General features: G+C 45.0%; 3 protein-coding genes and 2 long non-coding RNA genes across 12 annotated transcripts in view; 2 read left to right on the top strand and 3 right to left on the bottom strand.

Annotated features, from left to right (window-relative positions):
- The window catches only part of LOC310693687, a 65,385-nt gene extending 55,475 nt beyond the window's left edge, over positions 1 to 9,910 (top strand). Inside the window, exon 4 of the long non-coding RNA XR_014519328.1 lies at positions 9,459 to 9,910. This is a non-coding gene — a long non-coding RNA (uncharacterized lncRNA). The remainder of the gene's footprint in view (positions 1 to 9,458) is intronic.
- The window catches only part of SCG3 (secretogranin III), a 51,807-nt gene extending 22,565 nt beyond the window's left edge, over positions 1 to 29,242 (bottom strand). Inside the window, exons 1-8 of the mRNA XM_083475890.1 lie at positions 28,481 to 29,242; positions 27,455 to 27,507; positions 23,108 to 23,153; positions 22,790 to 23,005; positions 19,323 to 19,465; positions 18,347 to 18,508; positions 17,263 to 17,416; positions 12,923 to 13,039 (exon numbers count right to left, since the gene is read on the bottom strand). Coding sequence (XP_083332016.1) covers positions 12,923 to 13,039; positions 17,263 to 17,416; positions 18,347 to 18,508; positions 19,323 to 19,465; positions 22,790 to 23,005; positions 23,108 to 23,153; positions 27,455 to 27,507; positions 28,481 to 28,571 — 982 coding nt within the window. The 5' untranslated portion in view covers positions 28,572 to 29,242. The remainder of the gene's footprint in view (positions 1 to 12,922; positions 13,040 to 17,262; positions 17,417 to 18,346; positions 18,509 to 19,322; positions 19,466 to 22,789; positions 23,006 to 23,107; positions 23,154 to 27,454; positions 27,508 to 28,480) is intronic.
- A 12,270-nt stretch (positions 29,243 to 41,512) lies between these two features.
- AP4E1 (adaptor related protein complex 4 subunit epsilon 1) lies at positions 41,513 to 71,061 on the top strand. Of its 6 annotated transcripts, none has more exons than XR_014519178.1 (22): positions 41,635 to 41,962; positions 43,630 to 43,701; positions 45,448 to 45,571; positions 47,210 to 47,283; positions 49,388 to 49,509; positions 49,649 to 49,808; positions 51,345 to 51,511; positions 51,810 to 51,883; positions 52,429 to 52,551; positions 52,643 to 52,752; positions 54,461 to 54,600; positions 54,742 to 54,854; positions 54,975 to 55,093; positions 57,642 to 57,941; positions 58,667 to 58,781; positions 60,830 to 60,965; positions 62,095 to 62,353; positions 64,052 to 64,621; positions 64,801 to 64,985; positions 65,598 to 65,755; positions 66,136 to 69,751; positions 69,888 to 71,061. XR_014519178.1 is itself a non-coding variant. In XM_083475610.1 (21 exons), the coding sequence occupies exons 1-21, from the start codon at positions 41,792 to 41,794 to the stop codon at positions 66,294 to 66,296; spliced, it is 3,453 nt and encodes a 1,150-aa protein (XP_083331736.1). In that variant the 5' UTR covers positions 41,513 to 41,791; the 3' UTR covers positions 66,297 to 71,061. The 6 variants fall into 6 exon arrangements, 4 of the variants coding, with proteins under 4 accessions (XP_083331736.1, XP_083331737.1, XP_083331738.1 ...); XR_014519179.1 differs by having other exon boundaries at positions 41,748 to 41,962; positions 47,210 to 47,309; XM_083475610.1 differs by having other exon boundaries at positions 41,513 to 41,962; positions 66,136 to 71,061.
- Positions 71,062 to 72,464: 1,403 nt separating this feature from the next.
- LOC310693708 lies at positions 72,465 to 76,409 on the bottom strand. The gene is made up of 2 exons (XR_014519351.1): positions 75,248 to 76,409; positions 72,465 to 74,964 (listed from the first exon to the last, which is right to left on the bottom strand). It is a non-coding gene; the product is annotated as an uncharacterized lncRNA (long non-coding RNA).
- Positions 76,410 to 76,513: 104 nt separating this feature from the next.
- TNFAIP8L3 (TNF alpha induced protein 8 like 3) lies at positions 76,514 to 136,679 on the bottom strand. Of its 3 annotated transcripts, none has more exons than XM_083476039.1 (3): positions 98,535 to 99,285; positions 96,906 to 97,012; positions 76,514 to 77,582 (listed from the first exon to the last, which is right to left on the bottom strand). In XM_083476039.1, exon 3 carries the CDS (start codon positions 77,518 to 77,520, stop codon positions 77,020 to 77,022), a length of 501 nt encoding a protein of 166 aa, XP_083332165.1. In that variant the 5' UTR covers positions 77,521 to 77,582; positions 96,906 to 97,012; positions 98,535 to 99,285; the 3' UTR covers positions 76,514 to 77,019. The 3 variants fall into 3 exon arrangements, with proteins under 3 accessions (XP_083332165.1, XP_083332164.1, XP_083332163.1); XM_083476038.1 differs by having other exon boundaries at positions 98,565 to 99,285; XM_083476037.1 differs by lacking the exons at positions 96,906 to 97,012; positions 98,535 to 99,285 and adding an exon at positions 136,181 to 136,679.
- Positions 136,680 to 143,246: the final 6,567 nt, after the last annotated feature.

The raw sequence follows: 143,246 nt of genomic DNA, 5'->3' as shown, positions 1-143,246 counted from the left end.
ATCACATTTTCAAATTCTGTATCCACAAGGACTAGAAACCAAGGCAGCTTCTACAAGGCCATAAAATAATAGTTTTTGCAAGGTGTTGCCACATTCTCTCTCACTATAGTGCAACCCCAACTTTGTCTGCCGAGAAGCAATTTCTGTTGAGGCCATTTAGGCTTTGTCCCTGGGCAGGATCACAGCGTCACTTCCCTAAAACTGTTTCCCCACAAACAAAATACAGAACAAGATTCTCAAGCGCTAAATGATGTCAAGAAGGACTTGCTACCTCAAACAAACAAGAACGGAAAGAGAAGCAACGCCAGCCAGCCCTGTTTCCAGCCGAGACTCTAAGTGCCCACCAGCTGTGGTCTGAATATGTGTGCACAATATTTGCTTTGAGTTATCCTAATGGGGTGAGTCATTCTGAGAAATGTCATAAGCAAGGCCAGCAGCTTAGCAACTCAGTGTCCTACTTGGGCCTTTAATGAGATCTGATGTCATTGCTAGGCCGGTTGCCTTGGCAACCCTTAAAAAAACCAGAGGAAGGAGTTGAGCTCATCAAGGCGACAACCTTTCACCCATCTGGACACCTATTTCTAATAGGGTTAATGAAAGGGAAACGTTGCCGCAGCTGAACTGCTTTTTAAAAAGCTTCCAACTTAAATAAAACAGCCTGGTTTGTCTTGGAGACAGCTCTGCAGATTTCTAGTGATCTCCAGTGAATCCAATGTTTTGTTAGCCCAAAAATGGAAAACTCCCAACTAAAGAAGAATGGCAACTTGAACTGACAGAATGTGCGCAGCTTGCAGGCTTAACATATAGAATAAGAGAACAAGAGGAACATATGCTTAGGGAAGATTGGAAAAATGTTTATTGAATATATGGGGGAAAATTGTGCACACCTGAAAACATTGGCAGCATTAAGATAAATTCAACAGTGTAAATAAGTTTTGATGGATGCAGTAATGGAATACTGAATGGTTTAGTTTTTGTAAAATATGATATGCAAAGATGGGACACGGGTGGCGCTGTAGGTTAAACCACAGAGCCTAGGACTTGCCGATCAGAAGGTCGGCGGTTCGAATTCCCGCGACGGGGTGAGCTCCCGTTGCTCGGTCCCTGCTCCTGCCAACCTAGCAGTTCAAAAGCACATCAAAGTGCAAGTAGATAAATAGGTACCGCTCTGGCAGGAAGGTAAACGGTGTTTCCGTGCGCTGCTCTGGTTCAGCAGAAGCGGCTTAGTCATGCTGACCACATGACCCGGAAGCTGTACGCCGGCTCCCTCGGCCAATAAAGCGAGATGAGCGCCGCAACCCCAGAGTCGGTCATGACTGGACCTAATGGTCAGGGGTCCCTTTACCTTTTATGATATGCAAAATGAACCATGGAAAGAGAAGAATGGAAGTCATTGATATGAGAAACATTGATATGAGAACATTTTTGACCCTGTGGGTCAGGTCTTTATCTATCCTGGACCCCATGGGCCAACTTTGACAAGGGATGAGGTGCACCCACCGACTTCCGGGTTGGTGCGATCAGCTAATGGCGGATTCCCTCCGAACTCCGGAGGGAATCGGCTCGGTGGAAAAGGGGTCCTGCCGCGGTGGAGGCGCAGGGACCCTTAGAAACCACAGGCACGGATGCCTGTGGACTTGGTGACTCGGCGGGCACCATTTGCGCCCCCTCCGACCCGCAAAGAAGCCTTTTTAAAGGCTTCGGAGCGGGTGGCGGAGAGTGGCGTGGTGCTGTGAGTAGACCGCTTCTTCCACAGAGTGAAGCCGCAAGCCATGGCTGGAGAGCGCTGACTTCTCTCCTTGATCATTTGGACTCAAAATGTAACAACCCGTGAGTAATACGGAATTTGGAATTGATTGAAGGACAGTTTTTATAGGGATCAAAACCGGGGGAGGGGGGGAAAAGAACTTTAGAATCCAAAGGGTTACAATTATATGTTTTTATTTGTTAAGATTTTTTGTAAGTATTTTAATAATTGGGAATTTCGTGAAAGGGAATGTGGATCGATCTTAGAAAAAGGGGTTGATGTTGGGCATTAAAATGAAATGCAGAAGTTTGAAATTGGTTAACTAAGATGAATTAAGTAAAATATTAATAAGGGATTAATTTGGGTACAAAGAACTTGCTGGGCTAAACTTTGAATGGGGATGCAAGAAGGGGAGGTGGGAGAAGTCCGGGAAAGTGGTTAAGAAAATAAGGTTTTAAAACTATATGTGTTATTTGTGTGTAATGTTGATATGTATGTTTACGTTTTTGTGTGTTTGTCTTAAAAAAATCCTAATAAAAATTTTATATAAAAAAAGAGGTGCACCCACCTGCCATCATCTGACATAATGATGAGTTATTAATTAAATTGTTGTTGTTGTTGTTGTTATACTTATTACCTGCCTTTTCCCAGACGATCTGAGGACAGGGTACAGCAATACAAAATACAGCATTGAAAATAGTTTACAATCACCACTACAGTAGGTCCTAAAATATATGTATCTCAAGTGTCAAAGACCAGGGTGAAGAGGTTTATCCTTGGTATAAAGGGAAAGCTGTACAATGAAGGTGCCAAACACACCACTGTGGGAAGGGAAGTCTGAAAATTTTTACACATCACTTGGGAAGACAGGTAAACTAATGTCAGTGTACTAGAAGCAGCAAAGATCACCAGTGTCAAAGCAATGATTCTTCAACATCAACTTTGTTGGACTGGTCATGTTGTGCAGATGCCTGATTATTGTCTCCCAAAGCAACTACTCTATTCCGAACTTAAAAATGGAAAGCGTAATGCTGATGGTCAACAAAAGAGATTGTTGACTCTCTCAAGGCAAATCTTAAAAAATGTAGTATAAACACCGACAACTGGGAAACACTGGCCTGTGAGTGCTCCAACTGGAGAACAGCCTTTATCAAAGGTGTCTTGGGCTTTGAAGACGCTCGAACTCAGGACGAAAGGGAGAAACGTGCTAAGAGGAAGGTACGCTTGGCAAACCCTCACCATGATCAACTCCCACCCGGAAACCAATGTCTCCACTGTGGAAGGACATGTGGATCCAGAATTGACCTCCACAGTCACTTACAGACTCACTGTTAAAACCGTGTTCATGGAAGACAATCTTACTTGGCTACAAGGGATTGCCAAAGAAGAAGACAACGAAGGTGCCAAGCACAAGTCTGTGGGAAGGGAAGTCCACAATTTAGGGGTTGCCAGAGAATTCCTTCTTCTGGGTCACACACCCCAAACGTCTGAGGGTGGTGGAACTGCCAAGAGCAACCTAAGGCCCGGGGGCCGGATGCGGCCCAATCGCCTTCTCAATCTGGCTGGCGGATGGTCCGGGAATGAGTGTGTTTTTACATGAGTAGAATGTGTCCTTTTATTTAAAATGCATCTCTGGGTTATTTGTGGGGCCTGCCTGGTGTTTTTACAGCCAGTGTGGTGTAGTGGTTAAGAGTGGTAGACTCGTAATCTGGGGAATCGGGTTCACGTCCCCGCTCCTCCACATGCAGCTGCTGGGTGACCTTGGGCTAGTCAGACTTCTTTGAAGTCTCTCAGCCCCACTCACCTTGCAGAGTGTTTGTTGTGGGGGAGGAAGGGAAAGGAGAATGTTAGCCGCTTTGAGACACCTTTGGGATATCAAATCCAAACTCTTCTACATGAGTAGAATGTCTGCTTTTATTTAAAAAGCATCTCTGGGTTGTTTGTGGGGCATAGGAATTCGTTCATTTCAAACCCCCCAAAAATATAGTCCAGCCCCCCCCCCCAATGGACAGTGGACTGTCCCACGGCTGGAAAAGGTTGCTGACCCCTGGCCAAGAGGGCCTCCTTGCTGATCTTAACATCTGACACGGTCCATAGGGAAAGGGGAGGACTTTCAGGTACGGTAAATAATTTGTCATTTGTCATTTGTCCAAACAGTGAGCTGCAAAGCAGATCTTTTGCTTTACACTGCCATTGCTCCTCTCCATACATTTCCAGAGCTCTCCTTGCATTTCCCGAAAAGGCAGATATTCTTTGCAAAATCAACATACGCCTGAGAGGCACTTTGTCAGCACACACTTGTTCACTTGTCAGTATATCTTGGAAGCAATACGCATCAAAGCGTCTGTGGCATCCAGTCATTCTTCGGAGAAAAGACCTGACATTTCCCACCCACTCCCCCTATGGAAATGTTTTTGCACTAGAACACAAATATTTAAATATTTGTGACAAAGATCTTCGTCATCATCATCATAACACAGTCTGTATGGGATTGGCTTATATATTGTGTTTAGAGCAGCAATTTTAAGGAGAAATGTCTGTGGGAATGCTAAGTTATATTCTTCAGTGGAGCAAATATTTTTTGCGGGCAGAATTCCAAAAATAGTTTTAATATTTTCCCCCCTAACAGTATAATGTATTTTACTTTGTTTTTATGTACGTTGCTTTGTAATGGCTTCACCTACAGAAATAAATAATTACCTATTTATATGCAATTTCCCTTAAGCTACACACTTTTTGCAAAGCAATTTCCCCTTTTCAGTAATACCTTGTAAGTCGAACAGAATCTGTTCCAGACGTCCGTTCGACTTCCGAAACATTCAACTTCCAAAAGGCGGCTTCTGATTGGCTGCAGGAAGCTCCTGCAGCCAGTCGGAAGCCGTGGAAGTCCTATTGGACGTTCGGCTCCCAAAAGAACGTTAAAAAACTAGAACTCGCTTCCGGTTTTCGATTGTTTAGGAGCCGAAATGTTCGACTCCCAAGGCTTTCGGGAGCTGAGGTATAACTGTATATGTATTTATATGCACACTTTACCCTAGTAAACACATTTTTGGACAATGCATTACAAAATTCAGAGAACTCTGAGAATTTCAAATTTTGGCTATATTTCAGTTTATGTCTTGTTTCATAAAATGCGGATTTGCTAAGTTTGCCTTCCAATGCAAACAGAAGAGAATCCCCCACATCCTTAGCTGGAAGCACATGTGACAGCCGGTAATCTCTCAGGACCACTGATCTTCTCAGTGATAAAGTCAGCGAATACAGAAATTCTTGCTCATATGAATTCATGATTTAGCTGTTAGGAGAGAACAGCTCAATGCCTCGCCATATGCTATACATCCTTGACTCCTCTGCAGAAGGTGGGGCTTCCCCATCTTGGCAAAGTAGAGGAAAACATGGGGGGAGGAGAGGCATATGGTGACATCTGGACATGTCCACAACTACTCAAAACAATTCTCAGTTGCAAGATGGCCAGGGAATGGGCTTGCTGAGTCATGGGCGAAGGAGGAAGGTGTGATTCTGGTGACTAAGGAAGGCAGTGCGACAGCCAGTGGCTCAGCGAAGTAGGGGGAGTTGGGATGTAGATGGAGACATGATAGAGTTGTAGAATTGCTGAGTTGGAAGCGACCCCAAGGGTCCTCTAGTCCAACCCCTGGCAGTGCTGGAAACTGAGCTAAAGCATCCATGAGAGATGGCCACCCAACCTCTGCTTAAAAACCTCCCAGAGGGTTACCACCTCTAGAGGAGACCATTCCACTTATTACTTGCTTTTTCTCTAGACTAAGAAGTCTCAAATGCTGAACCCTTTCCTCATAGAAAACACTACATTATGTCAACCAGATCATCTCGCTCTTTATGCTGTTGACACTCTCGACAGAAAGGTTCATGAGACGAGACTTGTCCTTGCAGAAGCCATGCTGGCTCTGCTTCAGCAAGGCTTGTTCTTCTACATGCTTGGTTATTTTATCTTTAATGGTACTTCCTGTTAGAATTCCTGCTCCATGATTGCAGTCATGGGATTGTTGTCTATCACATGACGGTGTATGTTTTGACTCCACAGAGTGGGAAGTGACGGAAACAGGATGTTTGTTTTACTGTGTTCCGTGAAGTGGGACTATTGTCCTTTGTTCTCTTTGCTGTCTGATGCGTGAGAGAGAGGGAGCCATGTTGCAGTGCTCCGTGTGTGTTTATATGTAAAAAAAGTAGATTAGCCAAAATGCTGAGTTGCTGAGGTCTGTCACGCAAGCTGCGAAGACTCTGCGGATCCCTAAGTGTGCCGATGTCTGTTGGTATCGGTCGCTGTGATGGTTGGGCTGAAGAAAGTTTTTGAAGTTCCTGAACAAATGATCAGGAGGGAGAGAACTTCTAAAACCCAAATTAACTTTCTTTGTTATCTGACTTCCTCAAATCCCCCCTAACTGAATTTCATTGTGACACCTTTGTAACAGTTCCCCAAGATCCTCTTTCTAATACAATCAACTCCTTCAATTAATTACCTTCATCTCTTTTCTTATTGGCTTAAATCCATATTACTATACAACATTCTTATTCTAATCCTAGGCCTATTTGATATTGATGTGCCTGCTTTTGCACATGGATGCTAGCACTTAAGAGAACATGGCTCAGGGGGACAGAATGTGATTCTGGAACTAAAAGGTCAGCATAGGTTTCAGATTCAGAAGAATACAACTGCATATATAGCCTCAGTATCCTTTCAGTGAGCCTTGGATTTGCAGGCTAAGTCCTGCGCGGCTCGTAGTGAGACCTAATTCATCCCCTGAATGATGCTTGAAGACTGTTCTCCCTGGAGAGAGATCTTGCAAGGATGACATAATGCTGGGCCTTCAAATCCCAGACCAGCTGCTACCGAGATGTGCTTTTCAACGCAACTGTCTCTGCAGATTGTCAAGCAAGGAGCTCGAGAAGCATGTGATATGGTCTACTAAATGATTTATTGCCTTTAATGCATAATTCAGGTTCATAGCTTCAGCCTAAAAGTGGAGAGGGGGTGTTTTAATGCGCCTGTTCTAAAACCAGATAGTCTTGTTTAACTTCATAGATATTGCTGGTTCATAGCTTTCAACTTACAGATTTGAAAATAAGGGACCAGCAGCCAAAATAAGGGATCAACAATTACTTTGATAAAATACATATTTTGTCGAGTGCAAATGGCTTTAGATACCTATTAGGTCCATAAATTACCATATAGCATATATTCAACACACAAAAAACAGCAATAATTTGTTGTTGACAAAGCACAGCTGGACATAGAAAGGGTCCCATTACCTTCAGTAGCTTATTTAAGGGACATCATCAATAAGGGACAGCAGCGGGACATGGAGCTGGGATAAGGGACTGTCCCGCCAAATAAGGGACGCTTGACAGCTATGTGTTGGTTGCTGCTGCTGCTGCTGAGCTATGCTTGTTGTTTACATCAGATTCCTTACATATAATCTCATAAGAGGTAAAAGGGGTGGTGCCTATGTTGATTTGTCCTTATCCCTAGTCAATAAAAAGTGAAGGGTGATACTCTGAACCCCTTGCAGGAGGCAGCAGCAAAGATCCATGCTGATTACAAAGTTGCCCCTGAAAGAGAAGAGCTTGACAAAGTCAGAAATAGATTGCATTGTCTCTGACATGTCTGTCTGTCTGTCAACAGAGAACCAAGATGAAGGTACTGATTCTCAGCAGGCTGACCCTTAACCGAATGGGGCATCCTGTCAACCTCTAGTGCCCCCAATAATTCTAAGCCCCGAGAATCTAGTTTGCTTTGGAAATACCCAGATCTAACCTTACAGACTTACTGGGTCATTGCCCATGATTGGAATGTGGCTTGATGTCAATAGCCTTGCCTACTGTTTATTGGCCTCATGTGAATGGCTGGAATGTATCATGAATGACCTTCATTATGCATGCAAAACATTCTTCCACCAGGTCCTTGGCTTATTGACATCTGATGCCCTTTTAAATGTGTTGTGGGAGGGGGGAGTTATTGGTTTGCAGCTGTTCTTATTTTTATTGTGTATTTTGTGGTTTTTATATTGTCATTTCATGTTGTGAACTGCCCTGGGATTTATGGAAGAAAGGCAGCATAATAATAATAATAATAAATATTATTATTAATAATAATAATAATAATAATAATAGAAATAAGGAAACGATTGTAGCTTAGTGGTAGACCATCTGCTTTTCATAAAGGTCCTAAGTTTGATTCCTGGCATCTTCAGTTAGGACTAGGAGAGATGTCTTCCTAAAGCCCTGGAGAGCTGCACTCAGTCAGTGTTTGCTAATCCTGATCTTTGGTGGAGCCATAAGCAGCTGCCACCTCTAGTGACCTCCATCACTGCTTATCCCAAGTGATTCCCAGCACTGAGGTCATTTGCCTTTCCCGACAGATTTCTCACTTTCCAGGACTCCTGGCCTAGTTCACCCAACCTCCAACTGGGGAAAATGGCCCATGACAGCCACCTTAGTATAGCAGAAAAGGGAAGTGATCTCAGACTTGCATCACCCTCTATGGTATTTTCCAGTACAGTGGTACCTCTGCTTATGTACTTAATTCGTTCCGGAGGTCCGTTCTTAACCTGAAACTGTTCTTAACCTGAAGCACCACTTTAGCTAATGGGGCCTCCTGCTGCTGCCGCCGCGCTGCCGCCGCGCGATTTCTGTTCTCATCCTGAAGCAAAGTTCTTAACCAGAGGTACTATATCTGGGTTAGCGGAGTCTGTAACCTAAAGCGTATGTAACCTGAAGCGTATGTAACCCAAGGTACCACTGTATCAAAAAATGCAGATATGAGTGATTCCCCTGGATGTTAATCCTGCTCCGATATGGATTTTGGCAAATAATCCACTTTTTGTGGTTTACTTTTCAAGCCAGTGCTTCTTCAACATTATTCTCTAGGTATTGTGTGGGGCTTCCCTTCACCCCCACAGCAACAGTTCTCTGCCCAGCAGTCCACGCTCCCAAGGAAACGCACACATCAGACCTTTTCACAAATCACAGCAGCTCTGGCAACAAAGCACTTTGCTCCCCTGCCCCCTGCTATACCAAGCTCATATTCTCATGGTTTCTTAAGCCTCTTGAGAAGAATATCAGATCAGCGTTTTGAAGGTAAAAAATAGAGTCACTTTTCAACTGCGCTGCTAAATATAGCCCAGCGGTGAAACAACTTGAAGCGTTTGAGAGAGAGTGTTTTCCTTCCACCACAGTTGACTGCTTCGATAGCAAACAACCGTGCCCTGAGCATCACAAACTAGCAGAGCAGAGCGGAGCCACAGCTGTGGCTAGGTTTTTCTTGGGGCTGGCTCACACATGCATGTTCATCGTGCACGGTTTGGGGATGCTCCTGGAGGCACAGGTGTCCTTGGTGCTAAGAGAGCCTTTTACCAGTTCCGGTTGCTAAGGCAGCTACGTCCATTCCTGGATGGAGATAGCTGACCACACTTCTCCATGCGCTGGTAGCCTCATGGGTTTGATTACTGCAATGTGCTCTTTGTGGGGCTACCCTTGAGGTTGGTCTGGAGCAGAGGTAGGCAACCTAAGGCCCAGGGGCCGGATCCGGCCCAATCACCTTCTCAATCCGGCCCGTGGACAGTCCGGGAATCAGCATGTTTTTACATGAGTAGAATGTGTGCTTTTATTTAAAATGCATCTCTGGGCTATTTGTGGGGCACAGGAATTCATTCATATATATTTTTTCAACATATAGTCCAGTCTACCACATCGTCTGAGGGATGGTGGACCGACCAATGGCTGGAAAAGGTTGCTGACCCCTGGTCTGGAGGCTTGTGTTTGGTTGCATGTTGGGACAAACTACCACCAACATCCCTTGTAGGATTTGCACTGGCTGCCAATTTGTTACTGGGAGATAGAGCTTCCTTTGCAAGTTCCCAAGATATCAGAAGTCCACTCCACACTCAGAGCAGGACTTTCAACATAGATACACCTGTTCTGTGGAATAGCATTCCTGCCAAGACATTTAAATTTCAACAAGCTTTCCGGCTGGGCGACATGTTCTCAGCCATGTGTGTCTATATTGTATTGTATTTTCTGCTGTTGTTCTGTTTTCTTTGCTGTTATTTGTGTTGTTTTTAACCTTCCTCTTGTGCATTGCCTTGGGAGACTTGTGTGGAGTGCAATTTATAAAAGGAATCATGATAATCACCCGACTACTCTAACAGTTAGGAATGACTTGTCTATGAGAACGGTATACTGCAGGTCAAGCAACAGACAGAACTCTCACATAGCCTCCAACATGGTACTTCTCAATAGACTTGGTTCACACATTCCACCACCAGTCATCTAGTTCACAGTAACATGGGCTGAAAACTTTGCTCCTGCAAAAGGCACACCTTCCCCTTTCATCGATAGTTTAGGAGGCCTGTGAAAGACTGGGGGAGATGTTTGTGTACTTCAAGCGAGAGCACAAAACATAGCCGTCACTCTGATTTGGCTCCACGATGGCCAAATTGATTGGCCGCATGATGCTGGCTGTGTGACCCCTGATCGGTTGGATCTTACTGTAGCCAAAGAGGTGGCATACACCGTCAAAGCAGCTGAACGGCTAAAAAAGGCAAGGAACAGGAATGGTACAAAAAGATGAGGTTTAGTCTGCTCAGAATCCATGTCTGCTCAGAATCAACTCTTGTTGATTTCAAGGAAACCTCCTCCCACGAGACTGCAGTCTAAACCCTTGCAATTTTTTTTTAACCATTTGGAGGAAGCCATCTAACATCACATCATGCTACTGTTTCTCCCTGATGCATCATGCGTCAGGGTATCTGTTCAGATGTTTGGAATCTGCTGGGTACTTGCAAAGTGGCTTTCCACCCACTGGCAGAGGAACGGGGGGGCGGGCGGGGGGAGCGCACCACTCCTGGCACCATTGGGGAGGGGGGTACCATTGTGGCCACCCCCCCAGACATGCGTCGTGACCTCCCACAACACTGGACGCCATGCCTCTGTGGCCAGTACACCACGCCTCCAGGATGCACGCCACGTCCCCGGGACGCATGCCGTGCCCCTGGGGGAGATGTGCCACGCCTCCAGGAGTACGCCACGCCCCCGGGACATGCGCCAGTCACGCCCTGCCTGCTCTCCGCCCCCAGTGATGGAGCATGCAGCCTGGCCACTGTTTCTAACCACCCAAACATTCTGAGTTGCCAAAAGGGTTGCAATCCAATGAGCCCACTGAAGCGTGTGGAAATGTTGCCATATATGCAGCGACAGCAGGAATTTCATTCCACCCCCTCCCCACCATGTGCCTCCACCAGGCTGCCTCACAGAATGCTTTCTAGTGTGTACTTCCAGCCCTGGCCAAAACTTTGTTTCCAAATCCATCTAGATCCCATTAAGGGCAAACTGTTGGGTTTGGAAAACGCAAGTGATCAGAAGCAGTTCTGATGACCACTGGCTTCAAGGGCTACTACTGAATGGGAACTAAAACTGATCACAGGGAAATGTCATAATACTTCAAGGTCCTATTCACCAAGAACTGGAGACAGTAGCTCAATTTATACAGTGGTATCTCGGGTTAAGAACTTAATTCATTCTGGAGGTCCGTTCTTAACCCAAAACTGTTCTTAACCTGAAGCACCACTTTAGCTAATGGGGCCTCCCGCTGTGCCGCTGCCATGCAATTTCTGTTCTCATCCTGAAGCAAAGCTCTTAACCTGAGGTAATATTTCTGGGTTAGCGGAGTCTGCAACCTGAAGCGTATGTAACCTGAAGCGTCGGTAACCCAAGGTACCACTGTACATGTATTGAGTAATAGCAGGAAAAGAAGATCTGAAATATAGGTTTCCTATTGGAAACCTTGCAGTCAGGAAATGCTCTGTTGTTATGGAGCATCAGAAAAATGAATGAATATGTCAGTTCCAGTTTCTTTCTGTTTCTCATTTTTTCTGGTCATAAATTCAGTTTTTTAAAATCCTCATGAAAACTTGTCAGTATTTTGGTATCAGCTTCTCATATACACATTTTAGTATACAGTTTTGACTCAAAACAAACATTTTTGCATACAATAGGCTGCATTTTTTGGTACACATTTTCTGGATGAAGAACTGCATCACAAAATACGAAAGTAGTGCAGATTCTGAAGGACTGATATGTTTCTGTTCATGTACAGGTTCGAACAGTGCAAATTAGGTAGTTTCTCACTGAAATGCAAACAAAATCAAATACCTCCCATCCCTAAGTAAAAGGCCACTGAAATGAACAGCCTTACAGCAGCTTACGGCGAACATCTGTTCAGGTTCAGTCTCATTCCGGTTGAAATCGTTTCACACTATGACCGAAAACAGAGAAACCCGGCACCTCAGCACTACTTACAATAAATTGCCATGAAAAGGTCACTGATTTTACAGGAACCAGCCCTGATGATGAGCAAATGATAGTATAATCACCAGTATTCATGGCAAAAAGGGAGGAACCAGGGCCAGATTTAGGTTTGATGAGGCTCTAAGCTACTGAAGGTTAATGGGGCCCTTTATCTGTCCAGCTGTCCATTGTCAACAACAAATTGTCGCTGTTTTTTGTGTTCAGTATATATTATATGGTAATTTATGGACCTAATAGGTATCTAAAGCCATTTGCACATGCAGAATGTAGGTATCCTATATATAGAAATGAGCAAACCAGTAATAGCAGGCGGGGCCCATTACTTGCATCATAGGAGCCTATACAACACAAAACACTGTTTTTTATGTTATATTTTGGAAATATACATCCAACTTTTTTTCCTTAATTTTTTTTGGGGGCCCCCAAGAGAGTGGGGCCCTAAGCTATAGCTTGTTTAGCTTATACGTTAATAAAACAACAACAACAACAACAACAAAAACAACAACAACAACAACAACTTATTATTTATTTATACCCCACCCACCTGGCTGAGTTTCCCCAGCCACTCTGGGCAGCTCCCAATCAAGTGTTAAAAACAATACAGCATTAAATATTAAAAACTTCCCTAAACAGGGCTGCCTTCAGATGTCTTTTAAAAATAGGATAGCTGCTTATTTCCTTGACATCTGATGGGAGGGCGTTCCACAGGGCAGGCGCCACTACCGAGAAGGCCCTCTGTCTGGTTCCCTGTAACCTCACTTCTCACAATGAGGGAACCGCCAAATCTGGCACTGGGAGCAACGTTGTTACAAGGAGTTAGGAATGTGTTCTTACCTAGGTACGAAACACCTTCTTCTGGTGTGATTGTTCCATATTTCACCATCATCTTCACAAAGTCTATCAAAGTCTTCATGATCGTTATGAGCGTTTCTTTTTCTTTGGCTTCTTTCTCTGTATTGATGAGGAATGCACAGGTGTAAACATGTGCACAGGTTGTGGAAAGTTAGGGACATGATGGGCTCCCCCTTTAACTTCAACTTTCAACATGGGATCCTCTTAATTTTTTAGTCATGCATGCCCACCTTCCCACTTTTCTCTTGGGGGCAATCTGGTTTAAGGGAGGGGATCTTCCTCTGCCTTTAGCCTGTTGGTTCCTTTTGCAGATGGCACTTTAATAAATGCACCTTCTGAAATAGGAATACCCTCTTCTACAAAGGAGGTCTGTCTCCCTTTACTGCTGGCCTCCCTTCGCTCTATCTTCCTCTCCAAAAGACAACAGTATTCAATCTGTTGCTGTAGCCCACTTCAGATCAGGACACAGCCCACTTCGGACCCCAACCCATCAGTAGAAGACCAGTATTCCAAGATATCTAGGTCCCAGCTCAGAAAGTCTTTAAGGCTGTGGTCGTATACATGTTCACTTGTGAGTATGTTCAATTCAAAAGAATGGGGCTTACCCCTGAGTGTACACAAGTCCCAATCAGTTCAATGGAACTTGCTCTCAGGTAAATGTAATCTATATAGGCTAACCAGCCTCATATAATAACCAAGATGCTCAAGTCTAATGAATGCATGAAGGGGTTAATGCCATATTAGTATTGTTTTATTATTTACTAAATTTCTATACCACCCTTCATTCGTAGATCTCAGTTTGCAGCATAAAAATACAAGATAAAAACACAAAACACATAATAATAGTGTTTGTGAACTCTGCTGCTGCTCCACAGTCCAACCGCATGGCTTCTTTCTACTATCCATCCTTGTGTTCTGATACAAATAATTTAGGAACTTTCACCACTTTGGAACTAACCTGTGTTTCATGATTGTTGTATGCAAAAGCACAGGAATCTGACCTTTGAAGGGTTTGTAAGTAAACCATTTTCAACTTACCAGACTGTCTTTTTCTTATGCTAGGGGAAGCGGGAAACTTTGGAAGTAACTTGGAAGGCCATATTTTAAAGGTCTAACAACCTGTATTTCCATGCTTTACTCTGCTGCATATTTTGTGATTTCAAATCTCTGCTGGGGTTCTCTCACCAAAGAGTACTTGCCCCAAACGTGGATATTGGCATTCAGGGAATTGTCTTTTTATGCCTATTTTTCTTTCTCTTCCAGCAATCTCTAAGGTGCAATCTGCAGCACTGTAAGACTGCAACCTCCCACCCTTTTACAATGGAGTAAGCCATAGGGTTGCACTTTATAGATCAGAAGGACTAAAATCACAAAGGAGGTCTGGGAGCGAAACGGTAGCTTGTCATAAAACCTGTAACATAGCATGCACATTTCCCTCTTTTACCTTTCTTCTTTCCTTCCCACTATCATTCATCCATCCATTCATCCACTATCATTCATTCATTCATTCATTCACACAAGGGGGCTTGTGAAGAAGGCGCAGCAGAGACTGTACTTTTTGAGAATACTAAGGAAAAACCATCTTCCGCAGAAACTGCTGCTTGCCTTCTATCACTGTGCCATTGAGAGCGTGCTCACTTATGGCTTATGTGTGTGGTTCGGAAGCTGTACTACCCGGGACAGGATGGGGTTGTGCAGGGTTGTTAAGGCAGCAGAGAGCATTGTTGGCTGCCCACTCTCCACCTTAGAGCAGATTTATGCCACAAGGTGCCATAGGAAGGCACTGGACACAGTAAAAGATCCATCGCATCCTGGTCACTGTCTCTTCGAGCTCTTGCCGTCGGGACGGAGATACAGGGCGATGAAGACAAGAACGAGCCGTCTTAAGAACAGCTTCTTCTCCAGAGCGATCGCGGCCCTGAATGGGAAGCCCGGACTTTGAAAGTCATCTAATCTCCCTTGCTGTATTATACTGTATTGTTTAATTAGTGTTTTTATGGAGCAGTCAAGTAATTTCGTTGTCCCCGATGGGGGCAATGACAATAAAGATATTATTATTATTATTATTATTATTATTATTATTATTATTATTATTATTATTTCATTGCATCTAACTCCCACCAGTTTCTCCGAGGAGCTCAAGGGGGTGTACATCATTCTCCCCCTCCTTCTTTAACCCCCATAACAACTCTGCCAGGTCAGTTAAGGCTGAGAGACAGTGACAGGCCCCAGGAGACCCTCGTGAACGAGTGGGATTTGAACCCTCCTTTTCCAGGTCCTATTCCAGCCTTCTAAGCACTATACCACACAGGCTGTCTCTGACTTTCCATATCTCTGATGCTCTCTGTGCAACAGACTGATCACCCATCCCAACTATACCTATACAAAAGGGATGGATGAATCTTTTGTTAGTCAGTTTTTCACATAGTTCATAAGTCTGTTCCATCCATTTCTGTAGCTTACTGTAATCCTTTTAATTTATTTTTTAAAAGTGTATTTTGTGTGTGCATGTTTTCCCATAAAATAACATGTCGTATGCATTTCAGCATTAAAAATTATGACTTTTATAAAATTATGACATATTTTTGTGCTCTCTCTCTCTCTCTCTCTGTGTTTGTTTTAGCCAATAACCGTTTTGCGAAATTTAGAGAAGTGCAAAAACTGAAGGGTAGCTTCTTTCCGGCCCAGTGATTCCTCCAGGAAGTGCAAATCAGGCCGGCTTGATTAAAAATGCAGACTGAACAAAGTCCTATGACATATACATTTGCATTAGCAGCATGAAATTTGCCTACCCTGGCAGGGACAGCTATGCAGGAAGCCACCTGCGTGTAAGATGACTGAAGGGCACATTAATACAGAGCTGAGTAGCCTGTCATCAAGTGGTGAGAGGTGGGGAAAACCACTCAGCCTTGGCAGGGGACCTCGCTAGAAGAGCTTCAGAGCTGCCACAGCCACTTGTTTTAAAGAGAGAGAGAAAAGGCACCGCTTCCCATTTCTGCATACATTGCAATTCCAGAAGCCTCTTCTGCATCCTGGCTTGATGCGGGCTGACGGGACAAAAGCAAGAGAGCTGTGCGCATGGGATGGAGGAGCGGTGACATACAAGTGACAAAAACTTCCCTGCTGAATTATGCAAAGGTTCAAAGTGCTGCTCTTCTAGGTTGGCCGCTGGAGGCACTTTGGCCCAGGGATAAGGAATAAGTGGCTGATTCTGTTGCATAATCTTAACGATGATATGCTGCGGAGATTGTGAGGGCAGGGCTGCGAGTGCAGGAGGGCAAACATCAATGTCCCCTCAATGGGCTCATATGGACTGTTTGCCAGGTTTGGAACATCTGGGATAGCCTAGAAGTGATATTCAGTGGTGCTAGAACACTAGTATTCAAAAATTTGTACAGCTATTTCCCCTAATTAAAAAGCATTTTGGGGGGTTATCTTCATGAATAAAGGTAAAGGGTAAAGGGACCCCTGACCATTAGGTCCAGTCGTGACCGACTCTGGGTTGCGGCGCTCATCTCGCTTTATTGGCTGAGGGAGCCGGCGTACAGCTTCCGGGTCATGTGGCCAGCATGACTACGCCGCTTCTGGCGAACCAGAGCAGCCCACGGAAATGCCGTTTACCTTCCCGCTGGAGTGGTACCTATTTATCTATTTGCAATTTGACGTGCTTTCGAACTGCTAGGTTGGCAGGAGCAGGGACCAAGCAACGGGAGCTCACCCCATCACGGGGATTCGAACCTCCGACCTTCTGATCAGCAAGTCCTAGGCTCTGTGGTTTAACCCACAGCGCCACCCGTGTCCCTCACATCTTCATGAATACATGCATTTTAATGCAGATTTTATCCTGGCATATGCAGTTTGGTAACATCTTAGTTGGCTGGAGAACTGCACTGCAAAATTCAGAGAAGAGTGAATTTCAAAGGCTGGGTGTGCTTTTATCCATATATTCTTTCAGGTAGGTTCAGCTTTAAATGCAATGGAATTGAAATTCTCCCCCATCCCTAGCCAGAGAAAGGCATTTTGCTGCCGGAAACACAGCCCTAATACAGGGTAAGGGTGCCATCACTTAAAAGGTCTTGCCGCACCATTCAGACATCAAGTTCCTACCTTCATCACTTCCCCTCTGCCCCATGTGCTGCCTGAATCAGGGGACTTGCTTCACCCCCTTACACAGTTTTGCAAGCCTTGGAAATGCTATGGCCCTGATGGGTCTCTACCATCCTTTTTTATTAAAAAAACACACACATTCACATCAGCGTATAGGCAGTTAGTGTTCCAGAAAACCAAGCGTCAGAAAATATTTCAACCTGTATGAGACTCACCTGTGTTGAGACTCTTCAGTAGTTCATAAAAGTTAGGGAAATACTGGAGATCTTCAAAATTATCCTCGGGAGGCAGTTCGTTTCTTCTTTCCAAGATGTTGGAGGAAGTCCAGGTGTTATCCAGTGTGTCATCTTGATCAGTATTTTTCGTAGCCTCCATGTAAGACATTAACAACAGAAGTGTGTAAATATGGATGCCCAGTGGTGGCTGGTGCCCATTGAGACTGATAGGGTGGAAGGCAGGGAGGCCAACAGTAGAGGGAGCCAGAGCAAAGAACAGGCAAAGCCAACTCATTCTAATTTTGTCCCCATCCTTCCTCCTTCCTGCTGAGTTTTACAAGGGCACCGTTAAGGAGGAGGAAGCTGACAGTCAGGACCACTCTCTGGACTGGTTGCAAGTAAGAAGGAAAGCCCATCTGGCTGTCAGCTTCCTTCTCCTTAAAGGTAAAGGTAAAGTGACTCCTGACCGTTAGGTCCAGTCGTGGCCGACTCTGGGGTTGCGGCGCTCATCTCGCTTTATTGGCCGAGGGAGCCGTCGTACAGTTTCCAGGTCATGTGGCCAGCATGACTAAGTAGCTTTTGGCGAACCAGAGCAGTGGACAGAAATGCTCTTTACCTTCCTGCTGGAGCGGTACCTATTTATCTACTTGCACTGGCGTGCTTTCGAACTGCTAGGTTGGCAGGAGCAGGGAACGAGCAATGGGAGCTCACCCCGCCGTGGGGATTCGAACTGCCGATCAGCAAGCCCTTGGCTCTGTGGTTTAACCCACAGCACCACCTGCGTCCCTCCTTCTCCTTAGCAGGTTCCTTAATTCCAAAGGTTGGCGATAAACTCCAGGGACCCACCCTCACTTTCACGCACAGGTTGTGAGTGCTCAGAGGCACCTGACTGGCCACTGTATTAAGCAGAAGGCTGGACTAGAGGAACAAAACCGGCAGGTTTTTAGATTCCTACAAATACTTGATATATCGACAATGATAATAGCACCTCTCTAATTTGCTCAATATAGAAGTCACGTTCCCCCAAAGCAAAGATCAATGGGGGGGCCTTTCCAGGAAGTGGGATGAAACTGATAGGAATTACCATGTTTTCCTCCTGTTTTTCATTGGGATTACTCTCTGCTCTGGTTGGAATGTCACCAAGATCTTCAGATGTCTTTTCACGATCGTTTGCTTCATTAGCAATCAGCTGCTGCAAGACTTCAGCCACCTCATCCTCCAGTGTGTAGGCCTGGCTTTCTGTGATCTGGAAAAGACAAGGAGAGTCTAAATTATCCATCTCCCTTCAGGTCTGCAAGTTGTTTCACGCAGGGACATCTGAAGAATGAATTAGGGAGACTGGAACATCCATTTCAAATTGAATTTGCAGGTTTCCCTTGGAAATCAATAGTGTCTAGTTTGATGCAGCTGATGGTTTAATTGCGCAGTTTGAAGCACTACCATTGGCTTAAGACGATGCTGAACATCTGCCACAAGAATTCGTAAGGACAGTCAGAGCTTCAGGAGGTGAAAAAAACCAGCCTGCCACCTCTCTGAATAAAGTCCTTTGGCATCATATTTCAGCAATGATAAGCAAAGCAAATCAATTTAGACTTCAGCTCAGCTGGTTTAAATAGCCTGGTTTTATTGAAGTCAATAGTGCTATGCCTTATATCCAGTAATATTTGCCCTGCAGATTATTCTTTTTTATATATATTGCAAGTCACTCTGTAATCTGCAGCCTTGGTTGAGGGTAGGACCTTTACAGGGCCTGTTTCTCACATTCGTGTGTTCCCAGCCCCTCTCCTTCTGGGCTTATTTGCCCATTATAAAACCTTTCAAGAACTTGGCATCTTGCATTGCATGGCTAAGCTTCAAATAGCCAGTTTAACTGCAGGGTGAGATTGATGCAAATTGAAACCAGTGCTCAGAGCTCAAGCTCTGCTTCAAAAGAACATCCATTTGTTTCAGGATCAAACTATTCATTCAGTGCTTTTTTAAAAATAGCAGCTAAGACTAAAATAAGAAAGGGGGAAAACCAGGCATAATAGCATAAATGAACTGGTGCCCAGAAAACTTACGAGTCCCAGATTTAGAAGCTTGGAAACGATCTTGTCAAAGACTCCTCTGTCATTTTCCTCGTATATCCTCATGGCAATCTTCTGAACGATGTCTTCAGCTGTTAATGGTGTACCATCAAGTTGGTGGAGTCCATCTGGATCATCTGAAAGTATCACAGGTTGACCAAGTGATGCTCTACTCTACTACGTTTGATGAGTTTATCTTTTGCATGGGTAAAAAAATTAGGTGAAACTGGACAATGTTATTCTAGATACTTTCCGGTATGAGAAAATGACTGATGGTGGGAGAAACACCGCAGTGTTGATGGCCTGTTCTGACGCCCACCATTTGTCAACTTTGCAAATACAGAGGACTGCTAGATGCTCAGGTCTGGCACAGTAAAATTAATGGTGTGGGTGCAGAAAATCTCATGCTACCATCTATCAACATGGGTTTGTGCTTTCTGCTTGATGAAGCCCATCCATCAACTGAAAAAAGTCTTAAGAAATAAGGGCTTTTTAGCTGTCAAAACAAACACCCACACAAGTCTAAGGGGACATGGCAGAAAAGGATATAAGCATGAATAATATCAAGAGATTCATTGTCTCTCAAATAATTAGAACTGTAGGGTTACTCAATTAATTCTATTTGCAGTCAGCTGGGAAGGGGAAGAAATTGGATTCAGTCCACATTTAAATTCACATTTACCAAATTCGCACATTCCAAAACTATGCAAACAGAGCCCGTTCTATGGCTGCGAAGGGAGCAGTATACATAAACTGGAACTCCATAGACAACCGTCATAGATAAATGAGGTAACTGTGCCCAAGAGGAGCCTGTGATAAAATGTTGCCATGAAGAGCACTTCTCTTCAGGATGTTCCACTCCTTCCTCCCTGTCTTACGTTCCTCTCTATTTCAACAGCAAGCCAGCATTCTAAGGCTTCTGAGTATGCTCCCATTGAGCTGTTTTTAGCATCCTTCCTCTTGGGTGTTTTTTCTACGGGGTTTTTTGGGTGCATCCACAAAGCTTTGTGAGACGTGGGCGGTGCTGTGGGTTAAACCACAGAGCCTAGGGCTTGCTGATCAGAAGGTCAGCGGTTTGAATCCCCGCGACGGGGTGAGCTCCCGTAGCTCGGTCCCTGCTCCTGCCAACCTAGCCGTTCTAAAGCACATCAAAGTGCATGGAGATAAATAGGTACTGTTCCGGCGGAAAGGTAAACGGTGTTTACATGTGCTGCTCTGGTTCGCCAGAAGCAGCTTAGTCATGCTGGCCACATGACCCAGAAGCTGTATGCCGGCTCACTCGACCAGTAAAGCTAGATGAGCATCACAACCCCAGAGTCGGCCACGACTGGACCAAATGGTCAGGGGTCCCTTTACCTTTACAAAGCTTAGAGTTCTCCCGAACCTGCTGGTACTTTCTACTCTTATGCATGGGTGTTATTTGAATAACTACATAAGCATCCAGAGAACTGAGATTGCTTTTATCATATATGGTATTTTGTGTTGTCAACATTGTCTTAATATATTGGCAAAACATAATGGCAAATTCACAGTATGCAATAAGACAAGAAGAGTGTTTATGGAATAATGATGCACTGGAAGAGGTCCGTTTTGTGCCATCTATAGTTCCGCTAGCATATGAAGATTACTTTGCATTTGGAAGCCATCCATGAAGACAGGCTGGGATCTGGCAATGACTGGGATGTTATTCCTGCATCAAACTGTGCTTGCAGACTTGCCTGGCTTCTGCATATGAATTTACAACAGCCAAGACCAAGGCGTCTTAAAGTTTGCTTGGACTGAACCTCCCCAATTTTACTTCAAGTGTTGATCTGACAACCCCCCCCCCCCCATGACACCAGTCCCAAAGGATAGAAGGCTAAACCATAAATGAATGAACTGCTTTGTTCACATCAATATGATTCTAGGGTTTTCTCATAGGCTGTTTCTGTGTGATATACTTTGCTGTGCTTTGCATTGTTTATGTCGTTTATGTCCTCTCCCACGTGAAACCATATTATACGTGGCATCCTGCAAATGACTCTCTGTCTACGCAGTACTAAGGTCAGGTGTCGCTGGGCATTTTCATGGGCTGAGTACCCCAATTTATTTATTTGCTTTATGAAACTATGTTTTTCCTGCCATATCATAAAATATCAGGGTGGTGCACAATGTTAAAACATAAAACTTTCTTTCTTTCTTTCTTTCTTTCTTTCTTTCTTTCTTTCTTTCTTTCTTTCTTTCTTTCTACACACACATCCACACACATCCACAAATAATCATTCAGCTGACTGGCTAATCAAAAATAAAAATTAATCAGCTGTAAAGTCCTGTTGGCATTAAAAAAAGTCTTCAAGCGGCACCTAAAAGTCGAAAGTGAGGATGCCTGCTGCATCTCTGCAGTGAACAGTGTTCCACTGCAGAGTGGTAACGCTAAGGGGTCAATACATAATATGGCAAGATTTGCTGGTTCAGGATGCAAGGGATCTCTAGTTCTGCCAGCATCAAGTCCCCAGCTCCAGTTTAGCGAAAGATACACAGGCAAAGCTGGCCAAGGCCTGTTTAAGTCCCCCCAAAGGAAGCAGGCTTAGAGAGGGAAGACTTAGGCTGGATCCTAAGCCTCTTCAGCTTGGTCATGTGATCCAGCAACCCAGTGTGAGACACTCTTTTAATAATAATAATAATAATAATAATAATAATAATAATAATAATAATAATAATAATTTATTTATACCCCGCCCATCTGGCTGGGCTTCCCCAGCCACTCTGGGCGGCTTCCAAAAGAATATTAAAATACTATAATACATCAAACATTAAAAGCTTCCCGAAACAGGGCTGCCTTCAGGTGTCTTCTAAAAGCCTGGTAGTTGTTGTTCTCTTTGACATCTGGTGGGAGGGCGTTCCACAGGGCGGGCGCCACTACCAAGAAGGCCCTCTGCCTGGTTCCCTGTAACTTGGCTTCTCGCAATGAGGGAACTGCCAGAAGGCCCTCAGTGCTGGACCTCAGTGTCCGGGTAGAACGATGGGGGTGGAGATGCTCCTTCAGATATACTGGACCGAGGCCGTTTAGGGCTTTAAAGGTCAGCACCAACACTTTGAATTGTGCTCGGAAATGTACTGGGAGCCAATGTAGGTCTTTCAGGACCAGTGTTATGTGGCCTCTGTGGTTTTAAAGGCTTGTTTCCCTTCTGCCAGGCTTAGGCAGACCAGAAGCCCTGCTGCTGAGCTGGGTTTGGATCTGGCACAACTTCACACCGGCTTCATTTGCACTGGTTTGCTTTGCATCACCTTCTTGAGCGCTGGATTGCTCCCTAAATGCTCAACTTCCAGTCAGAGGACTGTGTGCAAATAGTATTGAAAATAGTATTGCCCCAACAGCATCATGAGCACAAAGAAGAATGAATGAAATGGACATCCGGAGAGGCCCTATATGCATTATACACTCAAAACACAAGCTTGGTGTATGAAGCCTAATGAATTACCTTGATATTTATAGTCCGGGCTGCTTTTAGTGGAGTCATAATCATCAACCAGCCTCCGGCTCTTGGTGGAATCTGTATCCTCGAGGGCAAGCTGTTGGTCATACAGTGAGCTCCTGATTGATTCCCTTTCCTTCTCCTTCCTCTCTTTTTCTGCTGCCAATTTGAGCAGGTTCAGGTCGTCAGCAAATGAGTAATTTCTGAATTCCGGCTTGTTGTCTGGAAGACGTACAGCACAGATGCCCAATAAACCATCTCATACCTCTGAACAATCAGCAGTATGTGTGTGCAATGAATAAGGGGAAGAAGCATGAAATATACCTGTAGAGGCTGGCTTTTTCATTTTATCCGTCTCTGCCTCAGCAATCTGTTTTGGGGAGAAAGATAGTTTATGGATATATGAACACACCGTCTCTGTTGCACTGGAATGAATCGTGTGTAGCTCTTTGTGGCAATCACACAGGGCCCCCGGACATTTGACAGTCTATTGACCCTGTGCCACCACTGTGATTGCTTTCTTCGCTGCCACCACCCCGCTTCTCACGGGGACACACGGAGTCCAGACAGTTGTTAACATTAACAAATAATCAAGTTTATTTTTAAATGCAGGAACAAGCTTATGGTTACAGTTTATTTTTCTCTTGTCAGTTTCTTAATCTTAGTTCCTAACAACTCCCAACTGATTATTCCCAACTATCTCTCTGACTCCACCTGACAATTCCTCTCACTCTCTCACAATACAACTCTACAAACCCACACCTAATCCTCCCCTTTCCTTCTCCAACTCCCAAAACTCAACTCTCAACTCCCAAACCTCAACTGACTTTCAAAACCTCCCACTCTAACTTTTACTCCCCCCTTGCATTCTCACTGGCCAATCACATCACACCCATTTTAACCCTTTCCTTATGACCCATCCTAGGAGGCAAATGCCAGACTCTTTTCCTCCAATCTATTTCTTTTAACCTATTGGAATGTGCAAAGCTGCCTGACGCTGAGTCCTTCTAGCTTAGCACTGCCTGGCAGTGGCTCTCCAAGGTCTCAGGCTGGGAACATTCCCAGCCTTACTTGGAGATGACAGGAATCAAACCTGAGACCTTCTGCATGCATAGCAGATGCTCTCCCATTGAGCCACAGCCCTTCCACTTCCCACCACAGCATCATTTGTCCTTTTCCCAGGAGGTGATGAAAGCATTTCCCTAAATAAAAGATTCTGGACTAGACCCTTTAATGCCAATTTGTGCTCTTTTCATGGAGAATTTCCTTTCTTTTGTGGGAAGCTGCTCTTTTTTGAAAATTGACTTGGAGTGGGAGGGCTGCAACCCTCTGCACACTTTCGTGGGAGTGAATCTCATGGAATACAGTAGGACGTCCTTCTGAATAAACATGTCAAATGGCATATTTTTATTGACTGCTGCGAGACATCACCTTGCCAACAAAGGTCCGTATAGTTAAAGCTATGGTTTTCCCACTAGTGATGTATGGAAGTGAGAGCTGGACCATAAAGAAGGCTGATTGCTGAAGAATTGATGCTTTTGAATTATGGTGCTGGAGGAGACTCTTGAGAGTCCCATGGACTGCAAGAAGATCAAACCTATCCATTCTTAAGGAAATCAGCCCTGAGTGCTCACTGGAAGGACAGATCGTGAAGCTAAGGCTCCAATACTTTGGCCACCTCATGAGAAGAGAAGACTCCCTGGAAAAGACCCTGATGTTGGGAAAGATGGAGGGCACAAGGAGAAGGGGGCAGCAGAGGATGAGATGGTTGGACAGTGTTCTCGAAGCTACCAGCATGAGTTTGACCAAACTGCAGGAGGCAGTGGAAGACAGGAGGGCCTGGCGTGCTCTGGTCCATGGGGTCACGAAGAGTCGGACACATCTAAACGACTAAGCAACAACAATAGTCCGACACACCCCGGTGGTGTTTTGATACCAAAGGGTTTTGTGTGTGTTTGGCATCAAATTTGTCCATTTTTAAATTTTTATTTAAAAAACATGTTGGGGGATTTGTTTGTTGCTAATTTTTAATGATGAAGATCGAGTGATTAAAAAATGATTTTAAACAATATTCCACAGCTGATGGGAAAGCCTTTTGGAAGGCAGCCTTGAGAACTGCAGCTTTTGCCACACCCACTTTCGCTCTCTATGCCTACCGTGATATGCAGCCCTTGGAGGCTTGGGTGTGGGTCACTGTAGCCCTCAATCTGCCCCCCAAAGAGCTAGCCGCCACTGGCATACATCAAAGGTCACATAACATTTAAGTTTAAGTACAGTGGCTAGAAAGGTATAAGAAGGCACAAAGAACTTAGGAGGGAACACAAAAACCAGAACTTAGGAGGGTACAATAACTAGAGATAAGTCACATTTGAGGCTGGGATATAAGTATAAAACTATTATTAGAGGTTTGGTAATTTGAGGAGTTCCTGCGATCTGGAAAGTGGGTATGTTCAGATGGGAACAGGTGGGAATAACCTTGATAATCATAAGAGAAGGCATCATGACCAGGTTTGACATTTGGGTAAAACGTATCTGGGAATGAGAAGGAGAGAAAGGGGGCCAGTTCTGAAAATTCAAGGATCTCTTGTAAGAATATATATCTGTTCTTCTGTTCCACCTCTCCGCCCCCAAATGTGGCTCTATAATCTCTTCCATAAATCCTGCATACTTTCACTCTTAAAATGACCTTGCTGTTCGGTTCAAAGGGTGGTTAGTATACCACGGACCAGGTTTTGCTCTGTGGGAGGGGTTTGCAGGACTAGACAGGAACACAGCTTGTCCATTTTTAAAGGCTCTGGGTGTAATATACCGATAGGCTTGAAAATGAACTGTGACTTTTATAAGATGCAGTCGTACCTCAGAAGTTGAACGGAATCTGTTCCGAAAGTCCGTTCAACTTCCAAAATGTTCAGAAACCAAAGCACGGCTTCTGATTGGCTGCAGGAAGCTCCTGCAGCCAATCGGAAGCCGCAGGAGCCCCATCAGACATTTGGCTTCCAAAAATAGTTCGCAAACCGGAACACTCACTTCTGGGTTTGTGGCATTCAGGAGCCAAAACGTTTGAGAACTAAGCTATTCAAAAACCAAGGTACGACTGTGCTTCGAATGCAAGCTGGAACAGGGAGAGTGAGAGACAGGGAGCCATTGTGGGGTAGTGGCCAGAGTGGTTGTACTGAGGCATATGAGACTGGGGACCTAGACCCCTCACAGCTATGAAGATCACTGGGTGACCTTGGGTCGGTCAATCGCTGTCTCTTAGCCTAACAGCAGGATGGTTGTGAGGATAAAATGGGGAGGGGGGAACCATGTACGCCACCTTGAGCTCCTCGGATGGAAGGTGGGATATAAATGAAATAAATTGTGTGTGTAATAAATAAAAGAAAGCCATCAGGCTTTAAGATCTATTGCTTCCATCTGGGTAGGAAACTCTAGTCCTTGGAGACAAGACTACACTTGATCAGCCTGGTGGGAGATTAGGCACCTTGTGCTCAGAAATACTTTTATTTATAACCTCGTTTATGTCTCTTTAAAGAAGGAACATGACACTAAATTCACATGGCTGGAAGAGGCTATGAAGGCTGGAAGGTAACAGTTCTTGAAAGAATCCCCCCACCTCCCTTATATGCTGTTAAGACATTGCATATCCAGAGGTTACAAGCATCTGAAATCAATACAGAGTGAAGCCAAGATATAAATTATTGCGTTCAGGGTGCTCTGGAGCTTTTCATGTTGCTTAGGACTAGATGGCCGTAGGGGTGCTTTCCCACTCTGCAATTCTATGAATCTAAGTAAGCCATGTTGATCACAGTGGGACTTACCTCTGAGTAAATATGCCCTGTACGAGACAAATTCTCAGGGTAAGTGAAAAAGAATGGCACACTATTGGATTTCCCTGCTATATGTGTCTACTGAATAATTTGTAAGTTGTCATGACAGAAGACACTGGCTGGGCTAGAAGTGAGCTCTGGAAAGATGTTCTTGTTTGACTAGTTAAATGATTTTCTTCTTGAACTCTAGCTAGCCTGCAAAACATTCAAGAATCCTAGGACACCTTCAGAAGACTAGCACAGTTATTATGTCACGAGCTTTTAGCACACCAAGAGTCTACTTTATCAGATTCATTCCTCCAATGAATTAACCTGCCATCCTCACCCCACTTAGCTGGGAGTAAGCCCCATTTGATTCAGTAAAACTTACTTCTGAGTAGACGTGGTTAGGATTGCACTGTTACATTTCTTACCTGCTGAAAGCTCACACCACAAATAAGGCTGCAATGACTTGCTTGGGTGTAAGAGCCATTGAACTCTGTGGGCTTACAACCAAGTATATTTGTACAAGTTAGTTGGGATAGTTATTAATCTTTATGGCAACATGAGACTTCATTCCCTCCACCCCCCCCCCCCAGTCTTACAACAGCTCACATGGCCTACCATTCTTCCATTCATCTCATCAAATTGTTGGGACTCTTCTGACAATTAAAAGCAGGGCTATCTGCAACAACTTCAAAGAGAGTTTGTATTTTACATGTCTTTAGAATAGTTTTTATTTTTATTATTTTATTTAATTTTTCATTCTCTTGTTTTATCATTTGAGTGTTCACCATCCTGGGCTCCTTTGGCCAGAAGGGCAGGATAGACATTTAATAAATAAATAGACACTGGTTTTACCTACCTGTTCTTCTAGTGGTCTCTCTACACTTAATTCTCTGTTGTGTAAAGCTTTATCTAGAAAAGAGACACACATATACATATAATTGTGGTATGCAGTCTCTCTCTCTCTCTCTCTCTCTCTCTCTCTCTCTCTCTCTCACACACACACACACACACACACACACACACACAAACAAACAATAAACAAGTTATAGTATTAAACAATCTACCCTTAATACCCTGCATGTATTTAAACATCAGTTCCTGGGATATAAATATTGAAGATGCTGAAGCTAAATCTGTAATCCTATGCATACTTTTCAGGAGGTACCGTAAACCCCATTGAACTTCTGAGGAAATATGCTTAGGATTACATTGTACGTCACAGAAAGGAAGGAGGGTACAGTTTGCCTGGTTCCTGCCTTTGTTTAGGAAATTAGCCTTGAATATCTCCTTCACGCTGGACTGTTCCTACATTTTCTCAAGCAGAAAACCAACACACACACACGCATAAAAAAGAAAAACCTCACATAAGCGCTGGACTAAAATAGCAGTAATCTAATCGGATTGGAATAATCAAGAGCTTAAAAGATTTTATGACATTCAGAGCAATCCCCACAAAGAGAGACGTGGAAAACTGCTGCACTACAGATCAGGCTGGCTCAGAATACACTCCAGAATGAAGAAAATCTAGCATAAAAAAAAGAGAATAAACATTCATTTCCTTCCAATTATCCGGGGTGGGGGTGGGTGGGTGGAAGAGAAATATGCCATTTTGCTTTTTACCTTGGCACACTTATGCACCTTGTTCAGCTATGACCCTTGGCAGTGATTTCAAAACAGAATGGCATGTAATATGTCAATAGTCACTAGAGGAAACTGGATCAACTTGGTTAAATAAAATAAAATAAAGTGTCCCAATTCTCACAGCTATGCAGGAATGAATGATCAGTAGAGATGACCAACCTACCCAACACTGGGAAGTTTCAAAATAGGGGCTGCGCCTTTCAAAATAGGTGCTATACCTTATACCTTTTAAAGTACCTACCTCCTCTAGTGCCCTCGGGCTTGGGGAATCCATGTGCCTGGCCTACAATCAGTGCCAGCACCGGTATCAATAAAGACAGCTTGAGAAGCATCCTCCCGTGTGTTAGGTCTTCTTTGCTGCTCTGACCTTGGCTTTGGAGAAAGGTTTGCCGCAAAACCAGAGAGGAGAGGATCCCCTGGCTGCTTCAGCAAGATAAAAAAATGCTTCCCTCCCTTCTTTCCAGCAGGCTTTGTGTGTCTATGCCTCCCTTGGCGGACCTAGACTGAACCCAACTGGCAGCGGTACCTCGCCCGCCGCAATGGGAGCTGTCCAGCACTCTTGGTGCTGAAATCACAGGAGCCGCAGCTGCAGCTCACTGCTCCGGGATAAGGCTCGAGCCCTTATTGCTCAGCCTCCTCCTCTTCTTCCCTTGCCCTGATCGATAGGCGAGCGAGGTCCTTTCCCCGCTGAAAGCTCCGGACAGGGGTGGGAGGAGAAAGAAGGGGAGGAGATCGGGGAGGAGAATGGGAAGGAGGGGGGCTGCGGATGTGGGAGCATGCGTGCACCACCTGGACCTACACGCCGCTCCCTAGTCCAGCCCAGCCTGTTGGATAAAGCTGCTCTATCCGAGCCAGCAGCAAGCCTTGAAATCTACAGGCAGGGGATTCCTGCCTCCGGAATTGCATGCATACAAAATCTCCACCCACAGAACGCCCCTGTGCCCATTCCAAGCAGAGGAAAAGGTCAAGAGCGTTGACGGTGATCTATATCTCTATTCTGCAAGCGGCATCTGTTTAAGTGATGTGCAAGGCATATGATTCACATTTATGACGTGCAGCAGCTTGGCTTCTCAATCACGAAGGCTGGAGAGTGAGAACAGCATTGTTTCATCTGTTAGGCGATTTATTTATTTTTTAAGGGGGAAGGCTGTTAAGGCGGAATCTGGGAACCTCAGCCAATCTGGTGAGCTTTCTGGAGAAAGACTCCATCTGCAGACAGTATAGAAAAGCAAGTTGTTGCAAAGAATGGGTTTTCCCTTGGCAAAATTCAGACCCGTTGCAGCAGCAAGCGAGCATAATAGCTAAATCACCACCCCCACATTCCTCCCTTCTGCACAGAGCAGTTTCATCTTTCCTGAGCTGCAGGGCATGAGATATCAGTTTAGCCACAGTTCACCTTTTATCGTCTATCTTGTGAAGAGCAGAAATGTGCGTGCATACACAGACATACACACATGTTTGAGAAGTGAAAAAATATATTTTTAGGCTTCTTTATGAGTTTTCAAAGATCAGGATCAGAGGTGTATGTTAAACAGTATCCAGAGAGCCTTGTGGCACCTTCAAGGCCAACAAATTTATTGTGGCACAAGCATTTGTGGACTGCGGTTCACATCACCGGATCCATGAAGTGTTACAGGTAGACATACACATTTTTTGGGGGGGGGGGGTGTGTGGAATGACAAACAGTGGGAATACAGGGAAAAGAAACACATAGCAATGCAGACAGTAATAATTGGTTGCTGCTTTGCTTCTGGGCCCAATTCAAGGTGCCGACATTAGTGCTTAATGCCCTAGTCTACCCAGGTCCCAAATACCTGAAAGGCGGTCTCCCTCCCTACAGACCTTCTTGGGTGTTAATAGTGGCAGAGGGCTTCTTATTGGTTGTTCCCCTGCCCTCAGAAGCTTGGGGTGAAGGAGGCCCAGAAGAGGGCCTTCTCCGTGGCAGCTCCAAGTTGTGAAACTCTCTCCCCACAGAGCTGCATTTGGCATTTTCATTATACAGCTTTTAATAAATACCAAACACACCTCTTTTAAAGAACCACCTTATTCTGTGGTTGTAAGTTGTTTTAAACTGCTTTTAACATTGTGTTTTAATTGTTGTAACCTGCCCTGAGACCTAAATAATAATGATGATAGCATGAGTTTGACCAAACTGCGGGAGGCAGTGGAAGACAGGAGTGCCTGGCGTGCTCTGGTCCATGGGGTCACGAAGAGTCGGACACGACTAAACGACTAAACAGCAACAACAGCAGCAACAACAACAACAATCATAATAATGATACATTTTATGTGGTGAATATTGTAACATAACTCATGGGGCCGTCTTGGTAGTTCCAGGAGCTCAGAGTCCAAAATCTTATTAATCAGCCTGAAACCTTAGCTATCTACAAACATATTTGTGTGTGTGTGTGTGTGTGTGTTCACGTGTGTGTGCACGAATGCTTTCACTCTTACTTAGTTATGAAGAAAAAGTTATGGCACTTTCCACATAGAAGCTGTCTTTGAACATATGCCTGGGTTTGCTCAGAAGGATACTTTGTACATGCTCAATAGTGAACTTGTTACAGCTTCATATTTATGGCTGAAGGTAGTGATGGTGTATTCTGGCCTTCTTACTATCACGAAGATTACAAAATGAGAATAGTACATTGTGGAATCTGAGTTCTGTTTTAAGCCCTAGAAAATCCTCATAATTGTACTGATAACTGAGCGATCCCAAAGCTTCCTTGGCGTGGACACCTTTAGTAAGGTATCACTAGAAATCGGTCTAAACCAAAGATACTGTATAATACTGAGACAGAAAACCAGGCAGATCAATTTCCAGGCCCCATGTGGCGTGGTTTTCCTTCCCGTCATTGTGCTTCTAGGCTAATGATCATGTAGCTTTAAATTAGGTTCCCAAATTTGCTAACACAATCAAAAAGAAATTTGTCTCCCACAGCTGCCTTTCCTTCTTCCGCTGTAATTATTCTATGCTCTTTTGACAACTCTTTATTCCTAGCCCAATGCTGAGCAATAAACCTTCCAAATTCAGTCAATTATGAGCGGCCGAAGGCAAATTAATGAATTGCCAAGGATCTGCTTGTGCTGCTGCCATGATTCTTGGGCATTAAAAATAACAAAATCAGGAAAATGAGATGAATAACATTGAAATAGGGGGAATGTAATAAGCCTGAGGGTCAGTGTGGGGCACTGCATTGAATGCTGCCTTTTGACCAAAAATACATTTTAAAAGTGCTATATAGAGCATTTTGGGATGGCACTGGACAGTGAAATTTAGGTTCCTCAGAACTGCAGCTCTCATTTAAGAAAGCGCGCACACACACAAAACAAGTTTCCAGCACTAGTGGCTGTGGAGATGCGTTTGGGGGAGGTTATTGTAATCCATTTTCTGCTAGTGATGGGTGCAGATTTGTTTACATACACTGAGCTCCTCTGTTTGCAAAGGCTTCTGTATTCATCTCAGTGGAGTAAACAGTGACATCCATCCAAAGGGCTGTGCACACCAAGAGACTCCTGCCATTCAAATTAATTCATGGGGCTCATAGGAAAGGAACTCTTAGGAATCCTATGAATGACAGGCTGAGAATGGATAGTTGTCACACAGAGTTGAAGGTGGTTTGAAAGGGAGATGGTTGTTAATGAGGAAGTCTACACTCATCCTATGTTTCCCTCTAATAAACAGGGGCTGCATGGTTCTGTTGTCTTTTCCAAGACCTGCAGTACCTGCTTGACCAGAGATGATACTGTGACCCCAAAAATATTGGTGTGTTCCAAAGGAAAGGAAACATCCCTCAAACCATTTTCAACTCTCTTTAAAAACAACTACTACCGTATGTCTCTAGGCTAAATCCACAAGAAAACCCAGTCCAGACAGCAAATTTTATTTTTTTTGCAATTTGGAATGATGTTCTGTGTTCTTGCTGGATCCTCAGTAACTGTTTGACCTGCCAGTAGGTATTATGAGACACAGCTCTTTGACTCAAGAGGAAAGCTGTGGTTGTACGTTTCCAAGCACAATTAAAAGTGTTGGTGCTGACCTTTAAAGCCTGAGATGGCCTCAGTCCGGTATACCTGAAGGAGCGTCTCCACCCCCATCATTCTGCCTGGACACTGAGCTCCAGCACTGAGGGCCTTCTGGCAGTTCCCTCACTGTGAGAAGCCAAGTTACAGGGAACCAGGCAGAGGGCCTTCTTGGTAGTGGCACCTGCCCTGTGGAACGCCCTCCCACCAGATGTCAAAGAGAAAGAAAATTGTAAACATTTGAAAACATTTGTAGGTTTGAATTGAAATGCTTTGTAATGTGAAAATAAGGAAGCGCTTTACATATAAGGAGGTAATTTTCATAAAAAAGAAGAAGATTTAAGGTAAAAAAAGTGATTATAGAAATGCGAGAATTTAGTAAAAGGTGTATGGAAGTCAGAAAGAGGGAGGGAAGGAAGTTGATGCTCTGTTTGAGCAATGCTTTATGTTATAGATTTGTGTAATGACACGTAATTAAATATGGAAAACTGAATAAAAATTATTTAAAAAGAAAAGGGGACATCAAACAATTTATGTATACTTAAATTCCACAAAACAGTTAGCATACCTGTTCCTTATAGATAGAATCCATTTTACTACTTTGCTCTTTCAACTCCTGATCTATCCATTGTGTTCATGGATGAGGTTGTTTTCATTTATGGTACTTTTTGTGGTTCTGACACCTTGCGTATTTCCTAGATACTGTAGCTCTCAGTAGTCACTGTGCTGGGAAGCGCGATGGGAAATGCAAAATATCACCGTTCACATCATTCTCTCTTACCCAAGAATTGCTTAACAGCAAAGAGCAAGCAGAAGACCTGCAAGGATGACCGGGAAAGGAATAACGCACTGCCCTCGCAGCCAGTTTTTGAGTGCTGGTAGGAGGAGACCGCCAGATGCAGCTGAAACAGCAGCCAAGCTGAATCACAATAATGGGAAATTGTAGCAGAGTTTCAAGTTTTTGCGGCAGCCTCTGACAACCAGATTTCCCAGAGGGGCCAATTTAAAGCAAAGCTCAGTGCAGAAGGCCAAGCCAGTTCTCTGCCATACCACACGCGCTTGCCGCTTGAGGTGTACTCACAGCTGAAAGCATCCCACACGCACCATTCTGTCTTGGAACAGAATGAGATGTGCTCCTCTTCCCTCCTGTCCCAAAACAAGCGAATGTCTTAACATGCATATTTTACATCAGCGCTTAAGGTCTTAACCTACATATTTTAATTGTTTTATATCTGTATTATTTACCGTGCTCTAGTTTATAGAGTTTAATTTTAACCTATGTATATTTGCATGTTCTCTATCACGGTATATGTCCGTGTTTCTGGTCTGTGAGCGTAATAAATTGATTCATTCAGCAGCGAGAAGACTGCCTTCCAATGGAAGTCCAGACCCCTGCAATGCAGGAAAAGCTTCCGAGGCATCCATGAAAGATGGCTTGCCTGCCTTCCTTGTTAAAACTATACCAGGGGATAGGACTTCGTGCCAGTTTAAGTCTCCCCTGGCAAGACAGAAGAACTGTTTTTGGGGGACAGGAGGCAGGCGGGTGTGGAGAACTCCCTGGTCCTGAATGGAGTAACTGTGTCCCTGAAGGATCAGGTGCGCAGCCTGGAAGTCATTCTGGACTCACAGCTGTCCATGGAGGCGCAGGTCAATTCTGTGTCCAGAGCAGCTGTTTATCAGCTCCATCTGGTACGCAGGCTGAGACCCTACCTGCCCGCAGTCTGTCTCGCCAGAGTGGTGCGTGCTCTAGTTATCTCTCGCTTGGACTACTGCAATGCACTCTATGTGGGGCTACCTTTGAAGGTGACCCGGAAACTACAACAAATTCAGAATGCGGCAGCTAGACTGGTGACTGGGAGCGGCCACTGAGACCATATAACACCGGTCTTGAAAGACCTACACTGGCTCCCAGTACGTTTCTGAGCACAATTCAAAGTGTTGGTGCTGTCTTTTAAGGCCCTAAACGGCCTTTGCCCGGTATACCTGGAGGAGCGTCTCCACCTCCATCATTCTGCCTGGACACTGAGGTCCAGCGCCGAGGGCCTTCTGGCGGTTTCCTCACTGCGAGAAGCCAAGTTACAGGGAACCAGGCAGAGGGCCTTCTCGGTAGTGGTGCCCACCCTGTGGAACGCCCTCACACCAGATGTCAAAGAGAAAAGTAACTACCAAACTTTTAGAAGACATCTGAAGGCAGCCCTGTTTAGGGAAGCTTTTAATGTTTAATAGGTTCATTTTAGTGTTTTGCTGCAAGCCGCCCAGAGTGGCTGGGGAAACCCCGCCAGATGGGCGGGGTATAAATAATAAATTATTATTATTATTATTATTATTATTATTATTATTATTATTCCCCTTCAAGAATGCAGCGGGGATGGGGACAAAATCAGAATTAGTTGGCTCTGCCTATCATCGGCTGTGTCCCCTCCCCACTTTCTACCCTAGCAGTCTCCATGTGTGCCAGCCACTCTTGGACATTTTCTAGCAGGAAATGGTGGGCCAGTTGCTGGTTGCCCACTTGGGCTGATTTTAGTCCAGGAGTAGTAAGTTGCTGACCAATCTTTTGTTAGATTCTGCTTGAGGAACAACCTCACTCACTGTATCCAGGATCCTGGCTTATACTGAGTGAAATCACTGATCATGGAAGAAAGTTCCTACTTCTTCATTTACTGCATAGTTATACTGTGGATCTCATTCCCACAGGAGTCAGTGATGGCCACCAATTTGGATGGCTTTTAAAAAACATTAGACCAATTCATGGAACAGAGATGACAGCTGTCTTCTGCCTCACCGTTTCTGAATACAAGTTGCTGGAAGCCACAGGAGGGAAGAGTATTTTTGTGCTCGAATCATGCTTGCTGGTTTCTCACAGGCATTTGGTTGGCCACTGTGTACTCTTAAATTATTATTTTAAAAGTTGTGTCGTGGTGCCACCTTCTGGCTCCCCGGGATCTTTTCATGAGGAGCGTCGGCAATATTAACATGATGCGCTACTGTATTCTCAAGTTCCAAATGCTACCAAAATCACAACAATTCATGTATCTCTGGGGCAAAGGGCTGTTTTCGGTCACAGTGCAAATTCTAGTAGACCTCTTCCTGTGGTTGGGTGATTTAAATGTTCTCCTAGCCTTTTAACAGACTGGGAAACATGAAGTGGGGACAGGAAAACCGTGGTCCTCCAAATGTTTTCAGACTCCAGCTCCCATAATCTCTGATCACTGGCTATGCTGTCTGGGGCTGATGGGAGTTTGAGTCAACATCTGGAGACATGGATTCTTCATGCTTGATATAAAGGCTCCCCTAGGCAATGATTCCATGCCTCCCTAATGTACTCGTGCACATTTACATACTTTATTGCTGGATCTTCTGATATTTTGGTCCAAGTCTGGTTTAAAGATCCATAAGAGGAGAGAGCAGCCACTTGCCGGGAACTGGCAGTTGATTATGCACTGGGGGAAGGGGGGCTGGAGTCTGACTTGGGGGGGGGCAGTGATTTGTGGGGAACTGTACCAGCCAGGAGACCAGGAGAGTCAGAAGGAGAGGACTCTTCAGCTCTGGAGCACAGGATGGGTTGGAAGGAGAGGAGGAAGAGTCAGGCAAGTGAAGGGCTGGGAGCTTTCCCATCCTTTCCTGCACCACTGTCTCCCAGAACTACGAGGGTATTGAAGAGGGAAAATAAAAGGAAGCTTCCACACAGGCATAGTCTCCCCTGTTGCTGCAAATGCTGTATAGAGCACAAATTGGGGAATAGCTGCCTGGACGTTAGACTAGTGTGGGGGGGTATTCAGACAATAGAGTTAACTATCTGCTGTGTGCATTCCTTTGGTTGGGGAATGACCATGACAGCAGCTATAAGTCGGTCATCTTCAATTAGCATCTGGACTGTAGACTGAGCAGGCACATGGGTATTCAGTTTCATCATTTAACATCCATTTTCTACTTTCCCCCCTCCCTGTTGACTTCCCCCAACTTCCATTTCTGGTTTGTTACATTGAATGCTACATCCTGCTGTTTTTACATAATGTTCTGTTATCACTAATTATATTTCTTGTTCTCTGTAAATAAAGTTGTAAATGTTTATTTAAATCCTGCCAATGAGTCTATTTTTTGTTGTTGATTCTGCAAGTATGCTGTAAAGGGTTCCTATTCTTTTCCAAAATCGCTATTGTCCTTTTCATGCAATTTGTCCGTTAATTTGGCCAATTCTGCATAGTTCATCAGTTTTTCTTGCCATTGTTTTTTAGATGGTATTTCTCCAGTCTTCCAGTTTTGTGCTATTAAGATTCTTGCTGCCACAGTCGTGTATATTAATAATGTCCGATTTTCCTTTGGCATTTATTGTTCTAGAATACCTAACAAAGAGGCTTCTGGTTTCTTCACAAAAGTTAATTTAAACATTTCCCCCCCAATTCATTATATTTCATATATTTTTAAAAATAATCTTACAATCCCACCACATGTGATAAAATGTTTTCAGATGGGATTAAATCAAGTGCTGGGATAGCTCAGTCAGTAGAGTGTGAGATTCTTAAACCTAAGGTCGTGGGTTTGAGCCCCACATTGGGCAAAAGATCCCTGCATTTCAGAGGGTTCGGGGTCCCATCCAACTTACAATTCAATGATAAACTTTGTGGTGCTGTTACAGCTGATGGGAAGGCTCTTCTCCAAAAGATCTTATTGCAATAAGGAAAGTGACCAGAAAATGCACTGAAAAGTATAGATAACACTTGCTTTGATACAAGGTTATCCAATCACCTGCTTAACGAACAGTGGAGGTCTTCTAACATCTCCACAAACTTTGTGCAAACTGATCTGGATGTACAATAAACAATTTGTCTAGCAGCCCAGCTCAGCATAGTAAAGGTAAAGATAAAGGGACCCCTGACCATTAGGTCCAGTCATGGCCGACTCTGGGGTTGCGGCGCTCATCTCGCTTTATTGGCCAAGGGAGCCAATGTGGCCAGCATGCCTAAGCCACTTCTGGCGAACCAGAGCAGTGCACGGAAATGTCGTTTAACTTCCCGCCAGAGCGGTACCTATTTATCTACTTGAACTTGACGTGCTTTCGAACTGCTAGGTTGGCAGGAGCAGGGACCGAGCAACGGGAGCTCAACCCATCGTGGGGATTTGAACCACAGACCTTCTGATCGGCAAGTCCTAGGCTCTGTGGTTTAACCCACAGCGCCACCTGCGTCCCTCAGCCCAGCATACGTTCACTGAAAAACAACAAATCCCACAGAAAGCAATAGGGCTTTCTATCCCTGGTGCTGATTTGTTTCAAACAATTCGCACAAAAACAGCAATAAAAACAATAGGAATTATAGTGTGGTGGCACTACCTTTTAGAACTCCCTCTCATTACTTACCAGACATCTGTATTAGATGACACTGGTCCTATACAGGGTTTTGTTCTTGATGATTTTATTGCCTTTTAGTGGGCTGGGTCTGTTTTTATATACAGTATGGCTAGAATCATAGAATTGTAGAGCTGGAAGGGACCCCAAGGGCCACCCAGTCCAGCCCCCTGCAATGCAGGAATCTCAGCTAAAGCATCCATGATAGATGGCCATTCAACCTCTGCTTTAAAACATCCAAGGAAGGAGAGTCCACAACCTCCTGATGGAGACCATCCCACGGCCGAACAGCTCGTAGTGTCTGGAAGTATTTCCTGATATTTGGTAGGAATCTTCTTTCTTGAAACCTGAAGCCACCAGTTCGAGTCCTACCCTCCAGACATGGGTGTAGTCAAAGTTGTTGAGCTTTTTTAGGAGATCACCTGCCCCCAAAACCTGTTGGGGGGCAGGCATCTGCTGTGGGGTGGGTGGGTCAGAACCACAATGAATAGCGTACTTTCAATGCTCCCCTGCCCATCACCCCTTGGCTATGCCCATGCCTCCTTGAGATATTTGAAGATGGCTATCCTATCTCCTCTCAGTCTCCTTTTCCCCAGGCTGAACACCCAACCCCTTCAGTAAATGCTTCATATAAGATTAGCAATAATATGAAGGACAATCGTATAAGTTTATCGCCTGTGTTTTGTTGCTTACAAAGATAGTGTCTTATTGTTTTCGTTTTAATCATAATAGCAATTTTTTTTTTAGGTCGTTATCCATATTATAATTGGACCTATGAGTATGTTAATGGATCTTTTTATTTTTTTTTATTACCACTATGAGTGATAGGCCAAAAGTCTCAGTTAATAATGTCACAACCTACATGACCTATGAACAACAGGCTGCGTGTAGAGACTTTTATGTTTGGTTCGACTGGATGCGAAAGAGCAGCAGAACTACATGTTTGCTTCAATCTGATTTATGGTTATTTTGTGGCACACGTGCCAACAAAGAAATCCCCTCTGCCTTTTCTGGTACCTGCACGTTAGGTATAGTAGTACCCTTGGTGTATAAAATAGATAAGCTCCCAGCGGTCCGTTTGCGTAACAGAAGGGAAGTACAATCACCTATTTCTCAATATACAGGGACAGCCATTTCTAGGTCCCTTCTGCCTTCTTTAGGTGCAGCCATGAATTACCGTGATTTGCATAAATTGGCAAACTGGACAGAAAATTTGTTTAATTCCACCATTTTGGCTTTAAAAATGATTAACAAAGAAATATCAGAAATAAGAAATGTAGTTCTTCAACATCATTATGCTTTAGATGTGATCCTTGCCTCTAAAGGTGGAATTTGTGCCTTAATTTATTCTCATTGCTGCATGTATATAACTGATCAATCGACCAATATCTCTGCTACTATTGATCATATGGAACAAATGATAGCCCATAATCCTTTGAATCCACCCGAAGGTTTTGATCCATGGGAGTGGTTGTCTTCTTGGTTACCTAATGGATTATGGTTAAGAAAAATATTATTGATTGTAATTGCATGTATTGCTGGCTTCATTATGGTGTGTTGCTGCATTCAATGCATACCCTCTTTGATTTCCCAATGCACTGCATGGTGGTACCGACCACGGCCCACCACAGGGGTTACAAGAGGAATTTATGTTGCAAAGTGCAGACGCTTAGGCAATGAAGTGTACGATTTGGACTAATGGTCCCTCTTTTCCTCTAATAATATAAACAAGAAAAGGGGACATGTGGGAAAATGATTGCTTGTACATGAGAGCATGAGCAAAGTTCTTATTGTTACAGGGTGATCTCATAGCTAGAAGCATCCTTGGAGCATGAATAGCGCGTGAACAGCTCGTGCTGTCCCATATGATTGGCTAACGTAGTATGGCCTGATCGCTCGCATGGTCTAGTACCAAGGTCTTTATCTGCTGGCTAGAACAAATTGCTTGGCTTGTATTTTTTGTATCTTTCTATTTCACACAATAAAAGCTGTGCTGCATTAGCCCTAAGAGCAGCCATATTTCGGAACCTATCATGGTGTGAGACTGATTTTTCTTTGGATGCCGAGCTGTAACTCGACAACCAATTTCTTACAAAGCTTGGTTTCCAGAGCCTTGGCCAAGATCCTGAAGGAGCAGGAGAAAAACAAGCTTGTTCCCTCTTCCGTGGGGCAGCCCTTGAGATATTTGAAGATGGCTCTCCTATCTCATCGTTTGTGTAGTTGTCTATATCCTAGTAAATTCAAAATCCTTTATTAGGCATAACACACCACACATTAACAAACAAACATCATATACAGACTGTATAAAATACGGGCTCAGCGAACACAATTTATCCTAGTCCTATTCTTAACTCCAAGAAATAAATCGATGTACATAGATAATATAATACAACACAGCAACAACACCTACCATTAAAAACCACTAAGTCTCTTTATCATGGCCCATTCTTTCTTCATGGACAGCACTTAAAAATTCAGCCGCTATTAAAGTAATTTGATCATCGCTGTCCGCCAGCAGATCCTGAACAGTTGGTTGTGTAAAAATCTGTCTATTAAATCTTAGGGCCTCAAATAATTGTTTTCTGGCATAACTGCCAAAATCACAGGAAAAGAATATATGCTCTAGTATATCCTAGTACTTCTGTATTTTAGGCTCTTCTTTCTTCTCTTTAATGCACAGGTTTTGTAAGCTGTTCTGAGTTTCGTTTCTGGGATGGGGGAAAAAACCTAATAAATAATAACAACATTTTCATTTGTTGAGAATTGTAAAAATGTTACATGGAAAAAATACGAGAGACATTACACATACTTCTGTAAAACAAGAAAATCTTTAATAAACAACAACAACAACAACAACAATAATAGAATATGTGTTTTTGGCAGTTCTATCCTCCTCCTCAATGCCTGGTTTTTGTAAACTGCTCTGGGTGCTGTTTCTGGGATGGGGGAAAAACCCCCTAATACAGTCATACCTCTTGTTATGTTCGGTTCGGGTTACGTCTTTTCAGGTTGCGTCCCGCGGCAACCTGGAAGTACCGGAAAGGGTTACTTCTGGGTTTCGCCGCTCGCACATGCGCAAAACCGGTGAATCGCAACCTGCGTGTTCGCAGACGCGGGTTGCGTCCCTTTCAGGTTGCAAATGGGGCTCTGGAATGGATCCCGTTCGCAACCAGACGTACCACTGTAAATAATAATAATAGCACATGTGTTTTTGGCTGTTCTATTCTTCTCCTTAATGCCCGGTTTTTGTAAGTTGCTCTGAGTTTCATTTTTGGGATGGGGAAAAACCTAATAATTAATTAATAATAATAATAATAATAATATTAGATAAAAATAAAAATAGCACCTATGTGTTTTAGGCTGCTCTATCCTCTTTAATGCCCGGTTTTTGTAAGCCGCTCTGAGTTTCATTTTCGGGGTGGTGGTGGGGAAATCTAATAAATAATAATAATAATAATACTGTAATAATAATAGATAAAAATAAAAATAGCACTTATGTGTTTTAGGCTGCTCTATCCTCCTCTTTAATGCCCGGTTTTTGTAAGCTGCTCTGAGTTTCCTTTTCGGGGTGGTGGTGGAGAAATCTAATAAATAATAATAATAATAATACTGTAATAATAATAGATAAAAATAAAAATAGCACTTATGTGTTTTAGGCTGTTCTATCCTCCTTCTTAATGCCTGGTTTTTGTAAGCTGCTCTGAGTTTCATTTTTGGGATGGGGAAAAACCTAATTAATAATAAAAATAAAAATAAAAGCTAAAAATAAAAATAGCACTTATGTGTTTTAGGCTGTTCTATCCTCTTTAACGCCCGGTTTTTGCAAGCCGCTCTGAGTTTCGTTTTCGGGATGGGGGGAAAAAAACCTAATAAATAATAATAATGTAAGAATAAAAATAAAAAAATAAAAAAAACTTCTCCCCGCAGCGCCTGGCTCTCCCTCTAGATCGCAGCCCGGCCTCCGCCTCCCTGCCCGGCGCCTTCCTCGAGAGGAAGCCCTCCCGGGGGCGGCGAGCGGCCTTCTCCGCCGACCGAGGCGGCCCGGAAGTGCGCGCTGAGGCGGCGGCGGCAGCGGCGGCTGGCAGGCCGGCGTCTCTTCTCCCTGGGCCGGGGCGTCAGGCTCGGGGCCTCCTCTTCCGGGCTGCGACAGCGGCCCCGGGCAGCCGTGGCGCCGGCCCGGGCATGAGCGACGTGGTGGAGCGGACGCTGAGCGCCTTGCCCGGCTTGCTGGGGCAGCAGGAGCCGGGGGCTGGGCTGGGCGGCGGCGGCGGCGGCGGGGGACCCGTCCGGAGCTCGGCCACCTCTCGCCTGGGCGGCCTCATCCGGAGCATCACCGCGCTCGCCTCCAAACATGTACGCGGGGGTTGGGGCTACGGGGCCTGGTTTGCCTCCTTGGAAACCGGCGGCGCTTTGCTTCCGAGGAGGCGAGGCCTTTGCTCGGCTTCCACCCGCAGCCGGGCTCGGGTCCCTTGTCAGCGCGGAGGAAATCTGGGGGGTGGGTAGGGTGCGGCGAGAGTGCCTCTGGGCATGCACAGAGTGCCCCACGGTGCTCCTCGCCTCACGGCGCGGCCGAGGGCGAGCCTCCTTCAGCAGCGTCCTCGGAGTTTGTATATACGAAACAGCTTGGTTCTGGCAGCGTTTGTGTGGCAATAGCGTGGTGTTTTAAGTGGCTTTTTAATTTTTAGTCATTCATTTATTATTATTTATTGAGTTGATATACCTCTCTATACCCGGAGGTCTCAGGGAAAGATCGCAGCGTATATAATCAGAATGAAAACAACCCAATAACAGACCCCCACCCAGAAAAGAGCCACATTTTAAAAGGGTGTATAGGATGTCAAACAGATTATTTTATTATCGTTTACATATCATATTGTGGAAGTTTATGGAGTAATTTGCCAATCTTGGGGATTTTTTTACAAAAATAAGATGCTTGCAACTTTTGAGGTGGGGAACGGTTGAATTAGGTTTTGTGGATTAGAAAGAGAGTTTAGTGCAGTAAAACAAGCACATCTTATCCGCTGTTATCAGTAGTGGGGTGGTAATTTTTTTGTTTTTAGGGAGTGCTTCTTTCTGCCCCTGACTGGCACAAAATAAAGAATTTGAGACCAAAAAACAAAAAACAAAATTGAAGGTAGGGGGAGGTACCCAGGGTGTGTGCAGATGGAGAATATGATTCTAGGTTAGGAGGAATCCAAAAAGGGAATCCCTAGTTTATCAGAGCAGCAAGGGCAACTCGCCCTGTTGATCATATGTGGGGCACTTAAGTTCCTGGGAGGGTTACAGGTTTGGGGCCTAAGAAGGAAGAATATGACCTGTTAGATAGCTCCCAGAAAAGCAAGTATCTTAAAAAAACCTAACAAGATTGGAATGAACATTACAAATTTGCAAACGTGACCAGGATGCTCTGTTTCAGCATTTCATACTGTCAAAACTGGTTATTTAAAAAGTTTGGTTCTTCGAAGTTTAGCCGTGATTCAGGCAAAGTTAGGCATTCTTTCATGTGCCTTGATTTCAGCGAGAGATTTAAGCAGTGCTTTTTTCTGGGGGGACGCAGGGGTACGCATACCCATAAACATTTGGTGAACCTAATTTTGGCCTCATTGAGGGGCAGTATTTCAATATGAATAGGAAAATGAGAGTACCCCTAAACATTTTTTAAGGAAAAAACCACTGGATCTAGGCATGTGTTTAACTTCCCATTGACAGCAGGAAATTGTTAAGGACATTATGGTAGGGTGCATCAACAAATATGCAATAAGAGTATTATGATTTTTTTAAAAATGAAATATTGTGTTGCATTGTGAACAACTTTTTGACATCTAGATGGTGTGCTTAAAAAACAGACCCAATTGAATGCGGAAGTCTAATGTAATTGTATAGACTATTGATGTTTAGATGTCAAGAAAACAGGAATATTTTTTGACTGACATATGTGACAAAGTGCCTTTTGTATTATAGTTTTATGTCTAGTAAAGTAATAAGTATTTACAAAATGCTTTAAATTTTTTCTTTACTAGGAGGAAGAAAAACTAATCCAACAGGAATTAAATAATTTAAAAGCAACAGTTTCTGCACCCACTACAACACTGGTAAGTTGTAAAAGAGAAATGCCAATTCTGCCTCTCCTAGCGTTTGGACAATTTTTGCTACTGGCATATACCGTATTTTTCGCTCTATAAGACGCACCAGACCACAAGACGCACCTAGTTTTGGGAGGAGGAAAACAAGAAAAAAAATATTCTGAATCCCAGAAGCCAGAACAGCAAGAGGGATTGCTGCGCAGCAAAAGGAGCGATCCCTCTTGCTGTTCTGGCTTCTGGGATAGCTGCGCAGCCTGCATTCGCTCCATAAGACGCACACACATTTCCCCTTACTTTTTAGGAGGGAAAAAGTGAGTCTTATAGAGCAAAAAATACGGTATGTTCCATGAGCTATTCCACTAGAGCAGGGTTGGGGAACCTTTGGCCGTCTCGATGTTGCTGGATTGCAGCTGCCATCATCTATGACAATAGACTCTGGTGGTTTGCGCCTGGCAAGGAGTTAAAAATTCAGCAATATCTGGAGGGCCAATGGTTCTTCACACCTGTTGTTGCTGCCATCCGTCTTTCTTGAGAGACAATGGAGTGTACCTCCAGGAGTGAAGTCAAACTGCTGCACCAAAGTGACTTCCACGGGGCGCAAGCCTGGGCAGCCTGCATGGAGGCCCTGGGCCCTCTTCTTGGCTTTGCTGATGGAAAGCAAAGCAATATGGCTCCAGCTTGGCTGCAGGAGTTGCTGAAAGGCTCCATCCACCCACCTTAGGGACTACACTCCAAATTTGTGTAGGACTTACTCCTTAGACTTTACTTCTCCCGCAAGGCATCAGAGGTTTAGGATCAGAGTTTAGGACCAGAGATTTAGGATGAGATCTACAGTGGACGCTCGGGTTCTGAACGTGATCCATGCGGGAAACACGTTCGCAACCTGCAGCGCCGCGTGTGCACACGCACGGGTTGTGATTCGGCGCTTCTGCGCATGCATGACCGCCGAAACCTGGAAGTACAGTGTTACCTCGGGTTAAGTACTTAATTCGTTCCGGAGGTCCGTTCTTAACCTGAAACTGTTCTTAACCTGAAGCATCACTTTAGCTAATGGGGCCTCCTGCTGCCGCCGCGCCGCTGGAGCACAATTTCTGTTCTCATCCTGAAGCAAAGTTCTTAACCCGAGGTAATATTTCTGAGTTAGCGGAGTCTGTAACCTGATGTATATGTAACCTGAAGTGTATGTAACCTGAAGCGTATGTAACCTGAGGTACCACTGTAACCCGTTCTGGTACTTCCGGGTTTTGACGCGTCCGTAACCCGAAAAAACGCAACCTGAAGCGTCTGTAACCAGAGGTATGACTCTAGTTAGACCTACCCTAAGCTATTTATTATAGTGGTGCAGTGGGACCTCTCTTGAATCCTATAGCTCTCCAATTGATGAATCTTCAGAATAGGATTGCACTCAATGTAATGACTGTAATGTTAAAGAAAAGCTTGAAAATGGGGAGGGGGGGGGAGCTTAACGGAATCGCAGCCTTAACCAGAGCAGGATTGAATAGTGAAAGTGCTCCCATGATTTTAAGAAGAAGATACCAGAAGTGGTCCTTAGTCTTTGCCATCTTTGGGTAATAGCTCCCGTGCCACATTCAGATAGTAGCAAATAATTGCTTCTTCTTTTATTTGTTGGTGTTGTATACAGCTTGCTAATTGTTTGCTGGAATTCATTAGCATTGTTAGTGTTGATGCTCTTTGTAGAACTAGCATTTGAGAAGCCCACTTATTTCAGTTTGTGATTTGCTTCTTGCATTTCAGAAATTGATGAAGGAATGCATGGTGAGGCTGATCTATTGTGAGATGCTGGGCTATGAGGCCTCTTTCGGATACATCCATGCCATCAAGTTGGCACAACAAGGAAACCTTTTTGAGAAAAGGGTCGGTACGTATTCCAAAGCATCACGTGACAGTATGCTGCTCAACAAAACTTATGTATAGCTCTGGTTGTCTTAGGACTGTGGCAGTTTCACTGGAAAGCAGGAACTGAGCAGGTTGGTCCATAATAAGTCCTTTACTACCCATGATTTGCGGGATGCGGGTGGCGCTGTGGGTTAAACCACAGAGCCTAGGACTTGCCGATCAGAAGGTCGGCGGTTCGAATCCCCGCAACGGGGTGAGCTCCCGTTGCTCGGTCCCTGCTCCTGCCAACCTAGCAGTTCGAAAGCACGTCCAAGTGCAAGTAGATAAATAGGTACCACTCTGGTGGGAAGGTAAACGGCGTTTTCGTGTGTTGCTCTGGCTCACCATAAGCGGTTTAGTCATGCTGGCCACATGACCCAGAAGCTGTACGCCGGCTCCCTCGGCCAATAAAGCTAAATGAGCGCCGCAATCCTAGAGTCGGCCACGACTGGACCTAATGGTCAGATGTCCCTTTGCCTTTACTTACCCATGATTTAATTATGGATGATGGAGCCCAACTTGGTAGATCTTAAGCACTAGGCAGTACCTCCAGATTCAGTGAAGGCTTCTTAAACAGAGGGTGGAGCACCACCACCTATTTATGGGTAGTTTCTTCCTGCAGAGAAACATTAACCACTCCTTGGCCTATAAATCTTGTCCCGCTAGCTGGAGAAGCAGGCACCTCCCCCCACATCCCCGCGGGCCAAACTTTAAGTAGTCAGTTTTATGATAGTATAAAATGCTGAAACCAAGCTTGCAAATCCGCAAACTTCCTTTGCTGTAATGCAGTGTTTCCCAAACTTGAGTCTCCAGCTATTTTTGGACTACAATTCCCCTCATTCCTGACCACTGGTCCTGCTAGCTAGGGATGATGGGAGTTGTAGTCCAACAACAGCTGGAGACCAAGTTTGGGAAACACTGCGCCAACGGACTAGGTTTTGCTTTTCACTGTTACTCTCCAGTAGCTACCCTTGTGGCATACTGTTGGGAGATTCCAGAAAGGCAAACTAATATTAAATATTAAATATTAATATTAAAATAACTAATATTTATCTTGGCCTTGGCCCTGTATACTTGAAGGAGTGTCTCCACCCTCATTGTTCAGCCCGGACACTGAGGTCCAGCTCTCAGGGCCGCCTGGCAGTTCCCTCACTGCGAGAGGTGAAGTTACAGGGAACCAGGCAGAGGGCCTGCTTGGCAGTGGCGCCCGCCCTGTGGAACACCCTCCCATCAGATGTCAAGCCAATAAATAACTATGCAACTTTTAGAAGACATTTGAAGGCAGCCTTGTATCAGGAATTTTAAAATGTTTGATGTTTTATTATATTTTTATATGTGTTGGAAGCCACCCAGTGTGGCTGAGGCATAAAGAATAATAATGATAATCATATTTAATAGTAGTTGTTTTCATTATTGAATAGTATAATAATATTTTTTTAAAAAAAATAATTTTTGCCTTTTTGTTTCTCAGACAGTTTGTTATTTAGATTTTCCAAAACAGAAGCATTTTGTGTTTTGGGAAAACCATAAGCTGCTTTGAGCTTGCAAGTCAGAGCATGACAGAAATGGAAGACAAATAAGTTGGAACACCTGATATAGGTTAATCTTTCTTTTCTTTTAGGTTATCTGGCAGTTTCTCTATTTCTTCATGAAAACCATGAACTGCTGCTTCTGCTTGTGAATACAGTTGTGAAGGTAACAGTTTTGTGGGAAGTTTGGAGGTAAACATCACACTGACCTCAGGCCTGAGTTGTTCTCCTTTAAAAAAAGAAAAACTTTAATTCAAAACCCTCATATGATGTATTTATTAATAAACTCCTTTCTTCAATCTGTTATATCCGAAAATCAATAAAATCTTCAGGTAGATTTTTTGGGTCTATGGGACTTTTCTTTTGCGTACAATGCCACTATTGAGACACAGAATCTTTGTGTTGGTTCCTGCAACCCCTCCCCATTCAAAAAAATCTGTTCTAAGCCCAGTGACAATCAAACTAGTGCTGTGGGACTTTTTTGTTGTTGTTGCAAAAAAAAAATAAAATCCAAAAAGAGAAAGGTTTAGTAATTATTCATTTAAGACGTTTATTAACGCCCCACCCTTCAGCCAAAATGACTGGGAGTGGCTTACAAAAACCAGTTCTGAGACAGTCCTTGCTCTAGCTCGTAATCTAAAAAGACACGGCATGCAAGGAAAAAGGAATTGGGCCGGAGGAGGTAAAAGCAAGCTCATCAAGTAACAGTTTTCACAAAGTTACATAGTTTTGTCAATGGGGATTCTGGCTGTCTGGAAGAGCAGCAGCTTTCCGCTGACTTTAGTGGTGGTTTTGTCTTGATAAAGAGTGGTCTCTTGTTGGAAGCACTCTTCTCCGCCGTCCCCCAAGTTCAAGAGGAGGGCAGGTGACAGTGTCCAGGCCAAGAGGACAGGGCAGCTCTTGCCACACAGTTCTTCCCCCAGGCAGCAGACTTGATGGTTGAGACCTCTCAGGAGGAGATGTGACGGTGTTGTCCCCTGTTGTCAGTGGTGGTTCCCCTTCCTAGCCACACTGATCTTCCACTTGAAATTGCAGTTCCAGGGAACAATCCTATTCTTGATCCACTTGCTGAGAGGCTATGGGATATAGAGCAACGCCCCCTGCCCCAATGCCATTGCCACATGAGATAATACCGACACGACGTCAGACAGGTCTGCTGAATCAGGCCAGTGTAGTGCAGTATCCTGTTTGCACCGTGCCTTATGGGATGTGCAGGTGTAATGGCACAACAGCCAAGATGGGACAGAGGCCTGGACCAGGGATGTGAGTTGGCTGGAGGAGGAGCAGACTTTCCAAATCCTGTACCCCTTCAGGTCCTGGTAAAGGTAAAGGGACCCCTAACCATTAGGTCCAGTCGTGACCGACTGGGGTTGCGGCGCTCATCTCGCTTTACTGGCCGAGGGAGCCGGCGTACAGCTTCCGGGTCATGTGGCCAGCATGACTAAGCCGCTTCTGGCGAACCAGAGCAGCGCACGGAAATGCCGTTTACCTTCCCGCCAGAGCGGTACCTGTTTATCTACTTGCACTGGTGTGCTTTCGAACTGCTAGTTTGGCGGGAGCAGGGACTGAGCAATGGGAGCTCACCCCGTTGTGGGGATTCGAACTGCCAACCTTCTGATCGGCAAGTCCTAGGCTCTGTGGTTTAACCCACAGCGCCACCTGCGTCCCTTACTCAGGTCCTGGACATGCCCTCTAAATAGCCGCAAAAGGAGGTGGTCACATGGGTTGCTAAAGAGGAAGTGTGAGTCAAAAAAGGCTAATCGCCCCACGCAGGAGCCATAATATTGGCTCATGGTTGGTTCACCGTCCTATACCCAAAGCAGAAAAGCCTCTCCCCACCTTTTGTAGTGTGAAGCTGTAGCTTGGATTCAAACCTGGCAAATTTGAGGCCTAACAGAGTGTTGCTTATGGAAGTAAAAATTGTAAACAGCTTCTGTTTGTTTGTGTTCATTTGTTTTGAAAGTACAGTGGTACCTCGAGTGACAAACGCCTCAGGTTACAAATGCTTCAGGTTACAAACTCCGCTAACCTAGAAGAGTTACCTCGAGTTGAGAACTTTTCCCCAGGATGAGAATGGAAATTGTGTGTCGGCGGCGCAGTGGCAGCAAGAGGCCCCATTAGTGAAAGCACGCCTCTAGTTAAGAACAGTTTCAGGTTAAGAACAGACCTTCGGAATGAATTAAGTTCGTAACTAGAGGTACCACTGTGCATTATGAGAGATCTTAAAATGAGGGGGAAATTAACGGCTTTGTTTTCATGTGTCTTGACAGGATTTGCAGAGTACTAACCTCCTGGAAGTGTGTATGGCTCTGACTGTGGCAAGCCAAATCTTTCCGCGGGAAATGATTCCAGCTGTCCTTCCACTAATAGAAGATAAGCTTCAGCATTCAAAGTATGTCTTTGCTTACAAAATTCTAGGGAGCCTGAGTTCAATTCCAGAACTGTGATATAAGCATGGATCTTAAGGTATATCTGGATGAAACAACAGTATAGTTGGCTGCCAATAAGGTGCACTGATTTGTCTCTTCTAGGGAAATTATCAGAAGAAAAGCAGTCCAAGCTTTGTACAAGTTCTACCTTATTGCTCCCAACCAAGTCCAGCACATCCACGACAAGTTCCGGAAGGCACTTTGCGACAGGGATGTGGGAGTTATGGCTGCTTCGCTGCACATCTATCTCCAAATGGTGAAGGTGGGGATCTTAAACAGCAACAGCACTGAGTAACCATGTGCTGCATTGAAAAACACCTAGCAGCACACTTGTTCCACTGGGAAATTGTTTTGCACCAGTGGAATTTCTTTGCACACACAGCTGCTGCTAATTTTATTGTGCAAGAGACCCCACAATGTGCCATGCGACACGTTTTCGCTAGCACAGGGGTGGGAAAGCTTTTTAGCTGCATTTGGCACAGGATCAGCCTTGTGGGCCAAATTTTACAGATGGACGGGACAGCCTACCTTCCAGTTACATGATGTCACATGATTGACACATGGATGACCCCCGCCTGCCTCTTAAAATCCCTTGCACAGGATTCCCAAGTGCCTGGCAGCCAGCTGGGAACATGCAGCCGCTTCAAATCCTTCTTTGCTGTTTGCAAAGCGCTTTCTGACAGTCTCCTTTGCTCATGTTTCAGCCTCTACAGGGTCAATGGCCTTAAGCCCTTTGCAAAATTGCTCTTTGAAACACCTGTCCCCCTACTTTGAACATGGATGTTTAAAGGAAAAGAGGTGCAGCAGTTTCAAAAAGCTTTTTGCAAAGGGTTTTCAGGCAGCTCCTCCACCACTCCTGTTTGAGCCTCTGGCGGCTGGAACAGCAGCATTGGGGCTGTTTTAAAGAACTTTGCAAAAAGTACTAAGTAATTATTTGAAGTCGCTCTGCATTTATTCAAGTCGGGTGTGGGGCGGGGATCCTTGGTCCTCTCGCCCACTTGCCTGCTTAAAGGAGAAGCTTTGAGCTGTTTCAGAGTGCTTTTGCACTCTCACCATTCAGCTCATGAATGGGGATTAAATCCTGTTCCCTGTTGGGGACGGTGTGGAGCCAATGCAGTATTAAACTCTGTCCTCCCACCAGCCTGATGGGCAAGTGGATGTGGTTTGGGAGAAATGGCATTACTGGCCAAATAGGGCATCTTGATGAGCCAAGACTGATCTCCTGGCCAGAGGTTTACCACCCCTGCACTAGTGCAAATGTTGACTTGGATTCCACTTGTGGACATCATTACAACTCATCAATGTGCAAGGTATTTTGCTAGCAGACTTAGAATGCTGGACACTGCACAATATGTCCTGGGCTTATGCCTTCAGTGAAGTGACCAAGAGAATAGAAATCTTAACTGTGCATCAGCAATGCAGCATTTCTGTCCGCTCAGGCCAGTGTTTGTGCACCTCTGACATATTATTATACGAAAAGCTGCCTTCTACTGAGTCAGACCATTGGCCCATCTCATTCAGTATCTCTTGCACTGACTTGCAGCAGCTCTCCAGCGTTTTGGCTAGGGTCTCTCCCAACCCTAGCAGGAGATGCTGGAATTGAACCTAGGACCTTTTGATGTGCGTAATGAGTTGCTTTTGCACATTTTTGTGCTTCTTGGGTGTATTTTATTTTGATTTTTAAAATCGGGGGAGAAAACATTTGCATGAAAAGGCAAGGAGAGACAAATGAGTAAGTGAAACATAGCTTTTGTTTCTGTTTCTATAAGGTCTCTCTGTGTTTTGTCTCTTTGTCTAGGAAAACTCTTCTGGATACAAAGACTTGACTGGCAGCTTTGTCGCTATTCTAAAGCAGGTAGTGGGAGGAAAACTCCCTGTAGACTTCAATTATCACAGTGTGCCAGCACCTTGGTTACAAATCCAGCTTCTAAGAATATTGGGGCTGCTTGGAAAAGATGATCAAAGGTAGAGTTTCTCTTCTTGGCTTGAACTTTTCAACAGTTCACGTTGGTCTCTCTCACTTTGTTACCGTACTCCCGTGAAACAAAAAATAAAGCAATAAGTTTTGCAAGGGGCAGGGTTTGCCACCTGTTCCTCAACTGTTGACGCGGCTCATTCTTTTCCGCTGCTCCAGTAATGATATGAAGGAGCCCCCTTAAAACGATCATAAGGGGTTGTTGGACTACATGAAAAGTTACTTAGGACTGAGATCGTGAGCCTGATTTTGTGTTAAAAACCATTGTACCTTCTCTCTTTGTAACAGGACCAGCGAATTAATGTATGATGTTCTGGATGAATCTTTAAGGAGAGCGGAGATAAACCATAACATTACGTATGGTAGGTTGCAGCACATTTTCTAAACAAAGGATACAGGGCAGATTTCAGTGCCTGAACTAACCTTTGCAGGAAGCGAGTCTGGGGAACTAAGGCGGATAGTGGTGACAAGAGATGAAATTCTAGGCTTGCCATCAAAAGACATGAGAATACCTGAGAGATCATTCCGTAAGCAGACTTTCTGGGTGATTATCACTGCTGAGCATTGGCAAGCAGGGGAACTCAGAGAAGAACCTCAGAAGGTCTTAACACATGGATTAATGTGGTCCTTTAAAGCCATACATAGATCGGAAGGTAACTAAGGGTGTTTCAGAATGTAAGAAATGCATTCCTGAAGCAGCCTAGCCTATCCTTCAAATGCATCCAGGAGAAATGGAACATGGAGTGCTAGAAATATAAAAGTCCACATGCTCAGACGAGTGCTTTCAACAAAGGCCACAGCACCAAAGCTCTGATGTCTCTATAAACTAATGGGACTTGTTCAATATTGGTGTGCCTATTTGTTTTTACAGAAACTATCATTTTCTTTATCATTGATTTTCCTGCAGCAATCTTGTTTGAATGTGTCCAGACAATTTACACAATTTACCCTAAATCTGATCTACTTGAGAAGGCCGCCAAATGCATTGGAAAATTTGTCTTGTCGCCTAAAATTAATTTGAAATATTTGGGTAAGTTCTCCCGATTGTCACAACCCTGTGCGTTTGATGCCGAATGCCTGTGTTTTCAGCTTGCATTCTTTGCAGTAACTTTTCTTTCTAGGATTAAAGGCCCTAACATATGTTGTCCAGCAGGATCCTGCCCTAGCACTGCAGCACCAAATGACAATAATTGAGTGCTTGGATCACCCTGATCCCATTATTAAAAGAGAGGTAAGTGGAATTTTAACAAGCACAATCTTTAGTAATAAATTGCAAATTGGTATTCTCTTAATATTGCTCCCCCATTGTGGGGATTTGTGATATTTACTGTAAGAATGACAGCTTCCCGTGTTTGTGCGGGATATAATGTGCATATTAGATGGTTTTGAAAGAAGTTATCATTCCTCTTTAACCTCTGACATAAAGATATTGAGCGAAATGAAAAATGTTACCTTTAGACTGAACTAGTGGCAGCATAGCAAGATACCCATCTGGAACTAATGACTACTTTTGTATCTGGGAGTGTGCTGGTCTGTTCTTTCCATTAGGAGTAGCCAATCCATGAATGCAAAATAAAAATGAAATAAAATTGTTAGTATAGATTGGGTTTCTAGCTGAAAAGAAAAAAACCCTTGTGAAGCAGAGTGCATGCAGATTTCTAGGTGAGGTTGTCGCCTGCAGTCCAATCCAGTGGTACCTTGATTTGCATATGTCTTGATTTGCATATGTCTTGATTTGCATATGTTTTGGATTACAAACACGTCAAACCTGGAAGTGCGTGTCCCGGTTTGCAACCATTTTTTTGGATTACAACCCATTTTTTTATTACTACGAACCAATTTTTTTTGGAGACCCCAATGGCGAAAGCGCACCTTGGGTTACAACCTGTTTTGGTTTACAAATGGACCTCCGGAACGGATTATGGTTGTAAACCAAGGTACCACTGTATTCCATGTGTGTTGTGTGGACACAAGCACATGCAGTTGCAAACTTGTGTAAAAAGGTACAGTCATACCTCGGGTTGAAGTAGCTTCGGGATAAGTATTTTCGGGTTGCACGCTGCGGCAACCTGGACGTAACGGAGCGCGTTACTTCCGGGTTTCGCCGCTCACGCATGCACAGATGGTCAAAATGACATCATGTGCATGCGCAGAGGCAGTGAATCACAAATCGCAACCCGCACATGCGCAGGTTGCATTCGCTTCTGGATGTGAACGGGGCTCCGGAGCGGATCCCGTTCGCATCCAGAGGTACCACTGTAAAGGTAAAGGGACCCCTGACCATTAGATCCAGTTGTGGCCGACTCTGGGGTTGTGGTGCTCATTTCGCTTTATTGGCCGAGGGAGCCGGCATACAGCTTCCGGGTCTTGTGGCCAGCATGACTAAGCCGCTTCTGGCAAACCAGAGCAGCTCACGGAAATGCCATTTACCGGTGAAGTGGTACCTATTTATCTACTTGCACTTTGACGTGCTTTCGAACTGCTAAATTGGCAGGAGCAGGGACCGAGCAAGGGGAGCTCACCCTGTTGCGGGGATTCGAACCACCGACCTTCTGATCGGCAAGTCCTAGGCTCTGTGGTTTAACCCACAGCGCCACGTGAATGGCTCAGCAGCGTGATTTCTGAAGTTCCCTTGCTGATGCGTATGCAGTTTTCAGTATGCTTACTTCCCTGTGCTTCCTCAACCACAGCTCTAACAGGAACCATTTCTGTTGTTTCTATGAGGGAGTTCATGCAGAAAACGTTCGTTCTTATGCATTTCCTTTATGGTTCATGTTAACCCATTCTTAAAGCTCTGTAAATGTTAAGATGCATGGTACTTGTTTATTCAGAGCATGGCTTTGGTCATATTCACAACCCTGAAGCATGTTGCTTATTATGCTGCTGTTCTGTTTGGGGACAGCTAAACATTGGCATGGTTAACGTTTTTCTTTCTTCAGACATTGGAACTACTGTATAGAATCACCAACGGGCAGAATGTCACTGTCATAGTACAGAAGATGCTTGACTACCTTACTCAAAGTAAGGAGGAGTATACCATCATCAACATAGTTGGCAAAATAGCAGAATTAGCTGAAAAATATCCTTTGAATGCATCTGGAATGGTTATGTCATGAGTGTATTGCTTCTCCTAAATGTGCATTAGTAAGCTTTAAGAAAACACTGCAGAGAATTGCTGTATGGTTGTGGAAGTTCAGTTTTCCTTAATGTTTCCTGACACATATGCTCCTGACAATGAATGGTTCATCCAGACTATGAATGCAGTATTTTCCGTAGGAGGAGATAAAATGCACCCTGACATCCCAAACAGCTTCTTGCAGCTCCTTGCTGAAGGTGAGCATAATATACAAAATTCAGTAGCGGAAGCAGGGAGTAGTGTCATTTGTCTTTTATGGAGAAAACACACGCACACACACATCGGGAAAGAGAAATATATTGTGATGTCCTTTCTAGGTTTTGAAGATGCAAAGGAAGATAGCCAGCTGCGACTTCATGCTGTCCAGTCCTATCTTGCGCTGCTAGAGGATGAAAATGCAGTTTATCCACAGAAATTCCTTCAAGTAATGAGTTGGGTAAGAAAAGACACAGATTAGAAAGGAAATATGGGAATTGTAGGGGCGCGGGTGGCGCTGTAGGGACGCAGGTGGCGCTGTGGGTTAAACCACAGAGCCTAGGACTTGCTGATCAGAAGGTCGGCGGTTCAAATCCCCGCGACAGGGTGAGCTCCCGTTGCTCGGTCCCTGCTCCTGCCAACCTAGCAGTTCGAAAGCACCTCAAAGTGCAAGTAGATAAGTAGGTACCACTCTGGTGGGAAGGTAAACGGCGTTTCCATGCGCTGCTCTGGTTTGCCAGAAGCAACTTAGTCATGCTGGCCACATGACCCGGAAGCTGCACGCCGGCTCCCTCGGCCAATAAAGCGAGATGAGCATCGCAACCCCAGAGTCGGTCATGACTGGACCTAATGGTCAGGGGTCCCTTTACCTTTATGGGAATTGTAGGTACAGCATAGGCAATTGAAATTTGAGTTGTGATAATATTTTAAGGGAAGTTGAGACATGGTTGTCTGTGTGTAAATGGTCATTTGTTTCACACAGTGACAGGATGCTGTTCTTTTATTTAGCTGTCGGCAGGGGGCATCATTGGGCCAAGGTTAAGCGCTTCACAATTCCACTGATTTCACTGTGAGACTTAAGCATGTGTTTCCGCTTCTCACACCTCCAGCATTAAATTGCCGAATTCCCAGCATGGCTGAAAAGTGATAAACTGAAACTAAGAGGGCTGCTGCCTTGCTAGAGGAGTGGTCTTCATGCTTTTCTAAGAATCTTGAGTTTCCAAAAAAAAGGAAATCCTTCTGTTTTGCACTGATAAGGTTAAAATTTGTGTGGTTTTTATTTTTTTAAGGACAAGAAGGTTTGTGAGAAAAACCCCCAAATCTATTTTTTTAATATCCTTTGTTTCATAGATCATGATTTTTCAAGGGCTGAGACGGTTCTTTCACACCTAGGGACAAGTGTTTCTGTGTTTGACAGCTGCATGCTTAATTATTATTTTTAAAAATAAATTATAATAATCATATGCCACCCAATAAAATGTGACATTTTTAGTAACCTGTTCCATGATCAGTTTTCAGTATGGTTGGCAACCTGTGGTTTTTCAGTAGATTGCCTTGTTTTTACTAGACAACTACATTTCTGTTTTTTTTTTTTTAAATAATAATTTTTATTAATTTTCCAAACATATAATAAAACAAATAATAAAACAAAACAATACAAAACATACAAACAAATAAACATATATAATTGCTTAGACTTATTTTCATACACCTTATTTCCCGGACTTCCCCATACCTCCCTTTTTCCGCATCCTTATGTTAACCCTTTCTCAGCAACCCTTCGTTCACTTAATTCGCTCATTTTCATTTTACATTCTTTAAAGTTATGATTTACAGCTGCAAATCTCTATTTCTTATGACCATAACATCTCAGCCATCGTCAATCTTACAACAGTCTTTAAGATATTTTTTAAATTTCTTCCAGTCTTTTTCCACCGTCTCACTCCCCTGGTCACGGATTCTGCCGGTCATCTCTGCCATTCCCATGTACTCAATCACCTTCGCTTGCCATTCTTCCAGAGTGGGTAGCTGCTGCGTCTTCCAATACTTTGCCAGAAGAATTCTTGCCGCTGTGGTAGCATACATAAAAAATGTTTTGTCCTTCCTTGACACCAATTGGCCCACCATGCCCAGGAGAAAGGCCTCTGGTTTTTTCAAAAATGTCCGTTTAAGGACTTTTTTAATTTCATTATAGATCATTTCCCAGTAGGCCTTTACCCTTGGGCAGGTCCACCAAAGGTGATAGAAGGTACCTTCAGTCTCATTACATTTCCAACATTTATTACTGGGCAAATGATAAATTTTTGCAAGTTTGACGGGTCATGTACCACCTATAGATCATTTTCATTATATTCTCTCTCAATGCATTACAAGCTGTAAACTTAACACCTGTATTCCATAACTGTTCCCAATCATCAAACATTATGTCATGACCTATGTCTTGTGCCCATTTGATCATAGCTGATTTTACTGTTGACAACTACATTTCTGAGGTCAGCTTGTATGACCAATAAGAAACAAGAAGTTGCCTTATACCAAATCAGATCATTGGTTCATCTGGCTTGGCAGCATCCCTGCAGGACTTCAGAGAGGGATTGTGTGAAATCATTATGCCTTTTGTAACTACACTGTGACTTGTTTTTAACTTTGTTTTGAAAATATTTGCTGTTGAATGTTCTCAGTGGGACTGCAGTCATGTACTTTGAGCTGTGTTAAATTCTGCAGACCTAGGACTTTGATATTGAAACCTGCTTGTTTCCTCCTCTGGGTCCAGTAAAATTTCTTTCTGCCATTCTGGATTGCTTAAGAAAGTTTTGAGGATAAAAGTTTGTGTTTCAGCTCAGGTGTCGGCTTATTGCACATCTTATTAATTTATCTGCAAACTCTGTGGGGGTTTTTTGTTCTGAAATTCAGATTTCCCTCTGCAAGACACGGAGGCGAATTTTCATTTCCTCATTGCTCATAGCCTTCATATGCTGATCATGGTGTTTATAACTGTCCTCCGACAGGTGTTGGGGGAATATGCGTACCTTATGAAGAACGTGGATCCAGAAGTTGTCTTGGCAAGTTTGCATAGGATACTTAGGAACAATGCCTCTCCTGAAACCAAAGCCTGGATCGTGGCTGCAGCCACTAAAATAGCTTCTCACACCACCTGTTCAAAAACTGTTGAAAAGCTTATCATGGAATTCAGTACCTCCTTGGATACCTGCATGAGGCAGTATGCCTTTGAATTAAAGCATCTCTGTGAAAACAAAGAATTGATGAAGCAACTGTTCCCTGTTGATGCTAGTTGCAAGGACGTAGTGGTGAGTTAATGACATCGCATCTCTGTGTGTGTTGTTGCTTCATCCTTGGGATCTGAATGTTTCTTCAGAACACAGTGGAGAGGAGAATACCATGTTTCTAAATCTTGTGCAACCATTACAGACAGTTTGAACCTATATAGAGGCATCTCACTTCCACTGTGAGTAGCAAGATCTCATAGCCTTTTTGAATAGAAGCTAATGGATAATGTTCGGCTTTTATGTCAGGCAACATGCTAGGATTGCTCCCTTCTGATTTTTTTTCTTTTCAATTTTAGGTTGTTCTATTTTTTTCTTATTTTTTTTTCATAAAATTTTTATTGGTTTTACAAAGTTTTGATAGACATAAACAAACAAACACACAAACAAACATGTATAATTTCATGTCCTTTTTTCCCTTAAACCTTACTTCATCGACTTCCCCATACCTCCCCTTTCTACATCCCAATTTCAAAAGTTATTTCAGCAAATCCTAACAAAACTTAATTTTATCAAATTTTCCCCTTATTCTTTTCTTATGCTTAATCTTTTACAGCTGTAACCCCCATTTTCTCCCTTCTGATTTCTTAACTGCACCAGTGAGGCTGAGGTGAAAAAAAACACTCACTTGGAGTATTTAATTGTTATAGTAGTTAAGAGCAAATTTAGAAGTTGGGATGGTATTTTCTTAAGAGGCTGATAACTGAATAATCATCACCTTTTGACCTCTTCCCCCTAATTCATCGCAGGTAGATGCTTCCTTATCTTTCTTAGATGGATTTGTGGCAGAAGGACTGGATCGTGGTGCAGCGCCATATAAACCTCATCACCAAAGACAAGAGGAGAAGCTGTCTCAGGAAAAAGGTAACTGCGTGTTTTCTTTGCCGGCAAATGCTAGCCAGTATAGTCCTAGGACAAGCATATGTTTAATGTGACTGCACGGAAAGTTTAGGGGGGAAACTCCCCCAGTGGTTTTGCACCTTGTTCCATGATGAGTATGCATCAGAGAGACAATGCCTTTTTGGGGTGTGGGGGGAGGTACCGTATTTTTCGCTCCATAAGATGCACTTTTTTCTTCCTAAAAAGTAAGGGAAAATGTCTGTGAGTCTTATGGAGCGAATGTGTGGTCCCTGGAGCCGAATTGCCCAGGGGAGAAAAAAGCAGATCATGCTCTTTTTTCTTTTTTTTTGAAAGAGGGAAGGGGGTGTTGAAAGGAAGCAGCTGATCAGCAAGCAATCGGGAGGGAGATAAGGTTGCTGGTAAAGGAGGCTGCCAGGGGAGGGGGGAGGAAAAAGCCCATGGATCCTCAGGATTTTTGTGTTGGGTTACCCCAAATTCACCATCAGATCCCATAGCTTGTCCATGGCTATAGCCTGCACCAAAAAAATCACACATCCACTGTTTCGTGGGGCACAAAAACGTGGTTACAAAGCACGGATCCACATGGATTCTCAGGATTTTTGCATTGGGCTACCCCAAACTCACCGTCAAATCACACGTCTGTGGCCACAGAATGAACCACAAAAATCATACATCTACTGTTTCATTCAGAATAGTTTTTTTCTTGTTTTCCTCCTCTAAAAACTAGGTGTGTCTTATGATCAGGTGCGTCTTATGGAGTGAAAAACACACACCTTTTCCCCCCCTTTTGCAATTATCAGCATGCATGGTCAACATTTTAGGATTTATTTAGAAAATCATTGTAAAATTAATGAGTATTAGAAAAATGTTGGAATGAAACTATTTGGCTTTAGTAGAAATGTTAAAAAGAATTATGTATAAATAAAAAGAATTAGGTATAAACAAGATTTAAGTTTTAAGCTTTAGGGTTTTTTATGGTAAGATAAGGTTAAAATAGATTAAGGTAATCTTATGACAGAACATTGTGAAAGATGGAAAGGATTTGCTGAGATAACTAATAACTAGAATACAAAAAAGGGAGGTGTGAGGAGGTCGATGAAACAAGTTAATGAAAGATAAGGATTTGGGAATATTGGATTTGCTTTTAAATTTTTTGTTTATTTTTGTTTTTTTGATTCTGATGTATTGTGTGTTTTTTTTGTTGTTTTTTGACCTTTGTTTTTATTGACATATTGTTTAATCTCTTTTTTTGTATACTTTTTTCCTTTTCTTTTTTCTTCCTTTCTCCTTTCTCTTTCTGTAATTTTAAATTCTCAATAAATATCATTAAAAAAAACATTTTAGGATTGGGATGAGATTCTGTCAAATATGTTAAGTTACAGATCTAGGCAGGGATAGGTGGTCTTTCAAGTAAGCTGGTCTCAAGCTTTTCAGGGCCCTACGGTGTTGGCTGTGTGATTTCCATAGTAGCCAATCTATGATCCTGCAATGAAACATGCTTTTACCAGACCTCAAATATTGCAAAATGCAGACACTCATAAGAACAGCCTGCTGGATCACTCCGGTGGTCTGTCCAGTCCTGTTCTCACAGTGGCCAAGCCACTCTCCACTTCATGAATTGCTATATGAATTGCTCCATGATGAGCAGCTATTGGAGTTTGCCTTCCCCATTAAATGCTTGTTGCTCTTTAATGTTTAGTCAAGTGGTTTTAAATGTGAAGAATAGCTTGATTATATTGTATAGTCTATTGCAATATTTGATATGCATATCTATTTAATAAAGATGCTTTTTGTTAAAACTGGTATTTTAGAACTGTCGCTTTTGTAGGCCTCTTTTCAGAATAGATTCTGTCTTGAATTCAAAATGTGCTGTATTTCTGAAAAGCACAAGGGTTTCACTAATTACTGGTATTTAATATTAAGATGCTGAATGTGGAATATTCTTGTCAGAACATCATCATCAGTGACGCAGATTACAGGAGAAGCAGGCTGTTCTCTAATAATTTCAAATCTGGTCTTCTGTTTTGATGAGTAATTTTCCATCTTTTCAGCTCTGAATTTTGAACCTTATGGGCTATCACTTTCCCAGAGCTTCTCAGCGTCTGGTTTTACTGGCAGACAATCTCCAACTGGACTTTCTCTGGGGTCTGACGTCTCTGTTAATAGTGCTGAGACTGGACAGAAGGAGTGAGTATCTCTCATCGCTTCAGCAACGACTTAATATGTAGTTGAGTTCCCTGTCTGTTCTTATCTTGCTATTTGTATAGGGAAATGCTGGCTCTGCAGAAAAAAGCAATTGCCTTTCTGGCCTAGTAAGCAAAAATGCCATTTCACCAACAATAATTCATTGCTAGGTTGGCCTCCGTCTCCCCCCCCCCCATACTGCATTAGCTGGATTGTATTAATTCACATCACATCTGCATTTTATTTAATATTGAAATGAAATGCATAAAGTCCCGGGTTTAACACCTGAACTATAAGCTGCATTTAGAATTTTAGTTCTGTAAGATCCAAACTTCATGGGAAGTCTATGATTTGGTTCCCCAACACTTTTTATTTAAAAGTAGCTGTGTTGGGCTCTCAGTTATATTGCACCTGCCATGCTGAGAGCTGACTCTTCTCCTCATGCCATTACAGTGGTACCTCGGGTTAAGAACTTAATTCGTTCTGGAGGTCCGTTCTTAACCTGAAACTGTTCTTAACCTGAAGCACCACTTTAGCTAATGGGGCCTCCTGCTGCCGCCACGCCGCCAGAGCACGATTTCTGTTCTCATCCTGAAGCATGGTTCTTAACCCGAGGTACTATTTCTGGGTTAGCGGAGTCTGTAACCTGAAGTGTATGTAACCCGAGGTACCACTGTATTCTTGTTCACCCCAGTGGGGAAAATACAGGGTTGTACCCAACTGAGTTCTACTCAGAGTAGGACCACTGAAATTAATATACCTAAGTTAGTCATGCCTATTTATTTTGATGGCTCTACTCTGAGCAGGTTTAACTTTGGCTGCAACCCACAGATATCACAAGGGGCAACCAATTAGGGCAGGCTTTGCCAACCTGGTGCCTTCCAAATGTTTTGGACTACAACTCCCATCATCCCCAACCAGCACTGGATGATGGGAGTTGTAGTCCAAAAAAAAAAACAAACCTGGAGGGACCAGGTTGGCAAAGCCTGGATTAGGTTACATCTTCAGCTTGTTCAACATAGGAAAATTGGGTTTCTGAAAGACTTTACAGGAATAGACTGACTTTTCAGAAGCTCTTTGAGAGACTCCTCCTGATCACTGTGTTGACTTTTCCGGATTGCAAATTCTTTAGGGCCAACAGTTTGAAGCTAGATGGAGTGAAGAAACTATGGGGGAAAGAAGGCTACCTCCCCAAGAAGGAAAGCCAAGCAGAAAAAGAAGACAACGCCAAGTCTGTTCTGGAAGGCAGTGCGTTTGCAGAGCATATTGTTGGCAACTTTCCATTCCAGCCTGAGCAAGAAATGACTGGTCCTTTGGAGGGAGAGGAAGAGAAGCGTCTACTGGCGTCAACACTCTTTGTTGGCTTAGGGTCTCAAAGCAGCATCAGTCTGGTATGGCAGCTAATTGCGGTTTCATAGGAGGGGCTGGGCCACCCTTTAAAGGATATGTCCCCAAACTTCCAAGCATGTGTTCTGAGCTCTCACCCTGCTTACTACACATTTTGTGACATGTGAACAGGGTCCAAGTTTGGAAGATCCATTATTTTTCTTTGGTGTGTTCAATAGTGCATTCTCCTTCTTGAAATCTGTCCCCCGGCCTGCATTGCAAAAGTATTTTGAAGTTGAGGGGAGTTGCGAAAGTAGCAATCCGCTGCAGGAGCCAGCTGTTCAATAAGAAAAATTCCAGGCAGTCTGTTGAGTTTGTGCAACCCCCTGGGCGTACCCCAAAGATTCTGCTTGGATTCTGGCTGAATGCCTGAAAGTCCCTCCCACTAAGTGTGTTCATGCAAGTCCCATGATTTGCATCTCTTGGCCTTCTGCAGTTTGGAAACCCCCTTTTTTCCACGGAAGAGAAACATTAGCCAAATACATGCCTTACTGTTTCCCTTTTCCCTGTGGCTTTTTATATCCTCCACCAGTTTAACAGCCACAGCATGGATATTAATATGCAGGATTAGCATCCCAAAGGGGTAAGATTGCATTGCCATGTTGCCTTCAGCACAACCAGTGACCCTAAACGGCATGTGAGTTAACATCCCCTTTGCTGAGTAAGTTGGCTTGACCTCCCCTGACATGAGTCCTCAGAAAATCCTTCCAAAACTATGAAAGCAACACCTGTACAGTCGTACCTTGATTTTTGAACAGCTTAGTTCTCAAACGTTCTGGCTCCCGAACATTGCAAACCCGGAAGTGAGTGTTCCGGTTTGTGAACTGTTTTTGGAAACCGAACATTCAACGGGGCTTCCACAGCTTCCGATTGGCTGCAGGAGCTTCCTGCAGCCAATCAGAAGCCGTGCTTTGGTTCCCAAACATTTTGGAAGTTGAAAGGATACAAAGGTACAACTGTATTTTCTTATTCCTGTAAGACACTGGTCTTTCAGTTAATAGGCTGGGATCCCATAACTGGCTTGTGCCCCTATCAAAATGTGGGTGGTGATACCACTACCTATATATTTTTTTTAATGTTCCAAAGAGAAGGGGAGTGAGAGGGGAGTAACAGAGTGGAAGAAGAGAGAGCACAGAGAAAAAGGAGAAAAAACACATATGATCAAATTAAGACATGCTGAGACCCTGAGCTATGCTAGGTTTAAGAGGCCCTGTAGCAGTACGTCTTCACCACCTCTGGTGTGTATTCTAACAGAAAGGACAATGACAATAGAAATAGTAAAGTTTTATATTTCCATTCATACAGGTCCATAGGCGAGGCAGCAACTAACAGTCTGTCTAAAGCATATTTTGCAATAAGACAGTTTGCATATGAAATACCTTCACATGGCAATACTTTATGATTTCCTACTTAGCATATGTGAAAATGTGTAATTCAGTTTGTTTTAGCCTTTCCCACTTACTTTTTTTAACCAATTATGTAAAACTTGAATTTTTTTTTTTGGGGGGGGAGTGCGTGTATTTAGAAGCCCCTCATAATCTGAAGCCCTAAGACGCAACTTATTCACCCTGTGCAATAAAGGTGGCTCTGGAGTCTGAAAAAGTTGCAATGTACTACCGTCAACAGTAGGCTGTATCCAAATTTGTGTGTTCCCCTCCCTTCTCTGAATTAACATACATTTTCTGTGTCCTTTTAAAACTAAGATGGGCAAGCGAGACTCCACCGCTCAGAAGCTCAGAAGGAAGTCAAAAACAAGCAAAACCCAAAATAGTGAGGAATCATCCAGTATCGAAAGTGCTGATGGCCCTTCCCTCTGCCCTTTTCCTGATGGGATATCTAGGAACAAGAACCTCTTCCAAAACAATGGACACCTAAGATTAAGGAAATCTTCACTGAGTTCCGCTGGAACTTCTGAATCAAAGGTGGTACTTGATAGGTCTCATTCTCTGCCGGAAGCTGAACTGAATGAGAAGCTTTTGGGTCACAGACTTTCGTTGTCCTCTCTGTTTGCGGATGGCAATATGGAAGTTTTCCAGCCTTCTCCAAGTGCTACGGCCCCCCAGCAACTCTCTTTGATGCCTTACTTACCAGAAGAAGCAGCCAAACACCCTCATTCGGAAATCGTAGAGCTTTGCGGCAACGAAACACTGGTTTTGTCCTCTTGTAAAATCTGGAAAGATGACTCTGTCCTACTCTTCTTATTTCTTGCCAACAAAAGCACTTGCGTACTTAAAGCTGTGAATCTGGAATTTGAGCACGCAGAACATTTTAAGGTAACATGAGCAGTAGCTACAAGTTGGATCACATAACCCTTTGGGTCCCTTCTGACTCTATAGTTCTGTGATTCTATTAAGTTTACCACTGCTTTTCCTTTAAAAGAAATCTTGGCAGTGGTGATATTAAAATACTTGTAAACCTCTTGGCTCTCCCCCCCCCTCCTGTTTTATTGTAGATTTCAGAAAGCCTTGGTTGCCACTTCGCTGCAGTAGAAGCTCAGAGCATAGAAAGCTTCCAGACGTGTGTCGAGATGGAGGGGCTGTGCTCTTCAGAGATGCTCTCTGGGTCCATCAGTTACTTTCTAGAGTCTGATGCACTCCTCAGATTTTCTGTAACTTTAGAACTGTTGGATTTTATCAGGTACCTACATGAAATAGCTGGGAACAAACGAAGTGTTTTAAAGCAAATATTGATTCGAATTCGCTTGCTATGCTTTACCTTGTTTGTAATCATATTTTGTCATACCTCATGCTTATGCGCGCACGCACACACACAAACACACACACACACACACACACACACACACACACACACAGGCTCTTCTGTTTCTCAGACTTTTCATTATCGAAAAGTTGTGCTTCCTAGGTAATTCGAAACATATGAGTGCAGAGAGGAGAGGGCATGGGGGAAAAAACATTTAAGGGTCTTCCCCACTCTAAAAGTGGAAGGGAAACCATGTCTTTTTCTCTGGTCCGTCTGATCTCCATATGCATGTCCTCGGAGTGTAAAAAGACAACTTGTAGACTAGATCCCATACCTGTGCTAGAAGATGCCAATCCAGTACATTTAAGGAACAGCCCAGCTGACAATTTTAATGGAATCCTGTCTAGGTTGACAATTTCAGGCTGCAGGATAATGTGAAAGTACTTCACGGTGGGGCAGAAAGTTTTGTTTTCATTGTCTTCTTGGGAACAGCTTTCTCTTCTAAGTGCATATTGCAAAATCTGCTTCTATTTCATATTGCATTTTCAGGCCAATGAAAATGAGCACTGATGAATTTGGAAAACTGTGGCTCTCCATTTCGAATGATGTCAAACAAAACCTAAAGATGACACCATCTCAGGGATCTTTGTCAGCCGTCCTAAGCATTTTGCAGCAAAAGCTGAACCTACATATAGTTGATATCATAGGTAAGTAGCTTGGGATTTCTTTAGATTTGTATCAAGGATGATCCTAGGCAGGCAATGAAACGGGCCAGTTATAACCAGGGTCAGCCCTTCTTCATCAGAAGCCAGTTCACATTTGCAAGGTGATAACCCCATTATCTTCGCACAATGTATTTTGATAATCTGCAGGATACTTGGTTCTTGGTTCTTGGAAAGTGGACTTGATCACACCAACTGCGTGCCAAAAAAATTGTTGTTCTTAATTGATCACACTGTCTTGTGCCAAACCCAGACTGATGTTTTTTTAATTGATAACCTGCTTTGTACAGAACTGTAGGAATGTATTGTGGATGAAATTACGATGACATTAATAGGGGGGAAACCCCATTTTTTCCTCCCTTTAGGTAGTGAGGGAATAGCATCATGCCGACTGCTTCCATCCGTCCCCTGTTTACTGCATTGCCGTGTCCATGCTGGGATGTTGTCGCTGTGGTTCAGATCCCATTGTCCGGCTCTTCCAGACTGTTTACTTTATCAGTGTCAAAAGGTGATGGAAGAATCCTGAGCACCGTGGAGAAAAGGAGCAAAACCCCGCTCTTCTAACCTAATGGAAAGAAGGACGTGTGTGGCTGTGCCAGGGGGTTACCAAAAGAATGGCAACTCTCACCCTCCTTGTCAGGAGTGAAGTTGCATAAGTGTGCACCCTGGAGGGATGACAGGCGATTCTACTAGGTGCCTGCCTCCCCCCCCCCCCCCCAATGCTCAGGGTCAGTCAGTCACTGACAAGGGACTAAGTAAAAGTATAGGTACTTTTATGCAAGGTGTTATGCAAGGTATTTATTTTCTGTTATGTACTTGTACAGGTCACAGCAGCTTATTCATAAGATCAGCTACTACTTGAATTCTTTCATTAACGTGGCTTATGGTGTAAAGGAACTTCTTAAGCCTTGCCTACTGTTCCTGTGGTTCATGATGGGGTTTTTTTTTTGCATCTTTTATACCAGTTTCGCACCAGTATTGCGAAAGCAGGCACTCTGCTATAAGATAAATCTCCACGATTGTCCTATGGTTGTAGGCTGAGTCATCCTGTGACTCAGCAATAACCAGCACATAAATGCCAAGCTTTGGAAGCACAAGTCATATCATTGCACCTCGCAACAGCACTGGGGCTGCTGTTTTATGTGATGCCATGTTTGATACCTGCCTTTAATAGGAGGACTGGGTCTTATCCTGAGGATAGGATACTGGTTTCTTAAGAATGCAGCTTCAGGCTGTGAGCAGGACTCTGTAGTTTAGCACAGGACTGCAATTAGCGCCATCTGTGTACCAAGAATCTCAGTTTTCAATGTTTAAAAACACTAGGCTCCAGAGACCACCTTGAGAGGCTCATGCATGAATCCATCAGAAGTTTTGACCTGTCCTTCCTCATACTCCATCAGTAGCATCCCTTAATTGTACTGATTATTTCCCATGGTGATCACATGGCACATAGATCTAACGCTTGCACTTTTGCATTATAATACAAGCTGGAATCAAAAGAGCTACACAACATATTCCACATGGCCAAAGACACTGAGCTTGTGTTCCTTAAAGAGCAGCTCTTTGTGCTATCTAACAAGATAATTCTGCTTTTGAATATCCTCCCAGATTCATTTTGTGGCGTATCATGGTGGTTCTGCTATTTAAACCAGGTGTGTGTGTCATAGTTCCCACAGAGGTTGCCCTTAATGGGCAGATGAAAGTACAAAACCACCCATAGCCATCTTTTGTATGTTTGCAGCAGCTTTTACAAAAGATGGTGGATTGTATCCATTGATAATCCTACTCAGCTCATTGAAGTTAATGGGTGTGACTAATTTAAGTTCCTTGATTTCATTGGGCACACTTTATGTATTTATTTATTCTATGAAATCAATATCCTGCTTTTCAATTCTGTGCCGAATTGTCAAAGCAGCACATATAAAACATAATACCGTGCCATCAGATCCAATTATTAAAGCTAGATTAGAACAGCAGCAAAAAGACAAAATCGAAACCAGAACAGGAAAAATGGTCAGGGGCAGATTCGTTACGGAGGTTTTGCACCACTGAAGGATTATGTTTGAATAGCACTTCGTTTTTATCCATAGGCATGAACGGCAGCCGTTGTCTGTTGAATTCAAAGATACCACTAGAGTAAAGATGGATATCGGCTTGCTGTTTCTAGTGGCTCCAAAGTCTAGAGTAGGACTAGCATTGGACCCATTTTTCCCCTTGGGTAACCAGAGTGAATCTGGCGCATGTATACAGCAATAAAATGGCTTTGTTTGCAGGAAAGTTTAGACATACGTATCATCTCCTGACTACTTATCTCTGCTGTATTTTAAATACTTGTTGCTGTTGCAGCAGAACAAAAACATTGCAAGTGGCTGACATTTTTCCATTCATTTGTTGTGATACTTTTTGCTGTTCAGTGAATGAGAGAAATAGGACCTTTCAAAGTTGCAGCACAGGGTACCTCCTCTTAAAAAAAAAAAAAGGTGATATTAGTTATGAAGCTTTTTTGATTTGTAGCCCAGGTTTCTAGCTCTTATAGCTCAAGTGTGAGAATTGACACAGTTGAACCAGCATTTCAGTATATTTGATCCTGGGTGGTTTATAACATTTTTGAAGGAGAGTAGTTTTCATCAGAAAATTCAACCAGGAAACCAAAATTTTGATAGACTTATTAAGAAAAGATTAACCACAGTCCTAGTAGTGTCAAAGTGTTGCTCTTCATATTAAATTGGTCAGTTTTAAATAATCAGTGATATTCCCCACACAGTCATTAATCTGTAAAGTGAAAAAGTGATTTTTCTCTTCAAAACAAAGCTTGCCTGATTTAGATCACCACTATTTTTATAATTGGTGACAAGCAGGCATGATTTGGACTTTCTGAGTTGTAAAATAACAATTTTTGATTTCCCAAAGGCTAAATTCCCAGGCTGAGATTCCATAAACACGAGTGCTTTGACACACTCTTTTAATGTCTTGCTTCATAGAAATCCTTTGGAATGATTCCAGTAGAAGGAAACGGATACAGGAAAACGTTAGAGAAGGATTTCAAATCCATGTGTATTTTCAGATATATAGTTAAGGAAAACATTAACATTCAACATTTTCACTTGTCTGCAGTGCCAATGTAATGCCTCTTCAGCCCAACGAAACACTGGTGTGTGATTTGCATTGAACTCATGGTCGTACCCCATCTGCTTTCTGATACGATAATTATTGATTAGGTTGAAAAGAGTGCTGTTTTTATTATATGCATTTAAACATTCTATCTCCCATCTTAAAATGCTGCTCAGAGTTGCTCTCAGCTTGTTTAAAAACCAGTCAATAATCAATAGGTGATGGCTTGTATCCACTGTAGTGCTAAGTTAAGGTCACAGTTCTTGTTCGGCTGGTATAACGAGTAAGAAACCCGCAAAATGGTACCCATCACTGTGAACATGACAATGAGAGCAAGGGTTGACACTCTACTGGCCTACCAAACATTGTCCTTCTCTACATCTGGAGAAAGGTAGATTCTATAATAGTGTGCTGTGCTGTGGTCATCAATATAACAGTGGTGAGCAGTTGGCCGCCACAAGCCTTGGTGCACAACAGCTTTAATTAAATAATTTTTATACTGCCCTTCAATGTATGTTTTTAAAATGTGTGATTTACAAAAGTTAAGGTTAGATTAAAAATGCGATAGGATAAGTCACCAAGTAACTCCCAAACATCCGTGATAAAAGTCACCTTTGACTAGGAATGATAAGACTCGTTCCTTCCAGAACCTCGGGAGAATTTTCTGTATAATGCAGGAAAGTGTACCATGCGAGGGCCATGTTTGGGGGAAATGCTGAATGCACATGAATAGTGCAACTTTTGTCACATCAGAGGAAATGCAAAGGGGAGAGCCAGTTGCACTGTGTTTTGGAGACTTTGTAAATGAGCTCTGTATTGTATGAAATGTAAAACAGTAGGAGAAGACTGTTGCTCTGTGGGTGGCAGGAGGCAGCTGGGGAGAGGAGAGGAGAGGTTTTCTGCAACCTCCTCCAGATTGTGGAATGCTTTCCTGCAGTGCTCTTACATGGCCCCCTTTTGCAGACACACGAACTTGGAAACACCCTCCCCACATCTGTCATTTGAGACTTATTAGAGACTCTCGCTGTCCTTAGGTTGTCTTAAACGTGTGTTGACGTAAGTTCTGTTGCGCTGTTTTTTGATTTTGTATGGATTCTTTTCACTTGTAATGTGCCTTGTGAGTTTTCCGTTGAAAGGTGGCCCGTAGGTATTGTTAAGCAAGTGCAGCATCACACAGCCCATGAGATCCCATCCAGTGACTGGGGGACAGCGGAGAAGGGAAGGGCCGATTTTGTCAGCTGTCTCAGCAGTGTCCAACTACAGCCCCTCTCCATTCCCTTCTATGGCGTACAGCAGGGGTGGGCACTTTGAGGCCCTCTTGACATTGATGGCTGGTCCACTAGGGTGAGTGGGGCACTGCCCCACTAGCCTCAGCCTCCCCCTCCACCCCATCGGTCCACCTTCTTATATCTAGGGTGGCTTTGCCCGTCATTGGTTCTAGCTTCACCCAATCCAGATGGCCACCAGCCTCCAACACCTTCAGATTTTATTGGACTCCAACTCCCATCAACCCCACCCAGCAGGGCCCAGTGGTCAGGGATGATGTGAGTTAGTCCAGCAACATCTGGATGTCCACAGGTTGCCTTTCCCTTGCATGAAGCAAAGCTGCAATATGTACTTTCTGGAGGACATGAGGATACAGGATGCAGAAACAGAGTGACCAGTCAGCAAAAGCTGAGAGACAGGTATTAAGCATAGCTGTTTCTCTCCTTTCTTCCAATGATGTCTGAATGGAGGGATTCACTAAAGTGCACTAAAATATAGCTCTTAAAAACAATATTCAGATATTAATGTATACTCATGTTTACTTTATGCCTCATGGATGTAAATGGAAGCCTATATTTTGGAGAAATGAATAAATAACTCTGGGAACTTTCCTTCCATGTGACTGTTAACAGCGTGCATCAGATTTAAAGGCTAGAACTGAGCAAAACCATGGATGCTACAAGAGCTAGCAAAGCCACCCTTTCTCTCCTATGCAGTTTTCTACCATGTCCATCAGGTGGTGTTGGCATGATGTTAAATAATAGCTATGGCTTTCACACATATACATGTGCTGAGTTCATTTTTTTAAACGTTTTGTTTCAAATCTTAAACTCTTTTACTATTTATCTGTCAGTATGCAGAATTTAAGAGAACAATCAAACTTGGTTGAAAATAAATGGATTTGCTTACTTTTACCTGTGGTGTGATCTCTTTATTTTTAGGTTCCCTCCAGAAATGGTTTATTTTTGTTCTGGTTAACCAATATTCTTCGTAGAAAGCAGCAGTTGGGTGGCCACGACCCTCTTAAATACCTTCCCCAAAAGAGGGTGATTGAGACCATGTGACAATTGCCATAGGCAATGTGCCAAGGGAGGGCTCCTTTAATACTTGCACTACCTCTTACTTAGGGACGCAAGTGGTGCTGTGGGTTAAACCACAGAGCCTAGGACTTGCCGATCAGAAGGTCGGCAGTTCGAATCCCCGCGACGGGGTGAGCTCCCATTGCTCGGTCCCTGCTCCTGCCAACCTAGCAGTTCGAAAGCACGTCAAAGTGCAAGTAGATAAATAGGTACTGCTCCGGCGGGAAGGTAAACGGCGTTTCCGTGTGCTGCTCTGGTTCACCAGAAGCGGCTTAGTCATGCAGGCCACATGACCTGGAAGCTGTATGCCGGCTCCTTCGGCCAATAAAGCGAGATGAGCGCGCAACCCCAGAGTCGGCCACGGCTGAACCTAATAGTCAGGGGTCCCTTTACCTTCTTAACTTTACCTCTTACTTAAGAATCAGGGATGTCTCAAGCTTTGAGCCAATGCACAATTGCATATAGGTAGCCCCAGGTTCACTCCATGGTATCTCCAGGTAGGGATCAAAAAGTGAAAAGGCTTCAGTCTAAAACCTTGGAGATCCACTGCTGGTTGGTGTAGACAATATAGATCAGTGTTCTGACTTATTAGAAGGCAGCTGCCTTAAGGCAGTGCAATGTAGCATAGCGATAAGCCCCGTAGGAATGGGTAAAATAAAAAAACCATGCTGGAAGGTCTGGCAAAAAAGAAAAAGGAATTCACCAGGTGACAAGACAACATCATGGTTGGCACCAGCTGACCCTCCCTGGAAGAGATATTGCACAGATGGGGAGTCACAGTTGAAAAGGCCCTGTTTGTGGTCATGGCCAGTTGAGCTTCAGCCGGTAGAAGCATTTACAGCAGGGTCTATGTGTGCAGTGGTGAAGTTTTTGGCAGCTCATGTTGGAGAAGATGGTTCTTTGGATAGAAACGAGCTTTTAAAGAAAGGGAGATTTTGCCTACAGTGCCTTGGTTCTTGAACGGCTTAGTTGTCAGACAAATCGGCTCCCAAACGCCGCAAACCCAGAAGTAAGTGTTGTGGTTTGCGAACATATTTTGGAAGCTGAACATCTGACACGGCTTCTCCTTGAGTGCAGGAAGCACCTACAGCCAATCGGAAGCTGCTCCTTGGTTTTCAAACAGTTCTGAGAGTCGAATGGGCTCCCGGAACAGATTAAGTTCAAGAACCAAGGTACCACTGTACTTAAAAAATAAGAAATAACTGCAGCAGATTAAAAAAAATCCAAAGGACATATAGTTTAATCACAAATCATTTAATGCATAATTTCTGATAAACACATGGCACACTTTTTGAGTCTGACTCAAACACTACTGAAATGATTGTTTTGCATGTTAACCCACCAATATAAAAGTAAACGATGAATATATAGCATATGCCAGCATGAGACACGCATAATATTTTTGCCTCCCTTTTAAAGGCTACTTAAGTTTTATACATATAAATAACAAGACATTTGGCTGTTTCCTTAAAAAAATAACCAGATTTGAAGCTCAAATGTGTGCAAAATATAAACATCTCTCCTTTTTGTGCTTCCTCCCTGGAGCAGCCTCCCTGAATCACTGCTGGGGGAATTGGCTTATTGGAAGTAATGGTGTCTATAGCTCTCTAGCTATTGGTGGAGCCCATTTCCATCAGCCCCAGCCATCATGACCAATGGTCAGGGATAACGGGAGTCCATCACCATTTGGAGGGTTGCTGATCACAGTGTATAGAATTGGCCAGATTGAGTAACTGAAAAGGACCCATTTTGCACACAATACCAAACCATAGTTGTGTTAACACGAACATGCCTAACTCTTCTTCCTCCAGCGTAGCCACATGAAGCAGCATCCACTTCTATTTTTCGCTAAGCGCAGTTTCCTGTTGCCTTCAAAAAGGGAGAACTCTGCTGAGTTTAAACTATGGTTTCTTAAAATGAATTATGGTCCTGCATATTATGCTTTGGTATGTAGACAACAGGCCAACTGGTACTCTCTAGTTTTTAAGGATAGTTTTGCAGTGGGTCACTGAGCCAAATTTATTTTGACACACCTGTGAAACAACAGTTTTCAAAGTGATAGTTTAACCTGTCTCTCCTTTTAAAAATTAGTTTGATGTGTGATTACCTTGGATGTATAATTTCTGTCCTGGTTTAATAAAAATCTATTGAAAATTAATAAAAATTAGTTTGATGTGTGATTACCTTGGATTTCTGTCCTGGTTTAATAAAATTCTATGGAAAATTAATAAAATAAAAATAACCATACTCTTAACTAACCAGAATTTGCCCTGTTTAGATGTAATGTTAACTATGATAAGTGAATAGCAGAAACCACAGGTTTTAAATCTCTTTGCAGGTGTACAGAAGTGGGAGCCTGAGACTCACATCTGCTCATTCCCCTAATGTTAAACCATGGTTTAGTGTTATGTGCAAAACAAGCCAATTCCTCTTTGTATTTCCCTGATTTGACAAAGAGCTGATCTTCCCCAAATTACATTATCCAGTGAATGGACACGGATGCAAAATGGAAACCGCCCAATGAAGCTACCAGAGACAAGTGACTCGTGGACAATCTCATCAAAGACAGCAGGGGGGCACGTCATTGTGGATTTTACTCTTCTGGTTGCCAGAATAGATCCTGTGTTTAATCTTAGAAAACAATTGTTATGTATTTGCTGCTATGCGGCAATAGGCCTTTGTAGTTTCTTAAGCAGCCATTCTACACCCACTTACCTGGGAGTAAGCCCAGCTGAACCCAGTGAAACTTATATCTGTGTATGTCAGAGAATTCTGACGAAAGCAAAAATGGGAGCAGAAATTGCAAAATCTCGCTTTTTGCTCCCTATCCAAAATTGGAAACAATCTAGTGAATGCCATTGACCTTTGCTGCTGTTTTCGCTTTCAGTTTGTGAACCGTGCATAACTGATTGTGCCCTTCCCTGCTTTGCACTGCAACGAATGGGGTGGAATAATGTAAGGACAACGTAACTTACGTAATTACGTAACTTATGCAATTTTGCCAAAGCAGCGTGTGAGGCGGATGATGTCATTTTTGGTGGGTGGCAAATTGCAGCAGAGCAGAAACACTGCTTCATACAACAAATGCAGGGCAGAAGATGATGAGTAAAAAAGGGAAGGCCAGATCGTGGTATAGAAGATTATGCATATAGAAAGTAGATAACAGAACTTGGGGCCATCCAACAATTTTTGGAAGATTTGGGACTGATGAAAGAGACTACATAGTTAAAATTACGAAATTTGTTTCCATAAGATGTAGCGAAGGTCACCAGTTCAGACCGCTTGCAGAGAGGATTGGACAAATTCTTGGAGGAATTTGGCTACTGGCCACAATGGCCACGTTCACTCACCACGGTGAGAGGCATTGCTCTGATTGGCAGTTTCTGGGGGGCCAGTGGGGAGGGTGCTGTTGCTAGTGGGCTTTCTTCCCATAAGCGTTTGGTTGGCTGCTGTGAGAATAGGATGCTGGGCCAATGGGCCTTGAGTCTGATCCACCAGGGCGCTTATACTTTTTGCAGATTAATATGGAAATGGGATGGAACAGATCAGCCAAACCGTGCAAACCGACTAAGGATCAGAAACATAGCTGTCAACTTACAGATTTGAAAATAAGGGACCAGCAGCCTCAAAAATAAGGGATCAGCAGCCAAAATAAGGGATTTTCCGGGCACAGGTATGTTCAACTTCTGAGCCCCTCCGAGCCAAAGGCCGAAAGCCCAGCCAGCAGCCAAACGAAGCCTCAAGTGGTGGTTCCCACAGCGCAGCAACCCGGCAAAGGGGATGCAGCAAGGGAAACCACCGTCACCTCTCCCCTGGGAAGCGCTGAGAAAAGGCGAGTCCCCAGGCAACGCGGCCGATTTGATCAGCAAAAGGCGTGCAAGCTCCACCCCCAGTCATTCTTAGACTCCTTATTGGGTGGGCAACGCAGCCAAGCAACACAGTTGGAGCCTCCCTCCTCTCTGGCCGGCAGGGAGGCAGGGAGAGGAGCTGCTTCCTTTGAAACCCGGGAAATTTAAGGGACATCATCAATCCTGGACAGCAGCGGGACACAGCGCTGGGATAAGGGACTGTCCTGCCAAATAAGGGACGCTTGACAGCTATGATCAGAAATAGACGGATCCGTCCATTCCTAGTGGGTGCAGGCCTTCAACGATATCGGTTGCCAGTTTAAGGCAGAGGATTGTAGGGGTTTTGTTTTTTTCAAATGAAGCTTTTGAAACTGAGTGTCCATTTCTATGCTTTGACAAGCAACAATCACGAGCTCTTCGGGCAACATTTTGGAAAGCCTCATTCCTCGCAAAGCCCAATGACCTAGAGAAACATAGATATATAGGAAAACACAGAGCTGTATATGGTACAGAAACAACAGAGAGACACCATGCTTTGTGGGGACTCTGATTCAACTGTGGGGAGGTTACTGACATCATGCTTAAATTCAGGAGTGAAGGGACGAGCCCCAAAATCACCCCAGTTCACTATGTTCTTCACCCCCCGCCAATGCACACCCTTATGAATAATAGCTTGCACAATCTTTCTGTGGCACCCCATTTAAGAGTCTTTAAGAGATTGGCACAACTTTTTCATTCCTTTCTTGGTATAAAATGCTGACACCTTAAGAGAAGCAATACTCCTCCTTTTGTTGTGCTTTGCCCCCATTCCTGGCATATGGAATTATTCTCTGTTTGGATCATGTGCTAAAAAGAGATTTTCAGTTTTAAAAATAATGCTATTCAGAGCCCATTCTTTCCACTTCACCTTATGGGTTTCATTCTTCTACAATATAAACGTGGGCATGTTTGCTCGATGTCATGGAACTTCAGGTTTCCTTTTTGGCACATCAAACTGCAACCACAACACAGCAATAATGAGATCATGGTATGTAATCATTTCCCTCCCCATTACAAATGGCCTGGCATCATAAAATGCTCAGTTTATTTGTGGTCTGAAGTGTGGCTTGCTTTGCTTTCCATTACAAATGTTCTGGAATGGCCTGGTTCACACATAATACTAAACCATGGTTAATGTTAAATGTTAAACCATGGTTCATAGAATCATAGAATCATAGAGTTGGAAGAGACCACAAGGGCCATCGAGTCCAACCCCCTGCCAAGCAGGAAACACCATCAGAGCACTCCTGACATATGGTTGTCAAGCCTCTGCTTAAAGACCTCCAAAGCAGGAGACTCCACCACACTCCTTGGCAGCAAATTCCACTGTCGAACAGCTCTTACTGTCAGGAAGTTCTTCCTAATGTTTAGGTGGAATCTTCTTTCTTGTAGTTTGGTTAACACTAACCGTCATTAATAAAACCATAATTAAAGTGGAAACATCTGGCAGATGGTCACTTAAGCCTTAGTTTATTACATCTCTCTATCAAAGAGACACAAGCCCAGAAGAGCTGCTATTTACCGGTAGTTACAGTTGTGTACCTTTTGAGCGGTGATGACTCCATAAGCAGCATTAAGGAGGAGGTGTTGGGCTGCGTCCACATGTAACACTAAGCTATGGTTTACAGTAACCATGGTTTATAAACCAACTACAGACCTTGATTAACAAGCAACTTTTAACCATAGTTAATAATCCATAGTTAAGCTGCTGGGCTCATGCATAACACTAAGCCATGGTTAAAGAAACTGTAGTTTAACAAGCCATGGTTTAGTGTGCAAACCAGGCCATTCTCTTTTGGGATTATGCACAGGAAGCTAACAGTTGGTCCCAACTCTCTGGTTACATTTCTTAAGCGAAACTTGTGTAGTTGCTGTTTTGTTTTGTTTTTTTAAAAAGGGCAAAGTTTCAAAGGATTTTCTCATCTAGCAGTTTGTTGATTCCATCACAGATCTTTTTGAGGTGTGGTCGGCATTCCCCATCAAGGCTATAGAGGGCAGTGAGGAACTCCACATTTGCGAAATGGTCGAAGACGTGATTGATTCGCGCATGAGACCTGGCTGTCAGGTGCCGTTCCACGAGTTCGTGAACAAGGTCTTTGCACTCGTTCAGGAGTTCCGAGAGGACATTTTTATCGAAAGTGTACTCCACCTCGTAAAAGCTAACAATCGTCATGGCCGCTTGGTTCAGCTTCTTGCGGAACTTCTCGACAATCTCCAGCTCTTCGGAATTGAACTGATTGTTTCGGTAGAGGATCCCGATTTTGATGGCCACTTTGATCAAGTCCCTCATGATTTTGTGGGATTCCTTCTTGTTCTTCATGTGCTCCGTGGTCACTTTGTATAACTCGTCGAAGATTTCGCTGCTAGTGTCATCAATCAGCATGTTAGCCATGGTCTTGGTGGCCATTTTACTCAAGATCTTTTTCTGGGCTTGCAGCGCCAGGCTCTTTGAACTGAAGTTTTCGGGACCTAAGGGTAGTGGGCAGGGTGGGTGAGTAGGGGGGGAGGGATGGGGAGAGATGGAAAGGGGGGAGAGAAGAAAGGAGAGAAAGAAAGGGGGGGAGTTATCTTTGAATAATTTGCAACGAACATTTCACAGTTCAAAGTGCCATTTACTAAATCATGTCTCTATCATCTATCTATCTATCTATCTATCTATCTATCTATCTATCTATCTATCTATCATCTATCATCTATCTATCATTTATCTCTGTATCTGTATCTATATCTATATGTCTATATCCACATTGTTTTGTAATTTATAATTATTATTAGAACAGATTTTGTCAGGTGGAACAAGATCCAAGCCCCCACGGCAGGTTGCCAAGAACAGATAAGACAAGGAAAAGTCCTTACCAACGGCTTTTTATTCAATATTCAGAGAGAGAGGCTTGGAAATGCAACCTCTTGGAATAATGGCGTTGTCCTGAGTAAATCTCCACCCCCCTTTTCTCCCCACTTCCTCATTCATCACCTTGTCTCCTACGGGTGGCGCTGAGATCCTTTTGCTTCTGAGCCCTTTGCTCTACTTCTTTCAATGCTTGCCGGGTTCTGGGAATGGGGGCAGTGTCTAAAGACACTGTGTCTGTAATTCTGAACTGTCATCTTCTTCTCTGGGAGGTTCAGGCTGGGGAGGTGGTCTCCACCATTCCTCTTCTGCCCAGTCCCTGACAGATCTACACTTACAAATGCCTACATACACATACATATTTGTTTACTGTTAATTTATGATTAATAGTAAATATCAATACACATAATGTTTAAAAACTACTACTTTGTTATTGAAATGACAAATATCGTATTGACTCGAATCTAATGCGCCATAGACTCTAATGCGCACCTCCATTTTCAGAACCTTGAAATGAATGAAAGATATTTGCAGGCGAATGCAAATGTGCCATCGAATCTAATGCACACCTTGATATTCGCAATGTCATTTGGCCATATAAGGTGTGCATTAGATTTGAGTAAACACAGTACTTGTAGATCAGAATAATCTTTTAAAAAACGTTGAAACTGGGGAAGAGAGGAATGCGGCAGTCTTGTACAAAGGAATGGGAGAGAAAGCCGGTTAGCATTTTAATGTTAGCCATACCTGATTCACACTTCCTGAAACAATACCTGAACTGAAACACAGCCATCCTTTAAGAAATCCTTACTTTTCCTGATTTTGCGATGCAGCAGCTTTCCAACCGAACAACGCGTACAAAAAAAATGTGTCTGCGTTGCGGTAATCGTGTGTGAAAATTTATACCTTCAGTGAATGTAACGTACAAAAATGTAACTCTTATTGGGGGGAACTGCTTGCAAACACATGTGCAAAAAGGGGGAAATGCGCCTTTGTGGAGATATACCCCTCAAGGTAGAGATGCGGGTGGCGCTGTGGGTTAAACTACAGAGCCTAGGACTTGCTGATAAGGTCGGCGGTTCGAATCTCCACGACGGGTTGGCTCCTGCCAACCTAGCAGTTCAAAAGCATGAAGTGCAAGTAGATAAATAGGTACCGCTCTGGTGGGAAGGTAAACAGTGTTTCCGTGCACTGCTCTGGTTCACCAGAGGCAGCGTAGTCATGCTGGCCACATGACCCGGAAGCTGTACGCCGGCTCCCTCGACCAATAAAGCGAGATGAGCGCCGCAACCCCAGAGTCGGCCACGACTGGACCTAATGGTCAGGGGTCCCTTTACCTTTTACCTTTACCCCTCAATGTGGAGGGTTTGACTAGATGAGCTGTGGGGTCCCTTCCAACTCTACAATTTTATGAGAAATTCACATTAACGTTTTCATGAGAACTAAAAAAAACTGATCTGGAAATGTGCAAAACTGAACTTAAAAGACTGGAAAAGCAAGAAATTGAGAGATAACTGAAATTCACAGATCCATCCATCCACCCCTAGTTTGTACTATGCTAGCGTTGCAGAAGGATAATGGGGGGAGGAAATACATTGGCTCTTCAAGCCATATGCTCTCCCTCCTCTTCAAAGAGCAGCGAAAGCTTCTGGAGAAGTAAAAATAAAAAAAGCTGCAGTAGGCGGTGAGAATTGGCTCAGAAGCAGCGGAACGGGCCAAAAGCCTGTCACAGACAGCATGCTGACCCTGCTTGCTGAGAGGAGAAGTCTGTTTTGGTCACGGGGAGTCACTGTTGAGTGGCAGGTAGCTGCGATGGGTCTGTTAGGAGGAGTTGGGTCTGGGGAACAGAATGGTGGGGTGTGTTTGTGAGGCTATCCAAGAAGTCACAATACGGCACTGCTTCTGTCAGAAGCACCTAAAATGTTTCGAAGTCAGGAGCAAGTTCCTGAATTCCCACAAAACAATTATTAATAGAGCGCTGATCAAATCAGATGTTAAAAACAGCTGGGAATGTGGGACCTGCAATTCAGGATGCAATTTGAGCCTCCCAGCCCAACGGCTGTGCAGTCCCTGCATCAATGCCCCTTAGGCATGGGTAGGCAAACTAAGTTCCATGGGCCAGATCAGGCCCAATTGCCTTCTGGATCCGGCCCGCGGGCGGTCTGGAAATCGCTGCATGGATTGCCAGCTCACGCGAGTTCCTTGCCTGTTTCTTCTATGGCGGCGGCAGCGGCGGTGGCGCCTCCTCCCTCCCTCCCTCCTGGCTTCTCCCTGCCCTGCCTAAGGGAGGACGTTGGCTGGGCTTTGTTGGTACAGCAGCAGCAGTGCTCGGGCAGCCGCCATTTTAAGCAGCCCCTCTCTGGAGCCCTTTTGAGCGCCGCTCAGTATTCTTCTTTTGCCGCTGCCAGCCCCTTTCGCTCGCAAGACACAGGTAAGCAGCCATTGGGGCTCGTGGTGCTCTTGAATCATTCCCCCCTTCAAAATATAGTCCGGCCCCCCACAAGATCTGAGGGACAGTGGACCGACCCCCTGCTGAAAAAGTTTGCTGACCCCTGCCCTCGGGGATGGAAAGCTCACCCCCTTGCCTTGCAAATCCATCTTGAGAATACAGTGGTACCTCGGGAAAGGACTTAATTCCTTATGGAGGTCCGTTCTTAACCTGAAACTATTCTGAACCTGAGGCAGTGGCGTAGCGTGGGTTGTCAGCACCCGGGGCAAGGCAAGTAATTTGCGCCCCATAACCCGTGGATTTGCGCCCCCTACAAGTGGATTTGTGCCCCCTAACCCTAACCCCCAGATGTTGCGCCCGGTGCGCCCCCCATGCTACGCCACTGACCTGAGGTACCACTTTAGCTAATGGGGCCTCCTGCTGCCGCTGCGCTGCCGCCACACACTTCTGTTCTCATCCTGAAGCAAAGTTCTTAACCCGAGGTGCTATTTCTGGGTTAGCCTGTAACCTGAAGCATCTGTAACCTGAAGCGTATGTAACCCGAGGTACCACTGTAGTATGCATGGAAGTGCCCTTACAACTTCTTTAAGAAAGCTGATAAGCTTCAGACACTGGCTGTGCTTTGCTTCTCCAACGCAGCTGCAAAGTTCTGCCTGGAGAATTCCAATGGAGAGGCCAATTTTGCGTTTACTGCCTGTTAATTCTAAAATAGCCCAGTATCTTTTTTTTTTTTTGACTAGGGGGTTGGGGGTGGAGTGGGATGCAGACACAGCTATTGTTGAAATGATTCATCTTCAGCACATCTTTGACAATCTTAAAACAATGAGCTGAATTCTTTTCTTTTTTAAAGAAACAACTGCTGTCATTAATAAATGGTGTGCTCCAACCATGAATGCAAAATAGTTTCAATCGGACAATCCTAACCTTACAACTTTTTGTCACGTTCTCAGCACTGCACTAGCAACGGCAATTCTGTTTTGTTTGGGAGAAGGGGCAGGTCTGCTAAGAAAAAATGTCTTAAGAGAGCAGCAATGGATGTACTAAACCACTCTGTGGGTAGTTGGGTCAAGGTAGGCCTATGGCTAATGGTTTTTATCCAGTGCTAATCACACTCTGCCCCTTCATAGATCACTGCCTTGCCGTGGCGAAAGGGCCTGAATAAGTCCAAGAAGCGATGAGCTATGCCGTGCAGGACCACCCAAGACGGACAGGTCACAGCCGAGAGTTTAGATTAAATGTAATCCACCTGGAGAAGGAACTGGCAAACCACTCCAGTATTTTGCCAAGAAAACTCCATGGACATAAAAAAGGAGAAGCTTTGAGAAGAAAGTGAGAGTCTCCAAGGCATGCTCTGGTTCATGGGGTCACGGAGAGTCGAACACAACTAAGATGACTAAACAACAAAAAATCGCACTCAGAGTAAACTTAACTGAAATTAATGGGCCTAAGTTAGTCAAGCAATGTGCTCTTTGTGGAGCTACCTTTGAAGGTGACCTGGAAACTACAATTAATCCAGAATGTGGCAGCTAGACTGGTGACTGGGAGTGGCCACCGAGACCATATAACACCGGTCTTGAAAGACCTACATTGACTCCCAGTAAGTTTCACAATTCAAAGTGTTGGTGCTGACCTTGAAAGCCCTAAACGGCCTCGGCTCAGTATACCCGAAGGCGTGTCTCCACCCCCATTGTTAAGCCCAGACACTGAGGTTCAGCTCTGAGGGCCTTCTGGGGGTTCCCTCACTGTGAGAAGCGAGGTTACAGGGAACCAGGCAGAGGGCCTTCTCGGTAGTGGCGCCCGCCCTGTGGAACGCCCTCCCATCAGATGTCAAGGAAATGAACAACTATCTGACATTTAGAAAACATCTGAAGGCAGCCCTGTTTAGGGAAGTTTTTAATGTGTGACATTTTGATGTATTTTTAATCTTTGTTGGAAGCCGCCCAGAGTAGCTGAGGAAACCCAGCCAGATGGGTGGGGTACAAATAATAAACAAACAAACAAACAAACAAACAATAACGCCCACTAATTCCAATAGGTCTACTCTGAGTAGGACTAGCATTGACTACAACCCAAGAGCTACAAGTTTCCATTCTGTTCAACACCCATTGTGGTCATCAGGAGAGTTATTTCTAGGAGAGTCCAGTCCATAATAATAATAATAATACTAAAATACTACTACTACTACTACTACTACTACTACTACTACTACTACTACTACTTTATTATTATTAATACCCCACCCATCTGGCTGGGCTTCCCCAGCCACTCTGGGTGGCTTCCAACAAAATATTAAAATACAGTAATGCATCAAACATTAAAAGCTTCCCTAAACAGGGCTGCCTTCAGATGTCTTCTAAAAGTCTGGTAGATGTTTTTCTCTTTGACATCTGGTGGGAGGGTGTTCCACAGGGCGGGCGCCACTACCGAGAAGGCCCTCTGCCTGGTTCTCTGTCACTTGGCTTCTCGCAGTGAGGGAACCGCCAGAAGCCCCTCGGAGCTGGACCTCAATGTCCGGGCAGAACAATGGGGGTGGAGACACTTATGGGCGTGGGAGTCCATAAGACAGGGGATTCTTGGTATAGATACCTCCTTGATGTAACTCCCTGCTGGGGAGTATTTGATCTGTTCTCAGCAGCAGACATTTTAAACAAAGGTTGATTTTTTTTATTTCTCCAGGCATTTGGATAATAAAGGGAAATTGCTTTGGGTACAGTTCCACAGATACGTATCATTTCCTGTGTTGTGGTCTGATTTTTATGGTCCTGATGATGCTTTTATTATTGTGCGATTGCTTTATTGAATTTGTGTTGTCATTTGTCCTGTGCTCCTGACTGGAGGATGTGTGGGATATAAAAACAAGGAATGCTGATACAATCAAAGAACTGTAGCGTTGGAAGGGAATCCGAGGGCCATCTAGTCCAACCACCTGAAATGCTAAAAAAAAAAATCCCTGATCACTCAACCTGTTTAAAAACCTCAAATGAAGGAGAGTCCACCACATTCTGAAGCAGTCCATTCTACTGTTGAAAAGCTCTTACCATCAGAAAGTTCTTCCTAATGTTTAGTTGAAATCACCTTTCTTATACTGTAATTTGAATCCACTGTTTTGGGTTGTACCCTCTGGAACAGCAGAAAACAAGCTTGTCTCCTCTTCCATGTGATGGCCCTTCAGATATTTGAAGATGGCCAATGTTGTTGGACTCTCATCAGCCCAAATTGACAAGGCCAACAGTAATAGAATCTGAAGTCTAACACCACCTGGAGGACTACAGACTCCTCATCCCAGAGCTACAGGCATATTTTTCTATACTCCTGTCCTTCCCATCTGTGTACATTTTGTCCTGGACTTCCACCAGCCGCGATGAAGCCCAAAAGCTCAGAAAATGCCTGCCAGATACACTCAGAGTTATCATGGACACAGGCGCTACCGTCCCTGTATAATTATAGAAAGGCCAGAAATAATATGCAGTCTTCTTAAAATTCTCATCTTGAAATGGAATCTTCTTAAAATGTCTTCCTCCTCTCCCCCACCTCGGATTGTAAACGCAAACTCCGTGAGCATCTGCAAGATTCTCAAAATATTTTGCTTCCAGATGGCGAGAAGGGAACGTACCAAATTGTTGCCGATCTGGGGAGGGGCGAGTGGGGCTCGACTATATTATCTGCATGCAAATATGCTTTTAATAAATGCAGGTCCTGCACGTATGCAGAAAAATGCGATGCACAAAGAAAGTCCTGGGTTTCTATTCCTAGATATGAAAATAAGACTTGAACCCTTGTACTGTGAGCTATGTGCATTTGGAACATCTGTTAGGCTAGATGGTTTCTAGAATTATTTTTGGATGCTAGGCATAAGTTATTGGCAGATGTAAATTGCTTATAGCACAGAGGAGAATGCAAGATAAGCCCTGGATCACCTCCTTGTCCACTCATTCAATAACCACAAAACGTCCAACACTTGGGGCTTTGCAGAGAAGCTAAATTCATAAATGGAAATAATCATAATCATAATCATATGTTATTACTTATACCTCACCCATCTGACTGGGCTGCTCATGCCACTCTGGGTGGCTTCCAACATAATATACAGAAACATAATGGAATATCAGACATTAAAAACTTAACGGCTTGTTTTCACCAGATCAGAATCCGATCCATTGCTTCTTTCAGAGACTTGAATAGTCTACAAAGACTTTCAGAGACTTATAAGACTTTCATTTGGTTCTATGTTTTCAAGAGAATCCATCAAGAGTGCATATTTTGTGACTTTCAGAGATTTATAGACTTTTGTTTATTTGGTTTTGCAGGGAGTACATTTCATACTGTTCAGTGTTCTGTATAGATTATATACAACATCGTATTGTTGTACTTGGTCATTGTGTTGCTTTGGATATTACTGATTGTGCTAAACTGCCTGCATGTGCTTATTTATGTATCTCCTGCTCATCCTCTCATTGGAGTGATAAAAAAATTTAAACATCTTAACAACAATTCTAGTGACAACAATAGTGATGCCAACTGAGAAAGATCTCAGAAAGCTTGCTGAAAGAGGAAAGCCTTCAGCAGAGGCTGAAAAGACAAGCAAGATGGTACATGTGTAATAGTCAACAGGCTTATATGACTGGTTCTGTCCCCACACCTCCATTCTGGCAGACCTGTTTAGGGAAGTTTTTAAAGTTTGATGTTTTATCATGTTTTTAATTTTCTGTTGGGAGCCGCCCAGAGTGGCTGGGGAAACCCAGACGGGGTATAAATAATAAAATGATGATGATGATGATGATGATGATGATTATCATCATCATCATCATCATCATCATCATCATCATCATCTGACAACTGATGGGAGGGCTTTCCACAAGGCAGGTGCCACTACTGAGAAGGCCCCCTGCCTGGTTCCCTGTATCCTTACTTCTTATCCTTGGAGCTGGACCTCAGTGTCTCGGCTGCTGAATGAGTTTATGAGAAGTGAACATGGCTGTTTTTTATTAATAAGGGATCATTTCTCTGCATTCCAGATACTTGGCGTTTTGACTATGCTTTCCTTTGCATTAAATGGAAAAATGCAAAAGGTGTACGTGTGGCGGATTCCGACCACTTCTGCCTGATCTGTTTATTGAATATTCACCTTGGTTTGGTTGCAGGGAGGTTAGCCGAGAAAATATTATCTCACAACTTCCAGAGCGTTTCCCCATCACATTCCTTGTTGCAAAAAGTCTGATCTCGGAGGGAAATGGTTTCGTTGCACAAGACTGCTAAATCAACCCTAACAGTCCAACCTGATTTTGCTGTTCTGTGGTTGAATCCCACCTGAAAATTGCAACAGCCTGGAACTGCCCAAATGTTGAGGCAACAAAGGGTACATCCAGCTCATTCTTGGCCTTTACCCGTCATTGGGTATTTACAGAGAACACATAAGATAAACAGAGATGTTTTACGCTCGCCTCTTTGGCTGGAAATATACAATTATTGTCATGGCGACAATTGGCGATTGCCGCCTAGTCTGTTAGTTGACTAAAACAACCCACCCTTGGCTGAAAATAACCTGTTTTAATAGCTGAATCCTGCTCTTTGTGAAAATATTTAAATGCTTTTAACATTGCTGTAACTCGATGTTGATTTGGAGAGTAAACAAACGTCCGGAAGAAATATGTCCCTCAAAAGAACAGAGTGCAATAATTTTAACTAGAGTAAATAATGTTGATGAAACCTTTCTCGGTGCACTGGGGGGGGGGGAGGCCCGGGCAATGGCTTGCAGTAGACTAAACACACCACCCACAAGCCTTTGTGCAAACTGGGAGCAGGGTGCTGTCGCTAGAAAGTTGGGCAGTGACCTGTGGGGGAAAAACAGGGTTCAAATGACTGTCATGTAGCTTAATTGGTGCTCTTGGGCCTGTCTGGAAATACACAGATTTGTCCATTTTGGTTTCTCTCAAATTCTGATTTTTCCAGTCTTATGTCCAGTTCTCCACATTTCTGCATCAGTTTGCAAAAAAAAAAAAAGAAAACAAACAAACAAACAAAAAACACAAAAAACAAAACAACAACAACAAAAAAAAACCCTCATGAAAATTAGTCAGCATTTTAGCATAAATTTCTCCCTATATGCACGTTTTTGTATGCAATTTTCTCTAACGCATTTTGGCAAGCAGATTTCCTTAACAAAATGCATTATTTGCATCTGAAGGCAGCCCTGTTCAGGGAAGTTTTTAATATGTGACATTTTAGTGTATTTTTCATCTTTGTTGGAAGCCGCCCAGAATGGCTGGGGAAACCCAGCCAGATGGGCGGGGTACAAATAAATTATTATTATTATTATTATTATTATTATTATTATTATTATTATTATTATTAGCACGTTAATTTCACTGATAAATGCTTTTCCCTGCACACTTTCCCCTGCTGTGTGGATTTTTGTAGACGTCTATTTGGAACCGCATCACAAAATTCAAAGAAGGGCTAATTTCAAAGGATGGCTGCGGTTTGATTTGCGCATTGTTTTGAAAAGTGTTGAGCCGAATTCTCCTCCATCCTCCATCTGTTATACAATCACAGGGCCAAACTGCATGAGATGCCTGTGACCAACTGCACAGTTGGCTTTGAAAAAGTATATTTGAGATGCAAAGGGGGGCTCTGATCCAGATCGGGACCTTGGTGTGGAGTTAGAAATGTACGGTAATTCCTGCAGTTCCTGGTGTGAACTGGCTAGATTTGCACTTTCCCGGCTAATTAATTATCCTTCAGATGTCATACACCCCCAGATTTTCTGATACAGTTCTTGGCTCAAGGAACATACCAAGATGCATTAAAGGTGAAATACATACATGGAAAAAACCTGGTATTTGTATATCTATTTAAATACAATTTTTCATGCAGATTTTCCTCTCAGTTTAGATGAATGAGGAAATGGAACTTATGACTAGAGGAAACAAACATCTATCTGACTTTTAGATGTTTGATGTTTTATTCTGTTTTAATATTGTGTTGGGAGCTGCCTAGAGTGGCTGGAGAAACACAGCCAGATGGGCGGGGTATCATCATCATCATCAAACCTTTTATTGGCATCACATCCAAACATCCAAAACAAATCAATACAGAATTACCACTTCCCCAGTGGCACAAAACATTTGCTAAAATAAAGGAAGCAGAGCAGTCTAGGGCGGGGTATAAACTACTCTTATTCTTGTTTAGTTGCTGGGAATTGTAACTCCGTGAGAGGTAAACTTCAGTGCCCGGGATTCTCTGAGGGAAAGAAGGTGGGTCAGACGCTTGGCAGCTGCCTGAGGTTGCCCAGTGGTGCCCTGGGCCTGGCAGAGAGAGTGTTCCTGGAGCCCAGAGCCCATTGGCTCCCGTCCTTGGCCAGGCTCTGACCTCACAACCAGCTGTGGAATCCTGGGGAATGTTTTGTTTCCTAGGAGACCAGGTGAGTTGCTTGAAAGGATCCCTGGCTAAGCTGAAAGCCCAGTCAGTTGGAGCAGTTAGCAGCCATTCAGATCACTTCTTCTGTTCTTGTCTTGAAAGCTGTTCAGATGGATTGACTGACTTTCTGGACATCTTCAGTTTTCTACCCCCATGGAACAATGTGCCGCTGGATGCGCAGAAGGTAAAGTCATGGGAAAGAGGGAAGACATCCTGAAGATTCGTGCCCCCCACAACATGCCCACTTTTTAAAGATGCTCCTTGGACCAAGGACCTTGGTTATTTGACCTTTCTAAATCCCATGCTGGATTTTACATGAGCCAGTAATTTTCCCAGGTAGTTTTCTGATGATTTTCCTGAGTTTCCTTTTTTGTCATCATCCAAATTGCAGCAGAATTACCACCCCCCACCCCAAATATTCAGGAGAATATTTCCCCACCCCCAATTTCCCCGCCCACAAATAGGATGGGAAATTCTGGGAGATCATTTTTCACTCAACCCTAAAATAAACACCCTACCTCTGTAGGGATCCTACCGGCACCTTTGGGTGCTCTCTTCATTGGGTTCTTCTCCCTCCCAAGGGTAGCCTGGAACTTTTGAGTTCTCGAAAATGGCCAGGGGAGAATTTCTCTCCAAACAAGACCCAGAATAGCAGTGATGGACTTTGGGTCTCCAATTTCAGTGGCCCTGTGCAACAAAGGCACCCCCGCCACTCTCTCTCACGCTCTAATCTACAGAGCCCAAGAAAGAACAACCTGCTTTAGCTGTGTGTTTTCCAGACTCTGCTGGGATTCAGCTGCTACCTGACATTCCTCCCCTTCTGCCCTCTTTGCACAGAGCTGCTTATGATGGAGGCCTCCCTCCTGAGATCGCTGCACGTTCTTACTGTATTATTTTACCAGCGAATGTATAAAGAGAAACTCCTTTCGCAGGAGGAGCCGGCCCTCATCTTCCCCAACCAAAGAGGTCCAGCGCTGAGGGCCTTCTGGTGGTTCCCTCACTACAAGAAGCCAAGTTACAGGGAACCAGGCAGAGGGCCTTCTCGGTAGTGGCACCCGCCCTGTGGAACGCCCTCCCATCAGGTGTCAAAGAGAAAAATAACTACCAAACTTTTAGAAGACATCTGAAGGCAGCCCTGTTTAGGGAAGCTTTTAATGTTTCATAGGTTATTGTATTTTAGTGTTTTGTTGGAAGCCGCCCAGAGTGGCTGGGGAAACCCCGCCAGATGGGCGGGATATAAATAAGAAATTATTATTATTATATTAAAGAGAACATCTTAAGATCCACAGAAAGGCTGCTTCCCCTCCAGACCGGCCCCCATTCTGCGGCTGGCACTGGCCTCTGCTTCTTCCTGGGTGGGCCAGGAGCAGAGGGAGACATCCCTTGCCTCGCCCCCGGTGCCCCCACTCAGGGAAGGGCCAACAGTCGGAGCACAGCCTCCCAAGAGCTGTGCAGCAGGATCAGGCCCAAGGGGGCCCAGCCAGACTTGCAGCCTGTTCTTAGGGGGTCCCACAAGCAGCAGGGCGGGAGCACAAGAGAAACGCCCCCCAGGAACAGGGATTGTTCAGAGGCACCCACTGCCTTGCGCATTGGAGGATGGAGGTGGCGACCAGTTGCTGCCTCCCAGCCTAACCTCCTCACAGGGCTGTTGTGAGGGTTAAATGAGGAGGAAATCCATGGACACCCTCTTAAGCTCCTTGGAGGAAAAGGTGGGGTGTAAATGACATAAATAAAGGAGATGCCTGGTCTCTCCACCACTGAGAAAGTGGTATTCAAAAAAGAGCAGGCCGTCTCTGTCCCTCTCCTGTCCCTGCTGGGGTTATTCTTTATTCCCCCACTCCTGTTGCCTTGCTCAAGATCCCCCCCCCCGCCTCTTTCCTCACCTCCCAGGTTCTCTGTCAGGGAAAATGAGGGATTTCCAAGAGCAAGGGCCCCTCATTCATAGAATCATAGAATCATAGAGCTGGAAGAGACCACAAGGGCCATCGAGTCCAACCCCCTGCCAAGCAGGAAACACCATCAGAGCACTCCTGACATATGGTTGTCAAGCCTCTGCTTAAAGACCTCCAAAGAAGGAGACTCCACCACACTCCTTGGCAGCAAATTCCACTGTCGAACAGCTCTTACTGTCAGGAAGTTCTTCCTAATGTTTAGGTGGAATCTTCTTTCTTGTAGTTTGGATCCATTGCTCCGTGTCCGCTTCTCTGGAGCAGCAGAAAACAACCTTTCTCCCTCCTCTATGTGACTTCCTTTTATATATTTGAACATGGCTATCATATCACCCCTTAACCTCCTCTTCTCCAGGCTAAACATGCCCAGCTCCCTTAGCCGTTCCTCATAAGGCATCGTTTCCAGGACTTTGACCATTTTGGTTGCTCTCCTCTAAACACGTTCCAGTTTGTCAGTGTCCTTCTTGAACTGTGGTGCCCAGAACTGGACACAGTACTCCAGGTAAGGTCTGACCAGAGCAGAATACAGTGGCACTATTACTTCCCTTGATCTAGATGCTATACTCCTATTGATGCAGCCCAGAATTGCATTGGCAATTAGCCTTGAACTATTCCATATCATCAGAGATGATGCCTTCTGCTCTGCAAATCTTACAATTTAAATCTTCAACTGGGTTATAGAAATAAAGATAGAATAAGACAGAAGTACTGTTTTGGGGGGACGGAGTGGGCAGGTGTGGATGACTCCCCAGTCCTGAATGGGGTAACTGTGCCCCCTGAAGGACCAGGTGTGCAGCCTGGGAGTCATTTTGGACTCACAGCTGCCCATGAAGGCACAGGTCAATTCTGTACCCAGGGCAGCTGTTTATCAGCTCCATCTGGTACGCAGGCTGAGACCTTCCCTGCCTACAGACTGTCTCATCAGAGTGGTGCATGCTCTAGTTATCTCTCGCTTGGACTACTGCAATGCGCTCTATGTGGGGCTACCTTTGAAGGTGACCCGGAAACTACAACTAATCCAGAATGCGGCAGCTAGACTGATGACTGGGAGCAGCCGCCGTGACCACATAAGAAAGAACTAAACTGCCTCGGCCCAGTATAACTGAAGGAATGTCTCCACCCCGACCGTCCAGCCTGGACACTGATGTCCAGCTCTGAGGGCCTTCTGGCGGTTCCCTCACTGCAAGAAGTGAGGTTGCAGGAAACCAGGCGGAGGGCCTTCTCGGTAGTGGCGCCTGCCCTGTGGAACACCCTCTCATCAGATGTCAAGGAAATAAACAACTATCTGACTTTTAGAAGACATTTTAGGTGGCAGCCCTGTTTAGGGAGTTTTTAATGTTTTACCTTGTTTTAATATTCTGTTGGGAGCTACCCAGAGTGGCAATATTATTATTATTATTATTATTATTATTATTATTATTATTATCCACTGACTTCAACTCATCCCATTCAGGGGGTGGGTCTGCAGAGGAGTTAAATGCCCCCTGCCTTTTTTTCTGGCTGAAAACTGTACCTCTGAAGTTGTTTTTTACTCTCCCTTCAGAAGGATGATTCTCAGGGGGGAAACAGTGCAGAAGGAAAGCATTAACCCTTCTCCCCCCAGATTCCCAAACATGGGATTAAAAGATGTGTTTGACGTCCATGTCTAGGGTGATACGTACTGGCAGGATATCAAAGATGGAGCAGCAGCAAGCACCTGCCAACATTATGTTGCTATGCTGGTGGTGTATTTTTCGTAGGCTATAAAAAGCTGCCTTATAGTGAGTCAGGCCATTGCTCATGGTTGCCTACAATGCCTGGTTTTCAAACAAGGGCGTTTCCTGCCCCTAGCTGGAGATGCTACAGACTGGGCTTGGAACCTTTTTCGTGCAATGCAGTACCAATGCACGACCTTTAAAGCCCTAAATGGCCTCGGCCCAGTATACCTGAAGGAGCGTCTCCACCTCCATCGTTCTACCCGGACACTGAGGTCCAGCTCCGAGGGCCTTCTGGCGATTCCCTCGCTGCGAGAAGCCAAGTTACAGGGAACCAGGCAGAGGGCCTTCTCGGTAGTGGCGCCCGCCCTGTGGAACGTCCTCCCACCAGATGTCAAAGAGAAAAATAGCTACCAAACTTTTAGAAGACATCTGAAGGCAGCCCTGTTTAGGGAAGCTTTAAATGTTTAATAGGTAATTGTATTTTAGTGTTTTGTTGGAAGCCACCCAGAGTGGCTGGGGAAACCCAGCCAGATGGGCGGGGTATAAATAATAAATTATTATTATTATTATTATTATTATTATTATTATTATTATTATTATGGTCCTTCCCTGATAGCCCGACTTATACCTAGGGGTGGAGGAGACATTCAGTTCAGTTCACATTTAAAGCAGGGTAATTTCTAAGATTTGCAGTTTCCAAAACAACATAAGCACTGAAACACAATATGAAGATGGAAAGAAGATAAAGTCCTTGCCAGAGTGGAACGGCACATCAAGTTGATGGATTATGCTGAAATGGCCAAAACAGGCACAGGCAAACTTGGCCCTCCAGATGTTTTGGGACTACAACTCCCATCATCCCTTGCTAGCAGGACCAGTGGTCAGGGATGATGGGAATTGTAGCCTCAAAACATCTGGAGGGCCAAGTTTGCCTGTGCCTGGGCTAAAATGACCAGAAGAATCAGAAATCAGGAAGACCAAATTTTTAAAAAGGAATGGGGAAAATTTATAATTCATCTTAAGAACCATTGTTTTTAAGTTGAAGTTAGCAGGATTGGAATAACACTTGTAGTTTAATGGTGAATTTTGGACACAATGGAGAGGTAAAAGATTTGGATTATTATAAAAGATGCAGGAGGAAATGATTAACAAGAGGATCCACAAAGGGGAGAAGGGAAGTCTAAGAGATTCTTTGGAATCTTTTTTCTATGTTGTATGTTATATATGTGGCTGTAAGATTTTAATCTGAAACACCAAATAAATAAATTTATTTTTAAAACCCCCAATATGAACAATATGACACCCAAGATACTTCAAAACTCACACCTATCTGATTTTTATGTGCAGTTCTCCAACCAAGGCTTACAGAACTGCACATATTAGTGGGAAATGTGTATGAAAATGAATGCATTTGTGAAAATAATGTACATTAGAAGCCGCTTGCAAAAATGCACGCCCTAGTCAAAACCACAGAGAAAAACGTATCTTTTAGCGATTGTGAAGACCTCTGAAAGGATGTCTCCAAATGGTGAGAATGGAAGATAAAGTACCAAATGCAATTCAATGCAAGCAGGTGAAAAGTGATGCATGTCGGGACAAAAACAACTTAATTTCACAGTGGTACCTCAGGTTAAGTACTTAATTCGTTCCAGAGGTCCGTTCTTAACCTGAAACTGTTCTTAACCTGAAGCACCACTTTAGCTAATGGGGCCTACTGCTGCTGCCACGCCGCTACTGCGTGATTTCTGTTCTCATCCTGAAGCAAAGTTCTTAACTTGAAGCACTATTTCTGGGTTAGCGGAGTCTGTAACCTGAAGCGTATGTAACCCGAGGTACCACTGTATACGCTTATAAGGGTCTAAACTGGTAGTGCCTGGGCAGGAACGAGACCTTGGACAGCTCTGTGAAGATGTCGCCCAAATGTGTGGCTAGGAATCAGATCTCAACCCTCTCCTGTAGAATGGGCAAGAACGGACACTGCTTTCTGCCCACACATACTGTAAGTGCTCTTAAAAGTTCCGCTGCCTTTTAAGGAATGGAAACGAACCTTTTTTAAAAAAGAAAAAAATTGGTCTTGCAATGGCACCAGCAAGGGTATCATTTATCAGTTGGAATCCAAACCCCGGAAAGAATCTCGAGACATTCTTACTCATGTTGGAAAGTGGAATATTTCTCCAAGGCTCAGAAAATAAATCTGGATCTGCAAAAGTATTACAACATCCCCACCACCCCTAATATAAGCAATAAACCTTTTACAAATCTAATTTAAATACATTTCAGCCAAGTAACAAGTCAGCAGGCGGCAGGTTTTCTAAGGCTTTGCAGCCAGTAAAACTGCCACATTCTGTGGGCAAAGACCTTCAGTTTTTAACAAGGCTTAATGGGCAGAAGTTCATACAGCTACAACTACAACTAATCCAGAATGCGGCTGCTGGATTGGCGATTGGGAGCGGCCACCAGGACCACGTAACACCAGTCCTGAAAAACCTTCATTGGCTCCCAGTACGTTTCCAAGCACAATTCAAAGTGATGGTGCTTACCTGTAAAGCCCTCGGCTTTACCTAAAATAATGTCTCCACCCCTGTCACCAGCCCCTCTTCCTTGTTTTAACTGGATTATCCAGGGTCTGTGGGACCTTTTGCAAAATGCCTTAAATAAATACACAAAGAACAAAGAACAGAAGAACACGCACTGTGTCAGTTTGCCCTAAGATGCTTCTATTTATTTTTTTATCACTGCACGACCCCATCCATCGCATCATGTCTATTAGACTGCTTGCCTGTAGGCAGCCGAGAACTGCTTATCTTTTAATATACGAACAGTGCTCAGAGATGTTTTACAAGTGTTTAGCAGTGAGGACAAGCGCAAAGCACATGAGGAAATTCGGGCAGACTGCGATGCTCTTGGGCTTTTCTCCCCCCCCCCCTTTCAGGGGAGCTGTTCTGTCCTATTTGGAGTCTGGAAGGAAACTTTGAAAAGTAGCAAAAATAGCGAATTTTCCTTAGGCCTGGAGCTTGAACAAAGCAGCGACAGGCAAGCTGACAGAAAGGAGGTGGCAGCCCATCGCTTCCAAAACAAACTTTGAAAGGAGCAGGCATTGAAAAAAGGGCAGCTCTGATGTTGTCAAGCCTGGGCAGCAACGCTGAGCTTCAGTTTTCCACCCTGCAAGCCAGAGAGAGGCTCAGCCTCTTCTCTCCCCCAAATAAAAGTCACCAGGTTCTTTACAGGATCAGCTTCAAAGGGAACTCGCTGAATAGGGCAGCAAAAACCCAGAAGCAAACAGCTCCCAGAGTTTGGCAAGGAGAGGAGGAAGGGGACCAGAGCAACTTGGTAACAAATCTCTCAGCCCCACTCACCTCACAGAGTGTTTGTTGCGGGGGAGGAAGGGAAAGGAGAATGTTAGCCGCTTTGAGACTCGTTTGGGTAGTGATAAAGTGGGATATCAAATCCAAACTCCTCCTCCTCCTCTCCTCTAGTATTGATTAGACACAATCCCACTTTCTTTGCTAGCCTGCAAAGGTTTGCAGGCAGTTGTACTGCTCTGATTCTATCAGTGCATGCCCTGTCCTTTCCCACTGAATCTGCCTGTTCCATAAGGCTTTGGGAAATGGATTGCTTTTAATGTGAAGGTAAAGGTAAAGGGACCCCTGACCATTAGGTCCAGTTGTGACTGACTCTGGGGTTGTGGCGCTCATCTTGCTTTATTAGCCGAGGGAGCCGGTGTACAGCTTCCGGGTCACGTGGCCAGCATGACTAAGCCTCTTCTGGCGAACCAGAGCAGTGCACGGAAACGCCGTTTGCCTTCCCACCAGAGTGGTACCTATTTATCTACTTGCAGTTTGATGTGCTTTCGAACTGCTAGGTTGGCAGGAGCAGGGACCAAGCAACGGGAGCTCACCCCGTCGCGGGAATTCGAACCGCGACCTTCTGATTGGCAAGTCCTAGGCTCTGTGGTTTAACCCACAGTGCCACCCGCATCCCTTTTAATGTGAAAGGGCTGGATAATTGTAATTATCTGATCCTACCAAACTCCTGCTGCCTTGCGCGAGATATGCGGAAGACTCCAATTTGGGACTCCAATTCCCAGTGACCATGGGTGATGGGAGTTGCAGTCCAGCAAGCCTCTGGAGGGCCACAGATCCCACATCCTTGGTTCAATTCCTGTTTTCAAACTTGAAAAAACTCCTGAAAAAAACCTTGGTTCTCAAACTGCTCCGTTGCCAAATGTTTCAGCTTCCGGACGCCGAAAACCCAGAAGCAAATGCTTCTGTTTCCGAATGCGCCTCAGAGGTCAAACGGCTTCTGAGGAGTGTTTCTCAGTTTCCCCCATTGAACTTGTTGACAGCCCTTTGATCCTCGGTTTTCGAATGTTCTGGAAGTCGAATGGACATCTGCAATGGATTACATTCAAAAACTGAGGTTCCACTGTATATGGTTTTTACTTCTATCAATGTCCGATTGTTTTTTAACAAATGTCGTCGTCCCCCGGTGTTTTTAGCATTTCTCAGTTTTACCTGTAAGCCACCGTGAGTCCAGTCAGGGAAAAAGGTGGAGCATAAATCAATATATGATAAAAAGGTAAAGGTAAAGGGACCATTGACCGTTAGGTCCAATTGCGTACGACTCTGGGGTTGCGGCGCTCATCTTGCTTTACTGGCAGAGCAGCGCACGGAAACGCCGTTTGCCTTCCCGCCAGAGTGGTACCTATTTATCTACTTGCACTTTGACGTACTTTCGAACTGCTAGGTGGGCAGGAGCAGGGACCGAGCAACGGGAGTTCACCCTGTCATGGGAATTCGAACCATCGATTCAAGCCCTAGGCTCTGTGGTTTAACCCACAGTGCCACAATGTTCTGCAAATGTTCTGGTTTATTTATTTTCCTGTCCCACTTTCACTGTGTTGCATCACCAGAGTGCCCCTCCAGATGGCAATCATGTGGTAACTTTGGGGGGAAATAAAGCAGAACGGCAGTGTGTGTGTGTGTCCAGTATAAATCTGTCCCTAAAGCACCATTATTATATCAGTGATATGTTCCAGAATGTACATCTGCAAAACAACCCAGAACACCAGTTTTGGAGGAACCCCACACCAGTAGCAGAAATTCTAAAACCCAAACTCATTCAGGTTTATTTTTCATCCCTTTCCAATAAATCACCAGATTGTAGGGATAATATATGCAGAATACGGCAAACGCTAAAAAAAAGGTTTTTAAAAAAGAGCACAGGAAAGCTAAAATCCAGAATCCAACTTTCAGGGAACCTGTCCCCCTCCCAATTCCTACCCAGAAAGTTTTCCCTCAGAACAGTCTCCATGTCTTATGACATTATTCACCTGGTCCCCTGACATCTGCTCCCCCCCCCTTTCGTTAAGCCTCAATGATAATTGTACATATTTGACTAAACAGCTATGCTTGGTTTTTTCCTAAACCAAACCTTATTAGGCCATGTTTATACCGAACACCCTCTAGAAGACGCTATGCCGTTTTCATTCGCCTCAATCTATGTCTTGTTTCCGTGATCAAGAAGCTAAACAGAGACATCTGAAAGGGAGAAGAGGGGGGAAAACCCCATCCCATTTAAAAGAACTACGGCCAAGTTCAAAGTTTTCAAACTAACATATCCTCTATTTGCATTTTCTGGAAACAACTGAAGACATTACTGAAGACAACAAGCTTTTCCCGAGGAATGAATGGGTCTCTGCCATTCCCTGTATTGTTTTTTAATGTATCTCATGTCCTTTTAAATGCTGTTTTAGTTGACTGAGGCAGGTCTGTGGAAGGCATTAATAATCATAATATTTTGGTGATTGTCCACCTTGTGGGAATGATTTCCACCTTAACCCACCTGCGGATTGGCCCTTGTGCAAGAAACAGGCAGGCTTTGGGCTCGCGAGGTGCGCTCAGATTTTCGACCATCACATCTTTACGATCTAATTGAAAGTTTTATTGGCTTTCCTTTCCCTTTTTGTTTCCGTGCAGGATGCGCCTGCGAGAAGGCAAGATACGGTGTAAAGCCAATTTGCAAAACAGGACGGGGGAAAAAACAAATTCTATTTAACGTTAAAGATTGCAAGATGAGAGCAGGAGGAGGAGGAGGAATAGGAAAAGCCCCAAGCGATGGGGGCAGAAATTATAGTACCATAAAAGATATCGAGGAACACTGGAAGCTGAGAAACACAAGGACAATTCAAGCATCGTGAACGGAATCAGGAAGGCCTACTCAAAAGGAGGCGAGATAGAAAAGGGACTGAGGTCTCTGCAGATCCTCACTTACAGGGTGGGGAGGGGCAGCAGGAGATCCTGCCCCAGTAAATTTTATTATGTGTCTCTCCCCCCCCCCTGCTTCCACCCACTCACAGGTCCATCTTTAGCATATGCGGTGTCAGGATGCTAAGATCCGCCCAGCGCCCCCAAATTTAGTTTAGCCCCTCCCCAGTACCGTTGTGATTGACAAGCGCCGCTGCCACTGTGTGTGTGTGTTTAGTGGGTGTGGGGGAGGGTCGTGCTGCTCTCTCCCCACCTCCCCCTCCCCCCCACCCTGTGCGCCCCTTCCTGCCCCCAGCCAGGCCAAGCTAGCAATACAGTACAGACAACAGTAAGCTTTTCTTGACACGGTTCATGGTGGAACTCTGGGATTCCCCCCAGAAACTGTAGTGATGGCCACCAACTCGGATGGATTTGAAAGGTGTTTAGACAGAATCATTTAGGACAAGACTATCAGAAAGGCAAGGGACGCGGGTGGCGCTGTGGGTTAAACCACAGAGCCTAGGACTTGCCGATCGGAAGGTTGGCGGTTCGAATCCCCGTGACAGGGTCAGCTCCCATTGCTCGGTCCCTGCTCCTGCCCACCTAGCAGTTCGAAAGTACGTCAAAGTGCAAGTAGAGAAATAGGTACCACTCTGGCGGGAAGGTAAACGGCATTTCCGTGCGCTGCTCTGGTTTGCCAGAAGCGGCTTAGTCATGCTGGCCACATGACCACATGAGCTGTACACTGGCTCCCTCGGCCAGTAAAGCGAGATGAGAGTCGGCCACGACTGGACCTAATGGTCAGGGGTCCCTTTACCTTTACTTTATCAGAATGGCTATGCTCTACCTCCACATTCAGAGGCAGCAAGGCTTCTCAATGCTGGAAACCAGAGGAGGGGAGAAAGTGCTCTTGTGTCGGGTCCTGTTTGCAGGTTTCTCAAAGGCATCTGGCTGGCCATTGTGAGAACAAGATAGGAGGGAGTTCCCTACTTAAATGTGTCACCTGACGCCATTGTGATGTCAGGTGATTGACAGGTGGGTGACCCTATCCACTTGCCAAACTTGTGTATTAGGATAATACCTGGGAAGACAGGCAAACTAATGCCAGTGTACTGGAAGAAGCAAAGATCCCCAGTGTTGAAGTGATGATTCTTCAACATCAAATTTGTTGGACTGGTCTTGTTGTTCAGATGCCTGATTATCGTCTTCCAAAGCAACTACTCTATTCCGAACTTTAAAATGGAAAGCGTAATGCTGGTGCTCAACAAAAGAGGTTTAAATATTCTCTCAAGGCAAATCTCAAAAAATGTAGTATAAACACCAACAACTGGGAAACACTGGCCTGCGAGTGCTCCAATTGGAGAACAGCCTTTACCAAAGGTGTCGTGGGCTTTGAAGACACTCGAACTCAGGACGAAAGGGAGAAATGTGCTAAGACAAAGGCACATTTGGCAAACCCTCACCTTGATCAACTCCCACCCGGAAACCTATGTCCTCACTGTGGAAGGATGTGTGGATCCAGAATAGGTCTCCACAGTCACTTACGGATTCACGTTTAAAACCGTGTTTATGGAAGACAATCTTACTCGGCTATGAGTGAGAAGAAGAAGATTAGGATAATAAGAACACAAACACCGGCATTTTATTTTATTTTCCCCCTATCCTCACTCCCCCTTTTTTTCTTATTTTGTCACTATCTTTTTATAAATGAAATATTAACGACAACAGTTGGGTGGGTGGGGGGAGAGGCAGGTCAAATCTCGTTCTCCACCACCTCTGATTTCCCATGATAGAAGCAGGCTAGCGAAAAACAGGGCTTGGCTCAGCACCCTTCCTCCTGTGAATCATTGCTCCACAAACGCTTTCCGATTAGCTTCTTGCAATTCAGAGGTAGGACACAAATAAGCGTTGACGGGGAGGGAGGCGAGAGACGCCCAGAACTGCGAGCGCTCCGGCCTGCCAGCTAGCCAAAGCAGAGAAAGCTGTGGGGAGGGGGAGCGAAATGGGGTGGGTGCTTTGAAAACGTTGTATGGGGAAGTGGCTTTGAAAAAAAAGAAATGGTTATTCATTGGTTCATTCATGAACTTGCCCCGCCATTCAGAAGATTTGGCAGGGGAAGCGGAGGGCAGAATAGGGCCTCGGCTCAGCCGCTGCATAACGATGACCAAAAATCTGTTTCCATCTTCTCGAAGCCAGTGGGTCTATTTCACCTTCATCTCTCTTGCAGTATTTCGAGACTACCCAAATGCCAAGAGAAAACAAAAAATCCTGACCTGCGGTTCTAAAGAGAGAAGCAGCCTTTCCTACAAAGGCACAGGCAGTTGCTAAGTTGCTCCCTAGACCCCCCAAGATAGATCAGGTTTCGGGTTTTCTTAGTGACTGGGCATGTGCATTGGAATAAGACTTAGATTGTTCTTGAAGGCAAGCTGCCAGCCCATTTCCCTACACTATAGCCACCTTTTTGGCCGACAGAGGCTCTTTGCTTGTAGCAGCTGCCTACCAGGCAGAAATCCAACAGGACCAGCTTCCCCAACCCAGCGATGGGGCAAATCTGGATTTCCTGCATGGTGGGCTGTTTGCTTGTGTTTAAGAAGCAGCATCTGTTTCAGAGAAGTGGTGGTCTTTCCCTACAGGATGACCAGGCAGAGAAGCCAAAGCAGAAAATGAGGGTAAACAGATGCAATCAAAAGCTCCTGCACATTTTAAAGTATTTATGCTGAAGACAGAATTTTAATGGGTGCAGCTGGGAAAGCTGAGATATTACCTTTAGAAAATATTTATTAATTTTTTTTTTTGAAATATAACAGTGAAAATGAAAAAGAAAAAAGAAAAATACAAAATAAAAACAGTTAAAAACATACATTTTTTTCTTTTACTTATTTTCTTTTAGCTTATTTCCCGGACCTCCTCATACCTCCCTTTTTTGTATTCCACTTCAATTTATTGGTTCAGCAAATCCTTACCATTAGATTTTAACCCATTTATAACCCTTTTTTATATTCTCTTAAATCATTACAGCTGGAAACCCCTTAGTTGCTATCCAACATCATTCTATCATTCATTAGGAAGGCTGAGATATTATCTCCTGCGAGGCTATTGAAATATACAAGAATCTCTGCATTGGGTTCCTCTAGATTTGAAGCCAGGGTTTTGGACTCATGGCCAAGGTAGCCAAAATAAAAGTAAAAAATAAATAAATAACAGTGCAGACCTTCCAAGTGTTCCTATTTTCCAGGGACAGTCCTGGATTTACAGAAACCATCCCGGTTTCTGATTTGATCAAATAATGTCCTGCTTTTCCTTTGAACGTCCCTATTTTCACTGGGGAAATGTTGGAGGGTATGGAGTTATGTGACCCCCAAGCCAAGGGTATAAGTAGCTATACAGTTGGACCTTTGAAGGCAAACAGAATCCGTTCCAGAAATCCGTTCAACCTCCAAAACGTTCGGAAACCAAAACACGGCTTCTGATTGGCTGTGGGAAGCTCCTGCAGCCAATCGGAAGCTGTGGAAGCCCCATCGGATGTTTGGCTTCGAAAAGTAGTTCACAAACCGGAACAGTCACTTCCGGGTTTGCGGCATTTGAGAGCCAAAACGTTCAAGAACTAAGCTGTTCAAAAACCAAGGTATGACTGTACAGTGGTACCTCATGTTACAGACGCTTCAGGTTACAGATGCTTCAGGTTACAGACTCTGCTAACCCAGAAATAGTACCCCAGGTTAAGAACTTTGCTTCAGGATGAGAACAGAAATCGCCTGGTGGTGGCGCGGCGGCAGCGGGAGGCCCTATTAACTAAAGTGGTACCTCAGGTTAAGAACAGTTTCAGGTTAAGAACGGACCTCCAGAACAAATTAAGTTCTTAACCCGAGGTATCACTGTACATTCCTTGGAAGACATCTGAAAGCAGCCTTTTATAGGGAAGGTTTCTTTTAAATTTTTATTTTTTAAAATGTTTTATTTTGTTTTTATATATGTTGGAAGCAGCCCAGAGTGGACAGGATATTATTATTATTATTATTATTATTATTATTATTATTATTATTATTAGACATACCTATTTTCATTGAAGAAATGTTGGTGGGTCACCTTTAAGGCCAGCATTTGCTGGAATGATTGATGCACATACAGTGGTACCTCGCAAGACGAATGCCTCGCAAGACAAAAAACTCGCTAGACGAAAGGTTTTTCCGTTTTCGATTTGCCTCGCAAGACGAAAACGTCTCGCGACTTTGTTTCCTTTGTCTAAAAACAAAGACATGTTTTGTTTATAAAGTTAATTTATTTTCCCTTCAATTTTTGAACTGCTCTTTACAGTATGTGTGACTTTAAAGAGCAGTTAATAAACTGTTGTTGTACCAAATTTGGCTTTGTTTGGACTTTTTTTGACCATAGGAACGCATTAATTGATTTTCAATGCATTCCTATGGGATTTCGTGATTCGCAAGACGAAAAATTCGCTAGACGACAAAACTTGTGGAACGAATTAATTTCGTCTTGCGGGGCACCACTGTACCACAAACTTAGGCATGTACGATTAAGGAGGCTTAAAGTGAGGGGGATAAATGCATGTCTCTCTTATCCTAGATTACATTTCAACCACCCAAAATTCACAGGGTTTCATACATACACAAACCCTTTTCTATCTAGGCAACGAAGAGGCATGGTCCCGATCCAAGAATACATTCCTCCCAGACCGAACACTCTAGGAGCGTGTCGATCAGGGTGGCCCAGGTAGAGTCTCCATGGCCACACAGAGAGGCCCAGACAGGCCCACTCCTGTCCTAGTGTCACAGGAGACAACGAGGAAGCCATCTTGGACGAGCAAAATCATTCTGTCTCTCTCACTCGCAGCCAGTTTGCTAACAACTGCTGAGGGTTTGAGGTCAGAGACTGAAGAGAGCAAGAAGCAGGACGCGGCTTTTATTGAAAGGGTATTAATAGATTTCCACGTTACGGTTTTGATTCCCCGTCGGGTCTGTTTTCCTTCCTCCGCTTAACGATGTAAAAGCAGGAGAATCTTAAAGAAAATCAATGACTATTCCATTCTGCATCTGATTATAATGTCAAATAGCTTTTAGGCGCTGTGCAACGAAGCCGCCCGAAGTCGTTTTCGTTGGCTATGGCCCAAAAAGGAAGAGTTTGCAAGAAATATTAGAAGCAGATAAGTAACCTCTTGGGACAGCTTTCAGAACACATGTTGGGCATGCATAAGCACCCAAATTCTATCCCCTTTAGTAGAATTGGGAAAGATTCCCTTCTGAAACACTAGAGTGTCAATACCAATCAGCATAGAACAGGGGCGGAGGACCTTTGGCTCTCCAGATATGGCTGAACTACAACTCCCAATAGCCCCAGTCAGCATGGCCAATGGCTGGGGATGATGGGACTTGTAGTTTAGCTTGGTGGCGGCCGCAAGGGTTTCCTGCAACCAGCATAGATGATACTAAGCCAGATGGACCAGTGAGCCAACCTGATATGAGACAGCTTTCTACAGGCCATGAGAAAGTGGAAAGTTGTTGTCCTTAAGGCTCTGGAAAAGAATGCGGCACAAGGGGAAGGCACAGCTGTAGCTTGACTTCCCCTGTGCAATTCTGAAACATAAACTGGGTGAAATGTCCATGCAATTACAGCATGCGTATGTTGGACTAGCCCCCTGTTGCCCTTTCAGCTTCTGAGGCATCCTCTTCCTAGTCTCCCTCTGACCACAGAGCCTCTTGGGCTTGCCGATCAGGAGGTCGGCGGTTCGAATCCCCGCGGCGGGGTGAGCTCCCGTTGCTCGGTCCCTGCTCCTGCCAACCTAGCAGTTCGGAAGCACGTCAAAGTGCAAGTACAGTGGTACCTCTGGATGCGAACGGGATCCGTTCCAAAGCCCCGTTTGCATCCTGAAGTGAATGTAAGATGCGACTGTGCATCTGCGCGCGCGTGGGTCGCGTTTCGCCGCTTCTGCGCATGCGGGTGATGTCATTTTGAGCGTCTGCGCATGCGTGAACGGCGAAACCCAGAAGCAACGCGTTCCATTACTTCTGGGTCGCCGCAGAGCGCAACCCGAAAATGTTTAACCTGAAGTGTATTCATCCCGAGGTATGACTGTAGATAAATAGGTACGGATGGCAGGAAGGTAAATGGCGTTTCTATGTGCTCTGGTTTCCGTCACGGTGTTCCATTGCGCCAGAAGCGGTTTAGTCCTGCTGGCCACATGACCCAGAAAGCTGTCTGTGGACAAACACCGGCTCCCTTGGCTTGAATGCGAGATATGTGCCGCATCCCCATAGTCACCTTTGATTGACTTAACCATCTGGGATCCTTTACCTTTTACCTTTTGTCCCACCACCACTTGCAGGGCTCTTAGCCTTCTTCCCAGGAGGTACTCTAGCTGTTTCCTCCCACCAGTCCATGAGAACAGGTGATATTCCCAAGCCTACTTGGTATCTACTTGGACTGGGCAGAGGAGAAGGAGGAGTGGTGGAGACCTCCTCCCCATCCTGACCCTTCCAGGGAGGAGGAAGAGGAAGACAGCATAGATTTACAACAGGGGCTTGTGGGAGGTTGCAGCTCAGAGGCAGATGAGGGGGAAAGTTGGGAAATAATGGGAGAATCAAATCAGCAGCTGGTTGACACGTTGTCACTAGAAAGCATTCCAGACTCTCCATCTCCCAGAACCTGGCGAGCCTTAAAAGTAGGAGAGCAAAGAGCTCAAAGACAGAGGGCACGTAGCAGCCCCCGAAGAGGAGATGATGATGAAGAATGAGGAAGTGGAAGAGACGGGTGTATGTGTGGAGATTCACTCGGGACACCGCCATTATCCAACAGGCTGCATTCTATAGCCTCTCTCTATAAAGCCTGAAATAAAAAAGTACGGTAGGAAACCCCTCCTTGTCTTTATACTCTCCTGGGCAACCAGCCAGGAGCCACTGACAGCATCCTGACACCTGGAGATTGTGAGGATTGGACCTGAGACCTTCTGCATGCAACACAGATGCTCTGTCACCTGACCATGCCAGCTGCAGCCAATGGACAAGGCAGAAAGGCACAGGGTTATATGCAAAGTAGCCCCAAGTGTAACACCCCATTTCCAGCTTGTGTAAAGGGCCTTCTCCCTCTCTCCTAGCCAACCCCTGCGAGATTTTCTAGGGGGGACCCCCCAAAAAAAACCCTGGAGCAGAATTGGCAAGGAGGAAAGGCACATACAGGCAGGAGAGCTGGGAGGGACGTTCCATGGAAATTCTTAGACTGTTGGGACATGTGAGTTGGCTACCATCCACGATTCCCTTCCTGCCTTGTGCAGTTCTGCGCATTCAATAGCCTCATCTGAAAAAGTCACCAGATGAGATGGATTCTGGTTTCATGTTATGAACAGTGGGACTTGCTGCTCTCTGAACCTCTTTGGCCTTTTGGTTCCATTCTTTTCTTTTTTCCGAAAAAGAAAGAAAAGAAAGTAGTCCTTTTAAATGTGTTTGTGGGAGTGGGGGGGGGGCGGTTATTGGTTCATTCTTCTTTGTATTATGCACTTTGTGGTTTTATTTTGTATTTTATGCTGCGAACCACCCCAAGAGCTTTGGATGAAAAGCAATATACAACTTTAATAGATAATTATAATGACAATAGTCACCCTCATTTGCAGAAGAAGCTTTTTCAAAAGGATACGTTTGCAAAAACGCCGTGCAATTGCCGATTGTTCCTTTCCCTACAGAACAGGCTGCATTAAAAAACAAAAAAAGCAGGAAAGCAGGAAAAATATGAACAGACCCACTCGAACTTACTTAATGGCTCTTTCAAATGACCTTCTGGAAAGATATTGACGAACGCTAATAATGACAGTCATAAAATGAGAAGCATTTGAAGTAGATTCAATTCCACCCCCCTGGCAAACAGAGTATCAGGCTTCCCCCACACACTTGGCAATCAAACCAAACACCCCATCTTCTTGCTCTCGATGCTTCTCTGCCCACACTCTCGTGCGCACAAATCAAACTACAGAGATTCCCTCGGGCGAATCAATCTGGCTGTATTTTATTCTCTGACTAGGAATACACCAATTCACTTTCCCCAGGTAAACGTGCATTGTGGGAACAGTAACACATGAAATGGCCCCAGCTTAGTGGCAGAGCAACTGCTTGGCATGGAGAACGTCACAGGTTCAACCCCTGCTGTCCCCTGTTAGAAATCCTGGAGGGACACTTTGACCACAGGGGAGGGAGAGAAAGCAGATTCAATGTGTTTAAAGCCAGACCTACCAAAGCCTAGGGCTTGCAGATCAGAAGGTCGGAGGTTCGAATCCCCGTGACGGGGTGAGCTCCCGTTGCTTGGTTCCTGCTCCTGGCCACCTAGCAGTTCAAAAGCATGTCAAAGTGCAAGTAGATAAATAGGTACCACTCCAGCAGGAAGGTAAATGGTGTTTCCGTGCGCTGCTCTGGTTTGCCAAAAGCGGCTTAGTCATGCCGGCCACATGACCCGGAAGCTGTACGCTGGCTCCCTCGGCCAGTAAAGTGAGATGAGCGCTGCAACCCCAGAGTCGTCCACGACTGGACCTAATGGTCAGGTGTTCCTTTACCTTTACCTTACCAAAGCCACAGTTTCAGAAACAGAGTGATAACAGAAACACAGGCATCCTGCAAAATCTGTGGTTCCTCGAATTTAGCAATTCAGTTCTCTAGTCAAGTAATGTGTACAAAGAGGCACATTGTGGGGTAAAGTGTGCAGATCAATGCATGCAACAACAAGCAAAAAACAAACGTTAAATGAGAGGGAATTGCTTTGCAAAAATGGGTATCTGCTTCGGAAGGTGTCAATGGATCAGACCCGCCTTTGATGCCTGGCAGAATGCATAGCACTGCAAATTGGTCTTCTGAAATGTTCACGTGAGAAAGGCCCAATTGCATTCAAACGTGTACACAGTAGAAGAAATTCATACTAAAATGCTGGTGGATTTTCATGAAGACTGTTTTTTTCTTTTTCTTTTTGAATGCACACTGCTGTGGAAACGTGGAAAACTGAACTGGAAACTGGAAAAATGAGAAACAGAGAGGACCCAGAATTTACAGTCACCTTTGCTGATCTGCCAAGTTGGTGGCGACAGCACCAAACTAGATAGACCAGCGATCTGACTCAGTCTAAGGCTTAACAGCTCAGAATAAAGGAAGAAGATGAAATGCTTTTTTCATACATCGCCTCTCCCCACTGCACCACACGCCCAATCTGTAGCCTTTTTCTTTGCTGCCATCATTCCCCCTTCCCACTTTCGATCTAAATTATTTCAGTCCACCTACGTAGGGAAGAAATGTGTTGACTGGGTGCGCTCCGTCAAAAGCTCTTCCCGCACAACCGTCTCTGACGTCAGGACGAAAGTGCACCTGACTTTGAATGTGTATCTGCATCAAATGCGCAGAGAGCTGTACTTTTAAAATGCAAATTCTATCAGCTCAAAGGTGGAAGGGGCTGATAATTAATGGGATCAGAACAGGCATGGGTTGGGGTGGAGGGGGGATTTAAACCTCCCTTCCCTTGCAAAAGTCCTGAATCCATCTGCTGAAGCCAGTGGCGTAGCGTGGGTTGTCAGCACCCGGGGCAAGGCAAGTAATTTGTGCCCCCTAACCCATGGATTTGCGCCCCCTAACCCGTGGATTTGCGGCCCTAACCCTAACCCCCAGATGTTGCGCCCAGTGCGGCTGCCCCCCCCTGCACCCCCCCACGCTACGCCACTGGCTGAAGCTGACTTTGGGGTGAAATCCACAAATAGTTATTATTAAGCCTGCAAGGTTTAGTTGACTAATTAAGTCAGATGAATAAGTTAACAGTTGTGCAGTTAGGGAATCTCTAAGACAGGCATAGGCAACCTCAGCCCTCCAGATGTTTTGGGACTACAACTCCCATGATCCCTAGCTAACAGGACCAGTGGTCAGGGATGATGGGAATTGTAGTCCCAAAACATCTCAAGGGCCGCGGTTGCCTACTTTATAATAATTATAAATGAGCCTCTTACAGATGTACCTTAAGCATGTGTACAAACTCAACGAAAAGTTATATTCGGTCTAATTTGAAATAAATGAACTCTCATCTCCTCATCAACGTAAAGAAGCCATGGTCTTGCTTTCATTTTGAAAAGATATCTATCCATATTCTGCATATATATATATATATATATATATATATATATGAATATGATACAGGTAAAGGACCCCTTGATGGTTATGTCCAGTTAAAGATGACTATGGGGTTGCGGCACACATCTCGCTTTCAGGCTGAGGGAGCCGGTGTTTGTCCACAGACAGCTTTCCGGGTCATGTGGCCAACAGGACTGAACCGCTTCTGGCGCAACGGAACACCGTGACGGAAACCAAAGCACACGGAAACTTCCTGCCGCAGCGGTACCTATTTATCTACTTGCACTGGTGTGCTTTCGAACTGCTAGGTTGGCAGAAGCTGGGATAAAGCAACAGGAGCTCACCCCATAGCACAGATTTGAACCGCCGACCTTCTGATCGGCAAGCCCAAAAGGCTCAGTGGTTTAGACCACAGCGCCACATATTATACAATACAATACTAGGGCTGGGCAATATTTGGTTTTCAGCATCACGACATATCACCAGCTAAACATCATGACAAACTGATATATCACAATGTCTGAAAGAAGGATGGAGTTCTGTAGAAGCATGGGCTGGCTTCATTGTTTTCCCCTCACATTGCGATTTTTGCATAGCACACAACCACACACATCATGATTGGCGATATATTGCCAGGTCAAAAAATTATGAAACTGATAACACAATACGGACTTCAAACCGATTTTGGACAATGCATTGATATATCACACTGCCCTATACTATACTGTACTGTACTATATTATACTGAAATGTTTAAATCAGGGGTCAGCAACCTTTTCAAGCCGTGGGCCAGTCCACCGTCCCTCAGACCATGTGGTGGGCCGGACTATATTTTGAAAAAATAATAATGAACAAATTCCTATTGTTATGTACTGAAGTTCTCACCCTGGGCCAGCAGGGGGACACTGTAGGTAGTTTTCACTCAGGTCCACATATGCAAATAAGGAATTGAAAGTGACGTTCAGTGATTGGATAGTTACAGAAGGTTGTTACTGTTGCTTTGTAGTTGAGCTCTATATAAGCAGGTTGGCTGAACTCTTCAGCCCAGTTCTGTTCTGGGCCTGTGAATAAACAAGAGCTGTTTGAAGAATCGCTGTGTCGTCTGATATGTTCACCCACAACTTAACACATGTTGTTGTTGTTTAGTCGTTTAGTCGTGTCCGACTCTTCGTGACCCCATGGAGCAGCGCACGCCAGGCACTCCTGTCTTCCACTGCCTCCCACAGTTTGGTCAATCTCATGCTAGTAGCTTCGAAAACACTATCCAGCCATCTCTGTCTTCCCCTTCTCCTTGTGCCCTCAATCTTTCCCATCAGGGTCTTTTCCAGGGAGTCTTCTCTTCTCATGAGGTGGCCAAAGTATTGGAGCCTCAGCTTCAGGATCTGTCCTTCCAGTGAGCACTCAGGGCTGATTTCCTTCAGAATGGATGCAGTCCATGGGACTCTCAAGAGTCTCCTCCAGCACCATAATTCAAAAGCATCAATTCTTCGGCGATCAGCCTTCTTTATGGTCCAGCTCTCACTTCCATACATCACTACTGGGAAAAGCAGAGCTTGAACTATACGGACCTTTGTTGGCAAGGTGATGTCTCTACTTTTTTTTTTTAACTTAACACATATGCCCCACAAATAACCCAGAGATAAAAGGGCACATTCTACTCATGTAAAGACACGCTGATTCCTGGACCATCCGCGGGCTGGATTGAGAAGGCGATTGGGCTGCATCCGGCCCCCGGGCCTTAGGTTGCCTACCCCTGGTTTAAATGTTTTTTTGATTATCCTTGAATCTTCCTGCCACACTTGCCATCCTCTCCTGCCACACCAGTGTGGCAGGCCACTCCCTGAGAACGACTACTTTTGACTTTGCGCTCAACAGCCTTACCGCCTTTACCTTCTTTAGAAGGTAATAGTGCATAAGTTAATTCAAAAGGCAGTGAACATTCCCCATAGCTTCTGCAATAACAGTACCACCACAGATTCAATTCTGCATGTGTATGTGTTGGAATAAAGAGGGGCTGCCAAGGAAGAGGGCAGCAACCGCCCCCCATATTGCTAACACATATAAAAACTGCAGGTGCCAAGCGCTATCAAGGCCACATCTGCACCTATATCTAAAACATTAACACAACACTTTAAACAATGATGGCTCCCCGCAAAGCATTATGGGAGCTATAATTTGCTCAGGGAGCTGAGAGTCGTTAAGAGACCCCTATTTCCCTCTTGGAGCTACAATTTCCTGAGCTGTTAAGCACCCAGTCCATATCCCCAGGGAACCAATTCCCAGGGAATTGGAAAGGACAATTGCAACGATGTACATAAAGCGCTTCAAAGAGTAAAAGAAGAAAAGAGGATCTATAAATGCTGTGTGTTATTAAACAACCATGAGCAAATTGTTTAATATCTGTTTCTGGGACACTTACTGCGGAATGAAAAAATATATCTCTTTACAATAGACAAATGAGCACTTCTTCTTTTTTTTTAAAAAAAGGGGGGAATTGTTGAAGTTTTGAATTATGGCTTCTATTTTTACGCCAGAGTTGCAGTTAGTGCCAAAGAGCTAAACAGCCTGAATCAGAAGCAAATGAGAGGGCTGGAAAAACATTACTCATTCCTCTTTAGCTGCATTGTTCAAAGGGGAAACAGGAATTCCTTCTTGTTCCTTTCGCCACTCCCCATCTGACGCGGCACGATTCACGGTCTCAGAACTCATCTAAATTGTCTTCAGCACAGTTTGCGAAAAGATGTCAACAGTGATTAAGGTAACCTAGCTTTTAATCCTGCAATGTCCTTCTCAAAGGGGTTTCTCTAGTATCAAATGCCTACAGTGCCAGGGGGTTGTGGCTAGTTCACTCACCCCTGGGGGGGGTACCACATTGGCACAACCCCCCCCCCGCAGTGTGACCCCTCCATTTATGAGATATTAGCAGTACATCTTTAGAAATGGTTCTGCTCTTTTTAAAGAGATTGCCTTCTATTTTTTTTTTTTATCTCATAAAGGTCCATTAGGTCCAGTCGTGGCCGACTGGGGTTGCTGCGCTCATCTCGCTTTATTGGCCGAGGGAGCCGGCGTACAGCTTTCAGGTCATGTGGCCAGCATGACTAAGCCACTTCCGGTGAACCAGAGCAGCGTGCGGAAACGCCGTTTACCTTCCTGCCGGAGCAGTACCTATTTATCTACTTGCACTTTGTGCTTTTGAACTGCTAGGTTGGCAGGAGCAGGTACCGAGCAACGGGAGCTCACCCCGTCGTGAGGATTCGAACCGCTGACCTTTTGATCGGCAAGTCCTAGGCTCTGTGGTTTAACCCACAGCGCCGTTGCCCCAAACTGTGCAGCAGCTTACACATCTGTTAAATGAATAAACAACTTTTGCTCAGAGTAGACCCAATGAAATGCATGGGCATGACTCACTTAGCCCTATTAACTTCAGTGTGTCTACTTCGAGTACAACTTAATTGGGTACCGCCTGTGATCAGTGACTGGGCAAAATCTGGTCTGTGGATGATCACCTCTTGCCCTACTGAGTACTAACAGGGAGAAGGAATAGAAGAATTGTGTCGCTGACATCTATTTATAACTTTCTCTTCAAGAAGATAATCTTCTGTTCTTTCTTTTTTTGTTACAGGCGCCACCAAAACGAACAAGATTATAAGTGTTCATACTGGTTAAAGGAGAGACCTGAAATTTGCAGTATTATAGGTGGTAACGGAATTAACTGGATATTTCCTAACAATATGACTATTTGGACTAATATAACAATAACAGCTGGTGTGGTATAGTGTTGAGGGTTTTGGACTGGGATCAGGGTTCAAATCCCCACTCAGCCAAAAAGCACATCAGTCATTGCCTCTAAGCCCAGCCTACCTCACGGGCTAGTTGTGGGAATCAAAATGAGGAGGGGGGCAGGTAAAGGGACCCCTGACCATTAGGTCCAGTCGTGGCCGACTCTGGGGTTGCGGCGCTCATCTCGCTTTATTGGCCGAGGGAGCCGGCGTACAGCTTCTGGGTCATGTGGCCAGCATGAATAAGCTGCTTCTGGCAAACCAGAACAGTGCACGGAAACGTTGTTTACCTTCCTGCCGGAGCGGTACCTATTTATCTACTTGCACTCTGATGTGCTTTCGAACTGTTAGGTTGGCAGGAGCAGGGACCGAGCAACTGAAGCTCACCCCATCGCGGGGATTCGAACTGCCAACCTTCTGATCGGCAAGTCCTAGGCTCTGTGGTTTAACCCACAGCGCCACCCGCGTCATCCGCACGCGGGGGGGGGGGAGAACCATGTAAATAATTAAATAAACATTTTTTTTTGTCGTCCCCCCTTTCCTCCTTCTTTCCCTTCTCTCCACTGCTCTTGCTAATGAATCTTTATTCTCTAATGTGCTAATGAATTTTCACTGTCAGATGGCTGATGAATTTCCTTACTTGCAGATGGTGGTGTGATGATTAATTTTATGCTCCTACAGTATATTAGCTTATACGTACCAAGTACTTATTTAACTATTTAATTTACAGTTTTGTTTCAATCCCCTTTAAGTGAGTGAGCAGAACTAGTTCTCTGAAAGGAAACACACACAAAAAACAACACATTTTGGGCCCCCATAAACAGATTAAGGAAGCTGAGTCCTAACTAGAATGGAAAAAGATGGGGAAATCTAGGAATATGAATCTTACATGGTAAAACAGGGATAGGGAATATGTTTCAGCCTGAGGGCCACAAGGAAAGAAGCATTCTCAGAGTTCAAATACACATTTCAGCCAGGCGAAAGCACTTGGGGGACAATGAAGGGTCAGTGAAGGCTGTGGCTGGGGAGAATTCCAGGGCCAGACAGTGTCTTGGGGGCCACCTTTGGGCCCTGGGTCTGAGGTTCCCTGCACCTGTAGTCTTCAGGAATTGCAGACCTTTAAGAGATATGTGGGGGACGCGGGTGGCACTGTGGGTTAAACCACAGAGCCTAGGACTTGCCAATCAGAAGGTCGGTGGTTCGAATCCCTGTGATGGGGTGAGCTCCCGTTGCTCGGTCCCTGCTCCTGCCCACCTAGCAGTTCGAAAGCACATCAAAGTGCAAGTAGATAAATAGGTACCGCTCCGGCGGGAAGGTAAATGGCATTTCCGTGCACCGCTCTGGTTCGCCAGAAGCGGCTTAGTCATGCTGGCCACATGACCCGGAAGCTGTACACCTTCTCCCTCGGCCAATAAAGCGAGATGAGCGCCGCAACCCCAGAGTCGTCCGTGACTGGACCTAATGGTCAGGGGTCCCTTTACCTTTTAAGAGATATGTGGACATATGGAGAAAATGTGGGACAAGGCGGGAAAGAAATCTTAAACTAGGATCACAGTAGAAGAAAAGACAATGAATGGACAGGCAAAAAGGAGAAAAGATCAAAAGTTAGAAGGAGGAGGAACCTAGAATTTCCACAATAAAATACAAATGTAAAATAGCAGATGAAAGCAGTCTGTCACCCTTGTACAACAAATCCACTTTTATAGAACAAAATGGGACGTTTGCAGTTAGGAAAGTGATGGGGAAATCCACTGAAAAGCGTTGGGCCAAATGAATGATTAATGGTACGACCTGAGGGCAAATCAGGATGGATGCTCCTTGTCATATAATTTGCCTCTAAACAGATCGGAATGAATGTTCAGGAAAGACCGGATGTGGTCCAATTGCCCTGCAAGCATTGTACAAGCAAATCTGGATGAATGTTCATGTCAGCTGGAGGAGCCCTTAATGGTAACACTGCACAGAGAGGCAAACTACCCCCAGGAATGCATTTGTTTCTTTAAAATGGAATGTGAGGATTACGAACCTCCGAGAGCAAAAGGGTCTTCTGCGGTTATTCAACTGCTCGGCAGAATCTATTTGCTGGAGAACAGCCTGCGGTGGCTTATGAAACTTTTCCCTCAATATGCTGCCCACATATTTTACAAAACACTTTGGAATTGTTGTGCGGCGCTAAGTCAATTCCTTTCAGCCAGGCTTCCCCTCCCTCCTAACTGCTTTGCTGACTCAAGTGGCTGAATGTTAACACAAAGTAAGTGTAGAAAAATAAATAAGAGAGTGATCAAAATGCAAACATGCGGAGGCACCCCCCCCCTTTGTTAAATTGCCACCATGAAACATGAACAAATAACCATAAACCTCCCATAAAGCTTGGAGCTGCTCCCTTTTGCAGAAAGGTTACAAATTTGAGGCTTTTTGTTTGTTGAGAGAAAGGGCAAGTATCCCATGTGGGGGGAACACTGTTGCACTGGTTTCCTGCTTGCAGGCTTCCCATAGGCTGGGTTGCATCCTGCGAGAATAGATGCTGGCTGATGAGCCTTTGACTTGGTCTAGAGCAGGGGTCTGCAACCCGCGGCTCCGGAGCCGCATGTGGCTCTTTTACACCTTTGCCGCGGCTCCGGGGCGGATACTAGCGAGGGGAGGAGGCACATTGTGCGCCCCGACACTCCCCACTGTGGCGGGCGCTGTACTGGCTGTGACGTCGCATGGGGGTGGTGCGTGCGTTAGTCACGCACCGTCCCGACGTCACCTTCCCGGTTTTGCGGCTCACAGGTTTTTTTTTCTTCGGAAACGGGTCCAAGTGGCTCTTTTTGTCTTAAAGGTTGCAGACCCCTGGTCTAGAGTCAATCAATCAATCCTTTATTCGACCGATAGTCAGAAATAAAACACAATAATTATAAACTATAACATCATAGGGGTACATAAATAAGGTAGGGCCACAGTACTAGACCTCTCGCAGATAACCCACATCAAGGCATTCAGTTATACGTTTCCGACACTTGAGTGCTAGGAAAAGAAATTTAGCCACTGACAAAGTTGTTTTCCCAGAAGACTTATTTAGCAGATATGCTGTCTGCTTTCCTCTTTGTCGGGGTAAGTATGGGGTTATAAGATACTGTCTTAAATCGTTGTAGAAGGGACAGCTCAGTAAAATGTGCTCTGTGGATTCTACCTCACCCAATGCACAGTGGCATAATCTCTGGTCATATGGGACTCCTCCATATCTTCCCTTCAGAACCGCCGAGTCAAGAACATTCAGCCTAGCCGCAGTAAATAGTCTGCGGTATTCCACGTAGTGGATATCCGCCAGGTAGCGAGCTGGAGCAGCCCGATACAACTGCTCCCCCAGAAACAACCCAGGTTTCACACGGCCTGTGTCCTCCTGTCCGGCAATATCCCTCAATCTTTGAGCGATCACCGCCTTTGCGTGGCTATATGTCATGGACTCTATATAAAGGGAGGACAACCCACACTTCTGCACTTCCTCCACCATCTCCCCTTCCCATGGAGATTTAAAGTTATCCCTCAGAATCAAGGGGGCCAAACCCACCGGTCTGAAACAGAGCTTGAGCCATTTGGTCTAGAGTCTAGACCATGGGTAGGCAAACTAAGGCCCGCGGGCCGGATCCGGCCCAATCACCTTCTAAATCCGGCCCGCGGGCGGTCCGGGAATCAGCGTGCTTTTACATGAATAGAATGTGTCCTTTTATTTAAAATGCATCTCTGGGTTATTTGTGGGGCATAGGAATTCGTTCATTTCCCCCCCTTCAAAATATAGTCCGGCCCCCCACAAGGTCTGAGGGACAGTGGACCGGCCCCCTGCTGAAAAAGTTTGCTGGCCCCTGGTCTAGACTCTTCTAATGTCGTTTCCCTCCCAGGACTAACAACTGACTTCGGAGAGATTTCGAATGGCAACAGAGTTTGTGTGACGGGGTTTAGAGGGAGAGCATTTACCCCCCCCCTCCTCTGTAGGCTGCAGTCCTGATTAAATGCTCTAGTATAAAAATTTATTATTATTATTATTATTATTATTATTATTATTATTATTATTATTTGAATTTATATACCGTCCTATACCTAGGGGTCTCAGGGCAGTTCACAGAATAAAATCAAGATAGAAAACCACAAAATACCTAATAAAAATAAAAACAACAACCCAACAGCACACACCCCTCACACACACAAAAAACACATTTTAAAAGGGCATAGGATGTAAATCGGATCAACGAAAGGTTTCGTTAAAAAGGAACGTTTTTGCCTGGTGCCTAAAGGTGTGTAATGAAGGCGCCAGGTGAACTTCCCTGGGGAGAGCATTCCACAGACAGGGAGCCACTGCAGAGAAGGCCCCGTTCTCGTGTTGCCACCCTCTAGACCTCTCAAAGAAAGGTCTCAGAAGATGATTTTGGGATCCGGGTAGGTTCATATGGAAAGAGGCAATCCTTGAGGTATTGCTGTCCTGAGCCATTTCAGGATTTATAGGTCAAAACCAGTGCTTTGATTTGGGCCCAGAAGCTAATTGGTAGCCAGTGCAGTCGGACCAGGATCGGTGTAATGTGCTCAAACCATCTTGCTCCCGTGAGCAACCTGGCTACTGAATTCTGCAGCAGCTGAAGTTTCCGAACCGTCTTCAGAAGCTGATACATTAAATGCAAACATACAAATACACACATCACCCTCTATATTTCTCACTGTACAAAAGAAACTCTGGTGAGGAAAATACTCTGTAGGGGGTAGGATCTTCAAAACAGCTTACTGTGGACTGAGCAACACATTTCTCCAGAAATGTCTGGGAGAACAATCACAAACATTGCTAGGGCCACTGATATGCGGGGGGGGGGGGGGGGCGCAAAGGTCAAATTGTATTTTTGAAGGTGAACCAACCTAATTTGCACTTTCCAAGAAGAGGACACAAACTTGAACTCAGCCTTTCCAAGTTGCACTTCTCTGAATTTTACAGGGCTGTTCTCCAGCCATGTAATGTGCATATATGTGTGTTGGGAGGGGGAAGGTGTAGGAAAAAAAATAGATAAGTTGGGGAGAATAACATACAAAAATACAGGATGGGTATTCTGTGGTACCTGTAAAAGGGTGGCTGAAGTGATCCGGTCAGTGCGTCTGGTTGCTAACCAGAAGATTGGTGGTTCAAGCCCACCCAGGTTTATCAAAAAATAGACAAGTTGGGGAGAAGAATAACATACAAAAAATACAGGATGGGCGGGTGGCGCTGTGGGTTAAACCACAGAGCCTAGGACTTGCCGATCAGAAGGTCGGCGGTTCGAATCCCTGCAATGCGGTGAGCTCCCATTGCTCAGTCCCTGCTCCTGCCAACCTAGCAGTTTGAAAGCACGTCAAAGTGCAAGTAGATAAATACCTTCCGGCGGGAAGGTAAACGGTGTTTCCGTGCGCTGCTCTGGTTCGCCAGAAGCAGCTTAGTCATGCTGGCCACATGACCCGGAAGCTCCCTCGGCCAATAAAGCGAGATGGGCGCCGCAACCCCAGAGTCGGTCACGACTGGACCTAATGCTCAGGGGTCCCTTTACCTATTCTGTGGCACCTGTAAAAGGGCGAGTGAAGGGATCAGGTCAATGTGTCTGGCTGCTAACCAGAAGGTTGGTGGTTCAAGCCCACCCAGGCTTATCACCCTTCCAGCTCTATAATTCTATGATTCTATGGTTCATACAGAAGAGGGTGATAAACCACTGGCTCTTACAACAGCTGCAAGAATACTCATCGCAAAGTACTGGAAGACACAAGATCTACCCACTCTGGAAGAATGGCAGATGAAGGTGATAGACTATATGGGACTGGCGAAAATGACTGGCAGAATCCGAGACCAGGGGAAAGAGACGGCGGAAGAAGAGTGGAAGAAATTTAAAATTTATCTTAAGAAATGTTGTAAAATTAATGAGTGTTAAAATGTTGGGGGTATAGAAAGTATGGGATTACAGCTGAAAAAGATTAAGTAAAAGAAAAGAAAAGAAAAGGAAAGGAAACAATTAGATAAAATTAAGGGGAGGATTTGCTGAAACAAATTTGGAAATTGGAATGCAGAAAGGGGAGGTATGGGGAAGTCGGTGAAGCAAGTTTTAAGAAAAAAAGGATTTGAAATTATATATGTTTGTTTGTTTTTGTGTGTGTATGTTTGTATTGTGTATTGTGTGTGTTTTTATAATTTGTGAAAATACAATAAATATTTTATAAAAAAAAAGATAAACCACTGGCTCTGCCCATGTTCCTGAACATCAGCTCCCATTAAGACCCAGCCAGCACAGCCAGTTTTCAACTAGGATGGGTGTTGGAAGGACAGGGATTTGCCACTCCTCTTCTAGAATTGCTGGATTCACAGAATCACAGAATTGTAGAGTGATTCTGGTCATCCAGTCCAACCCCCTGCAATGAAGGAATCTTTGGCCAAAACGTGGGACTCGAATCCACAACACTGCGTTGAAGAGTGGAATGCTCTACCAACTGAGCTACCCCCAACTGGATTGTCATCCCCCCCCCCAAAAAAAACCATTGTCAGCTGGCAAACAAGATGACAAATTGGAGTGGAATTTAACTAAGCACTTTTTAAATTTATCCCAATAACTTAAACATAGCTCTCTAGAGGGACACGCCATCCCAGGAAAGGAAATTCTTACACATGGGGAGGGAAATTCGGTAAAGAAAAGCCGCAAGTGTCCGTTCTGCGTAAGAGAAAGACATAATTCGAAACTGGTTACAATTACACCCCCCCCCCTTAAAAAAAAAAGGGACGATGAGAATGCTGGTCATAAAGCATGTTAAACGGTTTAAAGAAAAATGATTTCTTAGGCATTGCAAATTAGATAATAAAAAGCACTGGACAAAACAAATGAATTATGCCGTGGCTTTAGAGCCTTAGTTATTATAATAAATAACGTATAAATCCGATACTGTGTTTACTGGCAACGTTTTTCTTCCCTCCCCCCCCCCCTGCCGCCTCTGATCAAGATGAGATGATCCATCATGTAATTTAATCACCGCCATCATCATCACTGTTTTTCGTGCCAGAAGGAAAGAGACAAAAATTGCTCGGAAGGCTGAGGCTGACAATGGACAGAATCCCAGGACAAGGCAGATAATGGGTTGAGACAACTCTGCTGCTGTGTGCAGACTCTGTCTGGGCTTCCAGCTGTCAGGCTGTCACAGGCTTCATGCCCATTGACTTTGGTTGAAGTTCTCCCAAACCCGTGTGTGTGTGTGTGTGAGGGGTGGCGGCGGTGGGTGGCAGGGCACGGGGCCAGGATGAAGCCATTCCAGCTCTGAGATGTGATGCAGCTGAAACGCTAATTACATGCAAGCTCTCCCTGACTTACACAGCAATTTTGTAATTTGAGCACCGGGTTTCGTAAGGGCAGGAGAAGCGCCGTAACATAAGGCTTCTCCTCCCTCTCTTGTGCATGTGTGCGTACACACACACACACACACACACACACTAAGCTCTTTTCAGATACCACGCTTCACACTTTGCCGGGACAGCGTGGGTGTTCCCGGGTTAGCAAATACGCAAAGCGTATCATGATATATGCAACGGCTGCCTAAGCATCTCTTGGCCACACTTTGGCAGAGGCAAGAGGCAATTTTAAAACAAGAGACACATGCCAGTCGAAAGCAGAGCTGGATGGGGTCAGGCCTGGCTCTCCACCCTTGAAATAATTTGCTGTCATTTTCCTGGGTTGCAATCAAGAACCCCCACGTGCAAAATCTGCATTAGGGAGAGCCAAGCTACACAGTAAGTGCTTGCTTTTAAAAGGGTGCTTACAGGCACCCTTCCACTAGGAAAAGTAGCTGTATGGGTAGCAGACTCTCCAAATGTCCCTGTTTTCCAGGAACAGTCCGAGGTTTACAGAAGCTGTCCCGGTTTGTGATTTGATCCTGGAATGTCCCGCTTTTCCTTAGGACGTCTCTATCTTCATTGGAGATCTGTTAGAGGGTATGGAGTTACGTGAACCCCAAGCCAAGGAGATAAGTAACTATCCCCCATTGTTCTGCCCAGACATTGAGGTCCAGCTCTGAGGGCCTTCTGGCGGTTCCCTCACTGCGAGAAGCCAAGTCACAGGGAACCAGGCAGAGGGCCTTCTTGGTAGCGGCACCCGCCCTGTGGAACGCCCTCCCACCAGATGTCAAAGAGAACAACAACTACCAGACTTTTAGAAGACATCTGAAGGCAGCCCTGTTTAGGGAAGCTTTTAATGTTTGATGCATTACTGTATTTTAATATTTTGTTGGAAGCCGCCCAGAGTGAGTGGGGAAGCCTAGCCAGATGGGCGGGGTATAAATAATAAATTATTATAATATTATTATTATACGTCCTTTGGAAGACTTCAGAAGGCAGCCTTGTATAGGGAAGTTTTTTTAAAAAAAAGTTTAATGTTTTATTATGTTTTTATATATGTTGGAACCTGCCCAGAGTGGCTGGGGCAACCCAGTCAGATGGGTGGGTTATAAATAATAGAATTATTATTATTAAAGAGCATGTCTCTATTTTCATTGGAGAAATGTTGGAGGGTTCAGGATTCCCTAACTGTTCCCTGGCACTCTCCTCAGCCCATTCCCGCCAGGTCAGAACCCCTCACTGATCCTGCTCCACAAACTGTTCTGGGACAGAAATAATGCCTCTTGGTTGCCTAGAAGAATGAGGAGGTGTGTGTGTAAAAAGCCGTCTTTTGCATGGCTGGAATGCAGCCTCCCGTACAAAATCATACACCCCCCCCCCCATAGCTGCTGGCAAGGAATATTGCAGGTGATGCAGGTGAGCTAAGAGAAGAAGGAGCCCAGGTGTTTCTGGCAGGAGACAGAAGCTGGCACTCCTGCGAAAGTGTTGGGGATGTGGTGACACAGTTTAAGCGGTGGGTGCCTTTCCAGAGGTTTGATATGGGGCAACAGCTTCCTTAGGCTCAGGCAGGCAAACTCCACAAGCCAAGGTGAGCTTTTAAGGTCACAGTCTCCAAGCCACTCCATCAGAAGAAGAGTTTGGATTTGATACCCCGCTTTATCACTACCTGAAGGAGTCTCAAAGCAGCTAACATTCTCCTTTCCCTTCCTCCCCCACAACAAACACTCTGTGAGGTGAGTGGGGCTGAGAGACTTCAAAGAAGTGTGACTAGCCCAAGGTCACCCAGCAGCTGCATGTGGAGGAGCGGAGATGCGAACCCGGTTCCCCAGATTACGAGTCCACCGCTCTTAACCACTACACCACACTGACTCCCGTTGGTGAAGCTACCTGCCAAGGCATCTAGCTGGGAGACTAGCTGCCGCCCTTGCATTTGCTGCTGTGGTAGTGGTGTTTTGTAGTGGCATAGTGGGGGGGATCATGGGGGCTGTGGCCCAGGGCACAACTTCTGATGGGGCACGACCAGGTGCCCCCACGCAGGTGCCGGCTTCCATGAGTATCCTCACCCTTCCCTGGCAAAAGGTGAGAGGGTGCGGACAGAGGGACACAGGTGAGGAGCAACCCCAGCGTAGCCTGTCCCATGCTCCTCTCCCTGGGCGTCAGGGAGATTTGCCTGCCAAGGGCCACGTCGGCCAGCCAGGCTCCCCCCTGCCCACAGGCAGGCAGGCAGTGCAGCTTGGTCCCACTTGGCTCAGGTGCAGGGGTGTTTAGGTGGCATTGGCGGCTTGCCTGCCCCGGGCTCCAGCAACCCACGCTACACCACTTGTCTGTGTATCTGAAGAAGTATGCATGCACACGAAAGCTCATACCAAGAACTAACTTAGTTGGTCTTTAAGGTGCTACTGGAAGGAATTTTTTTTATTTTGACTATGGCAGACCAACACGGCTACCTATCTACTACTACACCACTTGTGTTTCACATGCTGCCACCTTGGCGGATGACCCTGCAGAGGCATCACGGCTTCCAAGAGTGGGCCAACTCACACTCCTTGCTCTGGGCCACAGAGTGACGCGTGATGGGGATGAGGATTTCAATATCTGTGTGGTTGGGTGTTGCTGGCACCACGCCTATTTGTTCCAGCTGTCATCCTGGAGCATATGCTGTGTGCTTGGTCCCTGATTGGCTGCCCTGAGGTAGGCGGGGCCGGTGGGCCTGCCGGGAGCCGTGTGTGTGGATTGTGTGGTGCGGCAGAATTGCTGGACTTGGGTGCAAGTTCTGCGGCACTTGTAGCTCCTTGGACGCTGTGGATTTTTGCACTGACAGATCTATCTCCCTGCTTTGGACTCCTCTGTAAATGAACAAACTGCAATCCATGCTGCCTTTCTGCCAAAGCTCTCAAGGCCGTGCGCAATTTCAGATAATGGCTTCTAGTCTGAGAGACACGATGTAAAAGTGTGGGTGGCTGGGAAGGAACGGGAAGAGAAGAGGAAATTAAGCGAGAGGCGGGCGCCGCATCTTTCATGCGCTTACATAAGAAAGGCATGTCATGGTCAGGAGTAACTTTCAGCGCTGGGAGTCAATTCTAGGGCAGGAAGAGTCAAATCGCAGGTGGGCTCAGACAGGTTTGTCCTGCCATTTGTTTTGGAGTTTTGGTTGCCATGGAGTGCTTAGGGGAAAGGGCGATTTGTTGTTGTTGAAAAGAAATGAGAGAGAGAGAGAGAGAGAGAGAGCGCGCGCTTGTGCCTTGGATGCTGCTAAAGAGCCACAATACGGATAGTCACATTTTCCTAATGGATGCCCTTGAAAACAATGCTGGGTCAGGATACTGCCCTGTTCCCAGGGGCATCCTGTGCCAGGAACGCAATGCGGCTTAGCCTTCATGAAGCGGTGGCAAGGCTTTTCGTTGCAGGAAAAGAAGAAAAGTCCTTTGGGAGGCCATCCAAAAACCAGAGGTCCTTAAAATTTGTCCACTCTGGGCATTGATGGGTCAGAAAAGCCCTAATGGATCCAGCCCATCTAGTCTAGCATCCTATTCACACAGTAGCCAACCTGATGACTCCTGGAAGCTCACAAACATGACGTGAAGCAACAGGAATTCTCAACAACTGGTATTCAGAGGCATTCTGACAGCGTAGCATAGTCACTGCAGGTAGTAGCCGTTGATAGCACTAACCCCCATGAATTTGCCTAAAACTCTTTTAAAGCCATCTGAGTTGGGAGCCATCACTAGTTTTTGTGGGAGTGAATTCCATGCAATGTGTGAAGAAGTCCTTTCTGTTATCTGTCCCAAATCTTCCAATATCCAGCTTCGTTGGTACGGCCCTAGTTCTCCTATTAGGAGAGTACAATCATACCTCGGTTCTCAAACGGAATCTGTTCCGGAAGTCCGTTCAACTTCCGAAAACGTTCGGAAACCAAGGCGCGGCTTCTGATTGGCTGCAGGAGCTTCCTGCACTCAATTGGAGGCCACAGAAGCCGCGTTGGATGTTCGGCTTCCAAAAATAGTTCGCAAACCAGAACAGTCACTTCCGGGTTTCAGGCATTCGGGAGCCAAAATGTTCGAGAACTAAGCTTTTTGAAAACCAAGGTATGACTGTAGGAGAAAAGGACCTCCCTTATCCACAGAGTGCATGCAATTTTCCGGGGAAGGGGGCATTTTTGCCACACCCCAAACCTTACAAAATCTGGCACGGCTGAATACAGTGGTATCTCGGGTTAAGTACCATGTTTTTCGCTCTGTAAGACGCACCAGACCACAAGACGCACCTAGTTTTTGGAGGAGGAAAACAAGAAAAAAAATATTCTGAATCTCAGAAGCCAGAACAGCAAGAGGGATCACTGTGCAGTGAAAGCAGCGATCCCTCTTGCTGTTCTGGCTTCTGGGATAGCTGCGCAGCCTGCATTTGCTCCGTAAGACTCACACACATTTCCCCTTACTTTGTAGGAGGGAAAAAGTGAGTCTTATAGAGCAAAAAACACGGTACTTAATTCGATCCGGAGCTCTGTGCTTAACCTGAAACTGTTTTTAACCTGAGGTACCACTTTAGCTAATTGGGGCCTCCTGCTGCCGCCGCGCCGCCAGAGCACAATTTCTGTTCTCATCCTGAAGCAAAGTTCTTAACCTGAAGCACTATTTCTGGGTTAGCAGAGTCTGTAACCTGAAGCTTCTGTAACCTGAGGTACCACTGTACTTCAGCCTGACACCAAAGAAGACTTAAGATGCACAAAAGGAGCTATGCCCATGAGAAGCCTGCACGTGCGAGTCTTGTATCCTCAAGTCACTCGGGAGGCGCTTAGGCTAATCCACCTCTGACCTCGCAGGCTAAAAGCCTCCAGCATCTGACAGAGGAATGCTGCTCTCTGTCTCTCAGCCTACGGGCTCCTACATATTGAGCATTCCTCTGCATTTGCTTGCACAAAAGTTTCCGTGGAAGTTAGATTATATCCGGCCTTCCCTGAGCATTCATTTCTGTCCTGCTTGCAGGGCAGTTGGACGACAAGCAGAGTGCCTGATTTACGTATAAGCCAAACAAGCTATAGCTTAGGGCCCCACTCTCTTGGGGGCCCCCCAAAAAATTAAAGGGAAAAAAATCCTGGATGTACAGTTCCAAAATATAAGATAAAAAACAAATGAAATAAAAATAAATAAAACCTACATACAGCAACAGTGTTTTGTGTTGCGTAGGCTCCTATTTGTTATGTGCAAATGGCTTTAGATACCTATTAGGTCCATAAATTACCTAATAATAATAGTAATTATAAATTTTATTTATACCCCGCCCTCGCTAGCCAGAGCCGGGCTCAGGGCGGCTAGCACCATTAAAATTACAGTAAAACAACAACAACAACCAATTTAAAATACAGGTTAAAATGCAATTTAAAATGCAACTTCATTTTAAAAGTAGCCCATAGATCAAAACCGTAAGGGGAGGGAAACATAAGGGTCAGACTGAGTCCAAACCAAATGCCAGGAAGAACAGCTCTGTCTTGCAGGCCCTGCGGAAAGATGTCAAGTCCCGCATATAGCATATATTCAACACAAAAAACAGTGACAATTTGCTGTTGAAAAAGGACAGCTGGACATATAAAGGGCCCCATTACCTTCAGTAGCTTAGGGCCTCATCAAACCTAAATCTGGCCCTGGACAAGTATCATTCACCCCAACTCGTTTGAAGAGTGCTTACAGAATTCCCATTAACATTTCATTCATCCCAACAATTTTGGGTGCATTTTCCATGACACTTTCCAAACCACAAAAAGTTTTATTGCTCAGATTTGATGACATAACGCTTGAATCCACTTTAGCTCTCCAAACCTGTGTCCCTGAACCCCTCCCTCCTAGTGACTCTGCCACGGTGGTTCTGGCTATTACTACAGAAACCAGCTCTCAAGGATCTTTTCGTCCCTTTTTTCTGTTTTTGCCTTCAAGCAGTGACTGACAGCATAACAATCAAACATTCCCAGAAACCCGTGTATTGTACTGAGTATAGTAAAGACGTGGGCGAGTGGAGAGCAGAGTAAAAAAACTGCTCTCAGAGAAACCTGCTGTGTGGTGGCAAACGAATAACAAGCCGTTAGCAAAACCATTACTTTATTTTATTTTGATGAAGGAAGAGTAAAACGATTCAACAACATGTGCTGCTCCAGACTAAATAAACACTTAAGGGTCAAACCGGACATGACGTTAAATAATAATAATAATAATAATAATAATAATAATAATAATAATAATAATAATTTTGCCCTATCCCCGGAGGTCTCAGGGCGGTTCATGGGGGGAAAAGCAAAATATAAAACCACAAAATATATAATCAAAATGTAAACACCAACCTAATAACCCCCTCCCCCGAAAAAAACCCATTTTAAAAGGGCATAGGATGCCAATCAAATCAACCAAAGGCCTAGTTAAAAAGGAATTTTGCTTGGCGCCTAAAGGTGTATGTAATAGGTATGAGTTACTCGTGCATAAACTAGTGCCTTTCTCGGTTAATTTGCCTTGTTAAACCTTTCTGACTGCACAGCCCCTTCTCATCGTGGCTGCCTCAGTCACTGGCAGAATCCGTCAGTGGGCGTTTCTTGAACCTCTTCCAACATAAAAGTTGTTTGACACCCAGTCTCCTCCTCCTCTCACTGCGCGGGAGTCTTCTGCGCAGGGAAGGCGTGGGTAGCGGAGGACCTGGGCTCTCCTCACTGATGTCCAGTGAAGAGTCCTGGAGCCCTCTCTCCAATTCCCCCATCTGCCCCCCTTTATCCCTGGTGTTGCGCTGATTGGCTTCCCCCTCTACTGAGCTGTTTCTCCCCCTGCTGCTGGGTCCTTCGCCAGCATCATCTGGGAGTCTCCCCTTTGCCTCTCCCTCCGATGTCAGTTCCCTGACAGTGTATAATGAAGGCGCCAGGTAAACTTCCCAGGGAGAGTATTCCACAGACAGGGAGCCATTGCAGAGAAGGCCCAGTTCCTGTGTTGCCACCGTCCGGACCTCTCGAGGAGGTGACACATGAAGAAGGGTCTCAGAAGATGATCTCAGGGTCCATGGTAGGTTCACATGGAAAGAGGTGGTTCTTAAGGTATGGTGGTTCTGGGCCATTTAAGGCCTTATAGGTCAAAACCAGCACTTTGAACTGGGCCCGGAAACTAATTGGTAGCCAGTGCAGTCGGACCAGGATCGGTGTAATATGCTCAAACTGTCTTGCTCTGGTGAGCAACCTGGCTGCTGAATTCTGTACTAGCTGATGTTTCCAAACCGTCTTCAGAGGCAGCCCTACGTATAACGCATTGCAGTAATCTAACCTTGAGGTTACCAGAGCATAGACAACAGTAGTTAGGCTATTCCTGTCCAGAGAGGAGCATAGCTGGAACACCAGCCAAAGCTGATGGAAGGCACTCCAGGGCACTGAAGCCACCTGGGTCTCGAGCTACAACAAAAGATCCACGAGGACCCCCAAGCTACGAACTGGCTCCTTCAGAGGAACTGTAGCCCCATCAAATGGAAGCAACCTCCCACCCATCTGGTCTAGGGAACCACCCTCTAACTGCCTCTATCTGGATTGAGTTTCAGTCTGTTGGCTCTCATCCAGTCCATTACGGAGGCAAGACACTTACGTCCAGCACTTCCACTGCAGACGTAAAGAAGAAATAGAGCTGAGTGTCATCAGCATACTGCTGACAACGTACTCCGAACCTCCGGATAACCCCACCCATCGCTTTCATGTAGATGCTAAGCAACGTGGGGGATAGGATTGAGCCCTGTGGAACCCCACTTTGAAGGTCTGAAAAGCATTCCCCAAGCAACACCACAAAGCGGTGTCACCCACACCTAGTTCAGAGAGCCGCTTCAGAAGGATGCCATGGTTGATTGCAATGAAAGCCTCTGAGAGGTCGAGGAGAATTAACAGGGACATGTTTCCCTTGTCTCTCACTCAACAGAGGTCATCACACAGGGCGAGCAAAGCAGTTTCTGTGCCAAAACCGGGCCTAAACCCCAACTGAAATAGATCCAGAATATCAGTTTCTTCCAAAGGCGCCTGGATCTGGTCTGCGACCACTCGCTCCAGAACCTTGCCCAGGAAAGGGAGATTAGCAACTGGCCGGTAGTTAGTTTGGTTTTCCGAATCCAGGGAAGGTTTCTTAAGGAGTGGTTTTACCCCCGCCTCTGTCAAACAGGCAGGGACCACCCCCTCTCGTAAAGAGTCATTGAACACCCCCCCTGACCCAGCCAGCTGTTCCCTCCCTTCTGGTTTTTATCAGCCAAGAGGGGCAAGGATCCAGGGTGCAAGCAGTTGCCTTGACCGATCCAAGCCCCTTGTCCACATTCTTGCACATTTAACAGGCAAGATTTAAGATATGCAAAGATCAATTAAATGGGGTTGTAGCAGGCAGAGGTCCTGCTGAGGTCCTAAGGAAAACTGTGCCTGGTAGTTGTATTGGGAGGCAAACTCCCATTGGCACCATGCTAGGTAAAGGTAAAGGGACCCTGACCATTAGGTCCAGTCGTGGCCGACTCTGGGGTTGCGGCGCTCATCTCGTTTTATTGGCCAAGGGAGCCGGTGTAAAGCTTCCAGGTCATGTGGCCAGCATGACCAAGCCGCTTCTGGCGAACCAGAGCAGCGCACGGAAACGCCATTTACCTTCCCGCCGGAGTGGTACCTATTTATCTACTTGCACTTTGACGTGCTTTTGAACTGCTAGGTTGGCAGGAGCAGGGACCGAGCAACGGGCGCTCACCCCGTCGTGGGGATTCGAACCGCCAACCTTCTGATCGGCAAGTCCTAGGCTCTGTGGTTTAACCCACAGCGCCACCTGCGTCCCTGGCACCGTGCTGGTGGGTGGCAAAAATGGGAGGGGGAAATGTTGTGAGTGTGGGACGGACCGAAATCTGAAGAGGAGGAAGGGGAGAAAAGCTCTCTGCAAGTGAGGAGTTCAGCCCTTCAGAAAGAGTTACCTCTTCCTTCCTTCTTCAGTCATCCTTCCCAGGAAGCCCTAGGAATTTTCTCTGAGGGGAACAAGTGGTCTACTAACAACCCTCAGCATCCTTATCCAGCCACAGTTCCCAGGATCCTTTGCAATAAGCCACAACTGTTTAAAGTGGGATGCTACTTCATTAAATCTACAGTGCCGACAGGGCTTTACAGCTACAGGCTCCAGCCCCAAAGCTCTCTGAATCTTCATTGTGTGGTTCACACAATAAGATTGTGTGACAGGATGAATATATTTCCCCCTCTAGTATTATTATTATTAGTAGTAGTAGCAGTACAGTGGTACCTCAGGTTAAGTACTTAATTCGTTCTGGAGGTCCGTTCTTAACCTGAAACTGTTCTTAACCTGAAGCACCACTTTAGCTAATGGGGCCTCCTGCTGCTGCCGCGCCGCAGGAGCACGATTTCTGTTCTCATTCTGATGCAAAGTTCTTAACCTGAAGCACTATTTCTAGGTTAGGGGAGTCTGTAACCTGAAGCGTATGTAACCTGAAGCTTATGTAACCCGAGGTACTACTGTAGTAGTAATAGTATTAATTTTATTTCTATACTGCCCTATACCCAAAGGTTTCAGGGCAGATCACATAAAGTATATCTTTAACTGGAAGAACACACTCGCTTTTGGTTATGTAGCCGGTGGGCAGCCGGTAATGGCAGAGTGAAGGCCCAATTGTGGGACAGAGCCAACACTAAAGTACAATAGCAGTGTGTGTACGTCTATGTGTTTGAATGCTTGCTATGGAAATTGTAGTGTCACGAGTGCCTATTTTCATCTTTGAAATGTCAGAAAGCCTGCTACGCACGCCGAGGTACCATGACAGACCCAACAGGGAGGTTTTATGAGAAATTCTATCCCACTGCCAATGTGTTAACAGTGACTCATTTGATTTGTTCACTACACAGGGAACTGACCTGAGAGGAAAAACACGTTTCTCCATCCGCTGGCTTTCCCCCCAACCTTATCTGTTTTCCATCCATGGAAAACAGCTGGTTTATAGTTTCTCTGTGAAGCAGAGTTCTGTCGTCGCACCAAAAAGCCCATGCCCACTTTTCATCTGTTCCAAATTAGCTGGGAGAGTCAGAATACCACCCATGATAAAGGATTTCGCACCAGTGGAATTTGTTCCTCCTTGGGGACGTTTACCACAAGACTGAACAAAGGGAGCTATATCCCATTCTAGCTTAGGGAAACACCAGAGTACAATTAATGCGATCTCAACTATTTCCACTATTGAATTCAGTCGGGTTTACTCCCAGGCAAGTAGGGTTAGGATTGCAGCCTTAGGATTGCATCCAATGTTTAAATTCATGGACACAACTAACAGGGGCCCATTCATGTCAATGGGGATACTCTGAGTAGGACTTAGCAGCCTACAATCCTAAGAGAGAGAGAGAGAGAGAGTATCAGGCTTTTATTTCCTATTTATTTAAGGCATCTTTCTTTTTCTTGTTGTTTAGATGAGTCCATTTATTGGTGCAAATGTTTATTTAGCTAACAAGAAACCGCCTTTCTAAATCTGAATCCTTGCAATTGACAGTGTCTTAGGGTGCCATATGCAAGATGTTTTTTACCCTACAAGGGAGTTCTCAACATTTATATGTAAGTGTAAAGAGTCCCTTCTTTGGTCACCTATGGTGAGTAAGACTCACTCTCAGGGAGGAGGCAAAGAAGGTGAAGACATCCTTTTTATCCTAAGTCTTTTGAGACCTTTTGAAGGTGAAGAAAAAGAGTCTAAATGTCCCAGAAGTCGGTTTTTGTTTTGTTGTTAACTTTCAACACTTCTTTTCTGCAATATGAGAAACTGCACACCGAATTCAAATCAATGGCCCATATAACCCAAAAGTGTCAACACTGAATCGAGATGGAGGGCCAAAATGTCACTTTGGTGCAATTTTGCCCATTTTTTGGCATAGGTTCAGCTGCCTCTCATTGCCAAACTCAGCATGAGAGTTCCTGAGGTGGAACTGCAGATTTTATCAATGTTTGGATAGTGGGCGCCATTTTGAATCAAGTTGGTGGACCTAAATGTGACTTTGGTGTGAATTTGTCCATTTTTCACAAAGTTCCGGCCTCCTCTTAAGATATTCTCGCCAAACTCAGCACAAGGGTTCTGAGGTGGAATGGCTGTTTTAGTTGATGTCTGGGTGCTGAGTTCCATTTTCAATCCACATGGAGACCAAAACATGGTTTCGGCTGACTTTGCCCAAATTTTGGTGTGATGGGTCAAAACTCACAAATTGTACTACCCTTTTAAAACTCACAATATTCAACAAATTCCTGGGCAGTGTTAAACACCCCTCACTAGTAGGAACTATAACAAGGTGGTGTGCAACATAACAATAACACAACAATAACAACATTGGTAAAAACATTAGTAACAATAAAAACAAGTATCCAAACTTGGAGTAGAGCCACTGAAATGAATAGACACGAGATAGTCATGCTCATTAATTTCAATGGGTCTACTTTGAGTAGGACTTGCACTGGATTAAACCCACTGGTTAAAAAAAAGAGAAACATTCCAAAGACCTGTCTGAACAATACATTTTAAAAAAGTAAATAGGGATTATTCCTGCTGAACGTCTATTGGCAAGGAGTTCCACAGGGCAGGGTTTGCCATGCTGAAGGCTCAGACCCTGGTAAAGGATGACTGAACCTCAGGGGCATTGGGGACCACCAAAAGTCTTCCACCAGAAGATCTCAGTGATGAAGATGGAACATGAAGAACCAATTTGCCTAAATTGTTTAAGGCTTTGTGAATTAACACAAGAGCTTTGTGTTACAGTTGGCAAACAGTGAAGCTCTCCCAGCAAAGGGAGTGACATGTTGCTGGTGACCTGATCCTTTGAGGATCCTGGCCGCTGGCTTCCACACTAGTTGCAGATTCCGGACCAGATTCCACTGCAGTCTATAACCCTGTCTTTTATTCTGGGCTGTCAACATCTAACAAAATGGCAAGCACACGGAGAGCCTTTAAATCAGGCGTTGTCAACCTGGTTCCTACCACCCACTAGTGGGAGTTTCAGGATTCTAGGTGGGCGGTAGGGGGTTCTACGGCACAAGCTGAATCCTCCTTCCATCGAGCACTGGTGGGCGGTAAGGAAATTTTACCATCAATAAAGATGCATTAGTGGGCGGTAGGTAAAAAAAGGTTGACTAAATGGTGGTCTTTAAATGGTGGTCAATGCATTGGTAATCTTAGAATTAGACTACTGCAATATGCTGTGGCAGGGGCTATCCTTGCACGTGGTTTGGAAGCTGCAGCTTTTGCAAAATGCATCTGCTAGGGTGCTTAGCAGGGCACCCAGTTCTACACCAGCATCGAAAGATCTGCACTGGCTGTCTGTTATACAGTGGTACCTCGGGTTACGAACTTAATTCATTCCGGAAGTCCGTTCTTAACCCGAAGCGTTCTTAACCCGAGGTGCGCATTTCCCTACCTAGGCCTCCCGCAGCCCCGGAAGAGGAATTGCATTCATATCCCACGGCAAAGCTTGCAACCCAGGACACCTACTTCCAGGTTTGTGGAGTTCGTAACCCAAAGCGTTCGTAACCCAAGGTACCCCTGTAGTTTCATGGACCAACACTCAGGCTGGTTGAAACCTTGTAAAAGACAAAACCGCCCCAAGTTAGCTATGCTCTTGTTAAACACAAATCTTCGTCAGGCCACCTTCATAACATCTCTGAGGGCACTTGCACATCACACCCAACTGCGAGACACCCTTTCAGTGCCAATGAGCCAAATCCCCAACATTATAGCCCAGTTTGTACAGCAAGAGAATCTTGATCTTAGGGCTGTGGGTTCAAGCCCCACGTGGGGCAAAAGATCTCCAAATTTCAGAGGGTTGGACTAGATGAGTGGCCTGGTCTCTTCCAACTTTACAATTCTGTGATTCTATGAGCAGCCTTTGCAGTAGGCAACCTTCCTTTAGAGTCTGGCCTAGAATTGCTCATTTCAAACTCGTGGCTGACTTAAAGGTAAAGGGACCCCTGACCATTAGGTCCAGTCGTGGCTGACTCTGGGGTTGCGGCGCTCATCTCACTTTACTGGCCGAGGGAGCTGGCGTACAGCTTCTGGGTCATGTGGCCAGCATGACTAAGCTGCTTCTGGTGAACCAGAGCAGCGCACGGAAATGCCTTTTACCTTCCCGCCGGAGTGGTACCTATTTATCTACTTGCACTTTGACGTGTTTTTGAACTGCTAGGTTGGCAGGAGCAGGGACCGAGCAACGGAAGCTCACCCCGTCGCGGGGATTCGAACCGCCAACCTTCTGATCGGCAAGTCCTAGGCTCCGTGGTTTAACCCACAGTGCCGCCTGCATCCCCACCTTGGCTGACTTACACCTTGCTTTATTCCTTGATTGTCCTCAGCATTCCAAATTCACCAAATGCCCCTGCTTGCAACCAAGTGAAGATGCCCGGGTGCTGGGATGGCGGCGTCTGACATCTCCACCATCTGGAGGTGCATGCCTGGGAATCCTTGGAACTCTGACTGCTTTCACACACTGGCAACACATTCTGTAGAATTCCACCCATTATATTTTATATGCCCAATCAGACTGAATTTCAGAAACAAAAAATGTTGTATTGAAAAATACAGCTTTTGGGCTGCCTGGCCCCAAAATGGCAACTAGACATTCCATGTCGGTGACTGCAACCCTGGTTTAAGGAGCCATTTGACACCTAGCTTCTATATCTGAGTTTCTTGCACTGCCACAAGGCCATAGCTGAGTGGCAACATCCGCTTTGCATGCATAAGGTCTCAGATTCCATTCCTGGCATCTTCAGGTGGGCCTGGGACAGACCTCCATCTGAAACCCTGAAGGGCCACTGCCAGCCAGTGCAGGCAGCACTAGCTAGATGGACCAATGGTCTGACTCTCTAGAAAGGCAGCTTTCTAAATCTGACATGTTTATTATTACATTTCTATCCCGCTTTTTTTCTCCATGGAGTTGGAGGTGGTGTACATAGTTATCTTGCCCTCCTCATTTAATCCCCACAGCAACCCTGCAAGGTAATAATAATAATAATAATAATAATAATAATAATAATAATAATTTATTATTTATACCCCGCCCATCTAGCTGGGCTTCCCCAGCCACTCTGGGCAGCTTCCAAGAAAAATTAAAATACTGTAATACATCAAACATTAAAAGCTTCCCTAAACAGGGCTGCCTTCAGATGTCTTCTAAAAGTCTGGAAGTTGTTGTTCTCTTTGGCATCTGGTGGGAGGGCGTTCCACAGGGAGGGCGCCACTACCGAGAAGGCCCTCTGCCTGGTTCCCTGTAACTTGGCTTCTCGCAGTGAGGGAACTGCCAGAAGCCCCTCAGAGCTGGACCTCAGTGTCTGGGTAGAACGATGGGGGTGGAGACACTCCTTCAGATATACTGGACCAAGGCCATTTAGGGCTTTAAAGGTCAGCACCAACACTTTGAATTGTGCTCGGAAACGTACTGGGAGCCAATGTAGGTCTTTCAAAACTGGTGTTATATGGTCTTGGCGGCCACTCCCAGTCACCAGTCTAGCTGCCGCATTCTGGATTAGTTGTAGTTTCCGGGTCACCTTCAAAGGTAGCCCCACGTAGAGGGCATTGCAGTAGTCCAAACAGGAGATAACCAGAGCATGCACCACTCTGGTGAGACAGTCTGCAGGCAGATAGGGTCTCAGCCTAAATACCAGATGGAGCTGGTAAACAGCTGCCCTGGACACAGATTTGACTGAGCTTTGTGGCAGAGGGGGGATTCGAACCCTAGTCTGCCAGGTCCTAGTCTAACCCTCTAACCACTACACCACACTGGCACCTGGATGATCGACATGACCAACTGGGAGTGGGGGAAGACTACCTCAGTCAGGCTGCAAGGCACCCAAATCATGGAGGAAGCATGGAGAGGTTTTGAGGGCAAGGAAGGCTAATCTGCGGCTCTCCAGGTGTTGCAGGACTCCAAAGGTCATCCGCCACAGCCAGCAAGGCTCAGGCATGAGGGAAGCTGCAGTCCAGTGAGATCTGAAGGACTGTAGGTTCCGCAGCTGCCTAAGTGGTCAGATTCAGAACAGGTTACATGAAAGCAGGCGGTTGGAGGGAGTCTCTTTCAAACTGCCAAGGAACCGCCAACATCCCCCACACCTGGAATCAAAGAATTGTAGAGTTGGATGGGATCCCACGGGTCATCTAATCCAACCCCTGCAGGGCAGGAAGCACAGGTAAAAAGTTTGGCACAGGAAGTGGGGCTTCCAGGCACCTCTCAAACAAATGCTGACACTGCTCAGAGATAGAGTAGATGGTTTGGATGTCTCCTTGCCTGATGCCGGTCAGCGCAAGACAATACTCAGCTACATGGAGACTTCTTGTCCCTTTGTTGCTTGTGCCTAAGCTGTGAGGTACAACACAAACCAGCAACCTCCAGCCAGGGAACATATTTGTGGTGTTTTGTTTTTAAAAAACCCCCCACTACCACCTATCTTCCTTCCAAATAGTCCAGGGCAGCACACATTTTCCACATCACAACAGCCCTGCAAAGTAGGTCAGACCAAGACATTGTGACAAGCCGAGGCTCACTCACTAAGCTTCATAACTGAGTCGGGATTTGAATCCAGGGTTCCATATTAGGTACAAAGTAGGTAGCTCAGCCTGGATAGCTCAGCTGGTTACAGCATGGTGCTGATAACGCCAAGCTGGATGGGACATATTCCTGCCTTGCGAGGAGTTGGACTAGAGGATCTTCAGGGTCCCTTCCAACTCTACAATTGTGCAATTCTACGAGATTGCCATGCAGTGATGGTCACTGACCTGAATGGCTTTAAAAGGGGAACAGACACGGTTTCAGTGGCTGCTACGGTCATGAAGGCTATGTTCTCCTTCCAGTGTTAGAAGCTCTATGCCTCTGTAGAAGGGACTTTTTATCATATGTGGTGGGAATGTAAAGAAGTTTTTAAAAATTGGGAAACGATATATAATGAACTGAAGAAAATGTTTAAAATGACATTTGTTAAAAAACCAGAAGCATTTTTGTTAGGGATTGTAGGACAAGACCTGCCAAGGAAAATAAAGAATTTATTTATGTATGCAACAACAGCGGCAAGAGTCTTGTTAGCACAAGGATGGAAGAAGAATGAGGAAACCCCCTACAAAAGAACAGTGGCAAGAGAAACTGATGGATTATGCAGAACTGGCTAAATTGACATACAATCTACGAGATAAGGACAACTGTGACTTTAAACAAGAATGGGAACTTTTTACAAATGACTTAAAAAGACAGCAAAATGAATTGGACTCCTTGGCAGGTTTTGAATAAACATACACAAATTTATTGATTGATAACATGGCAGATAGATAACATAGGAGTTGCATAATTTTATAACATGCAGGGAATAATATGTGTTGAGAAATCAGAGAGAGGAGCTGAGGGAAGTCTCTGGGGGAGGGGAGGGAGGGTTTGGGGGTGGGGGAAAAAGGGGAAAATAATGAATATGATATGTTTTGATAAGTTGTTATGTTGAAATTGCTAATAAAAACATTTTTTTTTAAAAAAAGATGCACTCTGCCTCTGGATTCCAGCTGCTGGGGAGCAAAAGTGGGGAAACAGCTTCTTGAACTCAGGTCCTGCCTGGGGGCTTTCCACAAGCATCTTGTTGGCCACTGTGAGAACAGGACGCTGGACGGGCCTGATCCAGCAGCGATGCGAACCCCATTGCTGCTGCTCCACCAGAGACAACTAATTGCATATCCGGCAGAAATTCATTCTGCAGGCAACGGGTTGCTCACATATCAGAATATATCCTCCTGTTAGCACAGCCCCCACCCTGTCCTTTCAAAACCCTCTGTCACCGCGCGACTAATAACAACAACACCGTGGCTCTCTGAGCATGCACAGAGTACGTTCCTCCTCCCAACCCAGCCGCCAAAGACCATGCAGAAACTCTGAAGAGATGCAGCCTTCCACAGAAGACCCGCCCACGTCCAACTGAACGCGGTGGTGATGGATATGATTCATTCAGGGTGCAAAAGAGCCGGGGGTAAAGGTACGAGCGCCGCTTCCAAGCCCCTCTTCTTTCTAGCAATAACCCCAGTCCCCTCCCCAGATCTTCCCAGTTTGCGGTGGCTTGGAAGCGGGCAAGGAAACGCGCGCGCCCCAGCGCCAAATCAACTGCCTGCCCTTTTCCTCCCTGGTCCTCCCTCGTGGCAGCAGCCCGGGCTAGGCAAGAGCCTCCCCCTCTTTCCCAAAAAAGTGCCGGCCTCTTTCTCTCTCTTTTTTTACCTGCTGAAGAAACCAGCTCCCCCTCGCTCAGCTCTCCGGAATCCGAATCCATGGTGGCGCGGCGCAGCAGCTGCCCGGGCTCCGCGTCTCCAAGAGCGCAAACGCCTCGACTCGGCCGCTTGCGAGAAGTCGGGCGCCTGGACTACTTGGAGAAGGAGGGAGGGACAAGGAGGGCGGTCCGGTCCGGTCCGGTCCGCCTCCTCCTCCTCCTCCTCCCAGCCCAGTGCCGGGTCAGCTCCGCCACATGCAGTGGCAAACCGCCGCCGCCACCTCCTCCTCCTTTTCCTAGCAGCGAAAAGCGTCGGGCTGCTGGCACAGGCGGAGCCAAGAGGCCGGCAGGCCGGTGGTGTTGGCTCTCTCTTTTTTGTTTTGAGGGGCAGCCTGGGGTGGGGAGAAGGAAGAGGGGCTGGGGATGGGGGAAGAGCTCAAGAAGCAGGAACAGTATTTTCTCCCTGGTTCTCCTCGCTGTCCCTTGATGTGAGATCCAGCTGGACCGCTTTCCAGCAACTCCCTCCTCCTCTCTCTGGGCGTCTCCACGTTATTTCCTCGTGCATTCCCTTATACCGAGCGCGTAACTCAAAGGATTGGGAAGACCCGAGGATCGCGCTCCCTCGTGGGCAACCTTTGTGGGGCGGCGGGGAGTGGGGAGGAGAGAGATGCCAGTGGATGGGTGGAGGGGCCATAGGGGTACAACTGAGGGCATTTTCTTGCCGGACAGAACTTAAAAGGCAGGCCAGCGAGTAAGAAGCAGAATCAGCCGTGCAGGGAACTCGACAGCGCAAAGGCCAGTGGGGTGTGTGGTCTGGGGTCAATGGTGCAAGTAAGGAGTCAAAGAGCTTGCTGGATCAGGCCTATCTAGTGTAGCATCCTTTTTCTCACAGTGGCCAAGCAGATGCCTCACTGGGAAACCTGCAAGCAGAATTCAAGCACAAGCACCCTCCAACATCTCTCCAATGAAAACAGGGAGGTTGCCCCAGCCACTCTGGGCAGCTTCCAACATACAGTCATACCTCGGGATGAATACGCTTCAGGTTAAGCATTTTCGGGTTGCGCTCCGCAGCGACCCGGAAATAACGGAACACGTTACTTCTGGGTTTCGCTGCTCGCGCATGCACAGATGCTCAAAATGACGTCATGCACATGTATGAAGCAGCAAAATGTGACCCACGCATGCGCAGACGCGCAGACGCATTTTACGTTCGCTTCAGGATGCGAACGGGGCTCCGGAACGGATCCCATTCGCATCCAGAGGTACCACTGTATATAAAAACATAATGAAACTTTTAAAAAACCTTCCCTAAAGAAGGCTGCCTTCAGATGTCTTCCAAACTCCTTGCCTTGGTTGTTGCATAACTCCATACATACCCTCCCACATTTCTCTGATGAAAACAGGGACATCCTAAGGAAAAGCGGAGCATTCCGGGGTCAAATCAGAAACTGGGACAGCTTCTGTAAATCTGGGACTGTCCCTGGAAAACAGGGACACCTGGGGGTCTGATCACAAGAGCACTCCTCCTGTGGTTTCCAGCAACTGGTCATCAAAAGCACTGCTGATTCCAAGTTGAGCATAGCGAAGATAGCCCTCTCCTCCAGGAATTTCTCTAATCCTCTTTCAAAGCTATCGAGGTTGGTACAGTGGCGTAGCGTGGGGGGTGCAGGGGGGGCTGGCCGCACCGGGCGCAACATCTGGGGTTTAGGGTTAGGGGGCGCAAATCCACGGGTTAGGGGGCGCAAATCCACAGGTTAGGGGGCGCAAATTACTTGCCTTGCCCCGGGTGCTGACAACCCACACTACGCCACTGGGTTGGTAGCCGGCCCTGCCGAGCAGGTTCCAGAATTCAGCTATGTGCTGTGTGTAGGAGAGCTTTCCCTTCCCTCTTTTTCTGATGCTCTGCTTTGTGTAGATTGCTTAAGCAGCCAAAATGGTACCACCCGCTCACTCAACAGTGAGGAGCAGCCTAGAACTTGGTAGGGAGGAGAATGGTGTGTGTGTGTGCAAATGAGAATCAGTTGGTTCTGCCTGTTGCTGGCTTTGGCTCCACCTGCTGTTGGCATCTTAGCCTTCCAGTCTCGATGGTCACCTGCCACTGCCAGGGACACCATAGTTCTTCTTCCTTCTTTTCAAAGCATAGCTCCTTACATCCAAAGGCAACTGAGCAGAGCAGGATATTAGTCACCATAGCATTTCAATGATTTGCAGGGAGCAAAGTGCTGATCTCAATTTGTTAAGACTTTAATGACTGCGCTGGGGCTAAAGGGGGAAACATACTGTAAACCAAACGCTAATAATTAGGACTTGCTGGTTCCGTAAGTGCTTTTGATTTGCTGTCCCGATGCTGGTGCACGGAGATTTCTGGTCCAGACCAAGCTCTCCACATGAACCATAGCAAGTGTTAACAGCTGCTAATGACAATTAACACCATTGATTTAACTTCATGATTATGATAATTATTCTCTCTCTCTCTCTCTCTCTCTCTCTCTCTCTCTCTCTCTCTCTGCTTTTTAACCAGAATGACTTCACAATTCAAGGTGATTCATGACAAGAGTGGCCAACGTTTTAAAAAACCACCACCTGTGTTGGGACTTTTAACAGGAGCTTAATTTGCAGACCTTAGCTGGTGGTGATGGGAGATACTTATTTCCATGCCCCAGTGGTGTAACATGGGTTGCAAGCACCCAGGGCAAGACAAGTATTGTGCCCTGTAACATATGACAGCACTGGCGTGGCAATTGCAGCCCACCCACCTCCTGGATCACCTCCCCACCCATTTCTCCCTTTTCACCTTGTTAAATGCAGTGTTAAATGCAGATCACAGCAACTGCCACCCCAAACACAATATAAAAAGCCCAACAAAATATGTGCCTTTCACCTGATAGAAGAAGTGAAGGAAGTAAAGCATGAGAGTGCAATTGTGAGACCACGGTGGGTGGGATTTGAGGCGTTCCCTGCCTCTTGAGAGAGGCACAGACTGAGGGGGAGGGCATGCTAATTTTTTATTTTGAAATTTTGCGCCCCTAATAATTTTGCACCTGGGGCAACCACCCCTGTGCCCCTGTGCCACACACTACACAACTGCCATGCTGGGAAAGTTTCCCTTCTTAATTTATACCAACTTGAGTTACTATGGAAGGCCCAAAATAGTCCAGGGAAAGGGGTTGTTTGGTCAGGTAGGAGCAGAACCACCATCCTACACAGCCTCGCTCACTGCCGTGATCCAGAAGGATGTCGCAGTTGGTGACCTCAGAAGCTGCTCAAAGATCCAGGAGAACCAAGAGGAGGGTCTCCTTCCTACTCCTGTCCTGTTAAAGGACATCAGTCGGGGCAATCAGGCCATTTCAATGCCAAAAAGGGGCCTTATGCCAGACTGAAATGGATCTGGATAGATAATCAGCTTCATCCAGGTATCCCTGAAGTTGCCTGGCAACCAGCTTCTCCATCACTTTGCCCAGACATGGGATGGCATGCTCTTGTAAGTCAAGATGGGCAAAGGTCAATAGAGCAACCACTGGCTACACGCTTGCAGGTGCCCCGTCCACATCCTCAGGTTGCAGCAACTGAATTTGATCCTAAGTGAACCGGGGATCCTGTGAATGGTGAAGGTAAAGGGTGCAGAGAGTTGCTAGGAGACCCCTCTTCCCCTTCCAAGACTACAATTCCCAGAGTGGTTTCATGATCCATCTCTCTTCACAGGGAACACTGGGGGTGGTATGCCTTTGAGGGGATTTCCTAACAACTCTCAGCAGCCTTAACAAACTACAGTTCCCAGGATTCTATGGGGGAAGCCGTGGCTGCTTAAAGTGGCCTGATATTGCTTTCAGTGTATAGTGCTTTCTTCTTTATTTGAAGATAAAGTTGCTCACCCAATGTATCACAGCAAGCATCTGAAGAGTTAGTTGTTCTGGTGTTTGGATCTTTCTCACCAAATCCACTCACTAATCCAGGCTTCCTCAACCATGGCCCTCCAGATGTTTTTGGCCTACAACTCCCATGCTCCGTAGATAGGAGGACCAGTGGTCAAGGATGATGGGAATTGTAGTCTCAAAACATCTGGAGGGCCGAGATTGACTAATCCATCTCCCCATCATGGGGAAGAATCCAACCAGGTAACCAGTCTGTCTCCTCAGTCTGCTGCCTAGGTGCTGCAAACGGTTGCTGGGCAACTTCAGAGCTCCTGTTCTCTCTCCGTATGGTTGTCTCTAACCGAAACCTGGGGCTACACAGCCATGAATATAGAAGACACCTTCGGCATGAGGCTCTTAATCGCAGGTCGTGGGTTTGAGCCCCAGGCTGGGCAAAAAGATTCCTGAATTACAGGGGGTTGGATCCGTGAGATCCTTTCCGACTCTACAATTCTAGGATTCTATGGAAGATCAAGGGCTCTAAAGCAAGACACAGGGTCACCCTTGCTCTCCACGCATCATGCGTCGTGGGACGCAGGTGGCGCTGTGGTCTAAACCACTGAGCCTCTTGGGCCCGCCGATCAGAAGGTTGGAAGTTCAAACCCCTGCGACGGGGTGGGCTCCGGTTGCTCTGTCCCAGCTCCTGCCAACTTAGCAGTTCAAAAGCACACCAGTGCAAGTAGATAAATAGGTACCGCTGTGGCAGGAAAGTAAACAGCATTTCTGTGCACTCTGGTTTCCATCACGGTGTTCTGTTGCACCAGAAGCAGTTTAGTCATGCTGGCCACATGACCCGGAAAGCTGTCTGTGGACAAACGGCGGCTCCCTCGGCCTGAAAGTGAGATGAGCGCCATAACCCCATAGTTGCCTTTGACTGCACTTAACCGTCCAGGGGTCCTTTACCTTTACTTAACAGGTGGGGCAGTGGGGTCTAGTGCCCTTTGGGACTGGTAGAGGCAGGGAGGTCACCGGTAGGTGGAGGCAGAGACAGGCAGAGCAAGCGCCAATGACAAACAGTGCCAACGGAGGGCAGATCCATGCAATTTAATGCACATCGAATGTGCAATGATCTCCCTACAGACTCACTTGGTGTCCATATAGCTGCTGTTTTAGTGCCAATCTGAGCTTCCTTTGTTGTCCCAGCCCATTTAAGACTGTGGTGTTTTATCAAAGTTTGGGAAATATGTAGAGAAATCACCAGGGATATCCCAGCTGGCTCAGGAAATTAATCGTTTTGTATTTACAGAAGGGAGGGCCATGGCAAACTACTACTGCTCATAAGAAAGTGATGTGATAATGTTTAAAGAATTTTGACTGATTGAATGCATATTTAAGTCACATGACCAAACAGTAGAGAAGATGGTTGCACCAGGTTCTCGTTTTATCAATATTTACAATTAAGAAATTATATTTTAAAAAGCTATTTTGATTTCAACAGGGGTCTTAGGCCATTCAGGAAAAGGCTACTATCTAAGCAACAGAAAGCCCAATTATAAAAATGTATATAATTTTAAGGTGCAATACCAGCTGCACTGGCTCCTGGTGGAGTACAGGATCAGGTTTAAGGTGCTGGTTTTAACCTTCAGAGCCCTATACGAACTAGGACCCTCGTACCTACGGGACCGCCTCTCCTGGTATGTCCCACAGAGGAATTTACGATCTTCAAACAAAAACATCTTGAAGGTCCCAGGCCACAGAGAGGTTAGGCTGGCCTCAACCAGAGCCAGGGCTTTTTCGGCTGTGGCTCCAATCTGGTGGAACGCTCTGTCACAAGAGACTAGGGCCCTGCAGGACTTGACATCTTTCCGCAAGGCCTGCAAGACAGAGCTGTTCCACCAAGCCTTTGGCCAGGGCACAGCCTGACTCCCTCCTTTGGCAATCTTCACAGAACTCTACCCAATGGTTGCCATCAATTTGATTTGAAGTAATTTTTTTATTGAAATGATTTTAAAATGTTGTCTTATTTTATTGTTGTTAGCTGCCCTGAGCCCGGGTTCGACTGGGGAGGGCGGGATATAAATAAAAATTTATCATCATCATCATCATCATCATTATAACGACAATTGGGGGGTGGGGAATCAAAATGAGAAAAATAATTTAATTGGGTTATATTTAGTGTTCTACCCCCCATTCTTACTACAACCGAAAACAAGCACCTGCTGGTATTTTTCACTGTTTCTCTCATCTTTTTTAAAAAAACCTTTACAAAATACATTTCTAGTGGAATGCTCCTTACTGACAGATTTATTGCCTTTGTACAATGCTCTCTTGTTCCAGACTGTAGTATGTAAAAGGAGATATATTTAGATGTAACGATATTGTGCCTGTATTTTTAAACTCCCCAACTTTCCAAACTAGGAATCACAGCCTGGCATGTTGTGTTGTTATTTATTCATATAAATCAGTCTCTTTGTACTAAACACCTCCCTCCGGTTCTTAAAATTCCTTCTGTGCGTGTGGTGTGGTGTGATTTGTTTGTGATCCATCATTCATTAAATGGTTTGGCTTGCTCTACTGCAAGAGATGGAGCTGTTGCTAAATGCAAATGCGGCAGCCCACACAGACTTCCTCCTTGCCTGTTCCAAATATCTGAGACTGGCCAGCTTTAGCTGGAGATGGGGTTCTACATCAGCTGTCTGAAGACTCAGATCTAGAAATACACTGCGCAGCTTGGATGATACAGGAAATCACAGAGAGCCCTAAAATTTCTCCTCAGGGTTCTGCTGCCCCTAAGAATGCAGCACGTTGTAGAGCTGGACCCTAATCCTTACAAAAGTGAGTCTGGCAAAATAATTAAGCCAGTGTGGTGTTGTCCAGAGGGACTTCTGGGTAGGTTTGCCAGCTCTCCAGTATCCCAATGCCTAAATAGGAAGTATTTGATCTCTGTTAGAGAGGTTTGGAAGAGAGCTTCTTTACTCTCCCAATGGTGATTGCTGCAAGCACATGAAAACTTGGTTAGATTTACATCTGTCCTCACCCATCTTTAAACAAATGTTCCCCACAAAAATACCTAGGCTAGAATAAATCACAGACAGTAACTTTTGCAAATAAGGGAATATTCTACACAGAGTTTCAGGAGTTACAGCAGACGAGTCTCCATCCATTGGCAGTAAAATTAAAGAAGAAAACGTTCCAAGCAACTTTCTAAAAAATAACTTGGTTTCCT

Source organism: Podarcis liolepis, assembly GCF_965112155.1.
Source record: "Podarcis liolepis genome assembly, chromosome: 14".
Lineage (NCBI taxonomy): Eukaryota > Metazoa > Chordata > Lepidosauria > Squamata > Lacertidae > Podarcis > Podarcis liolepis.
The sequence above is the reverse complement of the archived record's forward strand: the minus strand, read 5'-3'. Positions and strand labels throughout refer to the sequence as shown.

What these genes read in the sequence shown, in the direction of transcription:
- AP4E1 (XM_083475610.1), top strand. Translation starts at nt 41,792, where the DNA reads ATGAGCGACGTGGTGGAGCGGACGCTGAGCGCCTTGCCCGGCTTGCTG. An exon ending in CTGCACCCACTACAACACTG is followed by an intron (nt 43,702 to 45,447) that starts GTAAGTTGTAAA and finishes CTTGCATTTCAG; the next exon opens with AAATTGATGAAGGAATGCAT. An exon ending in AAACCATAACATTACGTATG is followed by an intron (nt 51,884 to 52,428) that starts GTAGGTTGCAGC and finishes ATTTTCCTGCAG; the next exon opens with CAATCTTGTTTGAATGTGTC.
- TNFAIP8L3 (XM_083476037.1), bottom strand. Translation starts at nt 136,232, where the DNA reads ATGGATTCGGATTCCGGAGAGCTGAGCGAGGGGGAGCTGGTTTCTTCA. An exon ending in GGAGCTGGTTTCTTCAGCAG is followed by an intron (nt 77,583 to 136,180) that starts GTAAAAAAAGAG and finishes CACTACCCTTAG; the next exon opens with GTCCCGAAAACTTCAGTTCA.